At 37.4% G+C, this 144,179-nt stretch overlaps 2 protein-coding genes across 5 annotated transcripts; both read right to left on the bottom strand.

Annotated features, from left to right (window-relative positions):
- Nucleotides 1-66,369: 66,369 nt before the first annotated feature.
- Nucleotides 66,370-118,208, bottom strand: LOC129889079 (chlorophyll(ide) b reductase NOL, chloroplastic). Of its 4 annotated transcripts, none has more exons than XM_055964202.1 (13): nt 117,860-118,208; nt 98,108-98,176; nt 93,363-93,424; nt 92,923-93,021; nt 91,135-91,205; nt 91,012-91,060; nt 90,855-90,940; nt 82,181-82,238; nt 70,819-70,869; nt 67,226-67,276; nt 67,088-67,129; nt 66,819-66,929; nt 66,370-66,728 (listed from the first exon to the last, which is right to left on the bottom strand). In XM_055964202.1, the coding sequence occupies exons 1-13, from the start codon at nt 118,116-118,118 to the stop codon at nt 66,681-66,683; spliced, it is 1,056 nt and encodes a 351-aa protein (XP_055820177.1). In that variant the 5' UTR covers nt 118,119-118,208; the 3' UTR covers nt 66,370-66,680. The 4 variants fall into 4 exon arrangements, with proteins under 4 accessions (XP_055820177.1, XP_055820178.1, XP_055820179.1 ...); XM_055964203.1 differs by having other exon boundaries at nt 91,135-91,202; XM_055964204.1 differs by having other exon boundaries at nt 92,923-93,009; nt 117,860-118,207.
- On the bottom strand, nt 107,609-108,212 carry LOC129889080 (uncharacterized). Its single transcript, XM_055964207.1, has 2 exons — nt 107,914-108,212; nt 107,609-107,833 (listed from the first exon to the last, which is right to left on the bottom strand). The coding sequence occupies exons 1-2, from the start codon at nt 108,191-108,193 to the stop codon at nt 107,730-107,732; spliced, it is 384 nt and encodes a 127-aa protein (XP_055820182.1). The 5' UTR covers nt 108,194-108,212; the 3' UTR covers nt 107,609-107,729.
- Nucleotides 118,209-144,179: the final 25,971 nt, after the last annotated feature.

Here is a 144,179-nt window from a genome sequence, read left to right as displayed (position 1 = left end):
ATTTCAAATCTCCATCGGAGAATTTTAAATTTCCTTGGCCTAAGCTGATGTAGGGCTACTGGTACAACCCACTCTTGTGCTTTACAGAGAATGTGGCAGCCAAGCCTCCGCGTTTGTGGGAGGATTCTCCGCATTCGCGGAAGGTTAACATGCCTAACTTCCGCATTTGCAGGCTTGTTTCCACGTTCGTGGAGAACAAATGAGGCCATTCAGTGGTCTTAAAACAGACCCGTCCAGCAGTCAAGTCTCATTTTGAGACTTGGCATTCTTGGGGTTTTAGAGAGCAATTATCAACCAAAATTCATGATTCTTGTTTTGGTGAGTTGAAAATTCTTGCGGGGACGTTCCGGGACCCTTTCTCGTCTTAAAAACTTTGTATGTCTTGTGTAATTTCATTGTTTCCTTGCATTGTTTTCTATTATAGGGTTTGAAATTAGTGGAGTTGTTTTGAGCCCTTTCGGTGCTCAAAATGTGCCCATTTTTAGGGAACAAGTTTCTTGAGCTAGTTGGGACCTTATGACGTAGTTGGTTTTACAAATTCGTGCACAGGTCCCAATGTCAAATTTTGACCCATTTTGAGTCCATTTTTAATTATCGTAATATGGGTATCATTGTCTTTGTTTTGAGCTAGTTGGGACCTTATGCCGTAGGTTGTTTTACAAATTCGTGCACAAGTCCCAATGTAAAATTTTGACCCATTTTTGAGTCTATTTTTAATTATCATAATATGGGTATCATTGGCTTTGTTTTGATGTGTTCTTCGATAATTTTATAGAGTGGCATCTTTCGGGGGTGGTTCGGAAAGGAAAAGCTCTAGTTTAGAAGTTCATGTGTAGTTCTGGCCTTGAGGTAGGTTATGGATTACTCTTGTTAGACTTGGCTTGGTTAGAATTGGTATATTTTGAGTTTTAACGTGTGATTAGGTTGGCGATTTAGGTGTTGATATCCTATTGAGAATTTTGGAGTCGATGATCATTGTTAGTAACTAGTTTGGGTTTTAGCCATTGGAGCCTTAGTCTAGGGGCTATCTTGACTTGTTTGCATCAATTAGAAACCATAGAACTTGCTTCTAGGTGATTTGAACTTAAGATGCCACTTGTTGACTAGTTTGGTTTCGGTTATCCTCTTGTTGTGACTTCGACTTATGCTTATGTCTTGTTTTCTTTTGGCATTGGAATGTTGTGCCTGAGGCCGTGCTTTTGGTATACCGGAGTATCAGGTTAGTGAATTGATGCCTTCTTGAAATTTTTTTCGACTTGAGTGAAATATGATTTTGACATACTACTTGCCTAGATTACCTCACTGATGTTTAAAAATATTTTAAAGAAAGAATAAACGATGATACTAAGATTTTGGTTAATGAATAAGTATAAGGGACTTAAGGTAAAACCAGTGATATCTTATTATGGCATTTCATGATTTGATAAGCTGGGGGTATGAATTGGTCGGTCTTTTATTGACTTTGGGCTACATTATTATATCCACCGTTGATAAGCTTGAGGTGTGAATAAGTATCCCAATTCTTGGAATAGGATACTTATTCTTAATTGTGACTTTGTTCAATTGCCTATAGTCAATAGACATATGTAGAGAATCATCCTTCTTCCTAACAAAGAGAATTGGATAACCCCATAAAAAGATACTCGGTCTAATGAAACCCTTATCCAATAAATCTTTCAACTGATTCTTTAACTCTTTCAATTTCGCTAGGGCCATTCGGTAAAGAGAAATACAGATAGGCTGAGTATCAGGGAGAAGATCGATACCAAAGTCTATTTCCCTTTCCGAAGGGATACCTTGAAGTTCATTGGGGAAAACTTCTGGAACTCATTAACAACTGAAACTAACTCAAGAGTAGGAGCTTCAGAATTTATTTCTCTAACCCAGACTAAATGATAAATGCAACCTTTGGAAATCATTTTCCAATCTTTGAGGTTGAGATGAATTGAGCTTTAAACACGAAATAACTACCTTCCCATTCTAGGACTGGCTAATTTAGGAACTAAATATTACCACACGGGTCCTACAACATATAGAAGCATAACATGCATGAAGTCAATCCATACAGAGAATAATATCAAAATTGATCATGCCAATCTCTACAAGATTATTTGAGGTGATTTTATGAAAGACTGAAACTGAGTAATTTTTATAGACTCTCTTAGCCACAACTAAATTACCAATATGAGTATAGACTGAAAAAAGATCTAACAAGATCTCGAGACTAACAATAAATTTCATAGCAAGACAAGGAGTAACAAATGAGAGAGTAGAACCCAGATCTAACAATGCATAAAAATCATAGGCAAAGACTCTTAACATACCATCATAACATCGGGCAAATCCTCTAACTTCTGATCAGTCTAAAGGGCATAAAATCTATTTTGGCATTGACCGCCACCCATAGTAGTACCATGATGATTTGGACAACTTATTGCCTAAGTCTAAGTCTAGGGTCTACCACCACTCCTACACTCCTTCGCTTGATGGTTCGGCTTCCCACACCTATAGCACACATCAAACCCCGCTAAACATTCTCACTTATGATTTCTTCAACACTTCTTGCATAGAGGGATGACTTAACCACTTGGAGCTCCTCATTGTACCTTAGGATTAGACACCTTATTTTTATCAAAATTTGTAGTTGGAGGGTTTGATGAGTCTTGGCCGGAATACTTTTGATGAAACTGAGGATGACCACTATTTCTAGACTTACCATAAGAGAAATTACCACTATTGATTTGAGATTTCTTGGACTCCCATCTAGATCTATCCTTTAACTTTTCCTCTTCTATTTGCTTGGCATGTGTCTTAAGCCTCGAAATATCCATCTCTTTTATTAGCATGGCGGTTCTACATTCTTTGACCACCAAATAGGACACACCCAAAATGAACTTTCCCTTCTGAGCCCTTAGATCTGCAGCCATGATAGGAGCATATTTTGAAAACTTAGTAAACTTGAGGGCATGCTCCCTCTCACACATATTTCCTTGTCACAAATTGATAAAATCTTGCACCTTAGCTTCCCTCAATTCCAAAGGAAAGAACCGGTCAAGAAAAACACCCTTAAATTCCTCTCAATCAACGGGATCGCCATCTCTACCTCTTTCATCCTTCCATTGCTCATACCAAACTTGTTCCACTCTCTTGAGTTGATAACCCGCTAAGTCCTCCTTCTCCATCGAGTTAACACCCATTATCTCAACAATTTTAGTAATGTCTTCGCTAAATTCTTATAGAGGCATGAACTAAGCTAGCCACTGTACCCACATTTGGGTTCATGGGAGCTACCTCTTCTCTGTTTGCTTAAAAGGCTACGACTTGGTCAAGAACTTGAAATGCAGCCTGAAATTCTATATGAGAGATTTGCTCATTCAATGGGTCATTTGGAGTTTGTTGCTCCTCCTCAATATTTCTTCAGACGAGGGCTGTCATGCAGCGAACCTCTACCCTGGACGTGGCCAGCACTTGAAAACCATTTCTGGTCCCAAGCGAATCACTTGGCCTGGCTAACTCACTCAAGGAAGACTTAAACTCAAAATTGAGTAACATCAAGTAGGAAATCAAATACATCATCATCAAACTCTTAATCAAGTTAAATACAAATTTAAAAGATAAGTTAAATACCATAACTCAAATATGGAACATCATAGTTTTTAGGACAACACTGAAAAGACACTAAGGGGCTCTACCCCACACAGTCTATGTAGTATCTACTAAATACTAGAAAGATGCCAAGACAAGACCACGGCTACCTCAATAAGGAAATAAGATGTCATAAAGCTAGAAATAAAAGAGCTCCTTTGGGTGCAAAGAGGTCTCACCACAACTATGGAAGATAAATCCTCAATGATGTGCCTCTTGCTGATCTCTAACACTTGTAGCTACATCATAAAATAATGTAGGTTGAATGACTTCAGTACATGGAATGTACAAGTATGTAAAACAGTGAAAGAAAACTTACATCAAGATACTCAACTAAAAGAACTCAACGCTAAATAGCTCAACTCAATAAAGCATGCAATGATGTGAATTAGTGTTTTAAAGGACATGCAGTAGTAAATGCAACTCAATATAATGAAAATATAGAACTTTTACTTCATAAGGGAGTTTCTCTAACTAATAACTATCACTTATGACCTAGTGATGATACAACGAAGCAATGGCGTTGCCATATCCATCCAACTCCAATACCTTGCAAGGGTAAAGGACATCAAATCTCTGGATCCACATTAGAAGTCCTCTTATTTTGGACATGAGAGGCTTTGCGTCTATCCTATGCTGGCTATGTAGTTTATGGAGTTTGATTTGCCTTTACTCTTATCCAAATCGGTGCTCAATACTACTCCCAAATTAGTTTATTATGCTCATAGATTTCAAGTGAGTACAATACTCAAGATACATCCCATCTAGTCTCATTGGACTTTACATCAATTTACTCAACTCTTCTCAACTCATCTCAAAATAAATATTTTAAAAATATTAATATTTATGCTCAAAATAATGATTAAGAAACTTTTCAAACTCATACTCAAAATAATAATTAAGAGACTTCTAAAACTCATTTAAACTCAATGTTCATGCTCTTTCAAAACTCAATAAATATGCATAGACTCAGTTTAAATCATACTTTGTTTAATACGGAAAACCATTCTTATCAACTAAAAATAAGTACATGTTAATATAATGATTATCAACTCAACTAGGGTTCATGTGAATGAAAACATAAAAAACAATCTCAAGAATTCAAGGTATAGAATCAATAATAATCTAGATACATAATTATATAAAACTCAATTAACGAATAAATTAATTATTCAGAACTCAAGAAAACTAGGGATAGAAATCAACTTAACTCTTTAATGATAGAATTTAGATATAGGGTACGTAGATGAACTCAATCCAATGGTATGATTTGTCTTACATACCTGGAAATCTAAGACAAACAAACTTGATAAACGGAAATTGAAGCTTGAGCCCTAGCCTCTTTCTCCTCTCCAACCCTTTCTCTCAAATAATTCTAAGTGTTAATGAGAGTTTTAGTGTATAGGGTACTAATAAGGGAATCAAAATAGTCCAATAATGTCAAGGTTTTGGTTTGGAAAGGATGGAAAAGACCAAACTACCCTTCATTAATGTCTGACCGGAGGGACTTACGAATAGCCTTTTATGAATCATCAAGACCTCTACGGGTCATAGACCCAAGTCGTTAAACCTTGGTGCACAAAATAGAAGCTACTAGAAATTGCACTTCTCTCTTACGAGTCAAGTTTATGGTTCATAGACATGTCTACAGCTCGTAGAAATGACTCATAGAAGACCTTCACACTCAGTCAAATATCATACCTCAGAACCTATTTTAGGAGTCCATTCTATGATTCGTCAACATTCCTACGACTCATCCTTTTGAGTTTTCACTAAAGTACTAAGGCTTTGTTATTCTTTAGAAATCAAACATTGACACTACGACTCATTTTTATGAGTCGTCAACTTTCTTATGGGTCATAAGGTGACTCATAGACCCTATCACACTTAGAAATTTTTTCCCTTCCTTTGTGCCAACCCTACGAATCCATCCTATGATCCATAGAATCCTCTATGAGTCGTAAGTCAACTCGTTTAAACTGTCACTGTCAAAAAATCCTTAAGTTTCCCTTATTTTTACTTTTTAACTTTCAGGGTCTTATAATATCTCCCCTTTAGGGACATTTGTTCCCAAATGAAGACCAAGCTAAGGGTTTACTCAAGGCATGAATACAATTAAGTACTCAAATAATCAGATACTCAAAGATTAAAATAATCAACTACTCGGACTCAAGAATACTCATCATACACTCCAACTAGGAATGAATATCAACTCAAAGATAGGAAAAAATGTTACCATCAATGTCGTCATTAGGAGTCACGAATAGATGTAGGTATCTATCTTTCATATCCTCTTCAGCTTCCCATGTAGCTTCTTCAACAAATGTATTTTGCCATGGAACTTTGATTTATGCAACCTTTTTGGTTCTCAACTTACAAACTTGACAATCAAGGATCTGGACCATAATCTCTTCATAAGTCAAACTCTCTTTCACCCCAATGCTCTCAGTCGGAACAACAAGCGAAGGATCTCCCAAACACTTCTTAAGCATAGATATTTGAAACACATGATTAATAGCTGCTAACTCTGATGGCAACTCCAACTTATAAGCTATATTATCAACCCTCTTCACAATCTGATAAGGATCAATGTAAAGGGGAATAGGCTTCCCTTTCCTCCTAAATCTCATCACACCCTTCATGGGTGAAAGCTTTAAGTATACCCAATCATGTACTCGAACTCCAAATCTCTCCTCCTAACATCAATGTAGGATTTCTGGCGACTCTGAGTAGTCCTCGTCCTCTATTGTATTATTTTCACCTTCTTTATGGCCTGGTGAACTAAGTCTAGTCCAATCAACTCAGTTTCACCAACTTCAAACCAACCAATTGGTGATTTATATCTCCTCCCATATAAAACTTCATAAAGAGCCATTTGAATACTCGAATGGAAGATATTATAATATGCAAACTCAATAAAATATAAATGTTCATCCCAATTACCTTTGAAGTCGATGAAACATACTCTCAATATGTCCTCCAAAGTTTAAATTGTACGCTCTGGCTGGTCGGTTGTCTGCGGATGGAAAATAGTGCTAAGGTTCACTCTTGAACCTAAATATTTTTGGAATGACTTTTAAAACTGAGTAGTGAGTTGAGCTCCCCTATTTGAGATGATATACAAAGAAACCCCATGAAGTCTGACAATTTCTCGAAGATACAATTTGGCATAGTCTTCTGTGGTGGCCATAGTTTTAACCGATAAGAAATAGGCTGATGTGGTCATCCTATGCACAATCACCCAAATAGATTTATGTTACCTGTGATATCATGGTTAACCTATAATAAAGTCTATATTGATCATCCTCACTTCCATTCTGGAATCTCAATGTTTTGAGCCATACCATAAGGCCTTAGATTCTCAACTTTGACTTGTTGGAAGTTTGGGCACTTTGAACGAACTTTGCTATATCTCTCTTTATTCCACTCTACTAATATAGTTCTCTCAAGTGGTGGTACATCTTTGTAGAACTTAGATGGATGGAATACTTGGAGCTATGAGCCTCTACCATGATTTTTTCTTGAATTCCATCAACATCTGGAGCACACAATTTCCCTTGATACCATAATACTCCATCTCCCTTTTTTGCAAAAGAGATTACCTTCTGCTTGCTAATATCATCTTTTAATTGGAGGAGAATGGGATCTTGATCATGCTTTTCTTTCACCTCAGCAAGTAGAGATGATTCATCCCCATTCTGAACAATAGCACCACCCCTACTAGAGTCAGTAAGTTGAAATCCCAAATATTCAAGTCTATGCACCTCTTAGGCAACTCTTTCTTTCCCTTTTGTACATGGGCAATGCTCCCCATGGATAACCTGTTAAGAGTATCATCAACTACATTAGGTTTACTTGGTTGGTAGAGGATACTCATGTCTTAATCTTAGAGCAATATAAGCTGTATCCTTTGCCTCAGGTTCAACTCTTTCTGAGTAAACACATATTACATGCTCTTGTAATCAGTGAACACATCAACATGCATTCTATAGAGATAGTGATGCCAAATCTTGAGAGCATAAACTATGGCTGCCAACTCAAGGTCATGAGTTGGGTAGTTCCTCTCATAAATCTTAAGCTACCAGGAAGCATATGCAATAAACTTACCCTTTTGCATTAATACACAACCCAATACAATTATGGACACATCACACTAGATAAAAAATCCATATGTTCCCTCGGGTAGGGATAAAATTAGAGCAGTAGTCAACCTCATTTTCAACTTTTGAAACATTTTCTCATAAGTATTGGACCATTGAAACTTAGTCTTCTTTTGAGTCATTTTTGTCAATGTCAATGATATGGATGAGAATCCTTCAACAAGTCTCCTATAATAGCCAACCAAACCCAAGAAACTCCTTATGTTAGTCGGGGATGTGGGTCTTGGCCAGTTCTTAATCTCTTCAATCTTCTATGAGTAAACTAAGATACCATCTCCAAAAATAATATGGCCTAAGAATGCCAAAAATGCAAGCTAGAACTCACACTTGGGAAATTTTTGCATATAACTCCTTTTCCTTGAGAGTTTGGAGCACAATTCTGAGATGGTTAGCATGCTCCTCCTCATTCTTCAAATAGATCAGTATGTCGTTGATAAACACAATCACAAACATGTCCAAATACTATTTGAAAACTCAGTTCATCAAGTCCATAAATGTTGCAGGAGCGTTAGTTAAACCAACATAACAAGAAATTTGAAATGACCATATCGGGTCCGAAAGACTGTCTTTGAGATATCACATTCTCTCACTTTTAACTGATGATAGCCTATCTAAGGTCTATCTTTAAGAAACAAGTGACACCTTGAAATTGGTCAAATAAATCATCTATCATAGGAAGATGATACTTTTTCTTAATGGTGACCTTGTTCAACTGAAAATAGTCAATACACATTCTCAACTATCCATCTTTATGTTGTACAAATAGGTCAGAAGAGCCTTAAGGTGAAACACTTGACCTAATGAATTCCTTATCTAATAGGTCTTTCAACTCTTTCAACTCAGCAGAAGCTATTCTATATAGAAAAATAGAGATAAGCTGCATATCAAAAAGGAGATCAATCCCAAAGTCAATCTCCCTATCAGGAGGAACTCCGGGCAGATCCTCAGTAAAGACTTCAGGAAACTCATTAAAAATCAAGACAGACTCAAGGGATGGAGTCTCTACACTATCATCTCTAACTCAAACTATATGATAGATGCAACCTTTGGAGATTAACTTTTTAGCCCTAAGATATGATATGAACTTACCCTAAGGCACTGTTGGGCCATCCTTCCACTGTATGATAGGCTTCTTTAAAAAATGAAACTCGACAACTCGAGTTCTACAATCAACCAAGGCATAACAGGCATAAAGCCAATCAATTCCAAGAATAACATCAAAATCAACCGTGTCTAACTCAAATAAATCAACAATGGTTTCTCTGTGATAGATGGATACAAGACCACCTCTATAGGCCCTCTCAGCTAGAATAGACTCACTAACAAGAGTAGAAACTCTAAAAGGCTCAAGAAGATGCTTCGGAAGGATCTCAAACTTATTAGCCACATATAGGGTCACATAAGACAAGGTGTCACCCGAATCAAGCAAAGCATAGACATCAAAATAAAAGAATCAAAGCATACCAGTGACAACATCTAGTGAGTTCTCGTGATCATGGCAATTGGCCATAGCATACTAACAGTTTGAACCTCCACGAAGAAGATTGGGCTCTGCTACCCCTATTACTCTATCTTCCTATTGGACATTCTCTATGGAAGTAACCAGCTTGGCCATACTTGTAACAACCATTTGTGCCAACATGACACTTTCCCGGATGGAGATTACCACACTTAGTACACGATGGTGCCGTATTGGACAGTGGGCCACACTCCCTTAGGACTTAGAACACTGTGCTCTGAAATTCTGCATCTTTTGGTCATTCTTATTTCTAGGTACGGGTTCACAGGCTGACTATGGTACTGGTTCAGACAACCTCTGCTGAAAAGATAAGCAGTTATCATTGCTAGTCCCTTACTTTCTGGACTCATGGTTTGATATTTTAGCTCTTTTGTTGTGAAACTCTTTCTTATGCTTCAGCTTATCCTCCTCCACTTGCTGCACATAAATAATCAATCTAGCTATATCTATGTCTCCAATCAGCATATCAGCCTTACCCTCTTTGATCGACAGGCGGGAAAGCCCTGATACGAACAAGATCATCCTTCTCTTCATATCCGCTATCATTTTCAGAGCATAGCAAGAAAACTGGGTAAACTTGAGGGTGTATTCCTGCATACTCATAGAATCCTACTTCAAGTTAAGGAATTCTCTCACCTTGGATTCCCTAAGTTCTTAAGGAAAGAAATGTCCCAAAAGGCCCCTTTGAACATATCCTTGCATAAGAGTGATGCATCCACTCCCCTTATCTCCTTCTACTGGTCTAACCATACTCTTTCAACACCCTTGAGCTGATAAGCAGCCAATTCAACACACTCTGCATTAGTAATATGCATAATCTAAAACACCTTCTGCAACTCATAAATGAAGTTCTCGGGATCGTCATTGAGTGTAGACCCAGTAAACTCTAGTGGATTCATCCTCAAGAACTCATAAACTTTGGAAGTATCTAGGGCATCCTATTGACCTACTCTCTATCAAACGACCTGTACTGTCATAGCCTGGGCCAATATCTGGATGGCATTGTGGAATTTAACATTAGTAACATTAGCCTAAGATGGTTTCTTAATAGGTTCAGCTGGGCCCCTTGATCCTTCAGGAATTTGGGGCTCTTATTAGTTTCTATTTTTCCTGGCAGGATGTCTGTCTTCTCTTCTTGGAGGCATGATCTTAAATCATGAAACACACAAAATAGAATGAGATCTCATAGAGCTAAACTCTATAGCACGAGGTAGAATATGAAAGAAGTGAATCAAATCCTAAAAATCCTGTAGCCTCCCTATTATAGTTGGGGAACACTTCACACTGATAAGAAGGACTTTACTAGACTTGGCTTCATAGATACCTTAGGAATCTTGGTTTTTTTCAACTCCTAGGACCCTTTTCATGAGGCCCTTGTATGAATTATGAAACTTTGTACGGCCCATAAAAGGTCATGTATAAACCAATAGTGCCAAATTTTTCTAAGTCTGGATTTCCCTTTATTCCATGGTTGCTTTCTTCGGTCCGTATACTTTTGTACAAACCATAAATGAGCTCGTACAACCTGTCACTAATAATATTTTTTGGGACTTTTCTTTCATTTGGCTTTCCATCTTTTGGGGTCTTACAAGAGAACATGCTTCAGGATTATGTTATTTATTTTGGGGGCCATTGGGATCAAATCTTGGCTTTGGTAGAGTTTGCATATAATAACAACTACCATTCCAACATTCAGATGGTTTTTTTGAGGCGTTGTATGGTAGGAGATGTTGATATACAATAGGCTGGTTTGTTTCTTTCAAGGTTAGACCATGGGGCACCAACTTGTAGTATGATTCTATAGATAGTGTTCATGTAATCCAAGAGAGACTAAGTACTAGTAGAGTAGGTAGAAGAGTTATGTGGTCCAGAGGCTGTGACCCTTGGATTTCATGGTTAGAGAACGAGTGTTTCTACGAGTGTCTCCCATGAAGGGCGTGATGAGATTTAGGAGAAGGGGTAAGATTAGCCCCAAGTTCATCGACCCTTTTAAGATCATGAGATAGGTAGGTAAGATGGCCAATAAGATAACCTTACCTCCATATCATTTGAGTGTTCACCCTATTTTCAATGTTTCTATGTTGAGTTGGTATGTTTCAGATGAGTTTCACATGCTTTAGTGGGATTTAGTTATGTTGGATGAGTCCCTGGATTTTTAGGAGGAGCCTGTGGCTAATCTAGATAGGCAGGTTAGGAAGTTGAGGACTAAGGAGATTCCATCAATGACGGTCTAGTGGAGGCATCGTCCTATTGAGAAGGCTACTTAGGACACTGATCTTGATATAAGGACTTGATATCATTTTTTTAAAGCCTTCAGGTACTTCACTTTCTTTTACTTTCCAGGATAAAAGTCATATTAGTAATGGATGTTGTAATGATTCTCGTGGTCATTTTCATGTTTTTGCATGCTTTTACCATTTTACCCTTCCTATAGCTTTCTTATAGCATTTGTGTGGAGTTAAGATGGGTGTTATGCTTCTCGAGGAGCTTGAGTGAGTTTGGCCATTTTTGAGACCTAAGGCTTGAAATAGTTGACTTTAGTCAACACCTAGAGATTCTGAGGCCAGATAAAAATTCTGTCAGTTTCATCAACACCGAAAGGGTCATTTTGGTCTAGTATGATAATTGGTTTGGGTTTCACGGCTTTCATTTTGAGTTTGTGCTATTAGGTATTTTAGTTTTGAAGTTTTGGAAAAAAATTGATTTTGATCAATATTCGTTGTAAACATACACAGATTGAAATTTCATCAGCGTAGTTAGCTCACGAATGCCAAGTTTGTGCTAGAGCGACCTTTGGTTTGATTCCTGATGTTTCCAGGATGAGCTCATTGCTTATTAGCATTTTGTCAATTTTTCTTTATAAGTGTTGACTTGGTCAACATTTGGATAAGACGATCTCTGTTGGTCATTTCATTGATTCCTTGAATCTAGAATATCATTTTCAATAGGGTAGCATGGTTTGTTTGTGCTTATGGGGTTCTGAATGAGTTCTGAGCTCCATCGGGGAAATTTTCATCCCTGGGGAATTGTTGATGTTGAGCTGCTAGTGCAGCTCACATTTCTTCTCCGCGATCATAGACCTTTGGCCTTATTCATGGATCCTTGGAAAACTATTCTCCGTGATCACGGGATGATCCTAGCATTAGTAGAGTGCACTAGGTTAGCTTTCCGCTCGCGGGGCTAGCCTCCGTGTTTGCGAAAGCCAAAAGGCCTGGCATATTAGTTTTTTAAAAAATCGTTTACATTATGCATTTCTCCATTCCCAACTTAGATAAAGTGCATTTTTAGAGCTTTTCTAGGCCAAATTGAGTGATTCTTTTTAGAGAGTGTTGGAAATTCACGTAGGCACATTTCAGAGTCATTGAATTTTTCATTTCTCTTCGTAATTCCATCAATTTCTTTCTTAAATTTAGTTTTTGATCCTTTTGAGCTTGTATAATGGTGGGACTATTTTGACATGATTATAGCTTGGATTATGCCCATTTTTGGAGAACAAGTTTCTCGATCTTATTGAGACCTTGTGATGGAGTCATTTTTGCAATTTCATTCACTGATCCCAAGGTCTGAGTTTAGTCCATTTTCTTTTTTGAATTTTATTAAATGCAATATGGGTATCGTTTGTCTTTTTTTGGTGTTATCTCCACTAATTTGATAGCCTTGCACTGTTTGGAGGCTCTTCCAAATGGAAAAGTAAAGAAATAGAGGTTCGGGTGCAATTTTGACTTTGAGATAGGTTACAGTCTCTTCTTTAGACCTTACTCAAATAGTTATATGTATATACATGAGTAGTATGATCGTTAGGAAAGTTTTATGTGATGAATTTAGGATTGCATGATCTTTAAATTTGAAATGGCCATATTGGGGTGTTTTAGCATAGACTTGAGCCATTTACCCTTACGTTAAAATGATCTTTGGATTGTTTGAGGCGCTTAGCTCCTTAGTATGATTTTAGGTGACATGAAACTTAGTTCTTATGCATTTTGAGTTCTTTGGAATTGTTGGGTGCCTTTGTGTTATATATTTTCTTTATTGCTTTATTTTTCTACTTGTTGGGCCCGAGACCTTGGATTTGGACTGACTCGAGTTCCAGGTTAGTACCGTTGCTCTATGAGGGGTGTTTACCCAATTATTGTATGAGGTGTCATGTGGTGTAAATTATTGATTTTCTAGTGGGTTGCATTCATGTATATTACTTGTTCTTTGGGCATGAGTTGACCTTTGTAATGGAAGGGGCTTAGGTTTTAAACTCCTTTTTACGTGGTTTTGCTATATTTTCTACCTGTTAGGCTCCGTAGGGTAAGATTTGTATTCTCACTTTACTTAAGGAACTTGTTTTTGAAGAGGGATATACTAAATGGAATTTGGGTATTAAAAATAGAATTTATTTGGATAAATAGGAAATTCATGAAAATAGTGGGACTTGAATCGCAAGGAATTATTTGGTTGCATGGACAGTGCATTGCATCATCTTGCCTTATTATGTGATTGTATTTTTTCCATGTACTTGGATGCTCTCCTCTTGAAAATGTGTGTTTTTCTCTATGCTCGGTTATATTTATTATGCATTGGACAGTCAGGTTGTAGTTGTAGCACTGTCTTACTCATATATATATGAGATCTTTCTGAGCTCGGTCGACCTATGATGCCTGGTGAGTAACCCATGTTTTGTTATTCATACTACACTTCTGCATCTTTTTTTCTGATGCAACTCCCAGTATGAGCCACCCTCCGTGAGCGTTGGATGTCCTTTGGCCATTACAGACTTGGATCATGATGAGATCCCAGAGTCTAGAGACTTGCTGCTTCCCCTCTTTTGTACTGACTTATTTTGTATTTTTACTAGTTAGTTCTTTTGTACATATAATTTTTCTATACTTACTAGCTCTTGTATAGGTGACATATGGTCTGGAGATTTGGTTTGGTGTCAGTTTGTCTTCTAGGTTATTTTTGTTCCTCTTATGTATATTTTGTATCGTACTACAGATTTATGATATGACTCCTTTCCTTATTATTATTATTATAATTGAATTACTTTTTTTCACCAGCTTATCTTTGGGTTTTAGGCTTGCCTACTTAGTCATGGCTCAGTTTCGGATCGTGAGCATCAATGCTTTCTTATATTTAAGCTCAAAAGTTATAATTATTAAGATGGATAAGTAATTTGTACTCCTTGCATGTGTCAGGCCGTTCAATGATCATTAAGGTAGTTGGGTGACTTAAAATGCAATAGTTCTCAATTTTTTCTCATCTTCTTATTTTCATCATTAAAAATTCTATATATAATTTTAATGAGACTATTTTAACTAGGGATTTAAACATTCAACCAGTATCAAAATTCAATCCAAATGCATAACATGAAAATACATTTTATCCTATCATAATTTCATCAATTTATTTAAGTTACCACGCGGAGCGTGGATCATTTCACTAATGAGATTAATAATTGACAATTAATTGTAAGTAGACAAAAACAAATACTAACTTTAAGTTGTGTCACATCAATGAGTCTATGTCCCACTTTTATATAGACATATAGATTGAATATTACTATATCTACTTATATAAAATTTTATCTTGTTATTTTATTTATTATTCGAGAGTTTAGAATGATTTAAACAAGTTTAATTGGTTCAGCAAAGACTAATCTAAAGAGTCTGTTGACCTGGTGCATTTTCAACTAAGATAATTCTTGTTTGAAGCCATCATTTTAATTGTTAACTACACTAATCAGAATGTTATTAATCAATTATTATTTGATGTCACTAACTATCAGTAAATTGATCGTATAAACGAGAATGGTTCTATTAATATATTGTTGTTATGTGAGTGATTGTTTTTGAAATAAATAATTATATATTCTTTAAATAATGTCTTGGTTCAACTATCAATCAATCAATTACACTAATCGAAAGAGTTGTTATTAATTGATTATTCTTATGTAATTTGATTGAATAAAATAAACAATTATTTCATTTAAAGAGAAATAACGAATTTGTCCTCTTTGGTACTTTTAACATACTCTTGGTTGTATAAGAGGTCGGCGTATCTTTTTCTTTATACACAAAATTAATTTTTATTTTATTATAATAATTTTATCTTGACAATTCAAAATATCCCAATGTAATATCCCTATTCTTGAGAAACTATTTTTCTGTGAGAAATGACCATTTTATTCTTCATCGTAGTATTTTCATACTTTATTTATGATATGAAGATGGTTGGCACGGTTTCCGATGTGATCAGGTGTGATTTTGGCAATTTGAGGTCTTGAGTCAAAAGTTTCATTAAGATGGCTGATTTTGATCAATATATTGAGATCTAAGAGTCGGATGAGAATTCTGTCACTTCTATTGCGTCTGAAATATCGAGTTTTGTCTAGTTGAGTATTGACTTAGAGCCCGTTTGGATGGGCTTAAAAAAAGCAACTTTTATGTATGGAGTGCTTTTAGAATTTTGAAGTGCTGAAAGTTATTTTTATAAATAAGGAGTTGAGTATTTGGATAAAAGTGCTTATATTGAAAATAAGTATTTGAATTTTAGGGTTAAAAGAATAAAAAGGGTAGTTTGGGAAGTTAGTTAAAATATAAGGGATATAAAAGTAATTTCCATGGTCAAATAAAATAGCTTTAAGCACTTAGAAAAAAAAGTTAGAAATCCTAATTTTTTATTTTTGACTGACTTTAAGAACTTTATGGCTTAAAGTTAGCATTAGGCAAACACGTCCAAAAGCTAAAAAGGGGGTTATAAGTTGATTTGACCAACTTAAAGCCCATCCAAACAGGCTTTTAGTGCCCTGGGAACATAGTTTTTGGTTTGGGAAAATAGGCTAAAAGTTGAGTTTTAGGATAAAAAGGGGTTTGGGAGAATAATTTCATCATAACGACGTTTTTTTCGAAAATTCGACGAATCCATTGAGTCCGAAATGTCTAATTCAGTGTTGTAGTATATCTAATTTATTTTTATCGGATCCCAAATGATTTTTAGGGTCCAATTGAAGGCATTTTGGAGTTGACAAATTTGTTGTGTTCTGGTTTATGGTGCAGGTCACTTAACTCACCGCAGTCGCAATTAAGGCTACGCAATCGCAATAAGTGCACTTGTTTGTCCTTTGCGATTGCGATATTTGTCACGCGATCACGGTGAGCCTTTTATTCATTTTTTGCAATCGCGCTAGTAACCCTGGTTCGCGATGTGTCTTTTCACTATGCTCCATGATCGCGAGAGTAATTGCTCGAGATCGAGATGAAGGAGTTTCACTTGAACAGTATTAAGTTGGGAAAACCATATTTTCTTCACATTCCACTATTTTCACTCATTTTGGACCTTAGGAGAAGGGATTTGAACGGGAATTCTTGAAGATTTTCATTTGGGTATGTTCCTTCATCATTACTAAATCAATTTCATCCATTTTTATCTTTCAATTCACCTTCTAAATCAAGATTTCGAATGAGTTTTGGGGGGTTTTTCTTCCCAATTTCTAGTTTAAAGATTTAATGATTTTTAACTCTATTCTTTGTCTATTTTAATGGGATTTTCAACCACAAACTCCCCTTGATATGTAGAATATGATTTAAAAATAAAATTCCAGATTTGCCCTTCCTATTTTTGAAGCCGTTTTTGATAATTTTGACCCCTGTTCTAAATCCTTGCAATATGGTTATCAGTAGACTCCTTTTGATGAACTCTTTCAACTCTTGTTAGTAGATAATCATTTCGGACTTGGTGTTCATGAGTTGAGCTTCAGTTAGAGAGTTTTTGCAAGGTTTTGGTCTTTGAGGTAAGCTTTGCCATCCTTCTTTGAGATTGGGTATGGGAAATCAGCTAGTCATATGTTATAGACTTTGGGATGAAGTCATATTGTGAATTAGGACTATTAATTTCTTTTTGATCCTGTGTGAGGGCTTATTTGTATTGTGATGCCGTGTTGGGGCTTATTTGTGTTGTGTAGCCCGTGTGGAGGCCTTATTTTCTATCTTATTTTCTTTGAGAGCATGTGATTCATGATTTTCTTTTGAGAGAGGCTTGAGGATAATATTTGATTTGAAATACCCGCTTGAGGGGTTGATTTAGGGGTTTTGAGCATATTTTTGAGGACCAAAATGTTTTCAAAAAGGGAAAACACTTATTTCGATGCATTTCCTTTCCATTACTATTTATTGAGGGTGTATATCATGTTTAGGTTGAGTTTAGAGAATTTTGAACCTTATATTACATGTTGAGTTGAATATTGCCTCCATGCCATATGTGTTGTGTGATGCATTCATCCTCATTCATCATATTGTTGATATTGGAAAGTTGAGAACTATGGAAATTCTTTTTGAGAAGGGAAATATGACACCTTTTTTATATCCTTGACCACGTGCTAGGTGACAAGTTGATGAGATATTGAGATTGTGATTTGGTTTACGGACTGCAAGTCCCCCATGGGTCCTTTTTTGGAAGCCTTAGCTGGACAGTTGTATACGACAGGTTGTGCGATAGCCTTGATTCCACTGTACCACCACATCATTGCATCATATCATTCAATTGCATAGCAATGCTATTTACATTACTTGACTTATCTGATTATTTTTGATATTGAACTGTCCCTATATGTTTACTTTACTTGTATCATTCTATATAAATTGGTGACACCGATACTGGAATGAGACTTTTCTGTATGTAGGTGGAAGCGTCCCTTAATTTATTGCATAGGTTTGATTAATTCTTTATACTCAATTCATCAAACCTACAGAGTACATGTGGATTGTACTCACCCCTACCTTCGTGTCCTTTTTTGATGTAGATCCTAATCAGAGTATTTCGCGTGATAGGTGATCTCTCTAGAGAGCATTGTAATTTCAAATTTGTGGTAAGATCTTGGGATTCGGATCACCACTAGTTTTATATTTTATTTTTTAGTCTTTTTTATTACTCAGAGACATATGATGTATATCGAATTCAACCTTTTTATTAAATGTTGTTTACACTTGTGACTCCAAGTTTTGGGATATTTTCCTTCATGTCCTTTTTTTCATTTATTTTATGTCCTAACTTTCTCTTTGAGAGTTTCATATGAGTTTTACTTTTAGGCTTACACATCAGGTCAAGTGCCATCATGACCTCACTTTTGGATCATGAAAAATTATTATCAGAGCACTAGGTTACCGGTCTCATAAGTTAAAGAGAAGAGTGTCTAGTAATATCTTGCGAATCGGTACGTAGACATCCGTACTTATCTTCCATAGGATATAAGATACTTAATAGGATAAATTCCTTCTTTTGATTCCTTTCATGCGATTTATTCGTATAAAGTGTTGGATACCTCTATTCTATTTCTTTTGCATAGATGGTGAGGACTAGAGCCAGAATCAGCGAGTATGAGGTTGCCCATGCCGTCCAAGCTCCAGTTTTTAGGTGTGAAAGAGGTCATCGTGGTGTTAGGGGTTGAGGCCAAGTGATAGGAGCAACAACTTCTCATGGATGAGCTAGCAAGCTATCTCTTGAGCCTATGTATGAGCATGAGGATGAATTTGAGTAGTAGACTGAAGAGAAGAGGCCAATCTAGCTTTCTGCGGTCCCTGACATTGCTTCGATGCTTCAGGAGCTACTGGTTTGACTATTGTCTACAATGGATGGTGCTCTTCCTGAGGTCCTTCCATGTACTTCAGTATCTCCTATTACAGTTAGTGCTACACCGTAGTTCAAGGGCTTACTGAGGAGTTTTAGACTCCTAGTTCTTCTTTGGTGCCTTCTATTGCACCTCTGAGATTTGTAGCTCCATCAGTTTCTGCTAGTACTGCTATGTTAGTTTCTGAGTAGAATAGTTTTGTGAGATTGGCACATCCTAGATGGCATGGTACGGGGAGAAGGCCTATGACTTTCTAATAGAGTGCCAGGATAGGTTATTCAACCTGGGCATTCTAGAGGCATATGGAGTAGCTTACACTGTATACTAGTTTGAGGGAATGGTGGAGGTTAGTTTAGACCTGCTGGTTCTCTTATGATGAGTTAGGAGCAGTTTACTGAGGTGTTTCTTGAGGGGTTGGTGCCTTATAGCCTCCGTGATTAGCGCAAGGATGAGTTCGATAGGTTGGAGTAGGGCTCCCTATATGTATATGTGTACGAGGCTCATTTTCATGAGTTTTCTTGTTATAATATGTTGAGTATTCCTATAGAGTTGAGCAAATTCATCAGTTAGTAAAGGGGTTCGCCAGTTATGTTTAGGAAGCTACAACCTTTTATGTTATCAACTGGTATATTTTAGAGTATCATTGATCATGCCAGGATGAACGAGATAATCTGATATGCTAGACAAAACAGGGCAGAGAAGTTCCATCAGAAAGGTCACTTCAATGGTTATTCATGTAGAGGTAGAGATTATTAAAATCCAAGCACCCAGGGTTACCAGGGCAGGCTAGTGCTGGCGGGGATTCAGGGCACAGATAGCACAAGTGGATCCAAATTGGGTCAAGCTAGTTATGGTGGTTATTTGGGTTCTGAAGGGTGTGTTGACACCTTTGTTTATCCTCTACGGGGTTCCGGTCCTCGAGGCTACTTTGTGTGTGATGAGTTTGGACATAAGGCAAAGAATTTACCCAAATGCGTTTCTTCTGCTGTTTAGCCTGGGATACCGACTATTATTCTACATCTTCCCAGCTATTCGAGGTGCTTCACATAGTGTTAGAGGTGGAACCCAGGGTGTGAAGGGTGGAGCTCGAGGTGGTGCACATGGTGTTTCACAGGCTAGTGGCGACTGTCAATTATGCTATGCTATACCAAAATCTGAGGGAGAGGCCTCTGATGCAGTCATTACAGGTAATTTTCCAATTTTCCATGATTCTTCTTCACTATTATTTGATCCATGGTCTACCTACTCTTATGTGTCAACTTATTTTATATATGGGTATTGATTATATGTGTGAGCCCCTTGTTGTGCCTATTACTATTTCTACCCCTACAGGTGAATCTTTAGTGGTGGATCAGGTATACCAGGGGTCTGTGGTAGTATTTTTAGGTAGAGAGACCCAATTGTACTTGATGTTATTAGATATGCTTTATTTTGATGTGATATTGGGTATTGACTGGTTATCTCTCTATCATGCTATTTTAGATTGTTATGTAAAGATTGTGACCTTAACTTGTCTCGGTTTGCCTTGCTTAGTCTGTAAGTGTAATCCGAGTTCGTATCCTATGAGTGTGATATCTTATATTCATACTCGTTATATGATAGATAAAGGTTACTTATCTTATTTTTCTCATATGTGTGATCTTACTAAGGAGTCATCTCTTTTAGAGATCATGAGCGTACTGAGAGAGTTTATGGATGTATTTCCTACAAACTTGTTGGGTATTTCTCTTGATTGTGATATTGATTTTTTGATTAATTTGGAGTTGGGCACAAAGCTTATCTCCATTTTTTCTTTATCAGATGGCTTCGACAGGATTAAATGATTTAAAGGAAGAATTGGAAGATTTATTGAAGAAGGAGTTTATTCGACTTAGTGTATCAGCGTAGGGTGCACCGGTCTTATTTGTGAAGAAGAGGGATGGTACTTTAAGGATGTGTATTGACTATCGACAGTTGAACAAAGTCACCATCAAGAACAAGTATCCTCTTCCTCGCATTGATGATTTATTTGATCAGCTTCAGGATAAACTAGTGTTATCTAAGATCGACTTGAGGTTGGGTTACCATCAGTTGAAAGTTCGGGAATATGATATCCTGAGCACTGCTTTCAGGACTCAATTTGGGCATTATTAGTTTGTGGTTATGTCCTTTATGTTGACAAATACTCTTTATAGAGTTGATAAACTGGGTATTTAGACCTTATTTGGACTCCTTTGTGATTGTATTTATCGATGATATCTTATTTTATTCTAAGAATGAGGCCATTCATGTTAGTCACTTGAGGTCCATACTTTAGATATAGAAAGAAAATAAGTTGTATGTAGAATTTTCCAAATATGATTTTTGTCTTAAGTTCGTGGAATTCTTGGGTCATGCGGTAACCAAGGATGGTATTATGGTCAATCTGGCCAAAGTTGCATTGGTTCGCATTTGGGTTAGGCCTACTTTTATTATAGAGATTCAGAGCTTTTTTTAGTTAGCAGTGTATTATCATTGATTTGTTCAAAGTTTCTCTTCTATTGCAACCCTATTTACTAAGCTAACTCAAAAGACCGTGGAATTTTAGTAGACTAAAGAGTGTTAGGCGAGGTTTCAAAAATTCAAGGATCTATTAACTTCAACACCTATTCTAGCATTACCCGAGGAGGGTTTGGCTTTTATTGTATTTTTTGATGCTTTAGGTGTTGGTTTGTGTTGGGTATTGATATAGAATGGGAGAGTTTGAACCTATGCTTCTTGGCAGGTAAAGTTACATGAGAAGAACTACCCTACTCATGACTTGGAGTTAGCGGCAATAGTATTTGTTTTGAAGTTATAGAGGCACTATCTCTATGGTATGCATTGTGAGGTATTTACTGATCACCATAGCCTTAAGTATATCTTTTCTTAGCCGAATCTAAATATGAGGTAGCATAGGTGGTTGGAGCTATGAAAAGGCTATGACATCACCATTCTTTATCATCCGGTCAAGGCTAATATGGCAGCAAATGTCTTTAGTCGAAAAGCACCTATCATGGGTAGTTTAGCCTTTCTTAAGGTGGAGGAGAGACCTTTGTCTTTCGAGGTTCAGCCATTGGCTAGACAGTTGATTCGAGTTGATATTTCTACATCTCATAGCATTTTGGCCTCTGTAGAGGCTAGGTCTACTTTGATAGATCAAATTTGTGCCAATCAGTTTGATGATTACGAGTTGAGGCCTATTCGGGACAGTGTTGAGAGGTAAAGCTAAGTCAACTTTTCTTGATCTCGAGGGATTTTTAAGGATCAACAGTCGTATTTTTTTGGCCAAAGTTGGTGATTGGGCACATATGATATTGGAAGAGGCTCATTGTTCCAAGTATTCTATTCACCTAGGAGTGGAAAAGATGTTTCATTACTTGAAACAACACTATTGGTGGTATGTCATGAAAAGAGACATTGTTGATTTTGTAGCTAAGTATCTAAATTCCTAATAAGTGAAGTATGAGCATCAGAAACCCGATGGTCCTTTGCAAATGATGCCCATTTTCGAGTCAAAATGGGAGTGCATTACCATGAAATTCGTGATGGGGTTACCCTTGCCTTTGGGTAAGCATGATTTAGTTTGGGTTATTATGGATTGGTTAACCAAATTAATTTATTTTATTTAGGTGAATACTAGCTATAATGTAGAGTAGTTGGCTAGGATCTACATCCGTCATATTGTTTGGTTGCATGGAGTGCCCATTTCTATTTTGTCAGATAGGGGTATGCAGTTTACCTCCCATTTCTGGAGTTCTATGCGGTAGTAGATGGATATAAATCTTGATTTGAGCATAACGTTTTATCCTTAGACCGACGGTCAGGCGAAACGGACTATTTAGGTATTTGAGGACATGCTCCGAGCTTGACTCATGGACTTTGATGGTCATTAAGATCACTTTCTTGCTCTTGTAGAGTTTGCATATAACTACAATTACCATTCAAGCATCCAGATGTCGCCGTTTGAGGCTTTATATGAGAGGAGATATAGATAACTTATGGGATGGTTTGAATCTTTTAGGGTACGGTCCTTGGGGTAATGATTTGTTGAGAGATGTCATGGATAGGGTAAAGTTGACTCAATAGCGCATTGTGACTGCCCTGAGTAGGCAGAAGAGGTATGTAGATAGGCGTGTTCGTGATGTGTTATTTTTTATTAATGGGAAATTATTGCCCAAGATGTCACCTACTAAGGGTGTAATGAGATTTGGGAGGAAAGGAAAGCTCAATCCGAGGTTTATTGACCTTTTTGAGATGTTAGAGAAGTATGGGGAGATAGCATGTAAATTGGTCTTGCCCCAAACCTTTCATCTGTTCATCATGTGTTTCATGCATCAATGATTAAGCGATACTGACATGATGACTCTCATGTGATTCAACTCGGTTACTTTGGATCAGGACTTGTCCTTTAAAGAGGAGCCTGTTGTTGTCTTGGATAGGCAGACTAGAAAGTTGAGATCAAAGCATATTGAGTCCGGCATGAGTCGTAGATATCCTCAGCTTTTTGCCTCTTTAGGTACTTTACTTTAACTTTCATTTGAGGGAGAACGTATGTTTTAGTGGTGGATGATATAATACCCCTATTTTTGAGGCTCTGCTTTTCTATGAGAAATGACTATTTTTTCATTCCCTGTAGAATTTTCATACTTTATTTGTGATATGGAGATTGTTGGCATGGTTCTCGATACTATCAGGTGTGGGTTTTGGCGATTTGAGGCCTTTAGTGGAAAGTTTCATTGACATGGTTGACTTGGTACAACATATTGAGATCCAAGCATCGGATGAGAATTCCATCAGTATTATTTCATCCAGAATGTCGAGTTTGGTCTAGTCGAGTGTTGACATAGTGCCTGGAGACCTTAGTTTACATTTTGGGTAAATAGGCTAAAAGTTGAGTTTTAGGCCAAAAACGAGTCTGAGAGGGTAATTTTGTTATAACAACCTTTTGTTTGGAAATACGATGATTCTATTGAGTTTGGAATATCACATTCAGTGTTGTAGCATTTGCAGTTTATTTTTATCGGACCTCGAAAGATTTCTGAGGGTCCAACCAAAGGCATTTTGGAGTTGGCAAATTTTCTGTGTTCTAATTTCTGGTGCAACTCACTTAACTCATCGCGGTCGTAATTAAGGCTACGCGGTCATAATGAGTCCACTTGTTTGTCCTTCACAATCACAACATTTGTCATGCGATCTCGATGAGCCTTTTCTATATTCTTCACGATTGTGCCAGTCTCCCCGTGTTCATTCACATTGTGTCTTTCCATTGTGCTCTACAATTGTGAGAGTAATGGCTCGTGATCACGATGAAGCATTTTCTCCTGCACAATGTTAAGTTGGGAAAATCCCCATTTTCTTCACATTCCACCATTTTCACTCATTTTGGAGCTTAGGAGAAAGGATTTTTATGGGGTTTCTTTAAGATTTTCATTTGGGTTAGTTCCCTCACCATTACTAAACCAATTTCATCCATTTTTATATTTTAATTCACCTTCAAAATCAAGATTTCAAATGGGTTTTGGGGGGAATTTTCTTCCCAATTTTTATTTTAAAGATTTAACTCCCCTTTATGGCTAGGACATGATTTTAAAATAAAATTTCAGATTTTCCCTTTTTTATTTTTGAAGTAATTTTGGGATGATCTTAACCCCGATTCTAAAACCTTGCAATGTGGGTATCATTAGATTTTTTTGATAAAATCTTTCTAATCTTTATAATGGGTTGTCATTTTGGAATCGATGTTCGTGAGTTGAGCTCTGATTAGAGTGTTTGTGTTAAGTTTTTGCCATCAAGGTAAGTTTTGCTATCCTTCTTTGAGACTGGGATTGGGTAATTAGTCATTTATATATTATAGACATTGGGATGGGGTCACATTGGGAATTGGGATTGTTAGTTTTATTGTGAAGCGCGTGTGGGGACTTATTTGTATTGTGATGCTCGTGTAAGGGATTATTTATGTTGTGTAGCCTATGTGGGGACCTTACTTGCTATCTCTTTTTCTTTGAGAGCATAGGATTCATGATTTTCCTATGAGAGAGGATTGAGGATACTTGACTTGTAATGATCACCTGAGGGGTTGAGTTGGTGGTTTTTGAGCATACTTAAGTATCAAAACATTTTCAAAATGGGTGAACAGTTATTTCGATGCATTTCCTTCCCATTACTATCTATTAAGGGTTCATATCATGTTTAGGTTAAGTTTTGAGAACTTTGAAACTTATATTATATGTTGAGTTGAATATTTCCTCCATACCATATTTGTTATGATGCATTTATCCTCACTCATCATATCATTGATCTTGGGAAGTTGAGAATTGTGGAAACTCTTTTTGAAAAAGACAATGTTACACCTTTTTATATCCTTGACCATGAGCTTGGTGGCAAGTTGCTGAGATATTGAGATTGTGATTTGGTATCCTCATTGCGAGTCCCCCCATGGTTCCTTGTACGGAAACCTTAGCTCGACCAGTGTATAAGAAAAGTTGTACAAAAAACTTGATTCCACCGTACCACCACATTATTTCATCATCTCATTGCATTGCATTCTTGACTTATCTTATTATTTGTGATATTAAACAATCCTATGTGTTTACTTTACCTACATCGTTCTATATAAATTGGTGGCACCGATGCCTGAATAGGACTTTTCTATATGTAGGTGGAAGCGTTATTTAGTTTATTTCATAGGTTTGAGTAATGTCATATACTGAGTCAGTCAAACCTACTGAGTATATGTGAATTGTACTCACCCCTACTTTTGTGTTGCTTTTTTATGCATATCCTAATCAGGGTATTCTGTGTGGTAGTTGATCTCTCTAGCGGACTTTGCACTTTTTGATTAGTGGTGAGATCTTGGGATCCGAATCGCCACTAGTTCTATCTTTTATTTTTCAATCTTTCTTATTACTTAGAGACCTCTGATGTGTATCAGATTCAAACTTTGTATTAGAGGGTCTTTACACTGATAACACCAGGTTTTGGGATATTTTTCTCCATGTCCTTCTTTTAATTTATTTTGTTGCCTAACTTCCCTTTTAGAAGTCTCGTATGAGTTTTACTCTTAGGCTAACACATCAGGTTGAGTGTTGCGATATGTGCCATCACAAATTTGGTTTTTGGGTAGTGACACTTGACCTTTATATTTATTAGAACAGTTCAAAAGATACTTCTTGTTTTGTTATCTTAATTCTTAAAACTTTCAAATTATCTTCTTTTCATCAATTTTTGATTTTATGATTCTATCAAATAGCAATAAAGACAAAATATATTTGTAATCTATGTGGTTACAATCTATGTGTAACGATATCCTAAACTATATTATAAATTGACAAAGTACGAGTAAATAAATATATATGCCCAAAACTCATCAATTACTTAAGAGTTTTGTATTTGAGCTCTGAGTACACGATTTATCATAGTAATGATCCTCCAAGTCATTTCTATGAAAATTCATTTCTTGCATCATTTATAGTATTCATATAGCGACCCCAAGTCATTTCTGACTTGTTGGCACTAACCATTCGGTCGCCTGGTTATTCATTTGGTTTTATGCAGGTTTCTATGTTGTGGAACTTTTGAAACTTGAATAGTTGAATTTGGTCAAATTCAGGTAAACGACCTTACAATGGTATTCTAACGGTTCTATTAGCTTCAGAACATTGAATTTAGGGTAGAATGACCCTTTTTCTGTTACTCGAGGGATTCAGGCTAATTTTGAGCCTCCTTATGGAAATTGGCCAAAAATACCGCTTAGGTGTAGGACCCACTTTTTATCAAGACAACCTCGATTGGAACTTTAGACATCGCCTTTGATTCTTGAATACTGATGTTGATGAGGGTAGCATATCACTTTTGAGTGCATAGGGTTCCAAACAAATCTTGAGCACCCCGTTGGAGAATTTTGGTACTTCACTGAATTTTTCTGGTGCTTGATATTGGTACCCTCGCTTTTGCAGCCTTGGCATCACTTTACTGTCCTTCTCTTAATAGGATAGTGTCTATCTTTAGTTGGCAAGGCCAACTCAGGGCTAGCCGTTTAAGTGACCTTGGCATCATTTAAGTGGTCTCCACTTTAATGGCCAGGACTCCGCTTTAGCGGCTACCGTCCTGCATACCTGCCTATTTAGCGGCCAGGGATTTACTTTGGTAGAGGCTATATTTTGAGGTGAACCTCTTTAGTGGCTTCTTTTACTGCACCTGGGGCTTGTTAAGACCCTCTTTTGGGGTCTTCTTCCTCATTGTTTAAAAACCTTTTAAGAGCTTGGGTACCCGATTCTCTGTGGAAATTGTGTATTGTTGACAGAATTGGTTGGATCAGTGTGTGGGGACTCTTTGGGGGGCGTTGTAGCATTATTTCAGAGGTAATTCCTTTCTACTAGACCTCTCCATGACCTTTAATGGAGTTCTTCTGGCCATGTTCTTGCATAATGCTTGTTTTGGTTGTTTTGAGTCATGAATTGTGTTTAGTTTTGGGATACAAGTTTGGACAGGTACTTAGGACCCTTATTCGAATCAATTCTGAAATTTCTTGTGCGGGTTCTACATTCCCATTTTAAAATCCAAAATTGGTCTGTCTCTATTTTAAGTCAATTTATTATCTAAACGACCATACTAATGTTATGATACTATTTTTGATAAAGTAGTAGTGTTCAGAGGATATACAAAAGGGATAATCTTTGGAAACATGATTTGGAGCACGCGAGGTCGACCTTAAGGTAGGCTACGACTTTTCTTCATTCAAATTAAGCTTGAATATGTAACTATATGTTGATTTTTGTGAGTTTTGGGTTGGCACCTAGTTGATCATAGACAGCTTATTAGAACCCATGTTTTAGGCCTATTTTGGGTAATTCAGGATCATTGGCATGTTGTCTTCTCTTATTGGATCATGCTTACCTTGTGGTGCATTTGATGTGTGTTTATTAGTTGATATTGAGCATTTTTAGCCTTAGTATAGGCTTAGATCTAAGTTTCTTCGGATGCCCGAGCTCCTAGTAGACTAATATAGTAGACTTGAGTATTATAGGACCTTTTATCCATAATTCCATTCTTCTATCGGCTCCGGTGTACTTTGTTCTTGTTTTGAAGGCTGGTGATCAATTTAGATTGGATTTGATTCGAGCTTGGAGTGATTTATTGTAGTCACTCATCTTGGAGTTCTCCCTTTGATGCCTATTTGGATGCTAATCTTAAATCTAGCCGACTCATCTCCATTCTTGGTTAAAGTCCCCGATTCACTCAACTGAGTTACGGGTAAAGTACCTGCCTTGTCCCTTAGACTTGGTTGGAGTCCTCAGTGTATCTTTCACCTTGGTTAGAGTCCTTGGCATGTATTTTGCCTTTCTTAGAGTCCTTGGCGTACCTTTAGCCTTGGTTAAAGTATTCAGCTTACTCTTCGCCTTGGTTAAATTCCTTGGCTCCTATATTGCCGTGGTTGAACTACCTGGCACTCTGTTGACTTCGTCAAGTTTGTGGATGGTTATAGTAATACTAGAAGTATCTTCATATCCTCTTCGAAAATATTAACTCTTTTGTGTACCTATTGGGTTTGTGGGGTTCCGTTAGGGTTTACTTAAACTTGCGCAACTTGCGCACAAGTGTACCCTCTAGGTCTAATGGGGCCCCAATTGGGTTTAGTTAGCTGTACTTTCTTCCTTTTCTTTTCTTAGTACACTTATATGCATTCCTATTAGTTTTCCATTTCTTTGACCTCTGTTATGTTTAAATCTACCATTTCATATTCTATATACTTTTCTTGTTCAGTCGATCTACGGTTCCTACTTAGTACCTATTGTTTTGGTATTTATACTACCCTCTACATCTATTTCATGATGTAGGTCTGAGCACCAGCTACCAAGATTGAGTTCGAGCCTGCAACAATCATATCTGAAGGCGAGGGTAAGCATATGGCATCCTAGGTCATACCTGTCTCCATCTGTATATAGTTGACTAGTCTTATGTATTTTGAGACAAGTCTTTATTTTATGGTCCACTTTTAGGACTTATACTCATTTTTTATTTGCTCTATACAGATGAATTCTCGGTTCTAATAGGGATCTTTCTATTGTATATATGTTTTGGTTTTGTTCCACCTTGAATCTTCTATTAATTCTGTAAACTGTTTATTCTTATATAATTTCTACCCTAATCTAATTACTTGTAGTTTTGAGATACAGGTCATTTTACATACTATTGGTTATAGTAGGTGCCATCATGATTTGGGAAATTGAGTCGTGACTATTGGTATCAAAGCCCAGGTTCACCAGTCTCACTTATATAGAGCTAGCGTCTAATAGAGTCCCATGGATCAGTGCAGAGACATCCATGATTTATCTTCGAGAGGCTACAGGATGTTCATAATATCCCCTCTTTTGTACCTCCTTCATATTGTGCGTGCCTGATTGGTTTAATGGAATCTCACTTGCTTCATTCATTTCATAGGATGGATCATATGCACGGTACAACTGCTAGGGGTGATGCACTCAGGCCAGCAAATAGAGCCCTATCTAGGTAAAAAGGCCAACCCTAAGGTCGTGCGAGGGAGTCAATACTAACCAAAGATAGATAGAGGAATACAGAGCTAGTGACGGAGCTTCAGGCATTATATATGCCTTTAAAGCCGATGGGGCCGAGACCAGCCCAACCACCGCTCGCACCAGCTGTAACTCCAAACCTTTAAATGATCTTCACCCAGTTATTGGCAGTACTCGAGGTTAAGTAAAAAGCCCAAATCCAGTTGCACTAGCACGTAGGGTCAGCCTACGGCAACAACACCTCAGATTCAGCTGCCACCAACAGTCGCTACCCCTAGCCAATTGCAACGACCAGGACTATGCCATTGGAAGAGCATAAAATGCTTGGGATATTCTTGAGACTTGTATATTCTTGAGACTGTCTTCTTTATTATTTACTGGGGCTATTAGAGAGGAAGTGCGCTAGTTTCTGATGACATATCTGGAGCAACTATAGTCTTTGGGTCTTGTGGAGTTGATAGGAGTTGACTTCACCACTCATCATTTATGCGGGCTATCTTGGTAGTGGTGGCGCTCATACTTAGAGAAAAGACTAGTTGGGTCACCTCCGTTGTGTTGGGATGAGTTCTCTAAGGCCTTTTTGTCTGGGTTCATTCCATGGAGCATTAGAGATAGGCTCCTTGATCAGTTCTTCGAGTTGGAGTAGGGCTCCATGAATTATCCTAGTCTAAGGCTAGGTTCCACGAGCTCTCCCACCATGCTACAATGATATTGCCTACCGAGCGGAGAGGATACGATGCTTCGCTCTTGGTATGAGATTCTAGTTGAGGATGGAGACTGAGCTTATGATTGAAGTGGGATGCTCATTCTTTGAGGTGGTCTACTATGCTCGTACTATAGAGAATTTCATCTGCGAGGCACAAGGGGGCAGTGACAAGTGGACTTGACACCAAGGCATCTATAGTGGTTCCTATTCTAGGGGTAAAGACTCTTATGATAGGCCTCGCCAGTGGTTTCAGCAGGGTTAGTCTAGCCATCCTGTTCAGTAAACACTTCTTACCTCAGAGGGTGATCAGTACAGGCAAGGTGGTTCTGGTTCTACTCGAGTCAGGGTCGAGGTAGTTCTCAATTGGTTACTTCAGGCTATGGTGGCCATCCTTATATTGTGAGTAGACCTCCATAGGGTTTTAATGATTGTGGGGAGCTTAATCACTGGTCTAGAGAGTTCCTATTACGTAGGGAGGTTACACTAGCTCCACATGCACATGACTAACTCTAGTAACAACACGTTTAGCCAAAGGGAGAGGCCGGGGTCAACATCATCGAGGTAGTTATCAGGATATATGGGGGGGGGTCCTTGGAGAGGCAGGTCAAGTTGCAGGGTTGATGCTCAAGGAAGAGGAGGATATGGCCACTTCTATGCAGCTCCAGCGAGGGCGGAGGCTGAGACATAGGATCATGTTATAACATGTACGATTCCTTTATACCATCAACCCACTTCGACTTTATTTGATCCGAGTTCTATATTTTTGTAAGTATCTCTATATTTTTCTTCCTAGTTGAGTATGTGTTATGTGCCCTTATCAGCACCAGTGAAGTGTTTCGACCCTTATGGGTGATACTTTTGTAGTGGATAGGGTCTATACATATTACTTAGTGACTATCCAGTGGTGTAACACTTGCACTGACCTTGTTGAGTTGGACATGTTAAATTTAGATAGTATTTTGGGCATGGACTAGTTATCCCCTCACTATGTAGTCTTGGATTTCTATCCTTAGACGGTTACCTTAGCCATGCCTTCAATCCCTCCGGTCATGTGGTAAAGCTTTATTAGCCACACACTTATTAGGGTTATCTCTTACATTAGGCTCAAAAACTGGTTGCTAGCGGTTGTTTAGCATACTTGACTTATGCAAGAGATGTTAGCAGGGAGGACCCTACAGTTTATTCAGTTCTTATAGTGGGAGAGTTTGTGGATGTATTTCCTGCACACCTACATGGATTTCCCCCGAAGCGTGATAATGACTTTCCCATTGACCTTTATCATAATCCGAGCTAGTCCTAGACATGACACGATGCTTAGGATCCTGAGAGACCCCAAACAAGCCTCTTAGGATAACATACATAGGGTAAGTAAAAAAAATTTAAATGTAATCATAAATATGGAATATATGACTCAAAAGATAGATGTCTCAACAGATGGGAATCCTGCATACTCTCCAAACAAACGAGAACTACATAATCATAATACTAGTCTAGATGGGGGCATATGACAAACCCTAGCTCACCCAAAAACATAAAAAGAAAAGATTCATAATGAAAGACATAAAGAAACCATTATGCTTACACCCTCAAAGAACGAGGACTCACCAAGTAGTGTGATAACTAAGCAATCCAATCCAGACACATGGGTGAGGAGGATGATCGTCGGACCCTATATCATGAGATAATGTAGGCAAATACATGCATTAGTACATGGATTGTACTAAGTATGTGAGAAATATGTATAATGTAAACGTGATATCATAATGATCATAAAATATGTGATGCAAGACCAAGAATCATTTAAAAGCATGAGAGTAAAATCATAAGTCATAAATCGTGAGATAAGGTCCAAGCACCATTTAAAAGACATAGATAGGCTCCATTAAAGAATAGGCTCACTTGGGAATTAAAACTTTTCTCTGCAAGTTCTATAATCTATAGAAGCACATGATGCATGCAACCAATAAATCCCAAGAATAACATCAAATGTCTACCATGTCAAGATCAATAAGATCACAAGGAACACATTTATGCAAGATAAATATGGGACAATCCTTATAAACCTTTCTAGCAACAACCGACTCACCAATTGGGTAGACACCAAATAGGGTTCCAATAACATTCTGAGAGATACATTAAACCTATTAGAAAGAAATGAAGTAACAAATTCAAATTGGCACCAGGATCTAATAATTCATACATATCAAAATCAAAGACCTTTAACTTAGCGGTAGTTACTGGATAGTCCCTCTTCTTATGTCCACTCTCTCCACAACTATATTAACTACATGTACCAGCTAGGCATTTCCCTAAATGGTTTTTACCACATCAGTAGCATGAGGGGTAGGGCCTTTCCTTCCTATCACTCTCCCTCAAATTCAAGCTAGATGTTTCTGTTTTTGATATCCTTTAATGGTTGAAGTCTCTGCCCCTCATAGCATTCCTTCTCTATTTCATTTTCTTACCACTCTTATTTACAGGAGTCACATTCTATTAATTTAACTGAGCAGTCACAGCTGGATCCAACAACATGATATAATTATGAAATTCTGCATTAGTCACTTGTTCAGCTAGAGGATCATTTGGGACTTGTTCCTTATTAGCATAAACCCCCTCTTTGAATTTGAACCTGGTAACTAGAGGAACTTGGTCCTTAATAGCATCCATTGATCTAGGTGGAGGTACTCTTCTTCGAGGAATTACCTAGAGAACACAAAATGATTCGTTAGATAAGGAAAGTCTTAGGACAACTTTAAGGCACGACATGAATCATGAAAGAAGAGAAAGTTTCCTAAATACCTCATAGTCTCCTATTCATAATTGTGGCGTGCTTCACAACCATGAACAAGACCCTATTTGATGCGATATGTTGAACTCCTAGGAAAATTCAAAACTTCAGGCTCTAATACCAAGTTTTTTGAGACCCAAGCCTAGGGCCTATACATGATACAATGAATTAGGAACTCAAAGGTACCTCAAAAAATCCTCTTAGCATTAAATTATCCTTTCATAGGTAATGACAATAATAAAAAATGCTGAAATAGGGGGAAAGAGGGACTATGGGAAATATTGAAGCGCGAACCATAATAGTAAATTTTCAACTTACATATGTCTAACTATACCTCTAAATTTTAAATTTAGCGGGGGCTAAGACAAGCCCCTAGCTCACCCTCAATCAAAATAGAATGAAATTTCATAGTAGGTGTCTAAAGGTTTCAACATAACATAAACTAGAAAGATAAAGTATTATTGTTCCTGAAACATGGGAACTCACCAAAAGTAGCCTTTAAATGAAATCTCAACTAGCCACGTGGAGAAGAACGAGGAGGAGAACCGGTCTTTACATGGTGATAACATGTAGGCAAAAGAGTATGTATTAATACTTTGAATGTACTAAGTATGTAGGCATGCAATACAATGTAAAACATTTAGGACATTTATAAGGTAAAGTATGTAAATGAGTGCATGCATGAGAAATCAAGTAGATAGCATTTAAATCATACATATGAAGGAAGGTGACTATAACCGATAATAAGACCATATGATCTATAACATGGAATCCAACATAACCCCCAAATTGGAAGAGGGGAGACTACTTGCCAAAGTAGAGCTCCGTCAATTTTACATTCATTCTTTAACTTTAATTTTAAGGGCTTTTGTGGATCCACTAGCCTAAGCCTACAAGGGCTCTTGTGTTGGCACATAGTTAATGAGACAGGGGGTTTTCACTATGATTCCCTTATTGAATCTCATCTCAATGCCTCATTTTGTGTTAAGTGAATTCCACGGAATAGTTTTTACTTTAAACTAGTCATCGCATATGGTTTGAGAATTCAAAACATCACATTCAGTAGAATAGCTCATTAAAACATTTATTAATTCAAATTTGTAAGAATTATCTTTATCACATAAAGAATCCCTCATTCATATTATTTTATTATTCTTTTATTTTATAAGACTCCCTTTTGATCAGAGACATTGCTTTCATAAACATTCATTTGGTGTCAAAATCTTTCAAGTCAGACTTCATTGAAAACATAGTAAACTAGGTGGATTCTATTCAATTCAACTTTCAAACATGCTTTTCAATAGAACCATGCCTAAACATTATCAATTGAGTCAATTTAAACATACTTCAATTAATCCACCATTTATTTCAAAGATCCATAATAGCTTGAAATAGGAAATTACTTAAATTTCAACAATTCATGAAAATGAGTAGTAATATAAGCTTATTTGAACATAATATCAATAATTTGAACCATAATCTATCAATTTGAGAAGGATTAAACAAGACCCATTTTAAAATTCATAAAACCAAGATAGGAAATTAGGGCATTTATAGGTAGTAATTAATTTAATGCAATTTGAGTCAATAACTACAAAATTTAATCATTCTCCATGTTAATAAGAAGAAATTAGAAGTACCCACAAAGAATTAATACGTGAATCCAAAGGAATTCGTTAGAAAGGATTTTGGGACTCCATGGATGGAAGAACGCATAGATGAAGAAATCCACATACCTTTGAGTAAAGCTTGAAGAAAATCTTGATGCTTGGTCTTTAATGAGGAGCCTTGAATCCCTTGAGTTTGAGAAGAATTTTGTAGGTGATGATTAGGAAGAGAGGGGGATGAAGTTTAGGGTTTTGGGTAGGCAAAAGAGTGGAAAATGACCCCAAAATACATCCAAGACCGTCTATATATATTTAGGGAATTGTCCAAGTTGCAATTACTTAAAAATTGAAAGTTTCACTAAATTTTGAACTAACTAGGAACAGGTCTGCGATGAGGAGGCTTTCCCCCATAGTTCATTTTTTTCTGAAATAAAATTTTTAACCAAGATTGACCAAGTCCGCGTCGCGCACCCTTATGGTTAGGAGGACATAGCATTTTACTCCAAATAGTGCAATCTTGGTGGAGTTGGAAAGAAGACTAAAAGATCTTTACTTTGATATAGGAACTCATGAAAATTTGAATTCATCGAGTTCAAAAAATTCTCCGAAGCCATCTTCTCTCTATTTTACCTTAGTATAATACATTCCAACCTTCAAAACACAGGAAACCTTAAAATAACATTATTCAAAATCAAATAAAAAGAACCCATAGAGAATTGGCATAAACCCTTATTGAATTAGGAAAAAATGAACTTGGAGAATTGAGTCTTTTGGGACCCAATGGATGAAAGGAATCCATTGGTGAATCCCCACATATCTTTGTAATCAAAGCCTTAAATGCAATTAAGATTAGGAGACTTGAAACATTGAAAATCCTTGAAACCCTAGCTTGTCTTGAGTAGGAAGATAACCTTTTGGGAGAGAATTCTAGAGAGAGGATTTTTGTATAAAGTAGTTTGAGAGGGAATGATGTAAATTTGAATGATTTACGTACTTCTAGGTTTAGCAAAATACCCAAAAATTACATATCTTAGGCATTAATATGATAGAAAATATCCAAAAATACCTTTCATTAAATACTGTCGGAAGGACCTACGAGCATGGACCTATGGGTCATAGGTCGATGGTCGTGTTGTGCAAACATTTCGTAGGGTCAGGGTCCAAAATCATACTATCTGAAGTTCATCCTATGACTTCCACGTATGGGTTGTAGGTGGATCTTCATATCATCAAGATGAATAGTAGAATCAGACATTGGGTATGGTATTTGAAGTTCATCTACGACCATTCGTAGAAGTCATGCACATAAATTGAAGCAATTAGAATTATCACTCCTTCCTACGATCCCCATCTATGAATTATAGGACCTTATACAGTCCGTAGATGCCACACCGGTTGAATATCCTGGCACTTAGCAAATTTCATTTTTCTCAGGGCCTTACCTATAAGTCCTTCCTACAGCTTATCAAAACTCCTACGACTCATCAAATCGTCTTTTCCTGCATACTTCCTTGCATGTAGGTCGTTCTCATAGCCCAATATTGGACTTGGAAAAAATTTCCCACCTTTTAAGACTTTACTATAATTGCCTCCTACAGTTCATAGGTCCTTGTATGGGCCATAGGCAGGCTTATTCAAGCTAACACCAGATGATTTCTACAACATTTTTCCTTTGTTTTTTCTTTCGAACTTCTGCATTCTTATAATATCTCCCCCTTGGGAATATTCATCCTCGAATGGGACTCAATCTAGTATGAATAGATAGGGAAAAACATTATCAACCCAACATGAATGAAATGACACAATTAAAATGAATAATTCAAGGAGTAATCAACCCTAATCTAAAATATGATTTAAAAATCAATTTCATGAACATGCATTCATATGAAGACATGGAAAAAGGATAAAACTTAAGAATCTATAAGAGTGAATCATGTGGAAACTAAGTACCTCAAGCTGAAATAAAGGGAAAGAGATGAGGATAACACGACATCATATCATCTTCAGCTTCTCCTGTAGCACCCACAACTTTTTAATTCCTCCAAAGGATTTAATGGATACAACTTCCTTATTTCTCAACATCCAGACTTGGCGATCTAGAATCTCAACCGAAACTTCTTCATAAGATAAAATTTATTTTACACCAATGTTGTTCAGTGTCACAATAGAAGTAGGATCATCAACACACTTCTTCAATAAGAAGACATGAAACACCAGATGCACCGATGTCAATTCGAAAGGCAAATCCCACTCATTACCTACTTTGACAAAATGCCTCAAAATATCATCCTCCCATGCATCAGTGATTCTGAGGCATTTTGGCAAAGTAGGTTATGAGTGGGATTTGCCTTTCGAATTGGAATTGGTGCATTCGGTGTATTTTGTCTCCTTATTGAAGAAGTGTGTTGGTGATCTTATTTCTATTGTGCCATTGAACATCATTGGCGTGAAAGAGAGTCTATCTTATGAGAAGTTTTTGATTGAAATTTTAGATCATCAAGTCCAGAAATTGAGAAATAAAGAAGTTGCATCCGTAAAAGTTCTTTGGAGGAACCAACTAGTTGAAGATGCCACATGGGAGGCTAAAGCCGATATGATATCATGTTATCCTCATATTTTTTTCTCCATTCAAACTTGAGGTATTTAGTTCCTAATGTTCACTCCTTTGAATTGATGCATTTTAGTCATTCTCATATTTTCGTATGCATATTCTATGAAATGAGTTTTAAACTCATGTTTTAGCTTGGGGTTAATTTCTCCTTGGTTTATGCATTTTTCATGTGTTTCGCATTCACGTTGGGTTGATAGGTATCTTTTCCTACTCTATTCATGATAGATTAAGTCCTATTCGGGGATGAATATTTTCAAGGGGTAGATATTATAAGATCTAGAAGTTGAAAAGACTGAATAAAGGAATAATATTGTAGAAAGTGATCTGGTGCCAGTTCCCACAAGCCTACCTTTGGATCGTAGAACGTCCTACGAACTATAAGAAGGTCTCAAAGGAAGGGCATTGGGTATGGAAAATTTGACATGTGTAGGGTTGAGTTATGGATACATTATAAGAACCGTATGAGGTCGTATGGTCCATAGAAGATGGTCGTAAGAAGGCCCTGATAAAATGGAAAATTTTCTAAAGTGTTAACTCACCCTATGAGAGGGTCCTGCAGACCAAAGAATGTTCACCAATCAGTGGACTGACCTATATAGGATTCAAAAACTTGAAATTTTAGGTCTACAAGACAAATGACCCCGATGACCTGTAGAACCTTCGACGATCTGTAGACTTGAATTGTAGAGTCGATGTGCAAATCCAAAAGCTACTATTTTGGTGCACCAATTTTATGGAAGGTTTCTACAACTCGTAATACATCCTATGACCCATAGTGTGGTGGTCATAGGAGTTGGGTTACTTTTGACTTGGGTTTTCATGAACCCTTTTTGATTGATTTTACAAGGACCTACGCCCAATAGATCTCAGTCATAGGTCCTTCTAGTAGATTTAAGTTAGGGGAATTTTGGTCTTTACGTACTCATTTAACTCCCAAACTATGTCATTTTGAACTATTTTGGTCATCCTATAACTACCCAAACCCTTCAAACTAACCCTTTTTCCTCTCATAGGTATCAAGTCTTCTCTCAAGGGTTCTTCTCTAATTCAATTTTAGGGTTTTCAAGTTCAAGTTATTTAATTATATTTGTTTGTAGGTATTTGATATCCAGGTATGTGGAAATTCACAAATGGACTGCATTCATCCAATCTCAATATCACGTAATTCAATAAGGATTTCATATAAATTCTCGATGACTCTTTTCTATACTGATTCAATTAATTTTATTTCACTTGATTATGGATGAATATACTTTAGTATATGAGTTTCAATTGATTTCACATGGACCCATGTATTATGTCAAAGATTTTCAATGATGAACTATGAATCATGATCATGATTTTGATGAAGGTTTTATGAATATTTTACAAAATCTATGAATGACGTTTCAAGAATGTTTTCAAGTATTAATGAATGAATAGTGAAAGATTTTCTCAAAATATGAATAAAACCATGATTTAGATGCTTAGAAAGATAGTGTCTATATAAACAAAGTCATGAAATCATGATTTAAGAAGCAACTCTTATGGTATTTTATGAATGTAGATTGGAATGCGATTATTGTCTTTCTTTATGACATGTTTTACTTATTCCATTGGAATTTGACTTAGCACCGAGAGGACTTTAAAGTGGAGGGTTGGTTAGGGAGTCTCTTGTAGCAATCTCTAGTCCCAAACTGCGTTGCCCTTATAGGTTTTCTTAAATGACTTAGTTAGTGGATTGACATATACCACATTATATGAATGATACATAGTCTACCTTGGCAAGTAGCCTCTCTTTTTTTGGTGTAGGAGTTACACCGGACTCCATGTTATAACTCACATGGTTTTATTGTCAGTTACGTTCCATATCCCACAAAATAACTATATTTTCTTATGTGTCTTCAAATGATGTTTTATGATTCATTGACCCTTATTATATGTTTTCATGTTTTACTTCACGCTTTTAAGTCAATTGATCATGCATCACATATGCATGCCAATTATGACTGTTTATTTATATTATGCATATTGCTCACATACTTAGTACATTTCATATACTAACATATACTTTTACCTATATTGTCTCATAATATAAGTCACGATGCTCCCATTCCTCCACGTGGCTAGTTTTGGATTTCCAGTTGGTATTGCTAGATTTGATGAGTCTTCATAATTTGAGGGCAAACCTGCTATGTACTTTCTTATGTTGAGACTATTTTAATTTTATGATTTGGGTGATCTAGGGCTTGTCATATGCCCTATCTATTTTAATAGAGGCATTTTCAAGCAATCAGAGTACCATTTATCTTTTATGTTTGAATTCTCCTATATTTGAGATTCTATATGTTGAGACTATCTTCTACCTGAAAAGTTTATCCTCTATTTATAATATCAATATTCTAATCTCCTTGTCACGTCTAAGGCCTAGCTTTGATCGTGATATGATCTTGGTACGATTATCTATCCATAGACCAATAGGCTAAATATGAGTACTATTCAAGTGTTGAATGATATGTTGCATGCATACGTTTTAGATTTTGAAGGTCAGTGGGACCAGTATTTGGCTTTGACAGAGTTGGCGTATAATAATAGCTACCACTCTAACATTCAGATGGCCTCGTTCGAGGCTTTATATGGTAGATTTTGTCTCTCTCTAGTTGGTTGATTTGAGTCTCTAGATCCTAGACCGAGAGGTATTGACTTTCTTCAAGAGCCTTTTGATAGAGTCTGGGTGATTCAGGACAGACATAGAGTAGCTCAGAGCAGGCATAAAAGCTTGTGGATTATAGGCGTCATCCTTTGTAATTTGGAGTTAAAGATCGATATTCCTTCGAGTGTCTCCCACGAATGGCATGATGAGATCTAAAAGGCAGGGAAATCTTAGTACCAGGTATATTAGTCCATTTGAGATTTTACAAACTATTAGTAATGTCACTTATGAGTTGGCCATACCTCCAACATTTTCAGCTGGTCATCCAATTTTCCATGTTTGCTTGTTGCGCCAATATGTCCCTGATTAGTCTCATGTACTCTGATTTGATTCTGTTAAGTTGGATGATTTTGTGACCTTTATAGAGGATCCAGAGGCTATTCTAGTAAGAGATGTGCGACAGTTACACTAGAGAGCCATTCACATGGTTAAGGTCCATTAGAGGCATTGTCAAGTCGAGGAGGCTACCTAGAGACCAATCGGAAGATATGGGAGAAGTTTTGTCATGACCCAACCCCGTAGGCCATGACGGGTGCCCGAACTGGACACTCGCATGTACCCTTGCTAACTATAAGGAAAAATGTCTCCTATTTGAGTCATAACGTGCCAATAGACAAGACAATATATATAAGCCGATGAGGCTATCGTAACATATAGGCACAACTATTCATACATACATATACAACCCATATATATGTCCGCAGACCTCTAAGAGTTAAAAGAAACAAAAATATAACGCGGGACAGGGCCCCCGCCATACCCTTGAACACACAAATATATACATCAATGGTCATTACCAAAAGCTGGGATCCGACATGATGGAGCTCTTCTTAAACCAGCTGGATGGAATCCTAAGCTGGTGGATCCTCAAGTCGCGTATCTGTACCTGCAGGCATGAAATGCAGCCCCCCGAAGAGAGGGGGGTTAGTACGAAATATGTACTGAGTATGTAAGCATAAAACACCATAATGAGATTACAGTTGGAACAGGGATGTAGGGGACAAGTATAATAATTAACCCATTACCGTGTCTGCATTTTATGCAGTAAAATCATTTTCATCATAATATCATATCATCATCTCTTTTCATCATATATATCACTTCATCGTATCATTGTATACGGTATCATACCATCGTACACAACATAACCTTATTATTATATATATACATATCATAACATATTCATCCCAGTATGGGGTTTGGTGTCACAAATGTATCACTATATTTGCACATGCATACCTACCTACGGTATCCGACCCTTTAGTAAGGGACTCGGTGAAGAGAGTAAGATATATCTATAGTGTACCCGCATCATCTATATACATATCATACCCGGCCCTCTAGTGAGGGACTCAGTGTTCCTTCCTTATATCACCATATACCGTACTCGGCCCATTACGGAACTCGGTGTCATAATTATCATATTTTATCCGGCCTGGGATGCGGTGAATACTCATATCGTTGTCACATCGTTATATTGTCACATTATCATATCATCATATATATCATCCCTTTCTCATACGTAGAATCACCCATCACGTTATGGTATCATATCACATTTGGCCCAGGACTCGGTGAAAAAAGTAGTAAAGCTGCGCACGATATTAGGCCCGGCCCCACATGGGACTTGGTAAAAAAAGGGTTACAGTATGCACGAGTAGAGTAGTGAGAAACCATATACTACTAAATCATCTCCTGAGACTCAATGAAATAGTCAAGTGAACCACCACTTGAAGACCAGGAAAGTAATTCTCCGAGGTACCCTTTAGATGTTATAAGGGATTATATCAATTAGGGCCTCAAGAACCATAGGCATGTACCAAGATAATGTCACATAGTTTATGCAATAAAAGACACAACGTATGCAATCAGACACATAGCTTATGCAATCAGAGATACAACTTATGCAATTAGAGACATTTATCCTCTCAGAGCCTTTCAGAATAGGATCTTATATCTCCACTTACTATTCAACATATAGATGGCTCGAGAGTAGTAATTTAACTACTTTAAGACCCTTAGTATTTAGAAGTGACTACGAGTTACGAATTATATCCAGAACCTATAAATAGAATTACCTCTAAACTCATATCAAACATCATTTTACTTACCTAAGCAATTTCAACGAAAGAAGGAGATAGGACTTATATGTACTACTCTTCATCCTATAGAAGACTTGAAAGATGATGAGTCCACTTAGTGCAGGAGTTCTAACATCTAGAAGTGAAAAAGGGTCTTGACTCATACTCATAGCTTTATGAATGGAATGACTCCCAAGTTTCATATATATATAACTTAAGGCTTAAACATGCCAAAAGAAAGAAAGGGTAAGCTTCACATACCTTTTGTGGATTAACTATAACCCATCTCTCCTCGTTATCTCCTTGACCTATTAACATGAGAGTAATACCAAGGTTAATAACCTTTCACTTTCCAATTTCCAACTCTACAATCAAGTACCCATAGGAATCATTTCCTTATCCAATGCCTGTCGTACCCTTAAACACACAAATATATACATCAATGGTCAACTCGGACACCGTTTCAAAAACCATACCAACAACAACAAACAGCAGCATATACACAAGTCAATTACTTCAACATTACACAATACAAACTCCAAACAACTCGCCCGAAGCTACGATATCAAAATAGAGTTTTTTAATCTTTATTTCGCAAAACCTTTAACAATACGAAATGGAGGGTCGGGTGGATGCAAAAAGAAGTAAACACACCCCTTTTACAACACTTTCCATCCCTGCAACACGCCATCCAACCAGCTGCAACCGCAGCACCACAATCTCAACATACTACTCGACTTTGATTTAACTACGACGACTTCAATTTAGTTTGTTCCTAACGTCAACCATCCTTATGTAATTTTTCCACTTCCAACATTGTTTAAGACATTTAATATACCACATAACAATATCATAAACTCCAATTTGAAATAAAAAATCTTACCTTATCCGAAACTCGCCAAAATTTGCCAAAACTCACCCGGAAAGCTCTCCTAGCGCGGCTAGAACTTTGGGGCTCTTTGATAATGTTTTGGTGCTGCTCCAAACCATAAATTTTCATTAATAACACCTTCATAACATCTTTTTATATCCTATATAATTAATTCATGGAATGAATTCGGAGAACTTACCGTTTTGGCTCCAAATCCGTGGCTCTCTTTCTCAAGTTTAAGGTTCCTCTTCTCTTTTTTTCTTTCTAGACATTTCTTCTCTTTTCCTTTGCCTAGATATTTTTGTGGAAGAATGAATTTTTGTTTGGAGATAAGGATGACTTATAATATGTATACATATATACCATCTTATGGGGGAGTGACACGTGTCAACCCCTATATAGTAACGCATGTCAAGCCCTTATTGTCCCAATGCACCATGCCTTCCAACCATGGGCTTCCACATGGCAGGTGGGGTCCACCACCCTTTCCCCAGCTGCTTCCATGTGTCACTCTCTCATGCTGCTACATGGCACTCTATTTTCCCCTCGTAGGTTCATAATCTCATCTTACTTTACGAACCTATATAATCCTTGCTACGTAAGCTTGGTATGCACTCACGTAGCTTAAGTATGTAAGATTTTCAAGTTGGTAGCTTACGTAAATAAGTGGAGTCCTATGACTCATTATTTGGTCTCCAACTTCTTTCGAATTCTTATAACTCTATTTCCAATCTTCTCTACTATAGGTATCGCATTCTCCTTTTCTTAGAGTTGTTTGATAGAGTTATAGATTACCTGGCTCACATGGTAACTCTTAAGAATCTTAAGAGTTCTTAAGAAGGCTTAAGAAGCTTTAAGAAACTTTAGGAAATCTTAAGAAACTTAGGAGGCTTACGATCCTTCCAAGAACTTAAGAGCCTTTCAAGAGACTTAAGAACGCGTTCCAAAGTACAAAAGTACGGGGTGTAACATCCTTCCCCCTTTAGGAAATTCATCCTCGAATGTGAACCAAAACCTTCCTTAAGATCTTATACAGATTAAATAGAAATTCCTGTCTATTGCAATAACACATTCATCAAGCTATCACTATCAGAGTACCAAAGGTTGGGATTACCTATAGCGTAATGAGTAGGTACGGATACTTGTGTTTCATTTCCTCCTCTACTTCCTAGGTCATCTCTTCACGATTTTTATTTTGCCACAATACCTTGACAGAAGCTATATCCTTAGTTCACAATCTTCTACTTCACCAACCCAGGATGGAGATAGGTTTCTTCTCGTAGGATAACTCCTCTGTGACCTGTATACCCTCTATGGGATATACCCGGGTTGGATTACCAACATACTTGCAAAGCATTGATACATGGAAGACTAGATGTACCGCTTACATATTCGCTGGTAAGTCCAGCTCATAGGCAACCTTGCCTATTCGGTGGAGGATCTGATAAGGTCAATGTATCTGGGACTAAGGCCCCCTTTCCTGTTAGATCTCATTACTTTCTCTATGGGGGGTACCTTCACAAATGCCTAATAATTAACTTGAAACTCTAGAAGTTGACGTCGATTACCTACGTATGACTTCTGTTGACTTTGAGCTGCTAACACTCTCTACTGAATAAGCTTCACCTTCTCGATGGATTATTAAACCAGCCTGGGCCCATTAGTCGCGTTTTACCAACATCAACCCACCAATTGACGACCTACTCTTTTTACCATACCAAGTTTCTTTCAGCCACTTGACTGGTTGGAGAGGGGCATTCAGCCACTTGACTGGTTGGAGAAGGGCGTTCAGCCACTTGACTGGTTAGAAAGGGGTGTTCAGCCACTTGACTGTAAGGAAAGGGGTTTAGCAAGAAAATTCACTCACACCTATCTTTGATGAAAGAACCCGCAAGTTTAGGTAGAAAGAACAGCCAGTGTCAAAGAGATGACTTTTGTTTAACTCTTCCTTTACATGAAGGGAATGAATGCCTTAATGGAATGGAATCCGGGATTCAAGTAGATTAGGTTAAGGCAAGTATAAGTTCAACCCTTTTCTTATCGGGCCAGGATCGATAGCTGTTCAACCTGAGGAATTCAGCAGGGCCATCTGGACACTAGAATGATAGTTGATGTAGTAAATACTCTTGACAGGTAGTAGGCAATTATCCAAGATACCTTTGGAGTCAACCGTATAGGCTCGCAACACCTGTTCTAGCATTTAGCTAGTAAGCTTAGTATGTCCTTCGGTCTGAGGGTACAATGGTGTACGAAGAACTATCTGTCTTCCCAATCTCTTCTTGGACTGATCTTCAGTAGTTAACTGTAACTCAGGCTCCTTCGTCTGAGAAAATAGCTATAGGAACTCTGTAAAGTCTCACCACCCTCTTAACCTATAATTTTACACAATCTCGACTGGACAGATAGTCCTTGATTGAAGGAATATGGGCTGTTATTGTTAATCAGCAGATAACATTCCATATAGAATTATATGTCCATGAAGTGCAAAGTGAGTCTTGTAGATAAGGTCATATTGTGGAATCTTCGACCTCGTATATTACTTCTTGCCTTCTTTAGATTACATCAACTAGTACCCTCACCTTTTGGGTTTTGCTTTTTGCCCATCAGAGTTGGCTACCAAGTTATGCTGAAGTCCCCTCACACTATGACCTGTATAGACATTTCATGGTTTTCCTTATCATTAACTGGTATTATGTTGAAGAACTGTGGCATACAAGTGCGCCATCTATTAGTAATCGGCTAATCCTACTTGTTTTGCTTAAGCTCTTTTACAATTCCCTTATCGTAACTTATAACACTCTAGGTACATAATCTCGTATCGTTGCTTCACCGCTAGTTCAGATTCTCCCATCTCATTCGATCATAGCAGCACTAACGCACTGGATCCCACCAAAATTTTGAAATTAAACGTGCTTGGGCAAGAGTAGTACTAGGATGGGTGACCCTCCTAGGAATTCCTCGTGTCACGTTCCATTGCCATCCTTGAAATAATGTGTGAAGGCACTCATCTTATCCGAAGATTTACCTTAGCATCTTCTTGCAAGTCTTCATGTTTCGCCTTGCCCTCTCTTCTTCTCTCTTACAACTGGTGTCAGGGTATATTTTTAATTCAACCATGGTTGTGTCCTTTTTGGCCATTTGATTTAACTTCTCTTCATATTCCTCTGTAATGTCTCTAAAATATCATAACTCATTTTCATCATGTACTCCTCCGCTTGGTCTTATGCTGTATATAACTATTCATAGGTTTCACAACTACTCTTATACCACTGGTATGAGGTAATTGAAATCTTTTCGTCTCCCGACCTGTCTTGCTTTACATATCTACTTCACACTAAGACTTGCTCGTGCTAACGTTATTTTGTCCTACTTCTTTCTTTTCTTCCTTTACGTACTCCTTGGTCTCTTTATTTCCTACCGTAGGAGATTTTCTATTCTCCTTACTACTTGTATGTCTCGATATTAGTGACCAATAATGCTGTTGTCATATCTTAATCTTTACTCAAACACGACCCTACTACCCTTTTTGCATCCCTTAGTTTGCTCGGTCCTACTCTCTTATCGTATTCACCCCTTTTTATAGGCACCCATGATTCTTCATACGGTCTCAGATACCGCGGCTTCTATCTATTTATTATTGGCCTTGAGCTCTTGCTAACTCGTGCCATTATGGGATCTCACTTGAAATTTAAGCAGTCCTATCAACATGTGACAGTGTCAGTTGATTTCCTCTCACACTTGTATCTATTTTCCAATTACCCCCTTTAGGGTGTACCCATGTCATCCTTTGTTTATTTTTAACTGTTCATACGCATAAAATTCTACTCCAACACATTTGACATACTGCACCATGTCTACACCTTCTGTTAACTCATCTATACTTTAGGTTGCCCTTGTAAGAAACCTTAATATAACCATGGGGTGCTCAGAATTCTCAATAACTAGTACCCAATCTAGTCCAAGTACTGGTACTCGAGTCATATAACTAATGTAATAGTTTAGCTGAAGCCACATTTTATTCATCCCAATCAGTACGTCACTAGTGCTTATAATCGTGTCTGATTCTGCATTCGGGGCACTTATACTCTGATGACACGTGTCTCATATTTTGTTTATCACTTTTTTTCCCAATGGATACCACTTGTTCCTTTGATCATTTCACAATGCCTCAGTTGTTTTGCAATTTCTATTCCCTATCTTCGAGGGATCCTACTATTTTCCAAAGTGGAGGTACATATACACAATACCCTTATCTACTTCATGAGATTCCATCCTTATCATTACCGTGGATACGATCTCTCAAGATATGTTACAATCGTATATCTCATTCTCTTTCTATCTCCAAAAAAAATTGACAGAGTTTCCTTTATATTTCTTACTATCCTAAACCTGCACTTAGAAAATACCAATAATGCCTCATAGGGCCAACACATATATGCATATCATAGTCTATCACAGCCACACATAGCACCAAATATCGGCAATAAAAGGAGATATATACATAATAGAGTGGGGCCTGGATCTATCAATGCATACACATCCTGGGAGAAGATTAATAGTATACATGTAACCATGTTTGCTGATGCCTCATGATCCGAGGAAGTCCACCACGGTCTTCACTACAGCCTACTGAGGTATGCATATCCTGCTTCATAGGACGCGTAGCCAATGAAGAAGAAACTCGAACAACTGATCTAGTAGGTTGAGCTTCACCCTTCCATCTACTATTAAAAGGACACTCTCTCATAAAATGGCCTTGACGGCCGCAGGTGAAACAAGCACCTGTAGCAAGACGGCATTTCCCAAAATGTGCCTTACCACAGCCAGGACATTGAGGTAAAGGTGGCTTCAACTGACGCGTCCTTTTGCTTATTGGTGCACCTGAAACCCTAGAGCTCGGACCGACTACTGGACATCCCGTGTTATTGAATATTCCACTTGGGAACTGAGGGGTACCCTCCAGGCTAGTTGGAAAGGGTATATACTATACTGGTAAGGCTGTCTGCCTTGAAACTCCCCTTAATCACCAGCCATTCTAGCCTTCTTATGCTAGCCTCTGCCATAATCTTTATTGGGCAATCGCCCACTGTACCGCCTCTTAATCCCCAGCCCATGCCTTTGAACCTGTTCTGCCATTAACCTGGTTAATAGTTGAACTTTCTCCCTCATCGCCCTATCTTCTGGCCCTAGCTATAGGACTAGAGGCTTATGCACTAGGGTCTCGGGGCCCACAACTACTGCTGCTCTAAGCTCCTCTGGAGGTGGCGGCATAGTGGAGCTCGCTGACTGCAACACAATTCCCAGTATAGACTAGGCACGAGCCCTAATAACTCCTCGGGTCTGACTTATTCCATCCGTTACTGACTTGTACTTCTGGGCAGATATTGCTTTCTTTAGAGGCATTATTGTAAATACAATAGTATGTCAGTGAGGGTTCATCCTAATAACATAGCTCTATCGCACGATGTAAGACAAGAGATAAAGGTAACACCCTAAATATCTTGTAGCCTCCTTTTTATAAATGTGGTGCACCACACACCGATAAACAAGACTCTACTAGACACGTTCTATAGACATTCTAAGGAAAGACCGCTCTGATACTACTTTTGTCATGACCCAACCCCATAGGCCGTGACAAGTTCCCAAATAAGACACTCGTGTGTACCCTTGCTAACTATAAGAAAACATATCTCCTATTTGAGTCATAGCGTGCCAACAGACAAAATAATATATATAAGCCGACGAGGCTATCGTAACATATAGGCACAACTGTTCACACACATATATACAACCAACATACATGTCTAGAGACCTCTAAGTGTAAAAAGAAACAGAAATATAAGTCAAGACCAAAAGCTGGGCTCCGACACGATGGAGCTCTTCTTAAACCCGCTGGGTAGAATCCTAAGCTGGTGGATCCTCAAGTCATGTGTCTGTACCTACGGGAATGAAATGCAGCCCCTCGAAGAAAGGGGGGTTAGTATGAAATATGTACTGAGTATGTAAGTATAAAACACCATAACGAGATTACAGTTAGAACAGGGATGTAGGGGACAAGTATAATAATTAACCCATTACCGTGCCTGCATCTTATGCAGTAAAATCATTTTTATCATAATATCATATCATCATCTCTTTTCATCATACATATCACTTCATCTTGTTATCGTATACGGCATCATACCATCGTACAAGGCATAACCTCATCGTATATATATATCATAACATATCTGGCCCATTATGGGGTTTGGTGTCACAAATGTATCACTATATTTGCACATGCATGCCTACCTACGGTATCCGGCCCTTTAGTGAGGGACATAGTGAAGAGAGTAGGGTACATCTATAGCGTACCCGTATCGTATATATACATACCGTACCCTACCCTCTAGTGAGGGACTCAGTGTTTCTTCCTTATATCACTATATATCGTACCCAGCCCATTATGGGACTCGGTGTCATAATCCTCATATTTTATCCGGCCTAAGATGCGGTGAATACACGTATCGTTGTCGCATTGTTATATCATCACATCATCATATCATCATATATAGCATCCCTTTCTCATACGTGGAATCACCCATTATGTCACAGTATCATATCGCGTCCTACTTAGGACTCAGTGAAAGAAGTAGTAAAGCTGCGCACGATATTAGGCCCATCCCCACATAGGAATTAGTGAAAAAAGGGTTACCGTATGCATGAGTAGAGTAGTGAGAAATCATATACAACTAAATCATCTCCTGAGACTAAATGAAACATTCAAGTGAACCGTCACTTCAAGACCAGGAAAGTAATTCTCCGAGGTACCCTTTAGATGTTATTAGGGATTACATTAATTAAGGCCTCAGCAACCATAGGCCTGTACCAAGATAATGCCACATAGTTTATGCAATCAAAGACACAACGTATGCAATCATACACATAGCTTATGCAATCAGAGATACAGCTTATGCAATCAGATATATTTATCCTCTCAGAGCCTTTCAGAATAGGATCTTATATCTCCACTTACTATTCAACATATAGATGGCTCGAGAGTAGTAATTTAACTACTTCAAGACCCTTAGTATTCAGAAGTGACTACGAGTCACAATTTATATCCGGAACCTATAAATGAAATTACCTCTAAACTCATATCATACTTCATTTCACTTACCTTAAGTGGTTTCAACGAAAGAAGAAGATAGGCCTTATATGTACTACTCTTCATCCTACAGAAGACTTGAAAGGCGATGAGTCCACATAGTACAAGAGTTCTAACATCCAGAAGTGAACAAGGGTATTTACTCATACTCATAGCTTTATGAATGGAATGACTCCCAAGTTTCATATATATATAACTTAAGGCTAAGACATGCCAAAAGAAAAAAAGGGTAAGCTTCACATACCTTTTGAGGATTAACTGTAACCCAGCTCGCCTCGTTATCTCTTTGAAATATTAACATGATAGTAATACTAAGTTTAATAAACTTTCACTTTCCAATTTCCAACTCTACAACCAGGTACCTATAGGAATCATTTCCTTATCCAATGCCCTCGACTAGTTTGTTACTAGTTCCGAAGTTACCAAAAATCGGGCAGCATTTCCCCTATAACTTTAACATCTCCGAGATTTTAACTCGGACACCGTGTCAAAAACCATACAAACAAAAAAAACCAGCAGCATATACACAAGTAAATTACTTCAACATTAGACAATACAAACTCCAAACAACTCGCCCGAAGCTACGATATCAAAATAGAGTTTTTTAATATGTATTTTGCAAAACCTTTAACAATACGAAATGGAGGGTCATGTGGATGAAAAAAGAAGTAAAAAACCCCCTTGTATAACACTTTACATACCTGCAATACTCCATCCAACCAGCTGCAACCGCAGCACCACAATCGCAACACACTACTCGACTTTGATTTAACTACGACAACTTTAATTTAGTTTGTTCCTAACGTCAACCATCCTTATGCAATTTTTCCACTTACAACCTTGTTTAAGACATGTAATATAACACATAACAACATCATAAACTCCAATTTGAAAGGGAAAACCTTACCTTACCTGAAACTTGCCAAAACTCGCCTCGGAAGCTCTCATAGAGCGGCTAGAACTTTGGGGCTGTTTGCTAACGTTTTGGTGCTGATACAAACCATAAATTTTCATTAATAACACCTTAATAACATCGTGGTATACCCTAGATAATTAATTCACAGAACTTAATCAGAAAACTTACCTTTTTGGCTCCAAATCCATGGCTCTCTTTCTCAAGTTTAAGGTTCCTCTTCTCTCTTTTTCTTTCTAGACTTTTCTTCTCTTTTCCTTTGTCTAGATATTTTTGTGGAAGAATGAATTTTTGTTTGGATATAAGGATGACTTATAATATATATACATATATGCCACCTTATGGGGGGGAGTGACACATGTCAACCCCTAAGTGATGACACGTGTCAAGCCCTTATTGTCCCAATGCACCATGCCTTCCAACCACAGGCTGTCATGTGAAAGATGGGGTCCAAAACCCTTGTTCCAGATTCTACCACATGGCACTCTCTCATGCTGCCATGTGGCACTCTCTTTTCCCCCTCATAGGTTTGTAATCTCGTCTTACTTTATGAACCTATATAATCCTTACTACGTAAGCTTGGTATGCACTCAAGTAGATTAAGTTTGTAAGATTTCCAAATTGGTAGCTTACATAAATAAGTCGAGTCCTACGACTCATTATTCAGTCTCCAACTTTTTTCGGATTCTTGTAACTCTATTTCCAATCTTCTCTACTATGGGGTATCACATTCTCCTTTTCTTAGAGTTGTTTGATAGCGTTATAGATTACCCAGATTACATCGTAAGTCTTAAGAATCTTAAGAGTTCTTAAGAAGGCTTAAGAAGCTTTAAGAAACTTTAGGAAACCTTAAGAAACTTTGGAGGCTTACGATCCTTGCAAGACCTTAAGAGTCTTTCAAGAAACTTAAGAACGCATTCCAAAGTACAAAAGTACCGGGTGTAACAAGTTTTAGTCTTATTTGAGCTTACAAATACTTCTTAACTCTTAATTTTGCGGATGAAAGTCCTTTTTAGTAGTAGAGGTTGTAATGACCCTCTAGGCCATTTCTGTGAAAATACCTTCCATTTGTTATTTTGAGTGTTTCTGTAGCATGGTACTGATCGTTCAGTCGCCTGGTCATTCATTTAGTTTTTATCAAAATTCTGCGTTTTGGAGCTTTTGTAACTTGAATAGTTCGCTTCAATCAAAACATCAGGTAAACGACCTAAGAATGAATTTTTGATGATTCCATTAGCTCTAGAAGGCTAATTTTCATCTACAATGGCCCTTTGTGTGCTTGTCAAGGCCTCTAAGTTAATTTTGAGCCTCCTTGTGAAAATTTGCAAGAAACGATACTTGGGCGTGTGACCCACCTTTTCTTGAGTTGACCTCTATTTGAAGTTTTAACATTGCCTTTGAGTCCAGAAGGTTGAATTTGATGGAGTACCAAATCTCATTTGCATGCATGGGGTTGCGAACAAATCTCGAACACTCCATCAGAGAATTTTGAGACTTTGCTAAATTTCCTGGTGCCTAATGCTTATGCCCCTACTTTTACGGCCCTGACATTGATTTAGAGAGCAAGGACAGCTTAGGTCTAGCTACTTAAGCAGCCCTATCAATGCTTAAGCAAGCTCCGCTTTAGCTATAGCCGACTTGGGTGTCTGTTTTTTTAGCGGTGAGGGCTCCACTTTAGCGGTGGTCGCCTCTTTATGGTCGGCCACTTTCACTGCATAAGTGGCTGCTTTTGTGGCATTAGAGGGCCTCTAAAGACCCTTTTTGGGGTCTTCTTCCTTGTAGTTTAAAAATATTTTGATAGCTTGGGTGCAGATTCTTGGTGGAAAATGTATATTAGAAGTGTGTAGGGACTCTACAAAGGGCATTGTAACATTATTATTGAGGTAATTCCTTTACCCCTAGACCTCTCCATGACCTTTCATAGAGTTTTTCTTACCTTGTCTTTGCATGATGGTTGTTTGGGCTTTTTCGAGGCTCGAATTGTATTCCAAATTGGGACACAAGTTTGTGGAGGTAATTAGGACCCTTGTTTAGAGGCAATTCTAGAATTTCCGGCGTGGGTACCAATTTCTCATTTTAGACACAAAAATTGGTATATCTTTATTTTATGTGAATTTAGTTTCTTAACAAGCATATTATCATAGAGATCTTATTTTTGATTGCATGCAGCATTCAGAGGCTGTATAGAAGGGAAAAGTTTTGGAGACGTGATTTGGAATATGCGCGATCGACCTAAGGTCAGCTATGACTTCCCATCCTTTAGATTAAGCTTAAATGTGTAACTATATGTTGATTTGTGTGAATTTGAGGTGGGTACCTAGTTGATCATGCTTAGCTTCTTAGAATCCATGTTTTAGGCCTCTTTCAGGTAATTCAGGATTATTGGCATGTCGACTTCTCTAATTTGATCATCCTTACCTTATGGGATATTTGGTATGTGTTTATTGCTTTATATTGAGCTTGTTTGGACTTAATCTAGACTTAGACTAGTGTTTGCCATAGAAATACATAGTGTGGAGCCAATAGGCCTTAAACTCTTTTTGACGCTGCTTGAGATGACTTAGATCCATGTAGACTAATATAACAGACTTGAGTATGATAGTCTGAGCCTTATCTAGGTAGTGACCCAATTCTTGAGACTTTTTATCCATAATTCCCTTCTTTCGTAGACCTTGGTGTTCTTGGTTCTTATTTTGGAGGATTCTCATCGATTTAGGTAGAATTTGGTTCAGGCCTGGTAGTGATTTATTGATGACACTTGATTTAGGGCTCTCCCTTTCACACACATTTGTCCGTTGATCCTAAATTTAGTTGAATCATCACAGTTCTTTGTTAAAGTCCCTAATTCACTCCACCGAGTTACATTGTGAGAATATGCATGAACAATAAAAATTAGACATAATCAATATGGATCATGGATGCAATACCAATATCATTAAAACATGAGTAAAGTCGTGAAAATGATAAAGCATTTATTTCATTGGTCAATGCATCAAAACATCATAATCATCATAGGAACTTAAATATGTGGGATATAACTGTAACCGACATATTACATGGAATTTGATGATCCCCACATCGAGAAAGGGGGAGGCTACTTGCCAAGGTAGGATCCATCCAACTATTATCATCATGTTCTATATGTGGATCCTCTAGCTAAGTCATGTTGGCAAACCTATGGTGGCAACGTAGTTTAAGAGACTAGAGGTTTCTACTAGGGCTTAGGTCGAGCTCCCACCTCAATTTCCACTTGATGATAACTAAATCATCCCACGAAATACATAACATATCATAATCTTAAAATCATACTTGTCATAATCATAATTCATAGAAACTTGTTCATAGGAATAGCTCATTATCATGTGATTCGGAAAATGTGGGTGTAGGCCTTCCATCATTATGAATCCTTTTCATAAAAATATCATTAGAGTCTAAAGTCACCTTTTTCATCAAGGATCTTAAGTCACTCTTTCATTAGAGTCTTGAGTCACCATCAAGGATCTCAACTCACCCTTCCTCATAAACTTGTTTGAAACATCATTAAAATATTATTCATAACCTTTCATAAGGCATTCATAAATTTTTTTACATAAAGAATCTTAATACTCGTTTATAAAACTTGCATTGAAATAACTTAAAAATCATGATCATATGTCATAAATCATACTTAAAACTAGAATGTAGCTTGGATCATTAAAATTAAACTTGAAATCATGCAATATGATGTGAATTATGCATAATTAGGCTAATAGTATAGATACATATCATAAATTAAAAGATCCACTGCAAATCATGAAATTAGGGCTTTTAATTTAAGAAATCATCAGAGAATTGAGAAGAAATCTTTGGAATTCCATGAGTGAAAGGAACTCATGGATGAAGTCACACATACCTTGATCTTGATAAGTCCTAAATTAAAAGGAATGGAAGCTTGACCTTGAAGAAATTTCTTGGCTTGCTTGAGGAAGAAGAAGACCTTTGAGAGAAAACTTGAGAGAGAAGGTTTTGGATTTTGGGGAATAATGTGAGAATGAGAGGGTTAGAAAACTTTAGGGTAGTTAATTAGTAGGAATTTAGTAACAAAAACAGTCCACATTCATTAATAAAATATTGGTAAAAAACCAAAATAGCCCCAACTTAAAACTGAATCCAGAACCTAAAATAGATGATCACCACGGCCCATAATAGACAATCGGTCCGTCGTCCCCATCGTGAAGCTGGACATCAGATTTTTTGAAGCGAGCTTTTGGGAGGCTGCTCACCACGAGACCCACCAAGGCCAGTGAAGGGCACCATGGTCCGTGTTGGTCTTCCGTGGGAGTAGACTTGGACTTGAAATCTTGGGGTTTGCAGTGTAAGTTTCAGGACCTATTCCACGGAGACATTCACAGTCCGTGGAGGTCACTACGGTCAGTGAATAATGGATGTGGTGCAGGACCTATCAAAGGCCTACAAAACAGGCTCACCACGGAGCATATAATGGACCGTGGTCTGTACTACAACCCGTGGTGGCCCCTCATGGTCACTACCCCCAAACTCAAGGCATAGGGCATGGACCACAATGGCTCTTCACGGCTCGTAGTGGGGTCCCGTGATGACTACCTAGTACCAAAACTGAGGGTTTTTCAAAAATTTCATCTTTTGATCCTCTTTTTCTGTCTTTCTAACTTCTGGGGTCTTACAAATGGATACTTATTCCTTATGGTCACCTTGTTCAACTATCGGTAATCGATATACATCATCAGTGAGCCATATTTCATTCTCACAAATAATATTGGCGCACCCCGTGGTGACGCACTAGTCCTAATAAAGCCTTTATCCAGCAAGTCTTTTAGTTGATCCTTCAACTCCTTTTAACTCAGCAGGAGTTATTCTATAAGGAGGGATAGATATGGGTTAGGTACTTGTAGCATATCAATAGAAAAATCAATTTCTTATTCTAGGGGGATACTAGGAAGCTTGTTTGAAATATATCTGGAAACTCGTTGACCACAAAAATAGACTAGAGAATTGGTGGTTGAACATCCATATCCCCAACTCAAACAAGATGATAAATACAATCCTTAGTAATCATCCTTCTTTCCTTAAGACAGGAAATAAACCTAACTTTCGGTGTTAATGTGTTGCCTTTTCATTCCCAAACTACCTCTCCTAGGAAATGGAATCTAATAATCTTTGTCCTACACTCCACATTATCATAACAGGAGCTAGCCATTCACTACCTATGATGACATTAAAATTGACCATCTCTAATTCCACCAGGTCTAAAGAGGTGTGATAATTGACAATCTCTACTGTGCAGCCTCGAAAGACTCTCCTAGCAATAATAGACTCACCAATTAGTGTAGACATATTAAAAGGCATATGTAATGAATCTACTATTATACATAACTTCCTCACCATAAATGGAGTAACATAAGATAGAGTATAGACTAGCTCTACTAGAGCATAAACTAAATGAGAACAAACAATCAATGTATCTATCACAAAATCTAGTGACGACTCTGAGACTTGTCAGTCAGCTAGTGTATATGTATGGTTATGGACACTACCAAAACTAGATGTTCCCCCTCTCCCTTTGCCTCTACCTAGTGAAATATGAGGTCCATGCCTCATAGAATGTGCTGAGGAAGAACCTACAACTAACCCGGTCGGCTGATCCATACCACCTTGACCTATGGTCGGGCAGTTCCTCTATGCATTCCCCTTCTGTGCATAAATATAAAAACATGTGGAACCCTACCTCCATCTCCCAAAATACATCCTACCATAAGTAACACAATGCGGCGAGTCTGACTTGGCCTGGCCTGAACTTCTACGGTGCTAAAAGCCTGATGTTGTGAACCCTCGCATGGTCCTGGTTGTCCTAGAAGATCAATTCTACTACCCTAGAACTATTATGGTGGATGTCAAGGTGGCCTACTAGAATATCGAGGCCTAGGAGCACCCTTGAACTCTCCCTGTGTACTAGCAGGCAACCTAAATTTATGACACATCCATATTATCATATTGTCTAGTGGTAGTGCAAGCATCAATATAGTCTGAAACAAGACTTTCCAAATATCTACGTATTTTTTCATACATTGTATCAATAAATTTTGAAGCATATGTAGCCAAATATTCAAATATCAGCCCATACTCTTGGACACTCATATTGCCCTATCAGAGGTTCCTAAACTAATCTACTCGGGCATCCTGAATATCTAGAGGCAAATAGCGATCAAGAAAATCTTTTGTAAAGTTATCCCAAGAGGGTAGAGGGAATAGAATCTGCAGAAGTGGAAGTTACTTGCTGCAGCTTTAAATTGCGGTGTCCCTTATTTCCCCCTTGATCTCTCCCAACTCTCGTACCACAATAGTGCAACATCACACAATCAAAATGGTGCTAATTCAACTGACTCAAATGACTCAGTCGTTGAGGCATGCATGACGCCGAAGATACTATAAAGCTAATCGAAGAAGTGTTGAGCGTCCTCTCTGAGATATGTCCCTGTAAACTGTAGAGGATTTAAGAAAAGAAAATCTTGAACTTCTAGGCCCTTTTGAAGGTCCAACAACATTTGGCGCAACTGGCTGGTGTTGTGTAGCTACTAACTGCGCTAACATACACACTGAACTCTTGCAGTCCTGATTTGATGGAACATGAGGAGTTAGAGGTGGTATTGTTGGTGGAGTTAGGGGTCCCATATCCCTCAGGGGCTCATGAGGTAGCGGAGAAACTAGGGGTTGAGAAGGTACCTCTCATTAGGTCTCGAAATAGGCTATCTCTTCAGGTGGTACCTTGTATGCAGCGTCACCTATAGTTGTATCTAGACTTTGGCTATCTGAGGTATATCTGGTGTCAGCCATCTCTCTCTGTATACAAATACCAATTATAAGCCCAAAAATTCAATCCTTAAGACACATCTCTATAGCATAAGGTGAGAAAAAGAAGGATAACCATTATAACCTGCCCTGTAGCTTCTTGCTTATAAAATGTGGTGCACAACTCATTTATAAACAAGACTCTACTACGGCTATCAGACTCCTGAGTATATGACATTTCTCTGATACTAAGTTTGTCACACCCCAACTCAAGGGGCGCAATTGGCACCTAATGCCAAAACTCAGACCTTAGCCAACCCTGCTGAAACATTTGGTACTAGCGCATAGCATCTACACGCAATCAAGAAAAGAAAAAAGTATATCATGTCTTAAAAATAAACCCCCAACCGGAAAGGCCCCTATCAACAACCCTGTAATAAAAACGGTTACTCCCAACAATTCATATAAGGAAATAGCAAACTAGCACTCAAGTCCTATTAGAGTCATCAAATACACCATGATATCTAGGAAAGTATAAATGCTATGTGGGCCATCAAGGCTCCATGATACCTATACAGAAGCTAAAAATAGCTATAGATCAAGACAATGCACCAAACAACCATCATACTTCAACAATGAACAAACAAGACCAACATGGCCAACAATGTGGCTATACAACCCAACACACTAGTCTGCAAGCCTCTAAAAATAGTAAAGATTAGTTGGGATGGGGACCCAGTCTACCCAAAACTATATACAACAAAAGCCAACAAACCTCCAAACTTTGGCTTCTCCAAAAGAAAGAGGCTAGCCAACCTGATAGAAGTCATATATGTTGTTGAGGAGGTTAATAGAGTCATTTATCAAGACATGCATGCATGAATGCAGTACCCCCGAGCAATGGGATATCAGTACAACATAATGTACTGATATAATAGGAAATAGACTAACTGAGCAGGTATCATAGTATACTAAAGGTTGAACCCAGCGGTAGCCCCCTAAAGTTGGCACCAACTTTCTCTTAGATACCTGAACTAAGCTTTGTTCATTTTAGACACCTTATGTCGGGCCCCGATGTGTCATTTTGATAATTTTGGCTAATTTGGAGCATGCTGTGTATTGCACGATATCTAAGCACGTGAAATTTGTTATATATATAATTTATTTTCTTTTTCCTCCTTCTTTTTCACTTTTTATCTCTTCCATCAACTCCACCTTCCACCACCACATGTCCACCATTTCTCTTCATCTACCCTTTCTTTAATACCACCGGGATCACCCATCTCCAACATTTACTTTTTTTTCCTCCACCACAAGAACCACCCAAATTCCACTCTTACAATCCATCTATAACAATAATTCAAAAAATTAAATCTGGATCTAAAATAATTTTCAATGAAACTTCATTTTCATATGTCCACAACTTGAAAATTCTTATTTAATAAAAACTATATAATTATTTTTTCACACTTTATTTAATGTTCTCACAAAATTATCACAAAAAAATACAGTGATAAGAAATTAAGTACGGATCGGGGGAGTGTGAAGTTGATTGTAAAAAAAGTTGAAGATAGTGAATGAGTTTTTCGAATTTGTGAAGAAGGGAGCTTTGTCGTTAAGATCCGGAGAATTCTCATCTTTCATTCTTGGAGAATATGTTTCTATGCCCTACTTTTCGTCTTGTCCCTTGAATCTTTTCAACAGTAAAGTTTCTCAAAAAATTTTGGTCCCGAAAAAAAGGTTGAAATAAATATTTGAGTTCTAAATTTTGATTAAAATGAACGATACTGATGTATTTGTGTTGCAATTCTTGATTTAAACATTGTTCCATCACTTTGGATTGAAATATTTGAGATGAAAATTTGAAGACTCCATTAAAGCTCATTTAAGCTTCTTGCAAAATAAACCCAGAAATGATTTTGTTAAAATAGATTTTATTTTTCTTTGAAGATTTCATTAAAGCTCATTTGAAGATTCTTGCAAAATAAACCCAAAATGATTTTGTTAAAATATGTTTTACTTTTCTTTACCAAAAAATAGTTATTTAAAAATTAGTTTGAACACAAATTACAAATATCATCATTTAATTTGACATTTTAAACGTCATTCGCGAGTGTAAAACACACACACATTATATTTTGCTGACTATAAAAAAATGTCAAAATGACACAGCAGGAGCTAACATAAGGTGTCTAAAATGAATAAAGCTTAGTTAAAGTGTCTAAGTAAAAATTGATGCCAACTTTAGGGGGCCACCGATGGATTCATCCAATACTAAAGGTAAGTAGGTAAGGAAGTTAAAAATAAGATAAGCATGCTAACATGCTCCTGAATCTAAACATACCAAAAATAATCAAACAATAACTAACCAGGCCCCCATAAGCTCAAAAGGTATAAACAACAAACAAGACCACCTACATTGGCCCTCATAAGCCAAGAAGGTGTCAATTCAATGTATATACCCATATCAGTAGTCCCCTATCCCTATGGACAGTAACATAGCCTTCTTAGGCATCAATATATAGCAGCATAGGAAAAGATTACATAGCCCTATTAGGAAACAACATAGCCCCATAGGTAATGATCCCATAGCCCTCTTAGAAAACGACATAGCCCTATCGGCAAAGATCATATAGCCCTCTTTGGAAATAACTTGTCCTATAGGCAAAGATCCTATAGCCCTCTTAGACAACAACATAGCCTCGTACGCAAAGATCAAATAGCTCTCTTAGGCAACCACATAGTAGGCAACTCATAGACCTCTTAGGAAAGATATTACATTCCTCCAGCTAATAACAATAGCCCCAAGGGAAGCAATAAGAATTCAGTAGGCCAAAAGCGAGCAACATAGTTATAAATAATCTATACGAATAATTTCTAAGTCGTGACCAACATAGGGACGCTACTGAAAAAATAAGAATCTTAACAAGGGAAAATTTTAGTAACTCAAATAGCCAACAATCATGGCTAGAGCTTATCAATGATAACAACGGCCTTCTTGTATTGCTCCTAAGCATTAAAGAAACATGTCAAAAGAAGAAAATAGCCTTAGCATACCTTTTTCGATGAGTTCAAGTGTCTTATCGATTATACTTGAACCCCCCATTAGATACTACAATAAAGAAGGACCATAATCAACACGTAAAATATAAAACACGATGACAGTCGATAAAAGATAAGGATTTCCATCATAAATTACTATTTGCGGCTTACTCAAGCTAGAATTAATGAAAGAAGAGTCTTACATTGATCTTAAGCTTGTAAGTAGATCAAAACCTCATAACGCAGTAAATCCCTACTGCCACAACCTCCTTTGAACTACGCCACATAATCCACAAAGAAGACTACCAAAATGATGAGCTCGAGATGTAAAGAAATTTCTGTTAAAGATCTAAGATGAGATTATCAATGTCTATGAATGATTTAAAGGTGTAATTCTCTAATTTTGGTGGATTTGTATAAACTAAAAATGAGTTAAAATGAAGAAGATGGGATCTTTATAACCTTCCACCGACCTAGTGGCCCATAGCCGCTCCTATTGAACGATCATTATAAATACGAATATCTTTCTATTTTGAAGTGGTATGGATGAACGGTTTGATGCGTTAGAAACTAGACTCATAGTTCTTTGATTTGATAGGTTGTAGGTCTTCTAACTCTTTATATATTGGGATAAAATCTCTAAGACATTTGGCCCAAATTTTAGAGAAATATTTAAAAAGGAACTTGCGATAACTTTCGCCAACTTTTATTTTTCAACTTGCTCGACATCAAAACTTAATACACGAACCTTGAACAATTAAAAAAATTCATACCATATCATTCTTAATTTATTAATCACTTTTTATATTTTCATGAAGGTACAAGTTAATTTAGACATTTCAAAAAGGCAGGGTGTTATACAAAATATCAAGAAAGGAAAGACATTATTGCACATATGAACATATTTGATATGGACATGCAATCTGCAATCATTCTCAATCAAAGAATCATTACAAATCCTTGATTAAATGAAATACCCTTGGATATTTCTTTTAGAGCAAAGAGTTAGTCCATAAAAATCAATCTTAGTAATAGAAGAAGTCTGCGTACTTCACTTGAACTGATGTACTATCTTTCTAAAAACCTTTTGTAAAGCATTGTACTCTCTCTGTCTACAATTGTAAGACAAAACGATAAAGAACAGATAGTGTGAGTTATACAAGTGGAGGTTGTGTCTAGGAAGTAAAGTCTGTTAGAAGTCAAGAATCACAACCGTTGTACCCACAAGTCACAAGAAGCTCTAAAGGAAACTCTTGTAATCCAAGGGGACTAGACTAGGAATCACATCAGTCATCCGAACTAGTATAAAATTATATGTTTCATTTACTTTCATGCTTTATCTTTATTTATCATTTGTCATAATTACTTGCAGAAAAGTCGACTCCCTTCTATGAGTAGTCAACTAAGGAAGAGTTTTTTAAATTCAGTTTTGACATGATTTTAGGGCTCTTGAGACAAATGTAATGATTTAGTTTCAATACAATTTATTTTATATCATGAAGCATGCATTGTTGAGTCTGAGAGTGAAAGGATATACTGATTCACTTTGTCACAAGTTTAAAATACCTGATGTCGTGTCCTGCTTTCTATGGAATAAAAAGAACACATGTTGTGATCCTAGTACTTTTTAGTTTAGGGTGGGTTACCTACGTATGATTGTGATCACAGTAAGTTTGCTCAGAGGTTTGAAGTATTTGACCACTTTAAAACTGGAACAAGCAATGATTCATCATTTCAACATTAAAATATTAGGTTTTATTATGTTCGTAATAACATAACATAGGCTAAAGTAATTCACGTGGCAGTAGAAGAAAATTTGGAGGTATTTGAACCTTTCTTGGTTGAGCCTGTAACATCAAGAAATCCTAGCCTAATTAGACCCTTAATGAAAATCTGAGGTTTGGAGTTCTGCAGTTTTTGAGATTTACGAGCATCATCGATGGACCGTAGATGGAATCACGGATCGTAAATAAGGCTCGTATCAGTCCCTGACATAGTGAAAAATTCTCTTTGAATTTATATGGACGGTGTTTATGGCTCATATAAAGAACCATGGACCATGGACAATATCTGTAGAAAAAGTTTAGAGATCAATGGTACCCTAAAATTTATGAGCGGAAAATACGGTTCGTACAATCATTTATGAGTCATAGATCGACTGTAGTTCAAAAGTACTAAAACCCTATTTGTGTCTGACTTTTACAAAATTATTCTACTGCCCGTAAAAATATATATGGACCGTAGATTAGAATCGTAGATCAACTCCTGAAACTTAACCTTGTCGGATTTCACGATCTAACAGGACGACTCATAAAGAGTGCTCGTAAACCAAAAGTTCTAAAACCCCAGAAATCTGGCCGCCTACTTTCCAGAAGAGGCTTCTACTGCCCGTAGAAGTTTCTTCATACCATAGATGGTCTCGTAGATGGAACTTCCTAGTTTTAATAAAGGTTATTCTAATCTTTTCCAAAACCTTCTAAGCCTAAACTCCAATTATTTTATACCTAATTAAGGTCCTTATCAATATTATTCTATCGATTTGCTCTCATAATCACTCGCAAGACTTAGAGCAAGATTCAAGAGGAGAATTATAGGGTTTCCAGCATCTTCTTCAAGCTTCTTCAAGAACGTCATTCTTCTAGGAATGTAAGGCTATTCATAGTGTTGGGCTAAGTTCGTCGTCACGCCCTACATATAAATTCATTCAGTAAGATTTAAAGTTGGGGTTTCTACCCCAAGTTTCATGAATTTCGAATTGGCCTTTATATCTTATCATTGAATTTCGATTCTTATCATTGAGATTATAGTTCTTCATGTATTTCTAATTCATTAATTATTGTTCATGCTTAATCTGTCACATGAACTATATTTATTGAGAAGTGTTGATAGTTTTGCATAAATATATCATGCATTAATTTTCAGTTAAATTAAAGTTCAAGTATTTTAAGTTATCAGTTGGATAAGAGTTTTGAAACTTGAGTTATTTCAAATGCATTAGTTTATTTTGAAAAGAGTATAGCTACTTGAAAGAAAGCATTATCAGTTTCGAGAAAGCAATTTCAGCCAATTAAAGTTTTGTTCAGTTCAGTTTAAAGAAAGCATTTTGAGCAAAGACTCCAAGTATCAAATTTTCAGTTTTCTTTTAAAGTGGGACATCTTTATAGCTATTGAGCATAGTGCATGTTTGAGAGAATTATTGAGCCTCGATTTGGGTACGAGTTAAGATGACTCAAACCCCATAACATGTGCCGCCAACGTTAATAGAATAGCATCGTTGGTTCGGACAACTCCTCAACCAGGGGCTTTTTTGATGGATCCATAAGGTAAATTGTTGTCCCTTACCCTAACAAGGTATTGCATGGCCCTGGAACATGGCAAAACATTGTAACATCATAATGCACATGGTGATGGTTGTCGGTTAGAGAAACTCCCCAAGAAAAGTTAAGTTATTATTTAGTAATTTTATTATTACATTATCTCAGTTGTAAAGCTTTACTTTATTTTATTACACTTGCATTGCTTTACTTTCAGTCAAAATATTTGAACTAAGCTTATTCAGTTCAATTATTTGTTTCATTCAGCCTTATTACATACCGTACATTCCATGTTTTGATGACATTCGACGCTAATGCAAACATAGGTGTTTAGGATCATCAATAGGCACTCTGTTGAGATCTTCTTCTCTCAGCATAGTTGGTGAGACCTCTTTGCTTTCGGAGGGCTCCATTTATTTACATCTTTTAGTACCAATAGACAATTAGTTCTTTGTTTAGGTCGTCGTGGGTCTTGTCCCGACACCTATACAATTTAGTAGAGGCTTCAAGGACAAAGTTAGTGAGTCAATTCAGTCATTAGCATTCAAAAGTTTTAAACATTTATTATTATTATTATTATTATTATTATTATTATTATTATTATTATTATTATTATTATTATTATTATTATTATTATTATTTCAGACTTTTGCATGAGATATTTTTAAATGTACATTTTATAAAGCTTCGGCATTTATATTTAGCCTTCCACTCAGTAGTCAGCCAGGCCAATGTTTTGCTGGAAATCAACAATGATTTTCGAGTGCCGACCACGTCCAGAGTTTAGGCTCGGGGCGTGACAGAGCCCTAGTCTGGAAGTATAGAAAGTGTGAAATTTCTTCAAAGAGATGTGTTATAGGAGTTGTATAGGCCTGACATGTATGTATGAGATCACAACTCAAACGACCACTCTCGCATATGTTAAGAATTTTGGAGATGTTGTGACACAAAAGTTGAGTTGCAATTGCGCCACTCAAGGTTAGACTAGGTTGGGGGAAACTTGGGACAAGTATGTTGGAATCGCAACATTAGTGCTATGATTGGAACCTTCTTAGGCTTGTATTGTAGTAGCTATTGTTGGGAGAACAATGTTGTTATGATCTTGGAACTTCTTAGGCTAGTGAGGGTTGTAGACTTCATGTTTGTGCGGTGATCACAACAAGAGTGATGAAAGGTTTGAGTGATTTGACCACTTAGGTGAATAAGCAATGATTCATGATTTCGATGTTAAAGTAAGACTTATTATGTTCAGAATAACATAATATTGTCCAAACTCCAAAGCAACTCACCTTTGCAGTAGTAGGATGAAATTTGGAGATATTTTAACCCTTCTCTTGGTAGAGCCCCAGTATGAAAGTATGGGAAGTGTAAAAAATTTCACAAAAGGATCTATTTGTAGTTTATCTACGCATGACATGTGTAGATGTCACACAACTCATAGGATTGCGACTCAAGAACTTGGGAGATGTTAGGCCACGAAAGTTGAGTTGCAATTGTAGTGCATACGGTTTAGACTTGATTGTGAGCAGACTTAGGACAAGTACGTTGCCAAATCGTAGTATTAGGGGCTATGATGGCAACCTTCTTAGGCTTGGATTCCAGTAGATACTGCTAGGAGGACGCATGTTGTTATCTTAGCCCTCTTAGGTTAGGGAGGGTCTTGGACTCCATGTTTGGCTATGACTGCATCCAGTGTGCTGAAATTGTAGCTCTACTATGCCCAAATCACTACACTTCGCTGCCTCAGTATTCCCTCTTAGCTGTGATGGCACACAACCTTTTTTTTAATTATTATTTTGGGCTACCTCCTTAGTGTTGTGTTGCAAGTACATCCACCTCTTTTGCGGTCACAGTTAAACGTGAACTTTTGAAAACTGATACCATATTTCAAGCCTAAAGCTAATCCAAACTCTTTCATATCAACCTCAAACACATGCATTGTATCCCACGTCAAAACACACATTTATAGCCTACCAACAACTCAAAACCACCCACACTAAGCATTGTGAGAACTAAATACGCTTGAAAGAGCTCCAAAGAGTAATGCGCGTTATATTTTCCTCCATTGTTTTTTTCCAAGAATGTAAAATAAGTCATGCATGTGATGGTTAAGATATTTGAGTACGTCACAAGCATGTCACCTCTTGGCTTCCCAAGTGAAGAACCTGTTTAAACCTCAATTTGCGAATTTTCTAGTCCACACTGGCTAAGAACTTTGTAGAACTTAGTAACTGAGCTGGGAGTCGGATGACATGTGCCAGCCCATGCACATCTTCCCTAATATAATAAAACATGAAATAGCAGATATACAGATGGCAAATCCGATGGAAAAGCAAGATTGTATTAAATATATTATAAGAAACTGTCGCTAATTTTGGCGCTAAAATGAATCTAAAGCTTTTAAATGGACATCTGGTGAAAAGAAAATTTCCTTTGGTTATTTATCTATGTAGGTCAATAAGAAGTAATATATAGCTACTCCTTCAAGTGTAAACCCATTCCAGCTCAACACCATACATGGCTTTGTCGTCGTATAAAATGGTAAGGCTTCCATTGATATACACAAGTTGAGATCAGCAAGGAGAGAAATAAATTTGAACCCTATCTATCAGCCATTTGGACCCATTGCATCGATCCATTAATCTTCAAGAACATACCGATTCCTTCTAGCACCAAATGCGATCCTCTGTATGGCAATACAAAATCATGATCGTTAGAAAGATATCAGATGGAAAGAGGCGAAGAAAATTAGAGGAGCAAAAGTGCTCCACTTAACTGAAAATATTTGGGAATAGGCTTTTAATCCTGTGAGGAAACGTATGTAAGTAGCCTTTGTTGATCCATTGGTCGGTATTGATCTTATATTTGGGACTAAATACTCTGCAACCTGTAAATATAGAAGCATAAGATGAAGAGAAGTGTGGTAGGAGTGAGTAAGCTGTTCCTGGTGAAACTTAATTTCCTCCTGCCTACAATCAAGCAAATATTTTATTTTGAGGCAACAGATAGAGAATCAACTACTACTTAAGATATTGGAATTCTCACCACATCTGCTGGCTCTGCCAAAACGTTAATGAAGAACTTAGCCTGCATTATGCATTAAGCATAAAGTTGTTTTAACATTTTCTTTTTCAGAAAGATCCCAAATGAAAGAACATAAGGAACACTTAATCAGCATTCTACCTGCTTCGTGTTGGCCCCGGACATCAAAAGATCAGTCGTGACCATCCCAGGCTGCAAGTGAGTGGAATGTGTGTTCAGATAATGTAGACAAATGATAGAGAAATAAAGAGATGCCAACCATAGTCACGTTGAGAATCCAAATAAAAATAGTATTAAATAACAGGCCTAAAAGGCCTTAATTTGCCCCCCAAAAAAAACCAACAAACAAAAATAGTGTATATGACAACTTTATATTCTTTATCTCCATGATTCTAGGAACTTCTCCCTGCATTGTATTATTTGGTCTACTTACAAGAACTAACAACATTCGAGATTATTCAAAAACCAAGAAAAAAGGCCCCACAACAAAAGTGACAGTATTTGATGTATTGGTCTCTCAATATAAAATATTATAGATCTCAACCGAAGTTACATAGGTCCTCAGTCCAACTACCTCATATAGGAAATATATACGTTTTTGCAATATTTTATCTGCCGCAATTAAGTTATAATATAAAATAAAAAATTAGGTCAGTATATCTTGCAATCCATACAATATGGAAAATCAACAGCCTACAGCAATCTTTCATGTTCTCAACACAAAAGCTTTAATTTGCAGCACCATTGAGACAATCAAGAATCTACAATTTATCACCTATCATTAACATACAAACCATTCGAGGAAGTTATCAAGGTGGAAAGACAGTAAATGCATAAATTTATTGCTTGAGTACCATCAATAACAATTCAGGCATAATATCTCGGAACCCCTCCGAAACTTAACACCTTTTATTTAGTGCACATCTCCCCTTGGCTATTTGGTAGCTCCTTTTGGCCAGTACAACAACATAACTAATGAAATCCCACAAGTGGGGTCTAGGTATAGAAACTGTATGTAGACCTTATCACTACCTCGTAAATATAGAGAGACTATTTTCAAAAACCCTCGGCTTAAGTGCAACAAATCCAAGTAAAACAAAAAAAACAGTGAAAAAACATAAAAATTAATAAGAAAAGCAGTGCAAAACCTACAAAAAAGGAACAATAACAACAAAATAATACTGTGATAATCGAAACACAATAAATAACAAATGATAATAATTATCAAAAGCAAGAAAAGACAACACTCCATTACCTACTAACTTTCTTCCCTATTAAGTGACCTCCACACCTTCCTATCTAAGATCATGTTCTTGGTAATATAAAGTTGTGTCATGTCCTGTCTAATCACCTCTCTCCAATACGTTGTTGTCCTACCTCCACCTCTCCTTGTGCCCCCTATATCTAAACTCTCACACCTCCACATTGGAGCATCTACGCATGCCCAAACCATCTTAGTCTCGCTTTCCTCATTTTGTCCACCACAGATGCCACTCCCACTTTGTCCTAAATATCCTCATTTCTAATCTTGTCGCTCCTATGCCCACACATCAAACTTAGCATCCTCATTTCCACAACTTGCATCTCTGAATATGGAAGTTCTTGACAGGCCAACACTCCACCCATACAATAAAGACGGTCTAACCAACAGTCTGTAGAACTTACCTTTAATCGAAACACAATAAATACCAAATGATGATAGATATCAAAAGCAAGAACTACAAGAATAGGACTAGTACTACGACAGAGACCAACAAGCCTAAACCTTTTAAAAGCAAGACAACACTCCATTACCTACTAATTTTCTACCCTAATAAGTGATCTCTACACCTTCCTATTTAAGATCATGTCCTCAATAATATAAAGTTACGTCATGTCCTCAATAATATAAAGTTACGTTATGTCCTGTTAAATCACCTCTCCCAATACGTTTTTGTCCTACCTCTACCTCTCCTTGTACCCCCTATATCTAACCTCTCACACCTCCACATTGGGGTGTCTACGCATCTCATCGTCACATGCCCAAACCATCTTAGTCTCACTTCCCCCATCTTGTTCCCCACAGCTGTCACTCTACCTTGTCCTGAATATCCTCATTTCTAATCCTTTCGCTCCTAGTATGCCCACACATCCAACTTAGCATTCTTATTTCCACAACTTGCATCTCTGAATATGGAAGTTCTTGACTGGCTAACACTCCATCCCATACAACAAAGACGGTCTAACCAATACTCTGTAGAACTTACCTTTAAATCTAGGTGGTACATTTTTATCACTTAAGACTCCGGAGGCAAGCTCTTTTTGGTTAGTAAGGTTGATAAAAGAAATCGACAAATCAGCTTCCAAGTGAAGTATTTTTCAAATGTTAATTGTCACAGAGATATATATAATGGTTTGTTTGTTCAAACTGCGCATTTCTTTTTACTTCTTTTTAATATACCACATATTTTACCCAAACTTTATACTTCTTAAAATGAGACGATTATTTACTCAATTGTATGGCTTTTCTTTTTCTAGAAAAATTTGTAAAACAAATTTCCTAGAGCTCCATTATTTTTATACAGATAAACCTTTTTTTAGCTAAAATAATGAATTTTTAACTGTGCATTTCTTTTACTTCATATTTAGATGCTATGACAATTTGTTCAACCGTGTATTTCTTCTTTTTGGGGCAAAATATGTAAAAATAAAAACTGGATGAAACTTTTGTGTGTAGCCAAATAAAAAAAATTAGCCTAAATAATGGAGTTCCAAATATGTTTTTACAATTTGGTCTGAAAATATGAACCTAAAAAGTTAATGAATTTAAGAAGGTTAAAAAAATATATTTTATTATTACGAATGCTACATTGACAAAAATAATTCACGTGCCAAGGAATGCATCACACCTCCTTGGCTGAGGTTGTTCGGGGGGTGGAAGCTTAGGAAGGTATAATTATAAACAAAAATAGTTTTTAGTGTGCATTTGAATAAAAATAGCTTACAATAAATTAATTAGTTTACAACAAACATAGTCATGTTGTATTTACATAAGAAATAGTCAAAATCATAGGAAATATACAGTAACTATACAATATAGCTTGCCAAAAGTCATAAAAAGTATACACTAACTATACAATATAGATTATTTATACATAAGCTATAATATACATTATGATACACTCTATACAACTGTGTATACATGAATATACACCGAATATACATAAATACACACCGAATGGCCATTTTTTGTTAATTAAAATGAGTGAATGGCCATCTAATATAATTATCCCTAAAAATATCAAGTTCAAGGAGGTCCCAAAGTAATATACAAACAATTTAGGGTAGACTGTAAGTGGAATTGCATAATTTGCAGAATTAGCCCTAGGACAAACAAGATTCAGGCTTCAATATTATCACATATCAATGTCATAAATCATGAACTAGTCATAATTATTATATTAAAAGTGGATTAATAACATGTAAGATGGAATATTTTTTTGGATTTTCTATCTCAAACGTGACAACCTAAGGGATGATTTGTCCTCGTCATTAACGGGAATTTAAAATGCATATCAGAATCAAATCAGACAAAAAGAACGTGTTCAAAAGTCAGCAAAAGAAATGTAAATAACGCCCATTTCAGAATAAAAGGGTAACAAAGTAATCATAAATAATTCAAATAAAAAGACAAGCAACCTTCTCAAAAAATCCAAGCCACTATAAGATCACAAGATAAATGAAGCAGGGCATACCGACAGATTATGCACTATAACATTTTTAACATCCTGCATTTCCAATTCCGCCTGAAGAGAAATCAAGAAAATATATGATGTAATAATTCATCAAGAAATTAGACACGTTTTGAAAGAATGAAGTCCATGCCAGCGTTAAACTCTTCCAATTGCAGATTTAACGCTTTGTGCGTTGACTAATATTCTTATATAACAAAGTTGTATCTTATGATTTCAAGTTTTATGTAATTCCATTTCTCTATGGAACGGCAGCTGTAAGGGAAAATAATATAAGAAGATACATGTATCTGTTCTAATCGAGATTTTTATGTCCTTAACTAGTCTTGAGTTATCGATATCCTCTCAATCGTTCAACATTAGGGTGCCAAGCTTTAAGACCCCGAAAGTTGAAAAGTTGGGAAAACAAGAATTTGAAGAAAGTTGCAGAAAATTTTGCACCAGATGCTGACCACAGGCTGTACTCAGCACCACGGTACATGGTCAACATTTGTGCAGGTGGCAGAGTTCAGGGGAGTTGAGGGGGGGAGGATTGCGGAGGGCTCTACGGCCCATGGAGAGTTTCACAGACCGTCAAGCCTCCCGTGAACTCGACCCCCAAGACTCATTAGCCAAGGTGAGGACCACGAGACGCCCCACGGGCCGTGGTGGTCTCTGTGGAGGTCACCCCTTCAGACTCTGGTCAGAGCCTTTCACCACGGCCCGTATTGAGCTTCACGGACCATGGCGGATCCTCCGTCCGAATGAAGTTTAAGTTTAAGCTCAGGAGTTTTTGGTCTTTTCCTATATTTTCATTAATGAATGTGGACGATTTTCGGGGATTTATACTAACCTATTAACTACCATAAGCCCTCCTAACCCTCTCATTCTCACCCAAACAATCAAAATAAAAAATCCTCTCTCTAAAGGATTCTCTCAAAGAGTCTTCTTCTTCCTCAAGCAACTCAAAGGATTTCTTCAAGGTCAAAACTTCAACTCCTTGCAAATTAGGGCTCCTAAGATCAAATGTATGTGGTAATTCATCTATGGGCCCTTTCACCCATGGAATCCAAAGTTTTCTATCAAAAATCTCTTATGAATTCTTCTTCTAAAAGTCCTAATTTCATGCATTGCATTGGGTAATCTTAATTATGATATATTTCATTGTTATTAGTCTAATTATGCATAATTCACATCATATTGCATGATTTCAAAATGAATTTCAATGACCCATGCTATATGCTATTTTCAAGTATGTTTTCAATAAATCATGACCATGAATTTCAAGTGATTTCAATGAAAGCTTTATGAGTGATTATCAAGGTTTATGAATGACTTATGAAAGATTATGAATGATGTTTCAATGATGCTTTAAGCAAGAAGTTATGGTGTGATAAGGTAGTTCTCACACAATCATGTTAAAGAGGTGATAAGGTAGTTCTCACCAACTCATGGATTCTTATATTCCTATGATTTTCTTATGATAAGGATTGATATCTAATATTATCATTCCTAATGATGTTAATGACAATGTTTTCATGAAATTTCATTAGGATAATGACTAAGCACCGAGAGTACTTTAAGGTGGGGTTCGGTCCGGTAGCCATAATAGCTACCCAAGGGAATCCTAGTAGCAACCTTTAGTTCCTAACTATGTTGCCCGCGTAGATTTAAAGTGTCAATATGGTGAGTCCTTATGTTTCGAGGATGCGAAATTTTATTTCCCTTATGTCTTTATGACTTTCTTATGTTGCCTTGGGTGAGCTAGGAGCTTGTCTTATGCCCCCATCTAGTAAGTAGAGGCATGTTGGATGTTATGGAGTCTATATTGTCATTTATTTCGAGTTTGAAACTTATGTCGTTTTATTGAGACTTTACTTCCACATCTATATCTTAGTTTTATTGCTTTACTTAACTTATGTATGTTCATGAACGATATGCTAAGTGGCTTGGTTGGGGTCCCTCGGGATTTTAATCGTCATGTCGCACCTAGGGTCTAGCTTGGTTCATCACAAACTTGGTATCATAGCACAAGGTTTAAAGAGTCCTAGGGAGTCTAACATGCCGCGTTGAGTAGAGTCTTGTTCATCGGTGTGAAGCGCCACATCTATAAATAGGAGGCTATGAGGCATCTGAGGAAAAAAACATCACTTCTTTCATGATCTCATCGTGCGATAGAGTTGAACTCTAAGGATTCTCCCTCTTAACGCTTTCTCTTTCCGATTTCAGAAATATGCCTCCACGAAGGAATCCCATCCGAAAAAATGTTGAGGAGGACAGTGTTTTGAAAAAGTGTTGAAGCGCTCGCTTTAAGCGTGAAGCGAAGCGAGGCGAGGCACTAGCACTTCAACATCGTGAAGCGAAGCGATTTCGGAAAAGCGAGCGCTTCATGGGAGAAGCGAGAAGCACGCTTCATCTAGAAGCAAGAAAAAAGCAAGCTTTTTTGGAAAAAAGCGGCACTAAGTTTTTTTTTAAAAAAAAAACTGTATAACTTACATTAATTGTTCCAAGCTGCTCTTTCAGTGTGACTTCTTCTTCAATTCGATAGTCCAACTTCGACATTTCAACGTCAACCAGGTTAGTTTTTCTTCTTCTCTTCTTCTCTTCTTCTCTTTCTATTTCTATTTTTATTTTCATTCAGTAGTGCTGCGGTCTGCTCTCAACTGCTGCGATCTTCTTCTCTTCTTCTCTTCTTCTTTTTCTATTTCTGCGCAACTGCTGTCTGCGAGAATTATTTGTTTCAACTTTTATTCAACAGTTTGGCCTTTTTTTTTAAGATAAAGCATATGCTCTGTTTTTTTTCCAAAGTGGTTGCTTTATTATTTTTTAAAAATTTTGCTGCAGCTGCTCTTTTAATTTTGCTACAACTGCTCTGTTATTGTTTTGACAATTTGACTTGTGTGACTGAATTATTATTCTATTTTTTCTTTGTAGTAAGTTGTATTTTCTTAATGGCACAAAAAAGGAACCCTTGTTGATGGCACTTCAAGAGTTTGAAGATCTTGTTGAAGAATAGGATTTTGCTCTCTTTGTGATTTGGTTATGCATTTGCTTTATATGTTGTTACTTATGAGGATTATTGACTATCTAGTTACTTTTTAATCTAAGTCTTTTGAGTTCTTGATTATTTATCTATGCATATTTTATATTTATTTTTTTTATACTAAATAGCGCTTTTTCTGAAAAAAGCATGCGCTTTGCTTCACGCTTCTCGCTTCTGTGAAGCGAGTCCCCGTCACTTTTTTCCGCTTCTCGCTTCTCAAAACACTGGAGGAGGAGCAACAAGCTCCAAATGACCCTTTGAATGAACAAGTGTCTCATGCGGAGTTCCGAGTCGCTCTCCAAATTCTTGCTCAAGCTATGACGGCTCAAGTTAACTAAGAGGTGGTAGCTCCCATGAACCCAAATGTGGGTACGGCGGCTAGCCTAGTTCATGATTTCACCAGTATGAACCCTCCCGAGTTTCATGGTTCTAAGGTGGATGAGGATTCACAAAAATTCATGAAGGGTATTGGTAAGATTGTTGACATCATGGGTGTTAGCCTAGTGGAAAAAGAGGACTTGGCGGCATATCAACTCAAAGGGGTTGCTCAAGTTTGGTATGACCAATGAAAGGATTAAAGAGGTAGAGATGATGGTCCCTTTGATTGCGAAGAATTCAAAGGTGCTTTTCTTGACCGGTTCTTTCCTTTGGAGTTGAGGGAGGGCAAGGTGCAAGAGTTCATCAATTTGCGCCAAGGTAGTACGAGTGTGAGGGAGTATGCCCTCAAGTTTACTATGTTTTCCAAATATGCTTCTTGTATGGTTGCGGATCCAAGTGCTCGTATGAGCAAGTTTGTTTCAGGTGTGTTCGATTTGGTGGTCAAAGAATGTAGAACCGCCATGCTCATCAAAGAAATGGACATTTCGAGGTTTATGACACATGCCGAGCAAATTGAGAAGGATAAGTTAAAGGAGAGGTCTAGAAGGGAGTCCAAGTGGGCTCAAACCGATGGTGGTAATTTCTCTGATGGTAAGTCAGGGAATGGTGGCCGTCCTCAGTTTCGTCAAAGGTATTCCGGCCAAAACTCTTCAAACAATCCGGCTCCAAAGTTTGATAAAGATAAGGTGTCTATTCTAAAGGCACGAGGAGGAGCTTCGAGTGGTCAAGACATCCCTCCATGCAAAAAGTGTGGAAGGAGCCACAAGGGACAATGCTTAGAGGGATCAGATGTATGTTATAGGTGTGGAAAGCTAAGTCATCATGCAAAGGAGTGTGGGAGTGGTGCAAGACCCCAGAATCAGACTCAGGCTACCAATCTTCCGAATCAACGTGCTACTACTTCGGGGTGGCGGTCAGTGCCAAAACATATTTTATGCCCTTTAGACTTGTCAGGAGTTAGAGGATTCGTCCGATGTTGTGAGTGAAATGTTGAAAGTCTTTGACTTTGATGTTTATGCATTGTTAGTTTCGGGTACTACTCTATCATTTGTTACCCCTTATCTTGCTATGATATTCATTGTTAGTCCCGAGATCTTATAAGAGCCTTGTTCGGTCTATACTCCCATTGGTGATTCACTTGTGGCTAAAAGAATCTATAGAAATTGGGCAGTTTCAGTTTTTCATAAAGTCACCTCAGTTGATCTTGTAGAGCTTGATATGACCGATTTTGATGTTATCCTCGGTATGAATTGGCTTCATGCATGTTATGCTTCTATATGTTGTAGGACCCGCGTGGTCAAGTTTCCGTTTCCTGATAAGCCATTCCTAGAATAGAAAGGTAGTAACTCCGTGTTTAAAGGTCAATCCATCTCGTGTCTTAAAGCTCGCAAAATGATTTCCAAAGGTTGCATTTATCATCTAGTCCGGGTTAGAGATACAAATTCCAAATCTCCTACACTTGAGTCAGTTTCGATTGTTAGTGAGTTTTCAAAAGTCTTCCCCGATGAACTTTGGTATTGATCTTCTCCCCGATACCCAACCTATTTTTATTCCTCCTTACCCAGCTGAATTGAAAGAGTTAAAGGATCAGTTGAAGGATTTGTTGGATAAAGATTTCATTAGATCGAGTATCTCTCCATGGGGTGCTCCGGTTATCTTTTAAAGAAAGAAGGATGGTTCTCTCTATATATGCATTGATCACCGAAAGTTGAACAAGACACAATTAAGAATAAGTACCCCATTACAAGAATTGATTACTTGTTCGATCAACTTCAAGGAGCAAGTTACTTTTCAAAGATTGATCTTCGATCATCTCACCATCAACTTCGAGTAAGAGAATGTGACATTTCGAAGACGGCTTTCAGAACTCGGTATGGTTACTTGGAATTCCTGGTTATGTCTTTTGGACAAACGAATGCTCCTGCAGCTTTTATGGATTTAATGAACAGGATCTTCAAGCAATATTTGGATATGTTCGTAATTGTGCTCATTGATGATATTTTGATCTATTCTCGGAGTGAGGAAGAGCATGTCGGTCATTTGAGGATTGTCTTGCAAATTCTCAAGAATAGCCAGTTGTTTGCTAAGTTTAGCAAGTGTGAATTTTGGTTGAGGTTTGTTGCTTTACTTGGCCATACTGTCTCCGGTGAAGGTATTATGGTTGATCCTAAGAAGACTGAAGAGATTAAGAATTGACCTACACCATTGTCTCCTCTTGATATTCGGAGTTTCTTGGGCTTAGCCGGTTATTATAGATAATTTGTGGAAGGTTTCTTTTCCATTGCATCGCCCTTGACTACTTTGCCTCAAAAGAAGGTGAAGTTCCAATGGTATGAGGCATGTGAGAAGAGTTTTTAAGAGTTGAAGGATAGACTTATTTCCGCTCCAGTGTAGACTTTACCGGAAGGTTCTGATTTGTTGTTTATTGTACTGCTTCAAGAGTTGGTTTTGGTTGTGTGCTAATGAAAAACGATAAAGTACTCAAGCTGCATGAAAGGAACTATCCGACCCATGACTTGGAGTTAGCGGCAATAGCTTTTGCTTTAAAGTTGTGGAGACACTATCTTTATGGTGTCCATGTGGATGTATTTATCAATCATAAGAGCTTGCAATATGTATTCACTCAAAAGGATTTGAATCATCGACAGAGGAGATGGCTTGAATTGTTGAAGGACTATGACATGAGTGTACTATGCCATCCGGGAAAAGCGAATGTGGTTGCCGACGCTCTTAGTAGATTGTCCATGAACAATGTTGCCCATGTTGAGGAAGAGAAGGAGTTAGTCTATGATGTTCATAGATTAGCCCGTTTGGGTGTTAGATTGGTTGATTTCGAGGATGGTGGTGTTATTGTTCAAAATTGTTCTGAGCCGTCTCTTGTGGCGGATGATAAGGTCAAACAAGATAATGATCCTACTTTGGTTGAATTAAAGAAAGCGGTTGCCGAAAAAGCCATTGAGGCTTTCTCCCAGAGGGGAGATGATGTTTTGAGATATCAAGGCCGATAATGCGTTCCCGATGTTGATGGCTTGAGAGAAATGATATTGTCCGAAGCTGGTAATACGCAGTATTCTATTCATCCAGATTCCACAAAGATGTATCGTGATTTGAGGGAAGTATATTGGTGGAATGGCATGAAGAGGGATATTGCAAAGTTTGTGGCTAAGTGTCCAAATTGTCAGTGAAAGTTGAACATCAAAAATCAGGAGGTTTGACTCAAGATATTGAGATTCCTACTTGGAAGTGGGAAGCCTTGAATATGGACTTCATTATAGTTTGCCTCCTACTCGTAGGCAACATGATTCGATTTGGGTGGTTGTTGACCGAATGACTAAGTCAGCTTATTTTTTTTCTATTAAGACTTCATATTCAGCCGATGAGTATGCTAGATTGTATATCCGAGAGTTCGTTAAGCTTCATAGTGTCTCATTGTCTATCATTTTGAACCGAGGTACTCAGTTTACATCTTAATTTTGGAGATCTTTCCAAAAGGGTCTTGGTACTCAAGTGAAGCTTAGTACAACTTTTTACCCTCAGACGGATGGTCAGGCCGAGCGTACCATCCAGACCTTAGACAACATGTTGAGAACCTATGTTATTGATTTCAGAGGTTTGGGATGATCATTTACCGTTGATAGAGTTTGCCTAAACTAACAGTTATCATTCCAACATTCAGATGGCTTCATTTGAGGCCATATATGGTAGGAGGTATAGATCTCCTGTTGGTTGGTTCGAAGTTGGCGAAGTTGCCTTGATAAGACCCGAGTTGGTTCATGAGGCTATAGAGAAGGTGAGATTGATTAGAGAAAGATTGAAGATTATCCAGAGTCGACAAAAGACCTATTCAGATGTGAGAACAGGGAGCTTGAATTTGAGGTTAATGATTGGAATTACTTGAAAATTTCACCTATGAAGGGTGTGATGAGTTTTCGCAAGAAACGGAAGCTTAGTCCCCGCTATGTAGGTCTATATCAGATTTTGAAGCGGATTGGCAGGGTGGCATATGAGTTGGATTTGCCTTCTAATTTGGCATCGGTGCATCCGATGTTCCATGTGTCCTTGTTGAGGAAGTTTGTTAGTAATCCTAGTTCTATTGTGCCTTTGAAAAGCAGGAGGTTCTAGTTGAGATCCTAGACCGGCAAGTTAGAAAATTGAGAAACAAGGAAGTAACTTCAGTTAAAGTGTTATGGAGGAATCAAGGGGTTGAGGGTGCTACATGGGAAGCCGAAGCCGATATGATGTTAAGATATCCTCATCTTTTTCCATACGTTCCTAGTTGAGGTATTGAGTTCCGTCATGATCCACTCAGCCCAAACCATGTGTTTCAGTCATTCTCATGTTTTCATATGCATTCATGTTCATGAAATGAGTTTTAAAGTCATGGTTAACTTGGGATTGAATATTCCATGTTTTTATGCATTTTCGATATGTTTTGCATTCATCTTGGGCTGCTATGTCTCTTTCCTATTCCATTCATGCTAGTTTATGTCCCATTCGAGGACGAATGTTCCCAAGCGGGAGATATTGTAATACCCCAAAAGTTGAAAAGTCAAAAAAACGAGGATTTGAGGGAAGTTGAAGGAAATTTTGCATCAGATGTTGACCACGGGCCCTTCATGGGCCGTACTCAGCACCACAATATGTGGTCAACATCCGTGCAGGTGCCAGAGTTCAGTGGAGTTCAAGGGGGAGGACTACGGAAGGCTCTATGGCCCATGGAGGGTTTCACGGACTGTGAAGCCTCCCATGAACTCGACCCTCAAGACCCATGAGCAAAAGGTGAGGACCATGAGAAGCACCACGGGCCGTGGTGAGCACTACGAGCCGTGGAGGTCAGCTCTTCAGACCCCAGTCAGAGCCTTTCACCACAACTACCACCACGGCCCATATTGAGCTTCACGGACCGTGGTGGGTCCTCTGTCCAGATTAAGATTCAGTTTAAGTTCAGAGGTGTTTTGGTCTTTTCCTATGTTTTGATTAATGAATGTAGACAGTTTTTGGGAGTTTATACTAACCTATTAACTACCATAAGCCCTCCTAACCCTCTCATTCTCACCCAAACACTCAAAAGATAAAATCCTCTCTAAAGTGTTCTCTCAAAGAATCTTCCTCTTCCTCATGCAACTCAAAGAATTTCTTTAAGGTCAAAGCTTCAATTCCTTGCAAATTAGGACTCCTAATATTAAAGGTATGTGGGAATTCATCCATGTGCCTTTTCACCCATGGAATCCCAAGATTTCTATCAAAAATCTCTTATGAATTCTTCTTCTAAAAGCCCTAAGGAGTTGTTTGATAGAGTGTGTTAGCAAAAATAATGCATGCATTAATTAGGTGTATTAGTAGGACCTTGTTTGGTACACTTTTTCATGGCATGTATAACTAATGCTTGCATTAGTTATACACTCTATTGTGTATTAAGGCTTGCATTACTAATACCATGGATTTCTAGGTATTAGTAATGCAAGGAAATTTAATGCTTGCATTATAATGGTTAAAGACTCAATCACCCCTCAAAACCCCTTTTACATATTTTCCATCATAATTGTTGAGGATATTTTTGTAAATAAATATTTTTATGCAATGCATGTTGTTTTTTAATATACTAAACCAAACAATGCATAAGAAATATTCTATGTATAATTAATGCAAGCATTACTAATACACTCTACCAAACGACCCCTAATTTCATAAATTGCATTGGGTCTTCTCAATTATGATATATTTCATTGTTATTAGTCTAATTATGCATAATTCACATCATATTGTATGATTTTAAGATGAATTTCAATGACCCATGCTATATGCTAGTTTCAAGTATGTTTTCAATGAATCATGACCATGAATTTCAAGTGATTTCAATGAAAGTTTTATGAATGATTATCAAGGTTTATGAATGACTTATGAAAGATTATGAATGATGTTTCAATGATGCTTTAAGCAAGAAGTTATGGTGTAATAAGGTAGTTCCCACACAATAATGTTAAAGAGGTGATAAGGTAGTTTTCACCAACTCATGAATTCTTATGAATCAATCATGTTAATGAGTTATTCCTATGATTTTCTTATGATGAGGATTGATAACTATTATTATCTTCCTGATGATATTAATGACTATGTTTTCATGAAGCTTCATTGGGATAATGACGAAGCACCGAGAGGACTTTAAGCTGGAGTTCGGTCCGGTAGCCATAGTAGCTACCCAAGGAAATCCTAGTAGCAACCTTTATCCCCTAACTACATTGCCAGCGTAGGTTTAAAGTGTCAATATGGCGTAGCTAGTGGATCCAAATATAGCACAAAGTTAGAGAAAGTACCATCACGGAGACTACCTTGGCAAAGTAGTCTCCCCCTTCTCGATGTGGGGCATATCGGATTTCATGTTATAGCTCGCATGGTCTTATATGTCAGTTAAAGATCCTATCCCACATCAAGGTAGGAGAAAAGGTATAAAGTTCTCATGATGTTTTGATGCACCGACCATATGATGATATGTTTTAAGGTTTTCATGGTTTTACTCATGTTTTAAGATATTAGTCATACATCCCATAGTTCATATTGATATGTCCTATTTTCATTGTTCATACATACTTCTATGCGATCCGTCGAGTTATCATGAATCATCGCAGCAACGGGCAGAGCCCGCGTCGACCTTTTGGAATCAAAACCATGAGCTCTTCCTATGACCCTAACAATTTTCACGACCCGTCCTGGTGGTTCGTAGAAACCCATCAGAGACATGACATTTTTCCCAATTTCCAGCATTCATCTACGACTGCCTGACCACACAGATCATACCACGGTCCATGAAAAGTTCCACGGCCCATGGTCTTTGCCTTGGAATGTTTTCTGAGGACTAAGAGGAGGGGTCACCATGGAGGGCACTACGGTCCGTGGCACATACTTGGTGCATAACATGTACTAATGCATACTTTTTCCCTACATTGTATCATAATGTATGGACGAACGATTATCACGCACCTCCCATTCGTGAGTAGAGTTGACCTTGTACTTCTATTGTGGTGAGTCCTCATGTTTCGCGGACGCAACATTTTATTTCCCTTATGTCTTTATGACTTTCTTATGTTGTTTCGGGTGAGCTAGGAGCTTGTCTTATGCCCACATCTAGTTAGTAGAGGCATGTTGAATGTTATGGAGTCTATGTCGTCGTATATTTCGAGTTTGAGCCTTATGTCCTTTTATTGAGACTTTACTTCCGCATCTATGTCTTAGTTTTATTGCTTTACTTATCTTATGCATGCTCATGAACGATATGCTAAGAGGCTTGGTTGGGGCCCCTCGAGATTCAAATCGTCGTGTCACACCTAGGGTCTAGTTTGGATCGTGACACAAGCCCAAGCATGTGATGACAAATTTAAATTACATGAACAATTGATCATCCAGGGACTTTAGAATTAGCAAAATCAATGTCTCATAATATCAACAAACATTGAATGATTATAGTGTTCGACAACCAACAACATACCCAGTGTAATCTCACAAGTGGGGTTTAGGGAGGGCAGGAAGTACACAGACCTTACCCCTACCTTTGTAGGGTAGAGAGGTTGTTTTTGATAGCCCTCGGCACAATGACGCATAGTGTTCAACAGCCAACAGGGGAAAAAGTTGGAGGGAGTACGTTGAATTGTGTGCCTCATGTAAATGATCCAGCATAGAGTTCGACAAACAAGGGAGAAGGGGGAGGGAGTATGTTTTAATTGTTAAAAAGGAGAAATTTCTTTATTTTAGTTCTATAACATGCTCTTTTATATACGGGCCAAATTCTTCTTTTTTTTTTGCCCAAGCACATGGATATATTTTGCTGGTAGCTAATGGTGAGACTCAAATTCATGACGTCTGTCTATTCTACTACAAAATTGAATTGTGTGAGCTACCCAATAAAAGCACAAATCATAGAGAGGAAGCATTTTTATTCATATATTTTAGGTCTGCAACCAGAGAACATGCCTGCAATGATTTGGTTAAGTGCACCACACTGCGCTTAGTTGCTCCATATGCTGCAAATCTGAAGATCAAAAAGGAAACAAGACGCATCATTGAGGACTGCTAGAGGGGCAGCAAGTGAGACTGTATGAAGTGGATAGAAATGCACTTCCCAAAAATTAAAGATCTACAAGGGATTTCAAAATCAGAAGGATCAAATCTGAAACAAACAGAAGTGGCACATTTGAAAAGGAAAAATGGAAGACTGGAGCAACCTATACGGAGAACAAATGAAGAGACGATCACCGACATGTCGATAATAGTTTAATACTCTAGCATGGCATGATAACAATTTTGTTTCAAAGTGTGTTCCTTGATATGTTATCGACACAACATCATGTATTAAACAAAGAAGCAGGATACATAGGATTCACTAGAACATGTCACCTTGCTGTTAGATACTGTTGTAATCTACTGGTAAACATTATAGCCACCAGTAATCATTTGCAGTCACAACACTTTACAATTGATCAGAGGATGTTTGTGTAGCAGTACAAGGATTATCATGGAATTGGAGCAGCAATGATACTTTGAGCAGCAGGATACAAAAGGTTAAGTTTTCTCGAGCAAACAAATAAATGTGTCTACCTCAAAAAGAATATTAAGTTTTATAGTTGATTATCGTTTTATCGTTCTTGTCTTTTAGCCAAAGATAGGAACTGAAACAAAGTTGAAGTTTGTCTCCCATAAATTCTTTATAACAGTTTAACTTAGTGACGCTAGGGTGAGGGAGCTGAAAACTTGAAACATACACTTTGATTTATTTCCCAACTTCCACTGAACTCTCACAAAATTTCTGCCATCAAAGGAAAATTTCTGCCTACAAACAGATCATGAAAATAAAATAAAGCTGCTAAGAAATTCTAATGCGATGCACAGAAGCAGGTCAATTTCCTATCAAATCATAGCATTACACTATGGGTGTCAGAGGAGACGAGTCATCCCGGTCCAGGGTAGGGTAAGGGGGACAGAGTTTAGGGGTAGGAGGATTGGGGATGAGCCAGGTTGGAGGGTTGGTCCCGGAAGTCCCGGCCAATTAGGGGTAGGACGATGGGGGACATACATACATTTTTTTTATCAGGTAAAAGTATTTTCATTCATAAACATGACCAAGTCAGTCGTATACAAAGGTTATACCAAAAGATCAAGCCTCTACAAAATATGATACTCTACAAACTCCACCCAATCCTCTATACAACAAGGAACTTTCTGTTTACACCAAAAGAAACTAAGGGAGCGCAGACTACTTCTCAACTGTAAGAAACTTGACTCTGCACCTTCAAAAGCTCTCCTATTTCTCTCCAAACTACTCACATAAATGCAATCGGAACAACATTCCAGGCCCTTCGTTTTCTCCTCCTTCTCCCGCTCTTCCAACTGAGCATCAGATCTTTCACAGTTCTTGGTGTAATAGAGTGTTAAACCATCTAAACATATCACACCATAATTTCATGGTAAGCCCGCAATATAGAAAAAGGTGTTCCACATCCTCGACCGTCTCCTTGCACATGTAGCACTAACTGATGCAGACAACCTTCCGCTCTCTGAAATTTTCTTCTGTCAAAATCACCCCTCTAGTTGCTAGACAAGTGAAAAAACACACCTCCTCGGCACACTTGGAGCCTATAATGCATTACAAGGGAACCCAGCCTCCTCCCTAACCAAAAGTTTCTCATAAAAAAACCGCACACCACACAGAGAACAATCCATTACTTCCAAGGCCACACCACCACATATCTGGATTATCAACCGGATTGACTTGCCTATGAAGTGGATCTATCAATCTTTGGAACTCACTCATTTCCCAATCTTGAAAATCCCTTCTAAATCTCAAACCCCAAAACCTCTCTCCACCTTGTGGCCTCCTAATTTGTTGAATTGTCAATTCTCTTTGGCAAGATATCTACAAACTCTGGAATTCATCTTTCAAAATTATATTCCCACACCAGTTATGTCCCCAAAAACATACTCTCTTCCCATCTTCGACCTTAAATAAGATATTTTCCACGAAATAATCCCATACCTTCAAAATATTTCCCCACAAACCACACCCAAAAGGGAAAACAATATCTCTAGCTTTATTAAGGATTTTAAAATCTTTATTAAGGATTTTAAAATCTTCAACTCTCAAGCCTCCCCATTTTTTAGGAAATGTGACAACCTCCCACCGCACCAAATGAAACTTCTTTGCCCGGTCCACCGCATCCAATAGGAAATCTCTCTGAATCTTTTCCAACTATGCAATGACCGAAGTTGGAGCAAGAAACAAGCACAAGTAGTAAGTGGGAATGCTAGAAAGAGTGCTCTTAATAAGCACATCCTTCACACCCTTGGATAAATATTTTTTCTGCCACCTTACTAATCTCTTCTGACCCTCTGAATAACTGAATTCCACACAGTGTGATCCTTGTTTGAAGCACCTAACGGTATTTCAAGATATGTAATCGGAAGGGCCCAAAACCCTACAATTCAAAATGTCGAGCAAGTGATCAAATATCATTCACCTCCCCAACAGCAAATATCTCACACTTCCTCAAATTAATTTTAAGTCTTGACACCACGTAAAACCAAGTGAGAATTTGACCTAATAATCTAGTTGGGTCTCAACTGCATCACAAAAACCAAGGTATCATCCGCAAACAACAAATGAGACACTGATATTATCCCTTCACCCCCAACCGCCGCATCAAAACCCTTCAAGTAACCACCCAAAACAACTTTATCCATCATCAGTCATCCTGCTCAAAGCTTCCATAACTAGAATAAACATCGGTGATAAAGAGTCCCTTGTCTCAAACCCTCGAACTCCCAAAAAATCCGCATGAGTTACCATTCAGCATCACAGAAAATCTCACCGAAGAAATGCTTTCTCCACTTTTTCCCAAATCCCAGTTGAAGCATAATGGAATTTAAGAATTTCCAATTCACATGATCATATGCATTTTCAAGATCAAGTTTGCACAATACACCTGGTACTCCCTGTTTTCTCCTTGAATCCACCACTTTGTTTGCCACCAACACTGCAACAAGAATCTGTCTGCCCTCCACAAAAGCATTATGTGAAGTAGAATAGCCTCATCTAGCACCTTCTTAAGTCTAATAGAAAGCACCTTAGAGAAAATCTTATAAATGCTCCCCACTAGACTAATAGGCCTATAATCTTCCATGCGTGTAGTTCCGTCCCGTTTAGGGATAATAACTATGAACGAGGCATTTACACTTTTTTCGAATTCACCACTATCTTGGAACTCGGGAATAGAATCCCTCACATCGATTCTGACTATATTCCAGCAATGCTGAAAAAAGGCCAAAGAGAAACCATCTAGACCCGGAGCTTTGTCACCCACACAACACTCCACTGCTTTTTTCACCTCCTCCTCCTCCTCGATTGCCCTCTCCAACCACTCGCCCTCCGCTCTCATTTGACTGAACCCTAAGCCCCCATGGTAGGCCTCCACTCCGCTTCCTCTTTAAACAAATCTCATAATAATACAACTACCCCCTCTACTTCCTCTTTCCCCACATGGCTCACCCCATTGACCTCCACTGATTCAATAAAGTTCCTCCTCATGTTTGCTACTGCCACCCTGTGAAAGAATTTGTATTAGAGCCCGGCTTTCAATTATAACGCTCTTGATTTTTGCCTCCAACTAACCACTTGGGCCAAAGCCAAGTCAACTAACTCGCTTTTCAACCTTTCTTTCCTCTCTTTCTCCCTCTCTTCCAACTCCCTCCCCACTTTTATCCTCTCCAACTCTCCTACTTCGTTCATAATCTCTCTCATCTTCACCTCTACCCTCCCAAATACCTCTTATTCCACACCCTTATATCTACTTTGAGGAATTTCAACTTCTTGGCTAGCCTAAAAGAATGCCTCCCCTCCACTACATAGCATATGGATCCCGCAGAGGATGAGGTGGGAAGGGGGTTAATCTAGACACTTGGGAAAATGTTGTGAAGTTGAATGGCTTCAAGCTCGAATAGAGGCCAGCCTTGACTTGGATCCTAGCAGAGCTCGCGCTCCTACTGGATATGTTGGGGGATTTAACATGGTCCAACACATGTTAAACCCTTCTAACCCCGTGACTATGCTACGTCCATATAGCGAAGACAGAAAATGCAAAGAATTTAAACGGTCGTTGTCTGTGGCTTACCTTTTAGTTTTCTTTCTAACCCCGATTTTGTGCATTATATACAACAAACATATAATTCTATCCTTCAAGGTTTTCCGAGAAGCATAGTTTAGATTTCAAAGTAAATATTGTCAATATATATATGTTGTCTGTTTTGCTACTTATATTGTAAAGTGTCTATCCAGTGTAGTCAAAGGCGCGCTTAAGCCCTGAAGCGAGGCTCAAAACGTGTTGAGCGCTTCGCTTCGCTTTATGTGCGCTTCAGTGTCGTAGCTACTACTAAGATAGTTTCTAGGACCACATGTAATAAGTTATCCTATTTTGGTAACCTATCTGTAATAGCTAGTACTAGTAACAATGTAATCACTTAACTATATATATAATATATCTTTTTATCCAAAAAAGAAAGTAAGGTTCTAAGGCAAACTTTTCCTTGCCAATGAGCCTCTTCTAAAGAAGTGATACTAAACAATTGATATTTCACTTTATCATAGTTTTTTCCCAATTTCTTTGGTCATATATTTTTCATTCATGTTTATAATTGTTAGTCTTGGACTAAACATATATATTTGTATATTTTTGTCCCTTTGCGCCTTTTTTCATTAAAGCCCACGCTTTATTTGCGCTTTGCGCTTAAAGCCCCAACAGATCTTAGAGCTTTTTTGCGCTTTTCGCCTTTGATAACACTGTGTCTATCACTTTTGATATAGGTCATAATTCTAATGAAAACAATTATTTAACAGTAACAGCTCATTGAGTTGATCATAACTGAAATTTGCAAAAAAATATTATTCGCTATAAATATGTTGAGGAAAAACATACTGGTGCTTATATATCTTCAAATGTTCTAGAAATTTTGAAATTATATGATCTTGTGACAAAGTTCTAAGTATTACATTAGATAATGTGTCTGTTAATACTAAGGTTGTTAGTTACTTAAAAGCTAGAATTTATCCAATAATTGACGGAATTTTTCATGTTAGATGTGCACGCCATGTTTTTAATTTGTCTGTAACAGATGGCCTTGATTTATTTTCTTGTGGTTGTCCTAAAATACAATATGTTTGTGCCAATATTTTTAATGCTAACAAGGCTAGTAGAATCTGTGAATTTAAAGAGCTTTACAATTTCACTTCACGGCACGGCCAAAAAAAAGAAAGAGCTTCGCTCGGTTGGCTTTCCATTGTGTTGCCCATGAACTTCCATTTAGGAAAGTTCCCAAACTGTTTGTACTAGGTGAAATTCTACATATGACAACAACATACCGCGTGAAATCCCACTAAGTGGGGTCTACGGAAGGTGGAGTGTACGCAGACCTTACCACTACCTCATGGAGGTAAAGAGACTGTTTCCGAAAGACCCTCGGCTCAAGTGCATCAAACCCAAGTAAAAGAAGAAGAAAGCATAGCAATTAATAAGAAGGCATTATAAAGTCTACAAGATACAAATAATAACAAAAAAATAGTATAATAATCAAAACACAATAAACAACATATAGCAAGAACTACAAGGGTACGACCGTACGAGTAGTACTACGACAGGCACTAACAAGCCTAAATCTTCACAAAGCAAGACAACGCTCTACCCCTACTAACCTTCTACCCTAATACGCGACCTCCACTCCTTTCTATCTAGAGTCATGTCCTCAATAATATGAAGTTGCACCATCCTGTCTAATCACATCTCCCCAATACTTCTTCGGCCTACCTCTACCCCTCTATGTACCCCCTACAACTAGCCTGTCACACCTCTTCAATGGAGCATTAGCGCACCTCCTCTTCACATGTCCAAACCAACTCAGTCTCGTATCCCCCATCTTGTCCACCATAGAGGTCACTCTCACCTTCTCCCGGATAACCTCATTCATAATCTTGTCGCTCCTAGTCTACCCACACATCCATAAAGGTATTTAATGAACATAATGTTGACCCCCTTAATCAAATTGTTGATAGCGATTGGGATGAAGGTTTTGAACTAACTAAAAAAATATGTTGCTACAAAACAATTTTCTAGAATTTATTGTCTACTATTTCACAAATGTTAGGTATATTTGTGCAATTTCAGCCCAATTTGCTAAGCATAAAATAATTGAAGCATATGCGGCAGCTATTACACAAATGATTGTGAAGTTAAAAAGTATTTTTCCTTTTCCCTAAGTTTATTTAATTGCTAGTATACTTACTCATCTTTAAAATTACGAGGTGCAAAAGACCAACTATTTTAGAATGTCAAAGTAGTTATATGTTAATATTAAAATAATGTTTGAACACTCTAAAACTATGGAAAGAAATGACAATTTAGTTCCTCGTCCTACTTCTAAGGCTAGATTAGAAGATGACAATGCTTTTGCAGGTATGGGGGAGTACATTTGTCTTTATTGTTCTAGTAATGAAAATGACCTTGGTTCTTATCTTAATTAGGAATTGGAACCTATTAAAGATAAAGAAAACAAAGAGCAACTCTTACAGTGGTGGAGGGAGCGTGGCACGGCATTTCCGTTACATTCAAGAATGGCTCGATATGTACTAGCTATTCAAGCACCATCAGTAGTTTCACAGATACCACAAACATGAATTAGAAGAGGACGGCTTAAAGACTTCCTTTCTTATTATTAGATTGGATCAACGCAGAAAAAAGAACTAGAGAAGAAGAAGAATACAATGAGATACTCAACACTAATAGCGATGACAACATGGAAATGATGGACCGTGAAGCATTGTTTCCGATTCCTGAGAAAATTCTTGAGCAAATTATAAGAGGGTTATAAAAAAGATATATAGGAGTGTAAAGATGGATCTTAGGCCTAACTCAACCTAAAAGCTAGCTTATACGGTGAGGATTGTCCAAGTCCATATAAGGAGACCAACTGCCGCTTTTAGCGCAAAAGCTACAAATGGGAAACCACAAACATGCATTAGAAAAGGACAGCTTAAAGATTTCCTTTCTTATTCAGAGATTGGATCAATGCAGAAAGAAGAACTCGAGAAGAAGAAGAATACAATGAGATACTAAATAGTAATAGCGATGACAACATGGAAATGATGAACCGTCAAGCATCATTGCCAATTCCTGAGAAAATTCTGGAGCAAATTATAAGAGACTTATAAAAAAGATATATAGGAGTGTAAAGATGGATCTAAGGGCTAACTCAACCATAAAAGCTAGCTTATAGGGTGAGGATTGTCCAAGTCCATATAAGGAGACCAATTGTCCATCCTTTTTCCGATGTGGGGCTTCTTAACACTCCCCTGCATGCCCAGACCTCGTTAACTAGAGCATGGACAATATATGGGGGCGCCTAACATTGGTGAACAAAGAGTTGGGATGGGTGCTTTGATACCATGTAAAAATGGATCTTGGACCTAACTTAACCTCAAAAGTTAGCTTATATGGTGGGAATTGTCCAAGTCCATATAAGGATACCAATTGCCCATCCTTTCTCCGATATGGGACTTCTTAACATGAGCATATAAATATTAGTTTGATAATTACAATTAACTACATAGAGGCATATTTCAAATAGAATCCTTCCTAGAACGTGGTTGTGTAGATTAGATGTTCTTGTATTTGTGTGTGAAATTCAAAAACTTCATAGTTCATACTTAAGATTATTTTTCTTTTTATTACTTCCAAAATAATTACAAGTCTTCATAATTCTTTAAGTTTATATGTAATATTAATTATAATTTCTTACATAGCTACTTTAGTTTAATCTCAAATTTGTATCTACTTTTCTAAAGTAATATTAAGATATAATTTCTTACAAATTTTTATATTTTTTGGACTTGGATGTAGATGAATTTTAAATAAAAAATAAAAAAGCCCCCATACGTTCCTTGACCACGCCCCTCGGTGTGTCCTCCTAGACCCGGCCCGGTCTTCCTCCATCCCCCTAAGTTTTGTCCCTGTCCTGTACCCCTAAATTTGTACCGTCCCCCTTAACAGCCATACATAACACATTCATGTAATGAAGAAACACATCTAACGGTTCTTAGAGATATTATTCTTACACAGTTTTTCCGTAATTTTATTATCAACTGATTTGTAAACCAAACCACGGTTTACTTAAATGAGTTTAAGGTCCAGTTATTTAAGGATCAACCACATATAATGGTTCTGATAATACTATTCTTATACAGATTATCCATAACTTTCTTATCAACTGATTTATGACCTTCACCATGGTTGAACTTAATGAGTTTAAGGTCCAGTTATTAACTGACTAACTTGATGTTTCCACCAAGAGGTTGGTACAGTTAACAAAGAAATCCTGCAGTTCCAATTTCAATAGGACAGAATTGATGAACCACTGTCAACGGGAAGAATTTGTGCATCACCTGGGATATCCAGATGACATTCCAGGGTAATAGAGCAAAATGAGATACTTTTCTTGATAAGTTATTCACTTCTCAAATCTCCCTTATGAAAATGTTCTTGGACATGGCCCCACCTCTTCTAATACATTATGCATAAGTTGAGTGCCACTGGGAAAGGTATAAAGATACCTGGGGGTTGGTCTTCCATCTGAGCCAGCCCCATCAATATTAAAAATATGACCTCCTCGTGGCTGATTCTGCATCAAGTTTATAGCCTAAAATAACAAATGTTAGCAAACAGAGGAAAACCAACAAAGTGGAATCCATAACCTAGCAATGTTTTTACCTCACGACAACATATCATCAAACCAAGAGTATTTGTAGTGACAACTTGACTGCACACAAATCGAGTTCATGAAAAACATCGATAAACAAAGATAGGACACATCTCAAATGCAAAAGAGCTCACATTAAATCTTCATCAGAAGCTTCTGCCAGGGGTTTGAAGCTATACGCATTTGATCCTGCATTGTTGATCTGCTTCATTCTCGAGAATTTGTGAGAAACCAACAAAAATTAGAATATCAGCATTTTAACATAAAAGTTTCTCAATGACTGAAACTAAAATACAAGAATTACCACCATGGGGTGGAGTGATAAAACAACACTTATATCACACCTTTAAGATACACGCACAAAGTTTTCCCATCTCATTTTTACCAGATAATTGATGTGTTAGACTATCCAGATGGAAATCATATGAACTATGAACATGCTAATATTTGGAGTTAATTGCTTAAATGGTCACCCAACTTATGGAAATAACTTACCAAAGTCACTTTCGTTTTTTTAAGATTAAGAAAATAACAAACACCCATTTGGCATGTCATGTCAAAATAAAACCTACGTAACCCATGTACCTTATACCCATTAAACCCACCCAATAAGAAAATGAGTCTAAATACACAAAAATAATGGAGATGACTGATAGAGAAACGTAGGATTTCATGTACGTGGAATCCTTCACTCAACTTCCCTTCATTCGTCCAGCACCAATAATAGAAAAAGGCATTAGGCTTTTTGGCAAAGAATTAGATGGTGTTCATGACTCCAACACTACAAAGGGACCTGTTACAAAGAAAATTTAACAGGTCCGTCAAATTCTCTTTGCATGTGTATGGTAATGTGGAATGATTTAGTTGAGTGAAATCTTCTTGAACTCAAGTTTATGGGTGTTAATTGATGTTCTGGGTTAAGATCATTCTCGTGTCATTTAGGTAGACCCATTTATTAGGTCGTATTTTAATGATGATTTTAATGTTTGCAGGAATATTATTGAAAGTCAAAGCTATTAATCACTCAAGATTTCCAAGGCCTTAATCAAAGGCGAATCTCGGATGACTTCGAGGGAAAGAACCAAGACTCGTGGAAGACATATGGAAGTAGTGTCAAGTACTAATCAAGACCCAGTGTAATTATGGAAGCAATACCAAAAGGAATATTTGGAAGATCAGTAAAAATCCTTCAACAGCAGCCTCTTTGAATGAGTTGTCCCTTATTCTGGGAAAGGATATCAATTTACCTTTCCAAGGATCAAATCCTTAGGCAAGATGAGTTGTACTCATCAACCATTTCAAAGACTTGCAGAGAAAATCCCTTGCAACCCAAGGGCAATGGACTGAGATCCACATTGGATCCCAACCAGTATAAAAATATCCGGTGTCATTTACATACTGTTTTATTACTTGCTTATCATATAGTTGCATAGTAGTCGATTCATTCTCTGCAGATTAAACGAAACTATAAAAGATCTAAATTCACCACCACCATCCCTCTCTTACACTTTCACCATTTTCTTATTGAGTGGGTTAAATGTGTATAATGGACATGGGTTATATCTTAAAAATGAGTTTTTAATATGATGTGGCATGCCAATAGGGTGTTTGTTATTTTCTGAGTCAAATAACAATAGTTGGATGACTTCGTTGTCCCAAAAGAAAAAGTGACTTTGGTAGGGAATTTCCATAAGTTGGGTGAGGAATTAACTCTAATATTTATATCATGGCTTTGCAGCAGTTCAAACAACTAATTTTATGGATCAAGTACCGACAATAATTCTTGAACAAACTGTGAAATGAAAGAATAAAAAACAAAACGTTAACAATCAAATCAGAAAGAGAATTGGACTACTGATATAAGGAACATAGAGAGCATTCGCCTTATCATCTCAAGCAAATTGAGGGTCCAGATTAAATACCCATATGTCGATGTATTTAAGCTTTTGCTTCGCAAAGGCAACTAAGTTCTTCACGTCATCTCCCTCTCTAACGTCACACTTCGTGCCCTGCATAGGGATCTGAATCAAGCATGTAAAGACTAAAATAATACTTAAGCTAATCATGTAAAAGGAAGCCCATAACACCTGAAAGGACCAATAACTATACTGATGGACCTTTTGTTTACTTTACAACCTTACTTTCAACAGAACATGATTCAGGAAATCAAAGTTCAAGTCAATTGGTAGGCATGAAGGACAGAAAATACTAATCACACAAAAGTATCTTAGTCATTTGAGAAACAAGATATTCATCAATCATCATAGAACCAACAGACTGAAGATGAAACTAGTGATGGGTATACAGAAAGAATGAAGGAATGACTATGGGGTATCAAGAAATGAAGTGAACATGGAGGTACCCACACATGCTGCTTCCCCGTTTCAACTCTTAACTTGTCAAGAGCAGATACAACTCTTTCATCTGTCAAAAAAAGAAAAAAACTGGTCAACTCTAAAGACATAATTACATATAATTCTAAACTATATATCCCGTAGAACTTGTTTCTATTCCATTCAGGGGTAGGGAGATGAAGAGATAACATAAAGATAGTGTGAGCTTTAAAGAAGTAAAAAGAGAGAATGAGAACACATCCCCACGAGTTACAATGAAGAGAGAAAATCTCATTGTATCAAGGTAACGTGCAAAATCATCAGTGTTATGCTATTCCAATCATAGTGAGTTCAGGACTTGAATAAGAAACATAAAGGTAGGAGAACAGCAATTATTGGTATATGACTCCATAGAGATCAAACTAGATTATGAATATGCCATCCCTACCAATCTTCAATTCAAACTTCAGCAGATTCTCTTTCTTTGTTTTGCTAACTTCACCAAGCTCTGCTCCTTTCAACCCATATTATCTCCTATTAAGTAGCCAGATTCCCATTTACCCTATTCTAATGAGCTTGAATCCATTGCTTTTCACGATTTCCTTAATTTGCATGTGTGGCACTAAAAGTCTAGGGATCACTGACCCAATGCCTGCAACTTCTTCTTTTTTTCCCACAAACTGTAGCTTCTTAGATTAACATTCCTAAAGTGCCCATAGTCATCCTTAACAGAAGTGGATAACAAAATAGGATTAAACTATCATATTTAGCTACTCAAAAGTAAAATTTCTCCAACTACTCTTTTTACCCCCTACGCTAGCATGCAGGTACAAATTCACTATGGACATATAAACATATTGGTTTCCAATCTTCTTCTTCTATTTGATGGACAGGAAAACTATAACAAGATGCTTCCAATAATAACCATAGAGCAGTGCTAATTGTCAACAAAATGATCCCAACATCCAAGTTGTACTGATTACTGAGACTTTTACAATTTCATTTTCTTTCTTCTATGATTGTAGCAACCAAAAGGAACTAACTATAAAGTAGATAAGTGTTCATCTGTTTTCCATCATATCTCTTGCTTTGGGGATGTGGAGAGCAATGATATAACTTTTAGTGCATAGCACACTCGAGTTCAGATCACTGTAGCAATTGGACATCGCACGCCTACATGATATGATTTCCTTGATTTTTTACATAATGGTGGTGTGTGAATAAGCTTAATGCACCTTGACTATTCCACCGGGCACTAGCTACTTCCAATCAGCACAGGTATTCAATAATTTTGTCCATCAAGGCTTAGGCAGATGGGAAGTAATCACCTTTTCCCTCTGTTCCATTTTATGTGTCTTAGTTTGATTAAGCACAAAGTTCCAAAAAATAAGGAAGACTTTTAAATTTAGCGTCTTAAACTAAACCTGTGTATTGTACCAAAAAGCCCTTTGAATCTTGTGATAAGGATGTTGGAATTAAAGAGAGCACTAAACAAAAGTGACATTCTTTTTTAAACCGGCGAAAAAAAAGTAGGGCAGCCCAGTGCACTAAAGCTCCCGCTATGCGCAGGGTCCTGGGAAGGGCCCGACCACAAGGGTCTATTGTACGTAGCCTTACCTTGCATTTCTGTCAGAGGCTGTTTCCAAAGCTTGAACTCATGACCTCCTGGTCACATGGCAGCAACTTAACCAGTTACTCCAAGGCTCCTCTTCAGGAGCAATGTTTTAGTCTTTGTTGGATTGAGCCCTGTTCTACGAGGTATGTATCCGCTTCAGTGACCTTACGCCATACCCCTGAGTGCAAACTGATTTCCTTGATTATGATGGTGTTTTAGAGGTCATTGTAAATTTAACAATGATCTACCAGATTATGGAGATAAATGAGTATTTAGTTGAGTAATACATTGACAATCAATCTATACTAATCTATGTTGCTTGGACTCTTCAAAAATGTCAACAGGTGCGGCATCGAAAGTAGTGTATTTTTGGAGAATCCAACACGGGTGCGGCATTGAAAGTGCAGAGTCTGTGCAACTTAGATACTAATACAAATATATAAACCTCAAACCAAAATGTTTAAGAGACTAAAACATTCCTCTAAAGTTGACGAACTTTATAACAACATTCGAAGTGAATTCTCACAAGTGGGATCTGGGAGGGTATAATGCATGCAGGCCATACCTCTACCTTGTCAAGGTAGAGAGGTTGTTTCGGGAAGACCCTCATCTCGAGCACAACAAATCAAGGTAGGTTTGGAAGGGAAAAAAGCGACAATGAAGAAGACATAGCAACTAGTCAAAAGAACAATAACAGCAACAACAACAACATAGTGCGATAACTGAAGCACAATAAACACATGATAAAGAAAATCAAAAGCAATACACTACAAGAATAAGGCTATTACTACAACAAACAACACTCCACTATCCTCTATTCTTCTATCCTAATCTGTGACCTCCACACACTCCTATCTATGGTCATGTCCTTCCTAAAGTGAAGATGTGTCATGTACAGGGTAATCACCTCTCCCAAATACTTTTTCCCATCTCTACCTCTCTTTGTACCTACTATATCTAACCTCTCGCACCTCCTCACTGGGCCTTTGCGCTTATCCTCATCACATGCCCAATACATCTCTGTCTCGTTTTTTTCTATCTTGTCCACCACGGAGGCAACTCTCACATTGTCCCATATATCTTTATCCCTGATCCTATCGCTTCTTGTGTGTCCACAAATCCATCTCACCATCCTCATTACTGCAACCTGCATCTTCTCAACACGGGAGTTCTTGATTGGTCAACACTCTGCCACGTACAACAAAGTCGGTCTAACCACCACTCTACAAAACTTACCCTTTAAGTTTTTGTGGTACTTTTTTATCATACAAGACTCCAGAGGCAAGCCTCCACTTCATCCACACTACACCAATGCGATATGTGACATCATCATCGATGTCCCCACTTCCTTGGAATTAAAGACCCAAGATAGTTGAAATTATCACCTTCAAAAATTTAATTATCCAACAATATAATGTAATAAAGCATAAGACCAAGAGATTTTTGTGGGAATTCTAAAGGTTACATGGAAATTCTCAAAGGACAAACAATGATGCATGTATCTAAAATCTACATCTTTTATACTTCCCGAAAATCTCAAACATAAATAATGTTTTCCTATGAACTACATTAGATTCTTCAAAGAAGTACAATAATTTTAAAAGGAATATCTCAAACATTAGGAATAGCCAAGTTCTTTAAACTCAAACTTAAAGAAATATCACTCTCAACATCCAAAACGTGAATTCAGATTAAATTGACTATTATTTCGAGAATAATATTTGAATCAAGGGTATATGATTTCGAGTATATGTGAGTTTTTTCGGCCCAAATAAGGATTAAATATACAATGATAAATTTTAGAGGACATATTGTAACATGATTGTTACTGTAAAATTTAAGAAAAGGAGTTCACACAAGACATCTTAAGAAAGTGGTAGATATTGTTCCATCTTCTTAGAACTGTGCAACCTTAAGCATTCAAGCTTGAATTTCGAAGTTGTTTCCTCAAAGAAGTACAAAAATCATGGAAGCTCAGAAATATTGTTAGGAGCAATGTAACTATGAGTTAACTCATTATATTATTCAAGTAAACACATAACACATATATGAAATTACAATAATACATGCGAGGACTTTAGTGAGGCCAGTGCTTTTTCTTTATCGAGTTGACTAATTAGGATCACCATTCATCAATTTTAGGAACTTACTTTTTTTCTATAACTTTATTTCCTTTATTAATATTTATATCAGTCTATAGACTTTGAGCCGAGGGTCTATCGAAAATAGTCTATCTACCCCACAAAGAGGTAGGGGTAAGGTTTGCCTACGTCCTACCCTCCCCAAACTCCATTTGTGAGATTACACTAAATATATTGTTGTTGTTAACACGGGGTAGGGGTGTGCCAAGAGACTAGTGAACATGTAAATATGCATTTAAGTAGTCCCATCACTTCTTACTTAATTGTAAAGCCAAATTCTGACATGGAGCTCAAAATAAAATCAGTTATACAATTTCCTCAGTCTTCAATCTCTATTGGCTTGAAGCTTTGAATTTCTTTTCTATTCGAAACAAATAATCAAGATTGGTCGTTTGGTTTTTGGAGAGCTTCGCATGTCCTATTCTGTTCTTTTTAAAAAAAAAATTGGTAGGAAAATAGAAGTTCATTATTCATATTTAATCCTAATAAAACAAATATTTGTCTTCGTTGTCAAGATCCAGGGATGGCTTTTTAGTTTTCTGAAAAGAATATCAAACATTTCTCGAGTCCAAGTTAAGTTTGGGTGCGACATCTTTCTAAAAGGAAAGCTTGGCAAAAAGCTACACTTTCTTTCAGTTTAACAAGGGAAAGAACCCCAGACATCTAAAACAATGTTCAGTGATGACTTGGCAAAATCTCAACATCCCCCTCCCCCTTCAGTGGCAGAGTTTGAATCTCAGCCTTTGCATTTTGGGACAATTCTTCACCTACGATATATCCCAACTCCTCCTATATCATCATGATTTTCGAACAACGATACACCACTAATGGAACATCTATTGCCATGATACCCCCACATATTCTGCATATATCATTTTTACACAATTGACTACCTTTTTCACAAACAATAAAATAAAACAAAAATGATAGAGGAACTGAACAATGAAAAAGCCAATAAATCCATCGGTTCATGACATCATTGAAGTCAATGCTATTATCACTTATGATATGAAATCACCTGATCTGGAGCAAATGATGACACTATCACCTGCCTTGAGAAATTCTTTAGCTAATGCATAGCCTATTCCTGAAAGAACAAAATAACGTCAATTCTAGACATCTACAGTAAAGTGGGCAGACTGAAACATAATCCACGAGCACATGGAATTAGCTACAAATCTAATGGTTTTGCTAGAAGGTAAAGAATTTTATTAAGCTTTTCAAGCAACAGGAAATTGAATATATTGTATCCCTATCTAATACAGTCATGTATTCCAGTGATTACACAAAAACATGGCTGAGTTTCAGCATACAAACAATTAGTTACTACACAAATTATCAAAGAATGATCAAAATGGGGAAAAATTGTGAAGAGAGTCTTCAGGCATTAAAAGAACAATAAATCCACCTATAGAAAGGTTCAAGTGACCACCTATAAATAGGCGTTAGCAGCTGTTTCAACCATGAACCAAGAAATTATACATTTTAATATCCAAACTGTTGCATTTGGCATTATCAGGGAAAAGGTGGACACTAAAAGCCCTCAAAGGAACTACAAACCAGATGCATGTTATAGCACTCCAGCTGAAGAAACTTGGCCTCCTTCCGTATAAAACTATAAAGTTTACTTTATTCACACCATCAACAGTTAAGCTTCATCATTCGGCAATGATAAATAAGGTCTGCATTACTATGCAAACTATTTCCCCTGCCATTTAGTTGATCCCTCATTCTTTTGTTTCACTGAAAGCAATTGCATGACTCTTGGAAATATCTTCAAAAACACAGGTGGCAATGAACCAATATAAAGGTGCAAAAGGGAGACCAGGGAGTATATCAAAGAGTTCTGCTCTTGAATGCTAATTACTTTCTTAAGAAGGCGTATCTGCTGAAATGTCAATTCCAGGGAGTATCATTTGCTCCAAGAATTTTACACCAGGTCATGCTACCAGTTACAGGACCAAATCTGAATTACTTGGACCAATTTCAGACTCGGTGAATCTGGATCTTAATCTAGCCTTCTGGAGTGAGTGAAACTTTTTAGTAGGATATAATTATTAAATTTCGCAAGGCACATGAATCTATAAATTCTTGAATTTATGACCTCATCATTTGCAACGCAACAATCATTCAATTGATTCCTCCAATATGAAAAAAAAAATGGACAGAAAGTAACTAGGTAGGATGCTTCAAAAATTAGATGAAGCTGACTATCTTATTTTAGAAAAAGCTGATTATACTGGAACACTAGATCACAGAAAGAAAACAACTTGAATAGCATTTGTTAAGTAGGCATTTGGACAATATTAGTGTTAGAATATGAATACGTATATACAATCCTACTTAGAAAAGGAATAGGAATATGAATAGTAACAGGAATTGAAGTATTAAATAGTATCCTACTTGGTAAAGGATTATATTGTAGTGTCTATAAATAGGGTCTCTGTGTAATGTGGATATACAATTCAATAATATTTTTTCCTATATTTCTCACATGGTATCAGAGCCTCTACAATCTTGATAAAGAATCAAAGAGCTTCCGCTGCCAGCGGGTGGTTATTACCCATATATGTCACTCGTCTGGCCAACGATTATGTTAGCAAAAGTCAGGGTCACCGTATATCTTTCCGGTGACTATTTTCTCATATCTAATTTGCGTAGCACCGTGCATCTTTCCAGTGACTACTTTTTAATATTTACCTTGCGTAGTACTGTGCATTTTTCCAGATTACTTTCTTATATCTGATTTGTGTAGCACCGCGCATAATTTCGGTGACTACTTTTTCATATCTTATTGTGTAGCACCGTGCCATCTTTCCGGTGACTACTTTCTCATATCCGATTTCTGTAACACCGTACTATTTTTTCGGTGACTACTTTTTCATTACCGATTTGCGTAGTGCCGTTCATCTTTCAAGTGCCGTTCATCTTTCAGGTGACTACTTTCTTGTTTGTGTAGGGTCATGCCATCATTCTGACCATACCCATATAATTGTTATTTTCCAGTAAGGTCATGCCATCATTCCGACCCTATCCATATCATTCTCTTTCTCAGTAGGGTCATGTCATCATTCCAACCCTACCCATATAATTTTATTTATCAGATTGTCACCACTTTTTATCTAATAATCCAACATGACCATGTTCTGACCAGTTTTACGATTTACTTTTGCCAAAAAAAAAGATAAACTCAGATATTAGGGTTGGAGTACAGTTATATTTTCTCTCCCGTGGCTAAAATAGCATATGTCTGCCTTCTTCTATCTATAGTTGTTCTCCATTGGCATTTTAATCAATTGGACATTAAAAATGTTTTTCTCCATGGTGATCTCTAGGAAGAAGTCTATATGGAGCAATCACTTGATTTTGTTGCTCAGGGGGAGTCTAGTAGCCTTGTATGTTGATTGCGTAGGTCACTCTCTGAAACAGTCTCCTCAAGCCTGAATTGGGAAGTTCAGCACAGTGATTCAGGAGTTTGGCATGACTCGTAGTGGAGCTGATCACTCTGTGTTTTATAGACATTCTGCACCAAATCTATGTATTTATTTGGTGGTTTACGTTGATGATATCGTTATCACCGTCAATGATCAAGATGGTATCGCTAATTTGAAGTAACATTTCATTCAACCTTTCCAGACTAAAGACCTCGGCAGATTGAAATATTTCCTAGGCATTAAGGTTGCTCAGTCTAGATCAAGTATTGTTATTTCTCAATGCAAGTATGCCTTAGACATTCTTGGGAAACAGGAATGATGGGATGTGAACCCATTGACACTCTTATGAATCTAAATGTCAAAATTCTTCCAAGACAAGGGAAGCCACTCAGTAATCCAGAAAGATATAAACAGCTGGTTGGAAAGTTGAATTATCTCACAATGACTAAACCTGACATCTTTTTTCCTGTGAGTGTTGTAAGTCAGTTTATTACTTTTCCTTGTGATAGTCATTGGGATGCAGTTGTTCGTATTATGTGATATATAAAGTCAACTCTCGATAAAGGACTACTCTTCGAGGATCAAGGCCATGAGCATATCACCGGATATACAGACGCTGATTGGGTATGATCATCCTATGATAGACGTTCTACATCCAGATATTGTGTTTTAGTAGGAGATAATTTGGTGTCTTGGAAGAGTAAGAAACAGAGTGTGGTTGCTCGATCTAGTGCAGAAGCAAAATATCGAGCAATGGCGACAGCAACTTGTGAGCTAGTTTGATCAAACAATTGCTGAGAGAACTAAAGTTTGGAGAAACCGGTCATATGAAACTTGTGTGTGATAATCAAGAGGTTCTTCATATCGCATCAAATCCAGTATTCCATAAGAGGACTAAGCACATTGAGATTGATTGTCACTTTGTCAAAGAAAAGATACTCTTAGGAGATATTGTTACAAAATTTGTGAAGTCAAGTGACCAACTTGTAGCTATCTTCACCAAGTCCCTCACTGGTCCTCGTATTAATTATATTTGTAACAAGCTAGCTACATATGATTTGTATGCACCAGCTTGAGGGGAGTGTTAGAATAGGAATAGATATATACAATCCTATTTAGAATAGAAATAGGAATAGGAATAGTAAATAGTCCTACTTGGTAAAGGATTGTATTGTAGTGTTTAAATAGAGTCTCTCTGTAATAATGTAGATACACAATTCAATAATATTTTTTCCTATATTTCTCACAATTAGGTTGAAGTTGAAAAAGATAGTATCCGAAGTTAATGTTGAAAATGAATATTTGAATAAATATAGTCGAATGAGCTGGCAGATTTGGTGATAATTTGCTCCTGTAAATATGGGAAAGCATATATTTTAGGAAAAGCTATAAGGAATTATTTTCTAGGAATATAGTTTAGAGGAAATCCCTTGATTCAAGGATCTCCTAAGAATTAGGGATTGATTAGTTTATTTTGATCTTACTTGTTCTCTAGTAAATACTGTATAATTCTATGAATAAGGATATACTTTTGCAGTATCTAAACTTTCATGGTTTCAAAGCGTGACCTTTTCCCCTAATATCATATGGACAAAATAGCCTTTCACAGAGAGCATCTTTCTGGAATATCAATAGAAGACAAAAGTTCTTCTCTGGAAGCTCCGACAGAAAATCTAATGACACAAGGAGGCAATGCTTCTCTTATGCCCTTGCAGTAAACTTCTCATAGATTAAATGGGAAGAACTATCTGGAATGGTCACAATCTGCAAAGCTTGCAATCGATGGTCATGGAAAGTTGGGACATCTGACCCGAGAGACGGAAAGGCCAGAAGTCAGAGACGCAAATATGAACACCTGGAGATTAGAGAATTCACTCGTGATTGCCTGGTTGATAAATTCTATGGAACCAATCATAGGAAAACCTTATCTTTTTTTAATCCACTGCTAAGGATGTGTGGGACACTATTAGGGAGATATATTTTGATCAGAAAATGTCTCTCAAATTATTGAGGTAAAAATTAAACTATGGCAAGCTAAGCAAGGAAAGAAGGAAGTCACTGCTTGTTATAATGAAATGGTGTCTTTGTGGCAGGAGTTAGACAAGTGTTACTGTGAGAAATATGATAGAAAAATATTATTAAATTGTGTGTCTACATTATTACACAGAGACCCTATATATAGACACTATTATAATCCTTAACCAACTAGGATACTACACATTATTCCTATTCTAAGGAGGATTGTATATACCTATTTCTATTCTAACATTCTCCCTCAAACCGGTGAATACAAATCATATTTACCTAGCTTGTTACAAATGTAATTAATATGAGGACCGGTGAGGGACTTGGTGAAGATATCTGCAAGTTGATCACTTGACTTCATAAATTTTTTGACAATATCTCCTGAGAGTATCTTTTCTCTAACAAAGTGATAATCAATCTCAATGTGCTTAGTCCTCTCATGAAACACTGTATTTGATGCGATATAAAGGGCCCTTTGATTATCACACACAAGTTCTATCGGATCGATTTATCCAAATTTTAGTTCTCTCAACAACTGTTTGATTCAAACTAGCTCACAAGTTGCTACAATCATGGCTCAATATTTTGCTTCTGGACTAGATCGAGCAACAACGCTCTCTTTCTTACTCTTCCACGATATTAAATTACCTCCTACTAAAACACAATATCCGAATGTAGAACGTCTATCAGAGGGTGATCATGCCCAATCAGTGTCTGTATGTCCAGTGATATGCTCATCGCATTGATCCTCAAAGAGTAGTCCTTTATTGAGAGTTGACTTTATATATCGAAGAATACGAACAATTGCATCACAATGACTATCACAAGGGGAAGTCATAAACTAACTTACAATACTCACAGGAAAAGAGATGTTGGATCTAGTCCTGTGAGATAATTCAATTTTCCAACCAGCCGTCTGTACCTTTTAGGAATACTGAGTGGCTCTCCCTGTCCTGGAAGGAGTTTAATATTCGAATCCATAGGAGTGTCCATGCATCTACATCACATCATTCATATCTCTTCAAGAATGTATAAGGCATATTTGTACTGAAAAATAACAATACCTGATCTAGACTGAGCAACCTCAATACCTAGAAAATACTTCAGTCTGCCGAGGTCTTTAGTCTAGAAATGCTAAAAGAGATGTTGCATCAAATTAGTGTTACCATCTTGATCATTGTCGGTGATAACTATCAACATAAGCAACCTCAATACCTAGAAAATACTTCAATCTGCCTAGGTCTTTAGTCTGGAAATGCTAAAAGAGATGTTGCATCAAATTAGTGTTACCATCTTGATCATTGCAGGTGATAACGATCAACATAAACAACCAAATAAATACATAAATTTGGTGTAGAATACTGATAAAATATAGAGTCATCAGCTCCACTACAAGTCATGCCAAACACATGAATTATTGTGCTGAACTTCCCAAACCAGGCTCGAGGAGACTGTATCAGACCATAGAATGACTTACGCAATTGACATACAAGGCTACGCAACTGACGATGATAAGTCAGGAGTGGTGGCACTACAACTGGAGATGTAGAACTAACCGTAGATTCCTCAAAAGTCGGTACAGATAAGACCTAAGGCATGGGTAAGACCTCAAAGACATCAGAATGATCAGAAGACGTATAGTAAGGTTGAGATTCAACGAATGTGACATCGGCAGACATAAGGTATGGACGAAGATCAAGTGAATAGCAACGATACCCTTTTTGAACTCAAGAGTAACCAAGAAAGACACATTTGAGAGCACAAGGGGTTGATTATCTTTTTTTGGTCTAAGTTATGAACAAAGCATGTGCTCCTAAAGACACGAGGGAGGATAGAGTAGAGATGTGACAGATGAAACAATATGGAATGTGAATCTGATTCGGAATAGAAGAGGAGGGCATTCTATAAATCAAATAACAAGATACAAGGATGCATCACCCCAAAAACGCAGAATGAGAAAAGAGCGGACAGTCTCAATGAGATGCATATTCTTCCTTTCTGCTGCATCGTTCTGCTAAGGGGTGTACGAATAAGATGTCTGGTAAATAATGCCTTAGTGACTCATAAACTCCTAAAACTGGGAGGATAAGTATTCTAAGGCATTATCACTAAGAAAAGTATGAAATGAATCACCAAACTGATTGTGTATTTCAACAAAGAAATCTTTGAATATAGAAAATAACTCAAAATGATCTTTCATTAAGAAAACACAAGTGCATCTTGAATAATCATCAATGAAACTAACGGAATAACGAAATCTTAAGGTTGAACTAACTCTACTAGGACCCCAAATATCAGAATAAACTAATGAAAAAATGGACTCTGAACGACCCTTAGTACTACATGAAAATGTAGTACAAATGTGTTTCCCAAGTTGACACGACTCACAATCTAATGTGGATAAACTAGGCAACATCTTCTGCAACTTGGATAGACTCAAATGTCCCAAACGTTTATGAATTAGGTCTGGAGGATCTGTAATGGAGCATGTTGTGAAGGAATTTGAAGAGGTAATAAAGTAAAGGCCTAGTGATTCATGTCTTGTGCCAATCATCTGTCCTGTACTGCGGTCCTACATGAGAAGAAAATCATCAGAAAATGTTATGCCACAATGTAGGCACGCGTCAAACGACTAACAGATGCCAAATTAAAAGGAGAACCAAGGACATAAAAAATAGAGTCCAGAGTGACATAAGATAGGGGTTTGGCTTTTCCAACCCCTTCTGGTTTGTTTGGATCCCATTAGCTAAAGTAATAGCAAGAAGAGATTGTGAATAAACAAGATCGGACAGAAGTGATTTGTTACCAGAAATATTGATCAAAAGTGCCTGAGTCCACGACCCATGATCCAAGAGTACTAGATTGTGAAAAAAGCAAAAGAATTACCAACAATGGAACATCAGGTTGAGCAACTGAAGCTACTTGTGGAGACACTTTCTTACTTGCTCGATACTGGAGGGACTCATCATGTTCTGTCTAAGCAATATATGCATTATTAGATGGTCAATCAAACTGAGCAACGGATGCTGCTTGTGGAGACGTTTGCTTACTTGCATGTATCTGAAGGAACTCATTATATTCCTTTAGAGCAATATGTCACGGACTTAAGACTTCACGCTAAGACTTCCGTGCGGCACTTGACAACTTACTCACGAATCTTTCACGATCTTGCAAGCTCAAGTAAGCCTTTATGACTAGATCGCTAAGGGAACGCTAGACTATAAGAAGACAAGAGAGCTTTTATGAAGAAGGCTTTTGTATTGCTTTGGAAAAATGTTTGTTTGCTTGATGATCTTCTACAAATGAATGCCCCCTCTATTTATACTACTCCTAAGGGGCCTAAGTGTAAATAAAATTTACTATACAAGTCCTTCCATATTTACAAAGAAGTCCCTACTCTAGAACTCTCCACACACTCTAGAGAATTTCAAGTCTTTCAAGACTTTTCTACAAGCTTCTACAAGAATCTAGAGTCTTCTATTAACCTCTCCAAGACTCTAGATCTTTCCCCCGTCTTCATGATCAAGTGGCGGGTCATGACACTCTCCCCCACCTGATATGGTGACGACCTCGGCGCACTGCTGCTACAAAAGCCTCCGAACTTAGTCTTGAAACTGCCACAAGTCTTCATGCCATTCTTATGTGGCCTCTTCCAGAGATTGTCTCTTCTAGTGGACGAGGAAAATGGCAATGGCCGGTTGTCCTTATTCCTGCTTGGTTCAGTCAACACTGGCCTCCGTTCTTTTTGGCACTTTAGAGGCAAGTGTCTTGGGAACTTCTTCAGCATCATGCCCTTCTTCATGCAAGGTGGCAATGCCTCACAAGCACCATTGTCTCTACTCCAACTCGCAATGGTGTCTATGAATGTCGGTACTCCTCCAATAGGCCCTTCTCAAGCTGCATGGCCGAAAGTTGGGTTGGTCCTTCTGTCTTCGGCACTTTGACTAGGGGCACCATACATGATCCCTCTTGCTTCATAACCACGAGTTGTTGGAGGTAGGGGTCGATCACCGTATGGCATCGCTGGAAGAACTCCTGCCCAAGGATGATTTCAAAGATATCTAAGGAAGCGACGGTAAAGTTGGTCTTACCTCGCCACTTGCCCAATGTGATGACTACTCTTTGAGCGACTCCGCACACCGGTGTAAGAGGTGCATTAACCGTCCTGAGGCGGGCATCACTTGGACTGCAACTTAGCCCCAACTTCATAGTTGCTGACTTGGTCATTATGTTGGCCTCTGCACCTGTGTCAACCATTGCACGAGTGGGTCGTCCATTGATCATGATGTCTACATATTGTGCGTCGTTCTCCTTCGGCTTTCCTGATTGCTTTGCGATAGCTCCGCATAGTCCAATCAGGCCCAATTGCGTTGTGTCCAGTGTTTTGAGAAGCGAGAAGCGGAAAAAAGCGATGGGGGCTCGCTTCACAGAAGCGAGAAGCGTGAAGCGAAGCGCATGCTTTTTTCAGAAAAAGCGTTATTTAGTATAAAAATATAAAATATAAAATATGCATAGATAAATAATCAAGAACTCAAAAGACTTAGATTAAAAAGTAACTAGATAGTCAATAATCCTCATAAGTAACAACATATAAATCAAATGCATAACCAAATCACAAAGAGAGCAAAATCCTATTCTTCAACAAGATCCTCAAACTCTTGAAGTGCCATCAACAAGGGTTCTACTTCTACTTGGTCCTCATCTTCTTCCTCATTGGAGGACTCATCAACAAGAGTTCTACTTCTATTTGATTTTGAACATGAACTTGAACCTGTAGCTACTCTTTTTTCCTTGCCCCTTAAAGTACTCCCCCTAAAACCATAAATATTCTCCTCCACACCACTAGCCGTAGCAACTTCACCATAAGTGAGACCTTCTCCTTCATATACTTCTTCATCTTCATGATTTTGGGGTGCTCCAGTTAACCATTCATTTGCATCATCAATATTATCCAACAAAATTGGATCAATGGTATTGCGAGCATTGTAGCGACGCGCCAACGTTCTATTATATTTGATGAACACTAGATCATTCAGGCGTTTTAACTCAAATCTGTTTCTCTTTTTTGTATGAATCTGCATAGAATATGTAGAAAGTAATTAATGGGAGGACTTTGGACAACTAAGATACCATTTAATTTAGTAATAACGTAATATAGGTTCTCACATGTTCATACACGCTCTAATTTCTCTCGCAACCGGATGAGCTACAAGTTAAACTTTGCACTCTAATAGCAAATTGTTGCAAGTTTGGGACATTATGACCATATTGCATCCACCATTCAACTGTAGAAGAATTATTTTAAAAGTTAATATGTAATAACTTAAAAGTTAAAGCTCTAATAGTTAAATGTTGAAATGCTCACCTGGTGACCTTAAGGTTCTAGCTCTAATGGCCGACTCAATTCCAAGTAGCCCATCAGCTTTCATGTACACACCAAGCTCATCCCCTATTTTGTCTTGCAAAGTTTTATCTAGGATTATCCTCTCAACACATGCATGATATCCCAACCACACTTCTTCAGTTAAAGTCTTCATCTCATTATTTTTATAATAGAGCCCCGGGTTCAAAATATGTCCAGCTGCATGTAAAGGTTGATGAAGTTGATCCGTCCACCTTGCATCAATGATTTTGAAAACATTCATATATTTCCTGTCATCATAATTGAATGCATTTTCAATACTTTCTTTGATCCTATCCATGGCTTCATAAATGTAGCCCATTGGTGGTTTTTTCTCCCCATCCACCATACGAAGTACATTAATTAAAGGACCACCAACTCTAAGTGCTTGAACAGTGTCATTCCAAAAATATGGACTGATGATGTGTCTCGCAACTTCTTTCCCAAGAGTTTCCTTTGCATAGACACTCTCATTCCATTCAGTGGACATAAACAAGGTTCTCAGATTTTTCTTTTGCATATAAAAACTATGCAATGTCAAAAAAGCTGTTGCGAATCTTGTCTTAACAGGTTTTACCAAGTTTCTTTGCTTTGTGTATCTCCTCATCATATTCAACAATAGTGCCCTTTGACTGATATAAGAATGTATCTTAACAGCCTTACCAAAAACTATTCAAAAAAATTTAATAGTTAATAAGTAAGAAAACTAACATGAAGATTAAAAAAGAACATTAAATATCAAGATTCAAGTTCACCTGTAGAATACGGGGCCTCTTTGAAAATGTCACCAAACATCAAGTTGATACAATGAGCAGCACAAGGAGTCCAGAAAATATGCGGGAACACTCCCTTCAACATGTCACCCGCTTTTTTGTTCTCACTTGCGTTATCGGTCACAACTTGTACCACATTTTCCTTGCCTATTTTCAAGATAGTCTTCTCAAACAAGTTAAACATCTTATTAGAATCAGTAGAAGAGTCACTAGCATCATGAGATTCAAGAAACACACTCCCTTTTGGAGAATTCACCAAAACATTGATGATCATTTTCCCATTCCTTGCTGTCCATTTATCCATCATAATGGAACAACCATACGTTTTCCATTGAACCTTATGATCTTCTACAATTTTGTTTGTCTTTTCCACCTCTTTTTTTAAACAAGGAACTCTTACCTCATGATAGGTAGGGGGCTTCATTCCAGGGCCATATTGGCCTACGGCCTCAATGAATTCACCAAAACTTTCGGTGTAGTTAACACAATTGAAAGGCAATCCTGCATCATACATCCACCTAGCAAAAGCAGATACAGCACGATCCCGTAAAATCTTGCTAGAAGCCTCTAGATCAATAGGTCCACCTTTTCTCTTTTCATTTGGTTTTTGCGAGAAATAGAGATTAAGAGGACCTTTGACATTACTAGCGGTGGATGACCCACTTTCACTAGTTGAAGGTTTTTTCTTTGAGGGAGGTCCCATTGGCATATTCACTTCAACTTCATCATCCATTTCATCATTATCAACAAGATTAACCATGGATGCTTCAGGATTCATTTGAGTTTTAAATTCATTTTTTTTCGTAAAATACTCCTTTATTTCTTTCTTCACACTATTCGGGACCTTTGGACACACTTTAACATCTTTATAACCACCAATAAGATACTTCTTGTGACGAAATATTCCGCCATTATATGTCATATCACAAAAAACACATTTGATTTTTGTGTTACTTCCCATGGCAATTCCATATGCCCAAGCTGGATCCTTTTTTTGTGCCATTAAGAAAATACAACTTACTACAAAGAAAAAATAGAATAATAATTCAGTCACACAAGTCAAATTGTCAAAACAATAATAGAGCAGTTGACAGATGGCAACAAAATTAATAAAGCAGTAATAGAGCAGCTGAGCAAAATTAAAAAAAAAAATAAAGTTGTTGGCCTGCTGCAGTGGGTTTTAAGTCAAAAATTAGCCATGAAAGTGGTCTATATGGGCTCCACTTTTTGATAAATTCCCTTTATGCAGTTAATTAAACATCCAATAACCATTCTACACTTTATATCACCAGCCCACTAGCCTAATAAAACAGCTGCAGCAGTATTAAAAAAAATAAAGCAGCTGCAGTGGGTAATAAAGCAGCCCTTGTTTTGTGTAATAAAATCACTATAAAAAATTTAACCAAATTTTTCAGCTCAACAAATTAATTAATATTATATGATAAAATGATTTATGAGAAAAAGAAAATCATGATACAGATATAAAAAACAGAGCATAGCTTAACAAAACAGAGGTCCAATGAGAACCCAAATCAAAAAAAAGGGCCAAAACATACCAGCAGCTGCGCAGAACTGCACTGCTGGATAGAAACAGAAAAAGAAGATGAGAAGAAGTGATGAAGAGAAAAAGAGAAGAACATCACAGCGGCAGAAGCTGAATAGAAATAAAAAGAGAAAGAGAAGAAGAGAAGAAGAGAAGAAGAGAAGAAAAGAAGAGAAGAAGAAGAGAAGAAAAACTAACCTGGTTGAAGTTTGAACTGACGAAGTCTCGAAGAAGTCACAGGAGCTTGGAATAATTAATTGTAAGTTTACAGATTTGTTCTTTTAAAATAAACCCTAGTGCCGCTTTTAACAAATAAGCGCGTTTTTTTCTCGCTTCGACATGAAGCACGCTTCTCGCTTCGACATGAAGCGCGCGCTTTTCTGTTTTTCGCTTCGCTTCATGGTCACTAACCTCAGTGGCCGAGGGTGAGTAGGATGTTAGGGCCTCTTTTGGTGTAGGCTCAAGCGGCACCTCCTCACTTCTCTTAGAGTTCTTCTTTCCCTTGCGGTGCTTCCTTCCAACATCTTGCTTGACGTTGGTGGCGGTAGTGGCGTTGATGTCTCCCTCACTTGCCATATCTCTTAGTAGAACCTCGCTCTGATACGACGTTGTCACGGACTTAGACTTCACGCTAAGAATTCCGTGCGACACTTGACAACTTACTCACGAATCTTTCACGATCTTGCAAGCTCAAGTAAGCCTTTATGACTAGATTGCTAAGGGAACGCTAGATTATAAGAAGACAAGAGAGCTTTTATGAAGAAGGCTTTTGTATTGCTTTGGAAAAATGCTTGTTTGCTTGATGATCTTCTACAAATGAATGCCCCCTCTATTTATACTACTCCTAAGGGGCCTAAGTGTAAATAAAATTTACTATACAAGTCCTTCCATATTTACAAAGAAGTCCCTACTCTAGAACTATCCACACACTCTAAAGAATTCCAAGTCTTTCAAGACTTCTCTACAAGCTTCTACAAGAATCTAGAGTCTTCTATTAACCTCTCCAAGACTCTAGATCTTTCCCCCGTCTTCATGATCAAGTGGCGGGTCATGACACTCTCCCCCACCTGATATGGTGACGACCTCGGCGCACTGCTGCTACAAAAGCCTCCGAACTTAGTCTTGAAACTGCCACAAGTCTTCATGCCATTCTTATGTGGCCTCTTCCAGAGATTGTCTCTTCTAGTGGACGAGGAAAATGGCAATATCCAAATGCACAATATCCAAATGTCTCCATGTACTAGGGAATCTTGAAATTCTACACAAACTCCTTCAATCTCCACAATATCCAAATGCACCAAATCCTTCTAATCCTTCTTGTTCTTTTGCTGAAACACATATTGTATCGTCTTCTTTTCTTAATGCCAACTCCAACCAAATAAATTCTTGGATCATAGATTCAAGAGCTAGTGATCACATGACTAGAAGTTCCCGATTTTTCTCTACTTATACTCGTTGTGCAGGGAGTGATAAAATCAAGATAGTTAATGGTTCCTTTCTCTCCAATCGCTAGAAAAGAAACTGTTATCACAAACCCTTGCACTTCATGATATTCTTCATGTTCCAAAACACTCTTGTAATATGGTTTCTGTCAGTAAATTAACCTGTTCTCTTAATTGTCGTGCTATTTTTTACTCTAACTTGTGTGAATTTCAGGAAAAAGGTCTTAGGAAAGACGATTGGCAGTGATAGAGATTTTGGTGGTCTTTATTTTCTTGACAACGGGAATAGTTCACTACAACTGAATCCTATTTGGAACTCTACTTCTGCTTTGAATAAACTCATGCTTAGGCATTATAGGCTTGGACATCCAAGTTTTTATTACTTAAGACATTTGTTACCTCAGCTATTTAGAAATAAAAATCCATCCTAGTTCCAATGTGAATTTGTGAAATGGTTAAGCATCACCGATCTTTTTCCCTCTTTAAAGTATCAAGCTTCAAAACATTTTATGATGATTCATAGTGAAGTTTGGGGACTCTCTAGAATTTCAACAATGTTTGGAAAATGGTGGTGTGTAACTTTTATTGACGATCATACTAGACTAAGTTTGGTCTTTTTTTATTAAAGGACAAAATTGAGGTTCAAATGTGTTTGACACTTTCTATGTCATGGTGGAAACACAGTTTAATGAGAAAATCAAGTTTTTCCTAAGTGACAATAGTCGTGAACTTTTTAATGAACAATTAGGAAGTTTTTTCAAAACAAATTGGGGTAGTATACCAAAGTTCTTGTCCGGATACACCAAAACAAAATGGCAGCACTGAAAGAAAGAATAGGCATATTTTAAAGGTAACGAGGGCTTTAATGTTTACTAGTAAATTTCCACAATACCTTTGGGGAGAAGCCTCTTGACTGCTACTTACTTTATTAATAGGATGACATCTCGGCCTCTAAAATTTAACATACCTTTTAAAGTTTTCAGATAGAGTTGTCCTAGTTCTAGGATAACTCCAGATTTGTCACTAAAAGTGTTTGGGTGTACAACATTAGTTCATGTTCATAATCGTAGTAAACTTGAACCGCAGGCTACGAAGTGTGTTTTTGTAAGATATGCTCCGAGTCAAAAGGGATATAATATAAGTGTTATGATCCACATGCTAGGAGGATAATTGTCACAATGGATCTAACTTTCTTTGAGTCCCAACTCTATTTTACTACTCATCTTCAGTGGAAGTATCATGCAGGTGAAGATTCCATTTTATTTTATTTTTGGGATATTGAGGAAACTAGGCATCAGACAAATGAGAAGCTAAATATTACAACAAATACTGATGTGAGGGATCTCGAAGAAGATATGAATAAGTATGATCCGAGAGATGAAAATGACAATGATTCGAGAGATGATAGGGACCTACGTGACTTAACTGATAAAAACTCTGATATTGACATTGTGGCGCCTTCAAATGACAAAAATAAAAATAGGATCAAAGAACAAACAAAAGAAATACAGGTGTATTCGAGAAGGAACTGAACTCAAGGTAAAAGACTGAAGATTCTCAACACTACCAAAAGTCAGTTCCACAAGACCTTACCGAAATTCGAAGGTAATCTTCCAGCTGGTTCTATTTCTAAGTCCTTATCAGATCTGAACCTACCTATTGCAAAACGCAACGCAAAGGTGTTAGAAATGCTCCTAAATATCATATTTCTATGTTTGTGTCCTATAAAAAAGTTTTCTCCAAGTCATTCAGCCTTACTTCACAACTCTCTAGTGTGGAGATTCCAAAAAATATGTTGGATGCTCTGCGAGTTCCGGAGTGGAAGGAGGCTATTTTGGAGGAACTGAAGGATCTTGAAAAAATATGATACATGGGAGTTGGAGGTTACTAGAGAGAGAAATCAATGGGCTGCAAATGGGTGTTCACCACCAAATTCAAATCAGATGGACCCTTGGAGAGGTATAAGGCCTGCCTAGTAGCTAAGGGATCCATGGGGACATATGGCGTTGACTATCTCAAGACGTTTTATCCAGTAGCTAAGCTAAACTCAATTAGAGATCTGTTTGACAATCATGGTAAATCAAATCTTGACTGGTCTCTTTAATAGTTGGATTTGAAGAATGCTTTCTTGAATAGGCAACTAGAGGAAGAAGTCTATATGGATCTCCCACCAGGTTTTGAAAAGAAGTACAAGTCAAAGATATGCAATCTTAGAAGATCTCTTTACGGTCTTAAACAGTGTCCAAAGGATTGGTCTGAAAGGTTTACTCAATTTGTGAAGAAGCAAGGGTATGTGCAAGGACACGCAGATCACACAATGTTTACTCGACATACACTAGAAGGAAATATAGCAGTTCTTATAGTGTATGTCGACGATATCATCCTCACAGGAGATAATGTGGTTGAAATAAAAAATCTAAAGGAATTTCTTGCTTCAGAATTTGAGTTAAAGGACTTAGACACCCGCTAAAGTATTTTCTCGACATGGAGGTTACAAGGTCAAAGAAAGGAATTAGAATGTCACAAAGGAAGTATGTTCTTGATTTGCTTCTTAAGAGAAACAAGAATGAGTGGTTGTCAACCAGCTGAAGCTCCAATTGATCCAAATATAAGGTTTGCAATGGAAGGAAAATCAATTGATAAGGGCCAATATCCGAGATTCATAGGCAAGCTGATTTACTTGTCACATACTAGACCTGATATTGCCTTTATTGTGAGCCTAGTCAGTCAGCTCATGCATTCTCCACGAGAAGAACACCAAGAAGTTGTGTATCAAATCCTAAGGTATCTATAGAGTTCTTCTGGGAAAGGGTTGTTCTTCAAAAAGAATGAGCAAAGAAGTGTTGAGGCTTATATGGATGCAAATTGGGCTGGTTCATCTATTGATAGAAGGTCTATATCTGGATATTGTACATTTGTTTGGGGAAATTTGGTGACATGGAGAAGTAAGAAGCAATGGCTTGATGCAGTGCTGAGGCTGAGTACCATCCATGGCACATGGAATTCGTGACATGGTGTGGCTCAAGAGATTTTTGGAAGAACTATGAGTTCGCCAATTAAGTTGTATTATGGCAATAAGGTTGCGATAAGCATTGCTCATAATCCAGTTCAACATGACAGATTAAAGCATGTTCAAGTGGACAGACACTTCATTAAAGACAAGGTTGAAGATAGAATGTGTGCATCCCTTTTGTTCCAACAATTCAACAAGTTGCAGATATTTTCACAAAAGGTCTTTGCAAAACTACTTTTGAGTCCTTTGTGAGCTAATTAGGCAAGTTCGATATTTACATGCCAACTTAAGGGGGACCTCAAATGAGTGGCAAATTTAGTCATAATATGTTCAACAAATGAGCTGGTAGATTTGATTATAATCTGCTACAAGAATGAATTGACAGATTTGATTATAATTTGTTCAAGTAAATATGGGATAGCATATATTTTAGGAAAAGCTATTAGGAGTTACTTTGGAAAAAATTTTAGAGGAAATCCCTTGATTCAAGGATCAAAGATTTTGGGATTAATTAGTTTATTATGAGATTAGTTGTTCCTTTATAAATATTGTACAATTCTATGAATGAAACTATACTTTTATTGTATCTAAACTTCCAAATGAACTTACCAAAAATAAGTTGTAGAAGATGTAGAAAGATAGAGAAAAGATAGAACACAAATGACTAACGCCCATAACTACAGATCATGCCATTAGCATAGGTCTCATCTTATTTAAGAAAAAGATGTTGATCCTTTTTTCCTCCTCCGACTGATCTCCTTCTCACATTAAACCCTCCCTTCGAAGATTAACAGTCAAATTTATTTGGCCCTTCCCCGTACCCTGCTAATGAGGGATGTTTTATATATTGGGCTACTCTTTTTGATAACAGTGATGTTCGAGCCAGCTTGTGCATACCTCGACTAATTCCACAGGATACCTGTCACCTCCCACTAGTAAACCCTGTCCACCTACACTAGAATAGATGAAAGGAAATCACCTAGTGTTTTGTCTCTGCTAGGATTTAAATCGGAGACCTCATTGTGCTCAACCCACTTCATTGACCACTAAGTCACACCGTTGGTGATGTGACTTTTGCTTCAAAGTCAGCACATTGTTTCCCTATGCCTAATATCACACATCAAATATACAAGGAAGAGAATCTAGTCCTACCAAATATAGAAGTAAGAGAATATATTCCTCATTAAGGATGTTCTCCACCGGTCTTTAAGGCTACATTGAAAAGAAATGGACTCATGCTCTATTAGTCCAAATATTTTTTGAAAATGGTAACATGTATTCATCGGCATAATTCTTATGCTGGAAGCATCTTAACAAAAGTGAACCCCTGTGTGCTCTTTAATGCTTCCAAAAATTGCAAAATGGAATCAACATCCTCTACAAAAGACTCTTTAGACCAAAAAAATATATATTGTAAATATAGTTCATTTTAACTACTTGACTGGAACTAATCCTATCTTCAAAGCATTTGTTGTTTCTTTCCTTCCAAATGGTCCACCAGATGCATGCTGGAATAATACTCCACCTCTTCTTCTGATTAGTCCTTCTTCCAGCGTAGTTCCACTCTTTCAAAAGATCCCTAGTACTTCCTGGCATCATCCATTTCAGTTTAGCCAAAGTCAGAAACAGGTTCCAAAGCTGAGAAGTATAAATACAATGTAGGAAGAGGTGGTTGTTTGAATTTGGGTCAGCTTTACATAGGAAACATCTGGAGAGTATATTAAGAACTTCTCTTAAAAACGAGTATGTCTTTTTGTAGTGACATTTCTACTCCATCTTGTATTGATAAGCTTCCATTGGGTGATAGTGAAACTTTTTATGATGAAACTTTATTTCTTCGAATTAATAGTAAGGTTGCACTATTTGACTTCCAACCGACCTGATATTGCTTACTTTGTAAATAAAGAAAGAAAGTTTATGCATGCTCCCACTATTCATCACTAGGTTTCTGTGAAACATATCTTTACATATTTGAAGACCTTGGCCACACATGGTTTGTTTATTCCGGTTCATAGTACACATGTCCTTCATTGCTTTTGTTCTGTTAATTCGGCAGGGGATGTCGATGATAAGAAGTCCACAATAGATTTTGCACTCTTTTATGGTCCGAATCTTGTCACGTTGACCAAAAAGCAGCTTTAAGTGCCTCGGTCTTCCACCTGAAGTCGGGTACTGTCCTTTGTAGCTACAAGTTCTGACATGATGTGGACTCATAATCTCCTTTCTAAGATTTGCTTATATGTCCCTGGAGAACCAATTGTCTGGTATGACTGCTAATTTAATGCTTCATACTCGAATGGAACTAGACCTCGATTTTGTCGGTGATTTAGTTTGTGAGATATAGCTTCAGGTTCGGCATATCTCCTCCACTGATCTAGTTGCAGATGTATTGACTAAGCTTTTTGCTACACAGATTCAACTAGAGGGAGGAAAATGAGGAAAATATTTCTTGGTTATATGTAGGAATATATTATCTTGATTATATATTTGATAAGAATATATTCTCTTGGTTATACATTTATTCTTCTAGTTGTAAATTTGTAATAGAAGAATTTGTAGATACCTACCTCATTTGTAATTAGTTCTGTTTCATGGTTTAGCTATAAATCCTTGTATAAGTATATTTTGATCAGTGAAAAATAAATTGCCACGACAAGTTTATACCTGCTACTCAACCAACATAGGTCATGCAGGGTGATATCCATTAACACCTTCTAACATGAACTTTTTTCATGTTGTTGTAACACTTCACCATTTTCCTTGTGAATGTAGTTCAAACCCTTCCTTTAATAATCAATTTACAACTCCAAACTCAGAACATAAAAGGTTGGCAACAAGCTCATCATTTCTGATTGTACATCATATTCAACTTCTTTGACTTTGGCAATCGTATTGACCCCTCTGGCCATACATTTTCAAGTTTCTCAGTAGCTTTTCACAAAGATAAGTTGCAAAAGAGAAGTTACAGATAAAATGATCATGCTCAACATCAATGACGGCCCAACAGAACCCTAAACAAAGATAATCCCGTCAAACACCTAAGTACACGAAGACAACAATCCGCAACGCCAAAATTATGATAACCCTTTTCAATGGCTGTACATTGAAAAATTTTGGGGGCAGGAAGGAAACAACTAACCTTTGGAACCACCTGTAATCAAGACATTGTAAGGAGGAAGCATTGGCTCCTTTGTATTTCTCCGTGGAGAAGAAGCAGCCTTCACAGCAGCAGCACAGAAACGAAACGAATTGTATTTAGATATTAAGCAAAACCTGGGGATGGGAGATAAAATAGTTGAACGGTCGTAAGAAGAATTAAATTTTCTGGTTGAGGGCGAGCAGAGTGGTGATTTAGGAAAGGATTGAAGTGAAGCTGTGGGAACACTCATTTCAGCCATTGTTTATTCTTTTCTGGCTTGCCTGAGGTAAGGAAGATAACGAGGGAATGTTGCACCCCTACTTGATAACAAATATAATTATCATACACATGGGGCAAAAAACTCCATGGGTAATATGAACTCTTGGAATTCACTTTGTTACGGGTTGAATATTTTGTTTGTTTGTCTTGAAAATTACCTTGGTAATTGGATTTTGTATAAATGTATATAATTATATTGGGTTTGGTTGATCATGTAACTATTTGGTTAATAGATAATTGGGTGTAATTACAATCTGGTTGCTTTGAAATTTCTTCGCGGATAGGGAGCATGCATTATCGGATTCGAGATAGGGTACGGTTTGCTTTTCTTGATTGTGCTCTATTAGATAATGTGTAGTATGAATCGCTCGTGAATGAGGATTGTAAATGTCGGGTTTAGTAACCCTTCTTTATTTCCATTTCCTTGATTTCTGTAGAAGCTTTTGGTTGGTCTGTGGCTGCGGGATCGTTAGCTTAGGCTAGTAGTTCCTTGATTATGGCTTAGTTGGTGCAGTTGACCTCTTTAGAGTTAATGGCAGACAAGCACGTCGTCATAATTACTTAGTTGTGTGATTACTAGGCTAGTAATTACTATCTAGTAAGTATACCAATTCCAATTATCAGGTGGCTTTCCAAACATACCCTAAGAAAATTATTTACACATTTAAACTATGATTTGTTTTAATTAAATTTTTTTAATACACAATAAAGTATTTTTATTAGTTACTTTCAATTTAAATTTATTAAAAAGTATATGTGTATTCTCAAGCATCTATTACATTGAAAAGTTAATCACTGAAGATTTGGCATCTTCTTTAGTTATTCACATCTGTTTAATTGGAACATGTCTAAAATTTTATGACTCATAGAATATAATGTGTATAACTAAAGGAGATAGTATACTTTTAAGTGATTAAAATATTTATGTAATGGACATTTGAGAACACACGCAAAAATAAAATTAAAAGTTTGACACAAAAGTATTTAATAGGAACAATCTATTATGTGTTCAGGTGTTCAATTGAAACAAGTCGTAATTTGAGTATCTAAACGAAAATTTTATTGACAAGTCTAAGGGACTATTAATGTTATTATGTCATTAAACACTGTAGTACAAATACAACAGAGTTGTTAAATTGTGGTAGTTTACTTGTGGAGGTTATAGGAAACTCTCACTATACATTCATTTTGTGGTGTTCATGCCAACCCCACAATTTTTTTATAATGACCCTCCAGGTTATTTCCTCTATTTTTTGATCTTTTCAATGTTTAGAACTTTCATTTGCAATCCCAAGTCATTTATGACTTGCTGGGACTAACAGTGTAGTCACCAGGTAGTACGTTTGGTTTTTATGCAAGTTTCCCTATTTTGAAACTTTTGAATGGTTGACTTTGGTCAAAACTTCAAAAGGATGACCTCAAAATGCAATTTTGAAGGTTCCGTTAGCTCTGGAACGTCGAGTTTGGTCTAGAAGGACCTTTCGTTCAGGTCTCGGGGCTTCCAAGCTCATTTTGAGAAACCTTGTGGCTTATGGAAATATTTGGAGCTTGGGTGTGGGACTCACTTTTATCGAGATGACTTCGACTGGAAGTTTCAACATCTCCGTTGAGTCTGAAATACCAAATTTGTTGGGGGTAGCATATCTCATTTGCGTGCATGGAGTTTCGAATGAATCTCGAGCCCTCATCGGGGCATTTTTCACACTCCAAGTTTGGGCTGGTGCAGCATCATTTGCCTTTAGCATTGGCGTGCCATGCTCCACGTTCGCGGAGGCCTTTGACCTTAGCCTACGCAATCAGGAGCTAGGTGTCGTGTTCGCAGAGACCAAGTTCTTTAGTCATCGCGTTTGCAGACCTAGCTCCGTGTTCGAGAAGATATGAGGCCTTGACCTTTCACGTTCATGGATGGATTCCTGCGTTTTCGAATAAGGGTCGCCTTCAACCCAGTCCAATTGACCACCGCGTTCACGGAGGTCATTTAACTGGCTATATTTGTGATCAACCTCGAATATTTAGCATTTCTTTCATATTTCAAAAGGAGATATCTCGATCTATATATAGGACTCGAATTCCAGTGATTTTGGTTGCGTTGGTTCAGGGATTTGTGAGGCTTCATGTTGGGAGCATCGAGGAAGTGCGGGGACTAGTATTAAAGGTAATTTCTCATCCCGAAGAACTCTTGTCCTTCTTTAATGGTGGTTATTCTAGCTTAATCTTGCATGACTTGTTTTAGCCAGTTTTCGAGCTCGGGTTGTGTCCATTTTTGGGGAACAAGTTCATGGAGATATTTTAGACCAATTGATTGAGTAAATTGCAAAGATTCCCATCGTGGGTCCCATAATTTTATTTTTGACTCATTTTTGGGTCGTCTCCAATTGTGTTTATTTTGGTGTCTAAACATGGAGGTGATCGGAGGTGATTCAAAAGTTTGAAAAGGTTACCTACCCTATGATCCTCCTTATCTTACAGAGGTTTACTACTCAGTAGGGAAAAGCTCCAGCTAAGCAGATGGGAGCATGTCTGATTGGCTTTGAGGTAGACTATTGTCTACTTTTCTTAATTGTGTTGTATTAAATAATGTGTAGTATGAATCGCTCGTGAATGAGGATTTAATATGTCAGGTTTAGTAATCCTTCCTTATTTCTATTTCCTTGATTTCTATAGAAGCTTTCAGTTGGTGTGGGGTTGTGGGATCCTTAACTTAGGGTAGTAATTCCTTGCTTATGGCTTAGTTGGTGCGGTTGATCTCTTCAAAGTTGATAGTTGTGGCTTTAGAGCGGATGGTGACCTAAGTTCCTTGGAGCGAATTCTTAGCGATTCATTTATATTATATTGTTCTTCATATTAGTTTCTATGATTTTGTACCCTTTGCTAGTGCTTGGAGCCTTGTTACTTGCCGTTGTGATAGGCTGGCTTAGTTGTATTTGATTGTTGTTTGAATAGTATGGGTGGGGTAAGGCGTTGATCCTTAAGTTATCCCCCTTCTTCACTATTGCATTCTTCATTGATCCCTTTTAATTCTTGAGTTATGGTGAGTATGTTGGTGTTATCATTGAGTTGTTGCTATATTGTTAGGCTCGAGGCCTTAATCGAGGACCAGCTGGATCCCTGGTTAGTTTTCGATGCCCCAAGATTGTGACGATTTCAGTGATGTGTTTAGGTTGTTATGATAATATTGCTTTATTGCTTGAATGCTGGTGATGGCATGCATTATATTTGGTACTGAGTTTCACGGGTTTTGTAGTACGATCCTATCCAAATCATTGATTTCCACTATCATCATTTTGAAAAAGTACGATTTTTACTCTTTCACTCGTAAATTGATTTTACTGGGAGTCTTACAACATTTACTATTGATAAATGGATTCTTGAGATAATATGCACTTGCTATTCCTAGTAACTATGGTGGGAGGTTCGGGCTTACTACTTATTGATCGATTAAGGAATTTACCGACCCTTTCTCAATTTATATAGTTTCATGTTTATATCTCTAGTACTATGGCGAAGCTGATACAAGAGGATCTATTATGAAAGTCCTATATCAGGATCAGACAAGTGTATACGGATTACAAGAGTCTACTATGGGTCCTCATCTGTGCGACTCACTGAATAGGAGTTGGGGGAGACATATGGGTCCTACCTAGATTGTCAGTGGCAAGAGGTCGGTGTATATGCTTTATTGCATTGACATATGATACTGATGACACTTGGAACTATGGCACTACTGATTTTATTGTATAACTTGCATTCGTATGCATTGCCTATCACATTATATTTGGTTGTTATTTGAACCTGTTAGTCTTATAGGGGGACGGTTGGGTTATGTTTGTTGTTGTGTACCTTATGGGCTTATGGGGTCCAGTTAAGTTATTGTTTGATTATATATTGTGTAGTTTTGTGTTGATTTAATAGTTGGTTATATGTGTGGCTTAGACTTGTCTTGATGTTAGTACTCCCTGATTTGCTAGAGTTGCATTGGATTTGACTACCCTTTGGGTTGTTGTAGTGAATAGCGGTGATTACCGTCAGTATGTCTTTGGTTAGTTGACATATGCAATATGATCTATTCGTGATTAGGTTGTTGGGATAGCGCCTCTAGGTATGTTCTTTCTCCTCAGTCTCTGGTTCATGGTAATCCATTCATTTATCTCTGTTTACCTATATTTTCATGCGATATCTCTACTTTAGCTGCATGTGCTGTACTTTCTCTTTTACCTGTTATGTATACTTGCATTGTCTTGCAGCTTAGTCGGCCTATGCCAAGTGAAAAACATTTGTTTGGTACTCATATTGCACTTCTACACCCTATAGATCATAGTACGAGTTCTTGTCATTGACATGTGCCTCATGTAGAGCAGCTTTTGGAATATAGAGACTTGGGTGGCTCCTGGCATTCGGAGTCGCCATTTTCCTTCTAGTTTGGCTGGATTAGTCTTTACTGTGTATTTGGAGACTAGTCTGTATATTAGTAGTTACTTGTACTCATATTTTGAATTAATAGCTCGAGTATCGGCTGATACCAGATCTTAGGGATATATGTTATGTATATTTGACTCATTGTTTCTTTTATTTGATATCATGTTCCTTGCTTTCCATATATTTCTCTTCCATGTGATATTCCGTTGCTTCTAGTTTCGAGCTATGTGATAGTCTTACTTACTGGTGGAATGTTAGTGGGTACCCTCATGACCTAAGGTTCTGGGTCATGACAAATTGGTATCAGAGCTCTAGGTTGAACGGTATCATTGGTACAAGAGCAAATGCCTAGTAGAGTCCTGTAAATCGGTGTGAAAATGTCTGTATCCTATCTTTGGCAAGCTATAGGGAATTTTAGGAAATTCTATTCTTGACTCCTTATCGCGTGTATTTGCTTCGATCAACCTCCAAATGTTTCCTTGAATCCACTCTTTCGTAGATGGATAGCATGAGGTATCTAGTTAACGAAAATGGGGCATTGACATATAGTACCAGGACTTCGACACTTAGTTAGGATAGAGGGTCTTAATTAGGCATAAACCTTGAGGTTGGTGATGTTTTTTAGCAGAAAGATGGTCTGGGGGAAGCCTAGACTCTGACAGGGTTAGTGACCATCCCGGATCTTCAAGGTTTAGTATTGGGAGACCCAAGTCTCTTCAAGGATACCCGTAGGCAAGTGTGGCCCTTGGGTCAGCAAATGATTCACATGATAGAGTTGGGTTGGTTGTTCCCCAATAGGGTTCGTTGTCCATTTCTAAGTACGTGATCAAATTTCTCGAGTGGGTTAGGCATACTCCCACATTATTGCCCACTAAGCAGGATTTGAGCTAGGTGTTCATTAATGTATTGGCTTTTCCACTCTGTTTAGCGTTAGAGCACTTGATAGCAGCTGGGTCTACCTTCCCCCTAGTTTTTAGTCTTGTGATGGGCATAGAGAAAATGTGCATTGAGACCTACAGAGGTGGAGGTAAGAGTCCTCGTCATCAGTACAGTCGTGATAATATCTCACCTCGAAGTGGGTACCATCCCAGTAGAGATCATCTTCACTCTCAACACATCAAACCTATGGAGGTAGCACCTTAGTTTCGAGGTGATAGTGAGCTCGGTTATGGTGCCTACGATGAATAGGGTTTAGGTTTAGTTTCTCAGAGGCTACATCCTCGATGTTCAGATCATGGGGCCTAATCTATTCCAGCCAGGTCATTTCAGCTGGCGGCATTTGGTATTTTTTGTTTCGAGTATGGCGAGTTTGAACACTTTAATAGCGATTATCATAGGATCCAAATGTAGTCAGCTAGGGGAGGTCCCTAGGGTATCAGAGATGGTCCTCAGTTTAGAAGAAATGGTCAATATAAATCGTCATATCCTTCGCACCAGACCTTGGCCCATATGGGTTACTTTGATTGCGGTGAGCTTGTGCACTGGTCTAAAGAGTGCTCTAGGAGGGAGTTGATCATCAAAACATTGCCAGTATCAGTTTCTCCCTAGGATAGGGTTATTAGAGCATGTCGTATTTGTGGGGAGTTTGACCATCGGTCTAAAGAGTGTCCCCAACGTAGGACCATTGCGCAGTTTTTTCAGCAAGGTCAGCTTCATCAGTTTATAGCACCTTCAGTTAGGAGTGGTGCCTTGAGATTGTTGGTGGCCCTTCAGGGGTTCAAATTGAGGTTGGACACGATCATTTCTATGCTTCTACAGATAGGTCGAGGGCTGAGGCTCCATGTATCACTAATTTATATACGATTTCATTGTGTTATCCCTTATTACCTATGTTGTGTGGATTTGGGTTTTCATACACTTGCAGTACTTGACTTATTGTTTGTCTTTTGATTATTGTGACAACCTTATTTTAGATTATGTGTATTTGCTTAACTCGTGTAGTTGATTTCTTTTAGTAGTGGATCGACTAGGTTATGTTTTTATGTTTGGGAGTGATGGTTGAATAACTCCATGTACCTTTGGGCTTTGTAGAGTTATTATGATATTATTGTCGGGGTAGTTGGATTTCCCTTTTGCCATCCTTATTGTATGTTTGTTCTGTGTTGTCGATTCTTGCTTAATAGGTGTCTAGACCAGCTTTATTCGATTTGAATTTCGGTTATGTTGTTTGACCTAGTCGGCTTAGAAGATTGCCTTCGTTGCCTGCCATCCTTTTTGGGTTAGTAGTTGAGAGTTTTCGGTGTCTGTTGGAGTTGTGTGTAGGGCAGTACGACCTTCTGAAGTGTGGTGGTAGTTTTAGTTGGTCAATTCTTTACCTTGTAATAATCTTACTCTCAGTTCTAAGGTTGCGAAGCTAATGTTAGCTTTGTCGGTGTATTTGATTCATCTTTTTCTGATGGTCTTGGTGCTTGGCTATAGATATCAAGAAAGCAAAGAAGTGATTCCTTGTTGCATCCTAGTATTGTCAGTGTCTCTCAGGGATTATATGGAATCTGTGTAGTGATGTTCATTGATGACTTTAGGCTTCATCCCTCGTGGGAGAATGGAAATATAACACCTCGTACTATTTTAACTTAGATAAATTCTAAGAACTAAGAGAGAACTTGAAGAAAAGTGACTGCCAGTGGTCTACGACCCACTGTACAGCCCGTAGAGTGCTCTACGAGCTGTAGAAAGGGTTTGTAGGACCCCTTGACAATAAGCCAAATCTTGATAGTTTAGATAAGTTTCTACGAGTCTCCTTTGAATCCTTCATGTCTTATACGATCCGTATAATCCATCTTAGAATGGAGTGTCACATTCTAGTAGCTACTGAAATGTGCCTTATGGCCTTACGACTTGGTTGACGGCCCGTACAAAGTTCCATGGACTGTAGAATGGTCCATAGTCCCCAAGACCCAATTCACCAGTTGAGTTCTACGACGAGTTTCTACGGGCGTCATAAGGTCTACGGCCTGTAAAGAGGTTGAACCAGTGAAGCCCTATTTTGGCACCAGAGTTCTACGACCGGTCTTCTATGGTATGTAGAAAGTTCTATAGTCCGTAGGAGGGCCCGTAGACGATCTCCAGTCCATTTTAATGAGGGTTAAAGTTGTCTTTTTCCCACCTTTGCCACACTTATCCCAAGACGTTTTGGGACTAAAATTAGTCCTTTATCAATACCCAATGGATTTTTTCTCCTATTAACACTTAGAATCTTTTGAGAGCAAGAATTGGAGAAAAGGAGAAGAGCTAGGGTTCAAGCGTTTCAGGAAATTCCTTCAAGTTTTGATTAGATAATTGTCGTTCTAGGTATATAAGGCTATAGTAACTTTGTAATAAGTTCATCCTCATGCCCTACATGTTTATACAATCAAGTTCAGTTCTGCGTTTGAGTTTCAATCCTGATAAAGTGAATTCTTGAGTTATCTATGAAAATTCTATTGAGTTCTTGTGTATATTTAAATACACGTTGATGATTTTCATGAGTTGAATTCGTAAGATTAAGGCTTCATGTTTGCATTCACATTAACTGTGGTTGAGATTTGCATTAAGTATATTATGCATATTTTTGAGTTAAAGAATGATTTATTTCATCTTTCAAATGAGAAAAAAGTTTTAACCATAAGCTATCACTTGAATTGTGGTCTTTGTTTCGCTGATATTAAGCTTGATTTTTATCAAGTCTAAATGAAAAAGTATTAAGCATAAACTGTATTCTGAGCATGAGATTGAGAAAGAAGTTTGATAGGTATGAGTTAAAGATATAAGAAAGCGAAAAGAAGTAATTTGAGTTTTTACTCACAATTTAGTATGAGCATTACATTTCATGTTTTTGGGAGTAGTATTGAGTACCGAGTTAGACGAGATTCAAATAACTCTAGTTTAATTAACTACGTAGCGAGCGTAGGATATGATCGCACCGAAAGTCAAGCGACTCCTCATTGCCTCTAACAAGGCTCATAAAATAGATCCATAAGTTATATTTGTCCCATACCTTGGCAAGGTATGGGATGACTCTGGCAATATGGGCAAGACTTTGTATCATCACAATGCACATATTGGTGGTTGTCGGTTAGAGAAGTTCTCCAAGAAACTAAAGTATATTATTTTAATATTTTGCTTTTATTGTATATTTTACATTGAGTAAGTTAAACTGATTGGTTACTACATAATCATAATATTTTGCATATTAGTACTTCAGTTTAGCTTACTTGTTTTTTTCTGCCATATTAAATACTGTACATTCCATAAACCGACGTCATTCGACGTTGCATCTTTTTATTATGCAGACACGGGTGTTAGATATCATCAACAAGTGTACCGTTGAGGATCATTCTTTGTCCCTCTTTTGGTGAGACCTCTTTGCATTCAGAGACGCTCTTGGATCTTTATTTCAATTTTTTATTTCAGTATTTATATTATATTTGATGTAGTTGCGGGCCTATCTCGGTACCTACTCAGAGTTAGTATTTAGAGGCTTCATAGACTGGTCCAAGAGAGTTTGAGTTTATTCCATGTTATTCATTTGAACTATGTTTTGAAAACATTGAAATATATATATATATATATATATATATATATATATATATTGAGTATTGAGACATTATTTTGAGAAGCTATGTTCTTATACTTATTTGTGGCCATCTAAGATTACTTTTATGAGTTAAGTCTTTCGCTTAGTGAGTTAGCTAAGCCAAGGGTTCGCTTGGGAACTAGAAGTGGTTTTCTAAGTGCCGACCATGCCTAGAGTGTAGACTCGGGGCGTGACAAACTTGTTATCAGAGAATAGAGTTCAAGAGTATTAGGTTGTTTATGAAGCCAAGTCTAGTAGAGTCCTCCTTATTATTGTGAAGTACGCCACATCTATAATGGGGAGGCTACAATACTTTTAGGAATTGGTTTACTTCTTTCATACTCCAGTTTGTATGATAGAGTTTAACTCTATAAAATAAGCTTTTAAATTCCAGTGTTCATATGTTATAGATCATGTCTCCAAGAAGAGCATCCAGAAATCAACAAGAGCCCTAAGTTCCTAATGGCCAAGAGGTCTAGTTGTGCCTATTGAACAACCACCACAAAGTTACTAATGTTGAATTCCTCAATGCCATTTAGATGTTGGCTCAGGTTATAACAACACTGTTGACCGACATGGAGCAGGCCAACAGGATGCTCCAGATACTTCCATAGTTTGCGAGTTCTTAAAGATGAACCCACCATAGTTTACTGGGTCAACACCCAATGCAGATCCAGAGAACTTTGTGTATGATCTGCAAAAGATGTTTCTAATTATACATCTCACTAATGCAGAGCCTGTTGAATTTTCTTCCTATCATCTCAAGGGTGTTGCAAGAGTGTGGTTTGACCGATGGAAGAAGACGAGGGGAGAGGATGCACCACTCTTAAGTTGGGATGTGTTAGAAGAGGCTTTCTTGGGACGTTGCTTTCCCTAAGAGCTAAGAGAAGGAATGGTAAGAGAGTTCCTTAACTTGAAGAAGGATTCTATGAGTGTGTAGAAGTACAACCTCAAGTTCGCCCAACTATCCAGCTATGCTCTGGAAATTGTGGCAGATATGAAGAGTAGGATGATTTGTTCATATAGAGGCTCTCTCATTTGTCGAGCAAAGAGGGTAAGGCAATTAAGTTGATTGGAGACATGGATATAACTAGATTGATTATTCATGTGCAGCAAGTTGAGAAAGATAAGTTGAAGGACAGGGATGAGTTCTGCAATAAGAGGGCTAAGACATCAAACATGAGTTTTTCAAGCAGGGGACTGAAAATGGTAACCGCCCTGTCACGACCCAAATTCGGGTGTGATGATACTCATCTCAACCCACGAGATAAGTCAGCGTAATACCCAACAAAAAGTAGACGCGAAAGAAAAAGAAAGGAATCAAAATTTAACTTAATTGAAAACATGTAAAATAAACTCAAAATCCCCAAGATTGGTTGTCAAGTGTACAAGCCACTAATACAATACCAAAGTACGAAAGAAAATATAGTCACAATGTCTTTATCTCTAGAATAGGACTAAAACATATTAAAAAGTAAGAGGTATCAGCTAGATGGATGTTACAGCTACCTTAACACTCGAGATAATAGCCTCAGACGTGGTAGAGAACACTAAGAGATCAAGCAGGTCCGGGCTCACAACCTACACAAGTGTAGAAGCATGGGGTGAGTACCAAACAACACGGTACTCAGCAAGTGGACAACTAAAACTAAGCAAAACTCAATAGATACAAGTACTCTTGTCCTCCCAACCAAACCTCCTTAACTACAACCTGCATAAAACCAGCCCAAACATTTGTACAATAATAACAGTAATACAGTCCACGAATACTCATCAATAGTCTCATCAATAAACCATATCAAATCATGTTCAGTATATACAGAGCAATAAAGGGGTAAACACGAATTCACAAATATCAACAAAATGCGATGCAATGCAATGAGATGATGCATGTCTGTCATATCGGTACACATCCATTGAATTACAGTCTAGAACCCATGGGGGACATTTCTATCCATGTTATCTGCCACGGAGCGTGTGGCCCATCCCCTCAATATACATATCCTGCCATGGAGTGTGTGGCCCGACCTCTTTATTTCATAATACCTTTCACTGAGCGTGTGGCCTGACTCCTTTTATTTCATATCATTTTCAGTCTCAACACAATATGTCAGAACCAATGCAATCAATTCATGTTCATATAATTTACGATAATAAGTTGACAACAACAACAATTTTTCCTAACTCACATCAATATAGTCATTTCACATGTCCAAAATAAATCCATAATCACAACATATCAATTCCACCAATACATGTCATTAGATCACTATTTTATACCCCTCATCTCCATTTTTAAGGCCAATCATATAGTCAATAACCCAGTCCAATTCTCATTACTCCCCAGTACACATAACACGGAAATATAAGCATCTACAAGCTTAAACTGAGGTTTAGAAATTCACTTGCCTTAATTAATCAAGCAATCACTTCGGGACTTGAGCCTTCCTTTTCGTTGGGCCTCCTAATCAAATTAATCTAGTCAAATAAATAATCACAATAAGATTTTTGAAACTAACAACACTCTTATTATCATATGTCTAACCTAGACCCAAAAATTTAAGTAAATCTATAAACACGTTCCTAATCTTGATGCCACTTAACATGTCAACTCCCATATTTTCTAAATTTCAAAACTAGGGTTAAACCTCAATTAAATTAAATAATTATTTTAAAACTTTAGCCTTTTGTAACGCTTTCGAACGATCAACATTTGTTCAAATACATAATCTTCATAAGAATACGAATCCAATGACACCCATATTGTTATATTTATTTTTGGATGAAAAATTGGGTCAAAAAGTCATTCCAAGTCATTGAAGTCAAATTTAAAATTTTCTTTCTGATTATGTTCACTCATGATAAAATAAACTCACATGTCAAATTTCAGCTAAAACGGATCGTTATTCGACCTCCAAATCAAGATTTTATGTGAAGAACTCTAGGACCATATTTTCTTATTTCAGCCTTATTTCTCCACAAATCTACCCTAAAAATATGTTCATAATCACAAAAAAAATTTATTAAAAGAACGAGAATCATTACCTTGATCTTTTGGGATGAAAATTCCTATTTTTCTTTTCTCCTTTCTTTTTTTTCTTCCTCCGTATTTATTTTTCTCTTCTCGTTGTTTTTGTTTCTGCCGCACATCTGATGGCTGTAAGTTCTAATGCCATCAGACTCTACCTTTTATTACTATTATTTTTTTTTAAATAACTTAATTTTTCCATTTTTTTCTCTATTATTATTAGCAACAAAATAATCCTTTCATCAATATGAAAATCATGCCACTTATTCTGTCACAAGTCATAAATTATTTATAAAAATTAAGGGTTAAATAGAAAAATCAACAAAAGTCACAATTGTTCTCCAAACTCTTAAGTAAATAGAGTTATATGCCAACCATCTCAAAATTGTTCTCCAAACTCTTAAGTATTGAGAGTTATATGCTAAGTTTTCAAAGTGTGAGTTTTGGCTTGCGTTTGTGGTATTCTTAGGACATATTATTTCTGGTGATGGTATTTGCATAGATTTGCAAAAAATTGAAGCCGTTAAGAACTGGCCCAGACCCATATATCTGATAGACATAAAAAGTTTATTGGGTTTGGCTGGTTATTATAGGAGATTTGCTGAGAGATTTTAATCCATATCGTCTCCATTGACTAAGTTGACCCAAAAGAGACTAATTTTCAATGGTCTGATGCTTGTGAGAAAAGTTTTCGATAGCTGAAAACAAGATTGACTAATGATCTAGTTTTTTCCTTGTCTGAGGGAACAAATGAGTTTGTGATTTATTGTGATGCGTCTAGAATTGGATTGGGGTTGTGCTTTGATGCAGAAAGGTAAATCTTAGCTTATGATTTTGGACAACTTAAGATTTATGTAAGGAATTAGCTGACTCATGATCTAGAGTTGGCATCAATAGTATTTGCTCTCAAGAGTTGGCATCATTATCTGTATGGTGTGTATATAGATGTGTTCACTGACCATAAGAGCCTCTAATATGTGTTTAGTCTAAAGGAGCTAAACCTTAGGCAAAGGATATGTCTTGAATTGCTCAAGGACTACGACATGAGTATTCTCTACCATCTAGGTAAAGCTAATATTGTTGCTGATGCTCTTAGCAAATTGTCCATCGGAAGTACTGCTAATGTTGAGGAAGAGAAGAAAGAGTTGACCAAAGAAGTGCATAGGCTTTCATGTTTGAGAGTTCTTCTTGTGGGCTCTAATTAGGGAGGCATTATTGTTCAGAATGGGGCTGATTCTTCATTAGTTGTTGAGGTGAAGGAAAAGCAAGACCATACCCTATTTTACTTCAATTGAAATAAGATCTCCACAAGCAGAAACTGACGACTTTTGCCAAATGGGGAGATGGAGTTTTTAGATATCAAGATAGGTTGTGTGTTCCGAATGTTGATGGTATCAAGATAGAGTCATGGAAGAGGCCCATAGCTTCAGATATTCAACCACCCAGGTTCTACAATGATGTACCACGACTTGAGAGAATTCTATTGGTGGCATGGTATGAAGAGAGACCATACATATTTTGTTTCCAAATGCCCAAATTGCCAATAAGTCAAAGTTGAGCATCAACGGCCTTGTGGTGTAGCTCAAAATATAGAATTTCTAGAGTGGAAGTGGGAGATGATTAACATCTACTCCATTACAAGCTTACCAAGATCTCACAAACATCATGATTCGATTTGGGTGGTTGTGGATATGATGACCAAATCAGCCCACTTCTTGTCCATTAAGACAATAGATTTAGCTGAGGATTATCCAAGGTTGTACATTAGGGAGATAGTCAAATTTCATAGAGTTCCCTTGTCCATTATCTCAGATAGAGGTACTCAATTTACTGCTTAGTTTTGAAAGTCAAAAGGTTTGGGTTCCAAAGTGAACCTTAGCATTTCTTTCCATCCTCAGATAGATGGTCGGGCAAAGTGCATAATTTCAGACTCTTACGGATATGTTGAAAGTGTGTGTAATTGACTTCAAAGATAATTGGGATGAACACTTTATGCTTATTGAGTTTTCTTACAATAAAATCTTTCATTTGAGTATTCAAATGGCTTTGTGTAAGGCTTTTTATTGGAGGAGATGTAGATCACCAATTGGTTGGTTTGAAGTAGGTAAAGCTGAGATGATAAGGCCAGACTTGGTTCATCAAGCCATGGAGAAAGTGAAGATCCTTCAAAAAAGGTTTAAAACTGTGCAAAGTCGTCAAAAATCCTACACTTATGTTAGGAGAAGAGACTTGGAGTTCGAGATAAATGATTGTCATGACCCGACCTAGGGCCTAGTTGTAACAAGGAGATTAGAATTCCAAAGGACTCCAACCAAGCCTCTTAGTATAACATTCAAGAGTATACATAAGGTAAATGAAGTAAATAAAGCTAAATCAAGATACGAAAGCAAAATCTCAAAAAAAATATGTCTCAAATGAGAAAGCTAGAACATGGACTCTTACTATCTAACATGCCTCTACTACTAGATGGGGGCATAAGACAAGCTGCTAGCTCACCCAAATAGACAATATAAGAGTAATGAAGTACAACTGTCAAATATAAAATAAGTTCCATATCCTCGAACTGTGAGGACTCACCAATAATAAGCTACTAGCAAACTCTAGCCACGAGTGGAAGAAGGATGAACGTGATCGTCAAACCCTACATTATGATATAATGTAGGCAAAAAGTATGCGTTAGTGCATGGAATGCACTAAGTATATGAGAAGATGGATGAATAGTAAACATAGGACATAGGCAATATGAATCATGGGATGCAATACCAATACCTTTAAAATATGAATAAAGTCATGAAAACATTAAAACATTTAACTCATTGGTCAATGCATCAAAACGATCTCATAATCATCATACGAACTCATAACTCAACTAAACCTGGTGAGGGATATGACCTTTAACTAAAAATAAGACCATGCGAGCTAATACATGGAATCCAATGGCTCCTACATCGAGATAAAGAAGGCTATCTTGCCAGGGCATACTCCATTAAGTAACTCTTTTAACTTTTCTATGTGGATCCGCTAGCTTCACCATATTGGCATATGAAAACCTATGCTGGCAACATAGTTTGGGACTAAAGGTTGCTACTAGCATTTCCTTAGGTGATTAACTGTGTTACCTGATCGAACTCCACCTAAAAGTCCTCTCGGTTCTTAGTCATTATTTCGACGGAATTCATAAAACTTGATCATAACATAATAGGAAAAAAATATCTTTATAAGACATCATAAGAATAACTCATCTAGCATCATCATAGAAAATCATAGGATTAGCTCATCTATCATATAACTCATCCAATGTGGGTGTAGGCCTTCCATCATTACATATCTTTGATCATAAACATCTTTAGGGACTTAACTTACCCTATCATTAACTTTGCTTGAAATATCATAGAATCATCATTCATAAACTTCTTTGCATAAAACATCTTTAAACTCATTCATAAAGATTTCATAGAATATAACTTAAAATCATGATCATATCTCATAAATCATTCTTGAAATTAGCATATAGCTTGAGTCATAAAAATTCAAATTGAAATCATGAAATATGATGTGCATTATGAATAATTAGGCTAATAACATTGAAATGTATCATAATTGAGAAGACCCAATGCAAATCATGAAATTAGGGCTTTTAATTAAAGAAATTATAAGAGAATTGTAAAGAAATCTTTGGGATTCCATGGGTGAAAGGAACCCATGGATGAAGTCCCACATAACTTGACCTTGATGAGCCCTAAATTGAAAAGAATGGAAGTTGACCTAAAGGAATCCCTTGAATTTCTTGAGGAAGAAGAAGACCTTGGAGAGAAAACTTGGGTGAGAAGGTTTTATGATTTAGGGAATTATGGAGAGAATGAGAGGGTTAGAAGAATTTAGGGTATTTAATAGGTAAGAATCTAGCCTCAAAAACTATCTACATTCATTATTGAAATATTAGGAAAATACCAAAATAAACCCAACTTAAAACTTAATTCAAACCCAAAATAGACCATCACCAGCAAACCAGGTGCAATTCAATCCTTATTCCTAGAAATGATTCCCAAAAAAGCAAGGAGTTCCCGTTCTCCATCAAATACCAAATCTTTTGGAAAGATTGTTCAGAGAATAAGATCGATTCTATTAAGAACAAAATCTTTAAAGAAAGTAGGTCTTTCATCAGGAGCATTCCTCAGGGCTCAGTTCAATGTTCCTAGGACAGCTCAGTTCGGATTGGTTCTTCATCGTCTTTCTTTCTCGTATGTGGAAGAGGCCCCATCTTATCTCTTTGACTTTATCCTGCCCGATCGGTAGAATCCGCTAAAAACAATACGGGTCATGGTCCTCATTATGGTGAGGGTCTTCACTTCTAAAAAGGGTGTCTTTGCCACCACGGGACACACCATAGACCGTGAAAGACAATACGACCCATGGTGGCCTTTTGTGATATGGGACTTGAACTTAGGAATTTTGATAAAAAGAGTTGGGTTGCAAGATCCCCTCCATGGAGACCATATCGGTCCGTGGAGGGTAATACTTTAGTGAAAATGAGGCATAGTGCAGAGTTCTGCAAGAAAGGCTCACCATAGAGCCCATAAAGGACCATGATTCGCACTACAACTCGTGGTGGCCCCTCATGGTCACAACTTCTGAACTCAAAGCATAGGGCTTGGACCACGGTGGCTCTTCACGGCCCGTGGTCCTTTAAAGGACCCGTAGTGGGTCCCGTGAAGACTACCTTGTGCCAAAACTGAGGTTTTTCTAAAAATTCATCTTTTGATCCTCCTTTTCTGTCTTTCTAACTTAGGGATCTTACAATGATTGGATGTATTTAAAAGTTTTGCCTGTGAAGAGAGTTATGAGATTTGGGAAGAAAGCAAAGTTGACTCCTCAATATATTTGCCCTAACCAAATTATAAAGAGAATTGGAAGCATTGCCTATGAGTTAAAGTTTCTATCAGAGTTAGATGTTGTCCATCAGTGTTCCATATCTCCATTGTTAAGAAATGCTTGGGTGATCCTTCACTCATTGTTCCTACAGAAAATATTGGGGTGAAAGATAGCTTATCGTATGATGAGATTCTAGTCTAAATCCTTGATCGTCAGGTTTGTAATTGAGGACTAAGGTGGTCGCTTTAGTCAAAGTTTTATTGAAAAATCAATTTTGAGGATGCTACATGGCTACATGGAAAAACTGAGGAGGATATGAAAGCCAAGTACCTGCACTTATTTGTCCCTCCTAGTGATGCTGTTGAAGGTAATACTCATATTCCTATCTCTGAGTTAGTTCCTTCTTAAGTTTGAGAATTTGAGTGAGTTATTCTTGAGTTTGAGTCTTTAATTTCCTGCATTATATTCGTGCCTTGAGTAAATTCTAGCTTGGTCATCATTCGAGGATGAATAATCCAAGGGGAAGATATTGAAACACCCTGTAGTATGTTAACTTAGATAAATTCCGAAAACCAAGAGAAAACTTGTGGAAAAGTGACTGCCATGATCTACAACCCACTCTACGGCCCGTAGTGTTCTACGAGCCTTAGGAAGGGCTCATAGGACCCCTTGACAATTAGCCAAATCTTCAAAGTTTAGATTGGTTTCTATGAGTCCTCTTACTACCTGTCAAGTCTTCTACAATCTGTATAATCCATCATAGAATAAAGTGTTACATTCTAGTAGCTACTGAAATGTGCACCACGATCTTACAATTTGGTTGAAACCCACACAAAGTTCTATGGACTATAGAATGGTCTGTAGTCCCCAAGTCCCAATCATCAATTAGGTTCTACGATGAGTTTCTACAAGCCATCATAGGGTCTACGGCCTGTAAAGATGGTTCATAGAGCCAATGCACCTTGAACCAGTGAAGCCCTATTTGGCACCAGAGTTCTACGACCGATCTTCTATGTTTTGTAGAAAGTTCTATGATCCATACAAGGACCCGGGATTCTCTACAATGACACTATTGTAGACCTATAGAAAGGGATATAGCGCAGTTTAGACAACCTCTAGTCCATTTTAATAAGGGGTAGACTTGTCGTTTACTCATTTTTCCCAAGCTTAACCCAAGCTATTTTGGGACTAAAATTAGTCCCTTATCAGTACAATGCATTTTTTCTCTTATTAACACTTAGAATCTTTTGAGAGAAAGAATTGGAGAAAAAGAGAAGAGTTAGGGTTCAATCATTTCAAGCAATTCCTTTGAGTTTCGACTAGATAATCGTTGTTTCAGGTATGTCAGGCTATCCTAACATTCGAATAAGTTCATCCTCGTTCCCTACATGTTCATACAGTCAAGTTGAGTTCTGCGTTTGAGTTTCAATCCCGATAAAATGAATTCTTGAGTTATATATGTAAATTCTATTGAGTTCTTGTATATATTTAAATATGCATTGATGTTTTTTATGAGTTGAATTCTTGATATTATGGCTTCATGTTTACATTCACATGAGCGCTAATTGAGTTTTGCATTAATTATTTTATGCATAGTTTTGAGTTAAAGAATGATTTATTTAATCTTTTAAATGAGAAGGATGTTTTAAGCATAAGTTATCACTTGAATTGTGAAGTCTGTTTCACTGATATTAAGCATCATCTTTATCAAGTATAAATGAGTTAAAGTATTGAGCATAAACAGTATTCTGAGCATAAGATTGAGAAAGAAGTTTGATGAGTATGAGTTAAACATATAAGAAAGTGAGAAAAGTATTTTGAGTTTTTACTCACTCTTTAGTATGAGTATTACATTTCATATTTTTGGGAGTAGTAATAAGCACCGAGTTGGATGAGAGTCAAATAATTCTAGTTCCATAAACTACATAGCTAGCGTAGGATAGAATCGTATTGGAAGTTGGGCGGCTCCTCATTGCCTCTAAGAAGACTCATAAGATGGATCCATAAGTTAAAGTTTGTCCCATATGACTTTCCAAATTCGTGGGTCTTACAACGGTCGAGTTTGGTTCAATTGGGCAAGAATTGGAGTCAAAGGAAGGAATTAGAGAATTGTTTTGAAGTTTTGGATCGAAGAAGTGAATTGAAGAGTTTTTCCCTAAATTGAGTTTTGAGTTGGTTTTGTTCGACTTGAGGGTTTCTGGAAGTTATGGAAAATCATGCAGACCCAATACCCTTATCTTTTTGTGTCTTCTGGCTTTTTCAGCTCATTGACTTTCGAGGACGAAAATACTTTTGGTAGTGGATATTATAATGACCCTTTAGATCATTTCCTCTTTTTTCCAATCTTTTCAGCGATGAAAGCTTTCTTATAGAGACCCTAAGTCATTTATGACTTTCTTAGATTGACAATTCAGTATCCTAGTTATTTGTTTCATTTTTATGTGTAACACCCGTACTATTCTAGCCTAGTTTAAATTTATGAATCGAGAGGAAAAAGGGTTGAGGAAACGTTTTCCTAAGTTGGATCAAATGCAAAAGGGAAACTAATGTTGGAGCTTGCCAGGTCATTCCGCGACTCACTAGACTACTCGGTGAAATTCCAACCTGCCCCTAAGCTCGCTAAAAGTCTTGAAAGGTTTATTTAGGAAGCAATTACTGTTGGCGAGATGAAGATATTCGGTGACACGTTGAATGTGTTTTGGGAGCTGAGTGACTTTACTTAATTGATTAGAGACTTTTAATCAAACATGAGTCCAGGTTGGAGAGAAAGGGAAGGGAACAATGACTCGCCGATGGGGTCAGTGAGCCATATCATCCTCGCCATATGTTTTAGAGAGAATTTCTTCAAAACTCAAGAGGATTGGCGAGAAGGTACAGGAGATCATCAACTCGCCAATCAGGAAGGTGAGCTCAACCAATCTCGCCCAGTTGTCCCCGTCAATTATTTTAAGATTATTTCTGAATTTTTCCCACCTTTCCCAAACTAGACCTAGGGCAATTTAGGGCTAAAAATTAGTCCCTTATCAGTGCCCAATATGTGTTTTTTCTTATTAACACTTTGAAACTTTTGAGCGCAAGGATTGGAGAGAAAGAGAAGAGCTAGGGTTCAAGGTTTTCAAGCCAAGTCTTTGATTTTCGCTTATATAATCTTCATTCTGGGTATGTAAGGCTATCATAACATTGGACTAAATTTTTCCACGTACCCTACATCTCTATATAGTCAAGTTGAGTTTCAAGTTTGAGTTTAAATTTGGATAATGCAAATTCTCAAGTAATCTATATATATTCTATTGAGTTCTTGTATATATTCGATTATACATTGATGATTTTCACGATTTGAGTTGTTGAAATTATGGATTCATATTTGCATTCACGTGGACCTTAGTTAAGTTTTGCATTTAATATTTTATGCATTGTTTTTGAAGAAGGAATGATTATTTTCATCATGTAATTGAGAAAGAGTTTTAGCATAAGATAAGTCAAGTTTGAGAAGTTTGTTGAACAATATTTTGAGTATGAGTATTTTGAGTATAAATGAGTTGAGTTTGATTCACTTAAACAACTATTTTGAGATTAAGTTAAGAAGTTAAAGTATGCTTTTAAATGCATTATTGAGTTTTGATTTTATAGCTTAAAGAGATGACATGAGTTGAGAAGAGTTGTGATTTGAGCTAAGTCCAAAAGAGATCAAATGAGTAAAATTGAGTAATTACACTCACTTGAGTTATGAGCATAATAAAGTATATTTTGGGAGTAGTATTGAGCACCGATGTGGGTAAGAGTATAGAATTATTCGAACCCCATAAACTACGTAGCCAGTATAGGATAGGATCCCCAGCAGCAGTATTCAGCAACTCCAACAACTTCACCCTGCAGCTCAGATGGACCATCTACAATTCTTGTTAGCATGTTGTCTTGTTTTTGTGGACATGTGCAGGTACTTTAATGAGCTGAACACTTCAAAGGGGCTGATCAATCCCTCTTTGGAAGCAACAAGAACCTGTGTACAGGTTCACAAAGAGTCAAACAAAGGGAGACAGCAACAGCTTCCTTACAGCCAAGGCTCTTGGAACTCCTTCTTGGTTTATTTGTGGAGGTGCAGCAACTCAAGTCAGGGCTGCACCACATACAAAATGCCTTTTTCAAAAACTGGAACTCTTTGGAACAGCTATGAGGGATGCAATGTCCTGGGGCTTCTATGGAGCAGCCTTCCAACCACATTCTCTAACATCAACACACCACAGCAACAACTCAACCAACTTGCAACACACAAGGAACATGGGTGCAGCAGCCTGCAGCTCTCTTTGGTGGTAAGGACTGTTGGTTGTGTTTGTCTATGCAGGTACTCCAAGAGGTCTAACCACCTCAAAACAAAGACCAACAAGCAGCCCAGGGAACCTGCAGCCATCAGCTTCAGCAACCTGCAAATTGCCAGGTTTGTATGCTTTCCTTTTGGTTGCTTGTGCAGGTTGCAAATACAGAAATTGAGGAAGCCAGCTGCAACAGAGGAATGGCACCACAATCAGCATTTTTGGAACTGTTCTTGGAATTGTGTGTTTGTTTGGTTGTTTGCTTCTTTGTTTATGCAGGCTGTTGGAGATACAGTCCAGGTGGAACTCCAACAACCTCATAGACAACATCCAAGAACCAACAACAATATCATGAGTGGATGTAATATGTCACATCTCCATCAAATTCATATACATACTGAGGGAACACAACACCAAACAACTGCTCAACCACATACCAAACAACAATTCAACCACAGAGCTGAAGCTGAAAGTGCAGAATTGCAAGATGAAGCTCAACAGCATCAGCAACAACAGATGCCAAAACTAACACACTCCCATGTACCTCCAGAATTGGTTGCTTGTGTATGCTTCTGGTTTTGTCTGACTGTCCAGCCTCCGTAGCTGGTAATCATGATACTGATACAAAGGCATACTTCACATGGATTTACTTGGTATGACAAGACTAAGAAGAGCAAAGATGAAAAGAATTTCCCATCCCATGCGAGATAGAAGTTTCGTATACTTGTTCTTCTTCAATGTAGCTATGTCTGGTACGTAGCATAGTTGGAATAGGACTAGTGTAGGTTACTTTTCTTTTTTCTCATGGAAGGGGAGAGTCTCCCTCATTTATGCTTTCATAGTTAAATTGTACCGGGAGGAGTCCTCTCACAGGTTTACTGCTTTCTAGTTATAGTTAGTCTCTTTTTGTACCGGGGATGAGTTAGCCGACCTTAATAGGTTAGCCGACTTATGAACCACCATAGGATCGGAGGTAAGGTTTATGTCCCCCTCCTTGTATTTTTATTTTGATTATTTATGTTAAGGCTTGGGGGTGTTGCTTAACCCCTGACTGTGCACGAGAGGTGGGAGCCTCGTGTAGGGTCTGTTCCCGTAAAAAAAAAAAAAAAAAAAAAAAAAAAGTATAGGATAGGATCATATCATTCATTTGGGAGACTCCTGATCATCCCAAAAGAGAACTTTTATTGGATCTAGTGAAGAGTTTGCATCCCTTACCCTAGCAAGGTATTGGACAGATGAGACAATGACAAAAGTTTGTTGTATCTTCACATAACTCATAAGTGATAATTTCGATTATAGAAACTCCCAAAGAAGTAAAGTATTATATTTTCATAGATTGAGTACATTTATTATTTCATGTCTTTTGAAGCATTGTCTTTTTATTATATTGCATGCTTTATTGAGTTGAGCTATTTTCAGAGTTGAGTATCTTGATTTAGTTTCCTTTAAACTATTTTACATACCGTAAATTACATATACTGACGCCATTGCACTGCATCTTTTTATGATGCATATATTGGTGATAGAGATCCTCAATAGGCGCACTATTGAAGATGATCAACTTTCTACTCAACTTTGGTGAGACCTCTTTGCATTCAGAGGAGCTCTTGAATCTTATTTTAGTCTTTCATTTCACTCACTTACTTATTAGTTTGAGGTAGCCGTAGGCCTGTTCTAGTACCCATTTCAGAGTCAGTCCTAGAGGCTTCATAGACTAGTCATACAATTTTCAATTTATTCTATTGATTTATTTTAAACGTTGAGTTATATTTCATTATTTATATCATTGAGTATTGATACTTAATTTTTGAAAGGTTAAGATTATGCATTCATTATGCTCATCTAAGTTATTTTTCATAAGTTAAGTCTTTTGCATAGCGAATCAACTAGGCCAATGGTTTGCTTAGGAACTAGCAATGGTTTTTGAGTACCGATCATGCCTAGGGTGTATACTTAGGGCGTGACATTATGTAAGTTTCCCTATTTTGGAGCTTCTAAAGTTTGAATAGCTACTTCAGTCAAAACATCAAAAAGATGATCTCAAAATCCAAATCTGAAGGTTCCATTAGCTCTAGAACACTAAGTTCAGGTCTTAATGCTTTCAGGCTCATTTTGCGCAACCTTGTGGCTTAGGCTAAATTTGGAGCTCTGGTGTGGGACCTACATTTTATCGAGACAACCTCAGTTGGAAGTTTGGACATATCTATTAAGTCCAAAATTCCAATTTTGGTTGGGTAACATATCTTGTATCGAGACAACCATGTTTGGAGTGGTACAACACCTACTTTTGTAACACCAGGTTCCCTTTGGATTCATATGCCATATACTGCATTCGCGGAGGCCTATTGTCATGACCTAACCCTGTAGAATGCGATTAGGGTGTGACCTGGACCCCCGTATACATATATATTAGCTATAATGTGATACTACACACCAAAAACCCTAACGGGTCAAAGCTTTTTCATGTACATGTAGCCTCTTTTATTCGTATCATATCATGAAAGGGTATGCAAGGCGATAAGGCTTCTGTAGCATAAAAACATTTACAATGCGTCATATAGGCGCAATTGAAACAAACTTCCAAATAACTTGCTTGAAACTACGATACCGAAGTAGGGTTTTTTTAAATCTCTATTTCGTAAAACCTTTAACCATACGAAACGGAGAGTCATGTGGTCGTAACCAGTAGCACCTACATCCTTTTTAAAACACTTTCCATGCCTACAACATACAACCAAATACCTCTAATCTGCAGCACCATAATTACAATACAATACTCGACTTCGACTTAACTAAAACGACTTTAATTTAGTTTGTTTCAAACGCCAAGCATACTTATGCAATATTCTTACTTCCAGCTTCGTTTAAGACATGTAATACAATCCATGACAACATTTTTAACTCCACTTTAAAAGGGAAGGCCTTACCTTATCCAAAACTTGCCAAAATTCAACTTCGGAGGCTCCTTAACATGCTGAAAGTTTGCGGGTTGTTCGCATCACTTCTTTGCTGCTTTAAATAGTAATTTTATGCTATTAAAAACTGGTATATCACCGTATGATACCTTAAATAATTAATTCACGGATCAAAAGTCGAGAGCTTACCTTGTTCTAGCCAAACCCGTGGCTGCTCTTTTTTGCTCCCTACATTTTTCTCTCTCACTTTCTAAGTTGTAAAAAGGATACATATGATGACAGTCATCAATTCAAACATATCCTCTCTTAAAAGGTGACACGTGTAATGCCCTAAGGGTGACACATGTGCATCCTTTATTGGGCCAATTCATTCATGCGGCCAGTCCAAGGCTACCACATGTCATCTCTCCTCTTTTTTGTAGGTTCGTAATCTCATCTTATTTTAATAACCTATGTAATACTTGCCACATAATCTCGGTGTGTACTCAAGTAGGTTAAGTATGTAATACATCAAAGTGATAGCTTACACAAGTAAGTTGAGTCCTACGACTTACTACTTGGCCTCCAACTCCTTCCTGACTCTTATAACCTTTTTTCTAACCTTCCCTATTATGATGTATCACATTCTCTTTTCCTTAGAGTTGTTTGATAGCGTGGTAGATAATCTAGATCACACAACACTTTTTATGAGGCTTAAGTACCTTTCAAGAAGCTTACAAACACGTTCCAAGGTATAAAAGTATGGGATATAACACGTGTGACCTTTACCTTCACGTTTGCAAGCCAAGAGTCACATTCGTGGATACTATGTATTTTGGTCATCACATTTGCGGATCCAGCTCTATATTTGGAAACATATGAGGCCTGGACCCTTTTTTCATGGATGGGTTCCCGCGTTCATGAAGAAAGGTCACCGTTGACCCAGTACAGTTGACCAGCGTGATCACGGCCTGGGGATCACATTCACGGAGGTCATTTAACTGGGCTATATTTGTGATCAACCTTAAATTTTCAGAATTTCTTTCATATTTGAAAGGGGGATATCTCATGCTATAGTACTCCAATTCTGGTGATTTTGGTTTCTTTGGTTTGAGGTAGTGCATGGTACTCGTATTAAAGGTAATTTGTCATCCTGAAGACTTTTGTCCTGTAATGGTGGTTATTTTACCATAATTTTGCCTTACCTATTTAAGTCTATTCTCGAGCTCAAATTGTGCCATTCTTGGTACACCAGTTTATAGAGCAATTTTGGAAGAGTTGACAAAGGGACAATTCAATTTTGACTTTTTCGTCTCTAATTATGTCAATTTTGGTGTCTATATTTTTGTATTGACATCGTGATTAATATTATGGTAGCATGGAGGTGATTGGAGGTGATTAAAAAAGGAAAAGCTCTAATTCTGCAGATTGGAAGTGCGTGTGATCGTCTTTGAGGTTGACTACAGTCTACTTTTCTTGATTGTGCTCAATTAGATAATGTGTAATATGAATCATTGCTTATGAAAAAGTTGGTCTGGGGTTATGGGATCCTTAGCTTAGGCTAGTAGTTCCCTGCTTATGGCAAATTGGTGTGGTTGACCTCTTCTGAGTTGCTAGTTCTGGCTTTAGAGAAGATGGTGACCTAAGTGCCTTTTAGCAAAATCTTAGCAATTCATTTTTATTATAATTTTCTTCATAGTAGTTTCTATGGTATGGTATCCTTGCTCGTTCTTGGATCTTTGTTACTTGCCATAGGGATAGAATGGCTTAGATGTATTCGATTGTCGTTTGAATAAGATGTGTGTAGTAAAGTGTTGATCCCTTAGTTATCCCCCTTCTTGACTGTTGAACTCTTTACTGATCCCTTCGTTTGTAAAGTTACGGTAATGCTGTTATCATTGAGTCGTTGGTATATTATTGGTATTGAGGCCTTGGTCGAGGACCAACTGGTTCCTTGTTTAGTTTT

The sequence above is a fragment of the Solanum dulcamara genome, chromosome 5 (assembly GCF_947179165.1).
Source record: "Solanum dulcamara chromosome 5, daSolDulc1.2, whole genome shotgun sequence".
Classification (NCBI taxonomy): Eukaryota; Viridiplantae; Streptophyta; class Magnoliopsida; order Solanales; family Solanaceae; genus Solanum; species Solanum dulcamara.
Note: the sequence above shows the minus strand (reverse complement) of the source record. Positions and strands in the feature narration are given on the sequence as shown.

What these genes read in the sequence shown, in the direction of transcription:
- LOC129889080 (XM_055964207.1), bottom strand. Translation starts at nt 108,193, where the DNA reads ATGAATGTTTTCAAAATCATTGATGCAAGGTGGACGGATCAACTTCAT. An exon ending in TAGAACCTTAAGGTCACCAG is followed by an intron (nt 107,834 to 107,913) that starts GTGAGCATTTCA and finishes ATTCTTCTACAG; the next exon opens with TTGAATGGTGGATGCAATAT.
- LOC129889079 (XM_055964202.1), bottom strand. Translation starts at nt 118,118, where the DNA reads ATGGCTGAAATGAGTGTTCCCACAGCTTCACTTCAATCCTTTCCTAAA. An exon ending in TTAAATACATCGACATATGG is followed by an intron (nt 91,206 to 92,922) that starts GTATTTAATCTG and finishes TCGAGAATGAAG; the next exon opens with CAGATCAACAATGCAGGATC. An exon ending in CCTATTCCCAAATATTTTCA is followed by an intron (nt 66,729 to 66,818) that starts GTTAAGTGGAGC and finishes ATTGCCATACAG; the next exon opens with AGGATCGCATTTGGTGCTAG.